General features: G+C 53.1%; 3 protein-coding genes and 1 pseudogene across 4 annotated transcripts; 1 reads left to right on the top strand and 3 right to left on the bottom strand.

Annotated features, from left to right (window-relative positions):
* Positions 1-4,269: 4,269 nt before the first annotated feature.
* On the bottom strand, positions 4,270-17,392 carry SNAP29 (synaptosome associated protein 29). Its single transcript, XM_060119464.1, has 5 exons — positions 17,010-17,392; positions 12,307-12,503; positions 11,440-11,525; positions 9,904-10,002; positions 4,270-7,135 (listed from the first exon to the last, which is right to left on the bottom strand). The coding sequence occupies exons 1-5, from the start codon at positions 17,244-17,246 to the stop codon at positions 6,978-6,980; spliced, it is 777 nt and encodes a 258-aa protein (XP_059975447.1). The 5' UTR covers positions 17,247-17,392; the 3' UTR covers positions 4,270-6,977.
* A 197-nt stretch (positions 17,393-17,589) lies between these two features.
* On the top strand, positions 17,590-113,970 carry PI4KA (phosphatidylinositol 4-kinase alpha). 2 transcript variants are annotated; one of them, XM_060119707.1, is made up of 55 exons: positions 17,591-17,790; positions 41,442-41,558; positions 44,400-44,493; positions 47,033-47,121; positions 49,377-49,449; positions 49,985-50,244; positions 50,722-50,788; positions 53,424-53,572; positions 55,101-55,166; positions 57,212-57,308; positions 58,639-58,830; positions 59,179-59,279; positions 60,065-60,194; positions 60,925-61,057; positions 62,037-62,132; positions 62,493-62,676; positions 63,312-63,415; positions 65,194-65,362; positions 66,772-66,822; positions 81,643-81,751; positions 82,080-82,216; positions 82,390-82,523; positions 84,776-84,858; positions 88,429-88,499; positions 88,575-88,699; positions 89,770-89,851; positions 90,004-90,087; positions 90,184-90,273; positions 90,758-90,877; positions 92,710-92,802; positions 93,236-93,392; positions 93,617-93,744; positions 98,572-98,730; positions 99,006-99,157; positions 100,340-100,447; positions 100,618-100,745; positions 101,652-101,771; positions 101,863-101,942; positions 102,032-102,225; positions 102,985-103,075; positions 103,384-103,551; positions 103,754-103,807; positions 105,341-105,461; positions 106,977-107,106; positions 107,920-107,990; positions 109,065-109,137; positions 109,216-109,286; positions 109,871-109,980; positions 110,351-110,455; positions 110,545-110,670; positions 110,999-111,119; positions 111,294-111,453; positions 112,062-112,151; positions 112,610-112,693; positions 113,603-113,970. In XM_060119707.1, exons 1-55 carry the CDS (start codon positions 17,644-17,646, stop codon positions 113,652-113,654), a joined length of 6,300 nt encoding a protein of 2,099 aa, XP_059975690.1. In that variant the 5' UTR covers positions 17,591-17,643; the 3' UTR covers positions 113,655-113,970. The 2 variants fall into 2 exon arrangements, with proteins under 2 accessions (XP_059975691.1, XP_059975690.1); XM_060119708.1 differs by lacking the exons at positions 105,341-105,461; positions 109,216-109,286; positions 109,871-109,980; ... (5 more) ...; positions 112,610-112,693; positions 113,603-113,970 and having other exon boundaries at positions 17,590-17,790.
* Positions 28,670-29,818, bottom strand: LOC132503178 (WW domain binding protein 1-like; annotated as a pseudogene).
* SERPIND1 (serpin family D member 1) lies at positions 71,231-77,272 on the bottom strand. The gene is made up of 4 exons (XM_060119405.1): positions 76,390-77,272; positions 73,404-73,677; positions 71,827-71,971; positions 71,231-71,422 (listed from the first exon to the last, which is right to left on the bottom strand). The coding sequence occupies exons 1-4, from the start codon at positions 77,267-77,269 to the stop codon at positions 71,231-71,233; spliced, it is 1,491 nt and encodes a 496-aa protein (XP_059975388.1). The 5' UTR covers positions 77,270-77,272.
* Positions 113,971-118,556: the final 4,586 nt, after the last annotated feature.

Below are 118,556 nucleotides of genomic sequence, written 5' to 3'. Positions count from 1 at the left end.
CATCCTCTGGCTGGTGGCTAGGTGGCTGCAATTACCCCAGGCCTCACCCAATCCAGTCATGACAAGGCCCAGTGGAGGAAGGACTGTTCCTTTGTATCCCTTTTTAAGGGCAAAGAGCACTTCCTCTGGAAACCTCCAGAGAGATTCCCCTTCCCATCCCTGACCCATGACCTATTGGGTCACATTCTTATTCTTAAAGCGACCGGGTAAGAGTGGGCCACCCTTGCCTGACTTGCACTGAACAAGACTGAGGCTTTGGCATCAGGAAGAAGAAAAATGACTTCTGGGTAGATATTCAAGAAAACCAGACTAAAACTGCCCCTTACCGGAATTCAGGAAAGAAGCCCTTTCTAAGATCCTGAGATAATGGACTTCTAGGGGGTGAATACACTTGGCCCATGTGTGCTGAGCATCTTCTGGGAGCCGGTGGGGTGCAAAGGTGAAAACCACATAGCCCTGCGTGGTGGTGCTCAGTCTACAGAGGACTAAGCACCAAGAGATCTTCTGATTTTAACCTGGCTTCTCCAATAGCTTTCCCACAGGGAGGGAATGGGCTTTGCAGTGTTAGTGAGAATTTCACTCCCCCTCCCCAGTTTAATTGAGGCATAATTGACACATAACCTTGTAATAGTTTCAGGTGTACAACACGTTTCAATATATGTATATATAGTGAAATGATCACCGTGGTAAATTTTTAAAATTTATTTTTACTTATTTATTTTTATTGGCATGTAATTGCTTTACAATGTTGTACAATGAAGTGAATCAGCTATATGTATACCTATATCCCCTCCCTCCTGGACTCCCTCCACCTGCCCCATCCCACCCATCTAGGTCATCACAGAGCACTGAGCTGACTCCCTTCATCATGATAAATTTGGTTAACAGACATCACCTCATATAAGTTTCAATTTTCTAATTTTTTTATCCCCTACTCCCAATTATCCCTCTCCCCCCATTTTTTTTCTTGTGATGAGAACTTTTAAGATTTATACTCTCAGCAAATTTCAAGTATGCAGCATACAAATACACAATCCAGTGTTGTTAAGTACAGTTGCCATGCTGCCCATTACATCCCTAGAACTTATTTATAACTGGAAGTTTGTGCCTTATGACCACCTTCACCCATTTCACCCACCTCCATTCCCCACCTCTGGCAGCCACCACTCTGCTCTCTGTTTTTATTTTATTTGTTTTGGCTCCACCACGTGACTTGCAGGGTCTTAGTTCCCTGACGAGGGATCGACTGTGCCCCGTGCAGTGGAAGCACCGAGTTCTAAACACTGGACCGCCAGGGAAGAACCTGTTTTTGTTTTTTTTAGATTCCACATATAAATGAGATCATACAGTATTTGTCTTTCTGTGTCTGACTTATTTTACTTAGCATAATGCCTTCAAGTTCCATCCATTTTATTGTAAATGGCAGGGTTTCCTTCTTTTTTATGGCTGAATAATATTTGGGTGCATGTGTATCTCATATCTTCTTTTTCCATTCATCTGTCGATGGATACTTAGGTTGCTTCCACATCTTGGCTATTGTAAATAGTGCTGCAGTGAACATTGGGGTTCAGATACATTTTCAAGATAGTGATTTCGTTTCCTTTGGATAAATACCCAGAAGTGGAATTGCTGGATCATATGATAGTTCTATTTTTAACTTTTTGAGGAAACTCCACACTGTTTTCCACAGTGGCTGCACAGTTCACATTCCCACCAACTGCGCACAGGGGTCTCCCCTTTTCTCCACATCCTCACCAACACTTTTTATTTGTTGTCTTTTTTTTTTTTTTTTTTGCGGTACGCGGGCCTCTCACTGTTGTGGCCTCTCCCGTTGCGGCGCACAGGCTCCGGACGCGCAGGCTCAACGGCCATGGCTCACGGGCCCAGCCGCTCCGCGGCATATGGGATCCTCCCAGACCGGGGCACGAACCCGTATCCCCTGCATCGGCAGGCGGACTCTCAACCACTGCGCCACCAGGGAGGCCCTATTTGTTGTCTTTTTGATGACAGCCTTTCTGACGGCTATGAGGTGATATCTCACTGTGGTTTTTATTAATTTATTTAATTTATTTATTTTTGGCTGCACTGGGTCTTCCTTGCTGTGCGCAGGCTTTCTCTAGCTGCGTTGAGCAGGGGCTACTCTTCGTTGCGGTGCGTGGGCTTCCCACTGCGCTGGTTTCTCTTGCTGTGGAGCATGGGCCTTAGGCACATGGTCTTCAGTAGTTGTGGCATGTGGGCTTAGTTGCTCTGTGGCATGTGGCATCTTCCCGGACCAGGGATCGAACCTGTGTCCCCTGCATTGGCAGGTGGATTCTTAACCACTGTGCCACCAGGGAAGCCGCTCACCAGCACTTTTTATTTGTTATCTTTTTGATGACAGCCTTTCTGACAGGTGTGAGGTGATAGCTCATTGTGGTTTTGACTTGCATTTCCCTGATGACTAGTGATGTTGAGCACATTTTCATGTGCCCACTGGACAAGAATTTCACTGCCCTCTGGCCTTCGTTTTTTTTAAGCCATTCATTTACAGAAACCTGCTGAGTGTTTGCCCTTCACTGGGCACAAGCTCCGGAGTCCCATCGACTTTGCAGCTTACACTCCAGCTTAAACTGTTTGACAATTATATTTCTTGTTGTAAATGAGTAATTATGGCCTTCTAGCTCATTTTAAAAGTCGTTGTTGGGAATTCCCTGGTGGCCCAGTGGTTAGGACTCGGTGTTTTCACTCCTGGGGCCCAGGTTCAATCCCTGGTCGGGGAACTAAGATCCCGCAAGCCGCGGGGTGCAGACAAAAATAAATGGATAATAATAAATAAAATAAAATAGTCATTGTTACTTTGGTGAGGCTCTGTAAGAAACTGGCCCGCTCTGGCCTGTGGGCCTGGAACCCCTACTTGGGGCTGTGGAAGTGGTATCATGTGCTAGCTCCCCTAAAAGCACTGTTGTTGTAACCACGGTGGGAGCCAGAGCAGGTTTGTTTTTGTTTTTGTTTTTGTTTTTGAGGTATGCGGGCCTCTCACTGCTGTGGCCTCTCCCGTTGCGGAGCACAGGCTCCAGAGGCGCAGGCTCAGCGGCCATGGCTCATGGGCCCAGCTGTTCCGCGGCATGTGGGATCCTCCCGGACCGGGGCATGAACCCGTGTCTCCTGCATTGGCAGGCGGACTCTCAACCACTGCGCCACCAGGGAAGCCCCAGAGCAGGTTTTTAAGTGGTGGGGTGGCATGATTAGCACCAGCCTGTCTCCAAGAACTGAAACTTCAAAGTAAAATGTTTAAAAAAAAGTCAATCAAACCCTAGCAGAACTTGATTTTGACTTAACTTCTAAATGGCCTGGAGGTGCCCCTGGTTTGAGGTTTGTCTCTGGCCTCTGTGGGTCCAAAGCCCTAAGAGCCGCCTCTGTGGGGGAAGCAGTGTTGTGCACGTTCATGGGACTTGCTTCACTCCTGGCTCTTGGCCTACTTTCAAGTCGGGTCCTGCCTAGACTTCGGGAGAATTCTTCTGGGAGAAACTGAGACACTAAAGTGCAAAGATCCGTGTCAGTCATCCTCTGCTCCAAGTGCCAGGGCCAGCGCCCACACTTCAGCCTGGTGATCCGATCAAGGAGCCAGACCCTCTCCTGAGGCCTCAGGCCAGAGCTCTGGCTTCTCACTCGCCTTCTTCGGCTCTGCTGGCTGCCCCAGGCAGGAGGCCTACTCTTGAACTCCAGCCACAAAAGCACCTGGTGACTCCAGGGCTGGAAACCCCACTATTTAAAAAAGTCTATAAAAGGTGTTAATTACTAGGGTCCTTCTGAGTCCGCATCTCAGTTGGGCCTTTGACAACCCTTCCCTGATGATCCACCTCTACTGTCCTCTCTCTTTGTTCCCACCAAGAAGATAAAGGCTGTCAGATGTCAGGTCCCTGCCACCCCCCTCCACATTAATATGTTGAAGCCCTAAACCCCCAGAACCTCAGAACGTGACATTTGGAGACAGGGTCTTTACAGAGGTAATTAACTTAAAGTGAGGTCATTAGGGATGGACACAGGGAAGACGATGTGAAGATACTGTTTGGCCTGTGAGCCTAAAACATCCAATCTCTGGCCCTTGAGGGTGTGCCAAGCCCTGAGCTAGACAGCGTTGCAGAGGCACCGGGAGGCAGGACAGATAGGTTGACAGGCTTTCAAGAAGCACGAGACGTGGCAGCCAGGACCAAACACCTGAGGGCTCAACAAGGAGGGTTCCCCCGCACCGCCACCAGCTCTTTGAAAAGGACCTCACAGGAGGCAAAGTTTGATTAAAAAACAACTTCACATTTTATTTTAAGGAATATGGTCATTTGCTGAGTTGAAGGCATGAAGTACAAGAGCTGCTCTGACACACACTCTGAGCAGAAGCCCCTCCTCCCGTGTGCACTTTTAACGACTAGCTCATCGTTTTGTTCAGAGCTGAAGACGCTTAACGACATTGGTGACTTTAAAAATTCTGCAGAAAAGGCCTATGTAGGCAAAGTGTAAGATTTTTACTAAATCGGTGTGGTGTACTCTTAAAATCACATATTCACAAAAAGAAGTTAAAGAAAGAGAAATTAAAATGCACTTATGTACTTCCATTCTTGCCACCTGAGGTAAATTCAGGTCTCCTTTCCTATACAACGCAAAAAAGACATCCACGAGGCAACCTGCCACTGTTAACTACAGATCACTATGTTAGAAAGTTCCTCCGAAGGAGAACGCGCTTATTGTTAAGTTAGGAGCACACTTAACATGTAACCAACCTTGAGTTAGAAAAGCCACTCTTTGGAAGGCACAGTTTGTTTCCAGGTCGACCGTGGAATTCCAGATCTGTCTTCTGGACCCCATGCGGCAAGAAGGACAACCCCGGCCGGGCACCCCCGTGTCTCCCTGACACGTGTGTCCAGAGGGCAGAGTTTTCCTCTGCTCACAGTCACCACACGCAGGTCCTGGAGGCTCCTCTGGTCCTGCTTTGTTCTCTGAGAGTGTGAGTGGCTCTGCTGTGTGAAGCAGCAGCCACTGGCCCTCAGTGGGTGCGGGAACAGGTGGGGACCCGGCAGAGATGCTGCCCAGCACGAGGATGAGACAGGCCCTTGGCCCAGGCCTTAGAATGAGGAATGTGAACAAGAACAGAACCAAATATACGGGGAGACATGTGCGAGGAAAACGTTTCTAGAAGAGTGAGGGCAACCCTCCCTCCACAGCTTGGGGTAAAAAAGGGGGTGGTGGTGATCGGCTTCATCAATCCAACAAAAGACACAAAATAAGGTGCTACTTTGCTTCAAATTGGTTAAATCACTAACCCCATTATGTGAGAGGAGGGCTGCAGTGTTTGGCAGTGGCCTTTGTCTGTATTTATTTGAATGGAGAGGCTCAGGTCTAGGTGTGCTGACTAATCTCCACATGTCTATGCCCGAGGGCAAGGAGCAGGAACAGTTATGACACCCGTTGAGGAAGGCATCAGGGAGGAAAACCCGGGAACGATGCTGGGTAGACAGGCACCCCCAGGCTTCCCTGCATCCTGGTGTCACGCTTCAGAGCAGCCTTTTTGCTGGAGGCCCTGTGAACTCGTTCAGTGTGGGCCAGGTGGACATGTAAAATTCTTCCTTTTTCCAGTTACCAGGAGAACAACCATGATGGGTTCGTGATAAGCAGATGTGGGTCTGATTACCTTCCACAGCATCCGCATGCCCTGTGACATTCCCAGTGATGTGGGTCAGACTCGCAGGGCGGCTGGAACATGACAGAAAGATGTGTCTGCCCACGGAGGCTGTCAGTGATTTTAGGAAAGTCAGGCATTATGGGATGGAACTTTTATATTTGAATTGCTACATAAATGCTGCTGCATTGCTGCTGCCCCTTAAAGACATTCCTTTGCTTTAAGGGACTTTGTTTATATTCTACTGAACCAAAGTGGTGAAGGTCACTGTGCTGGGGCCAGGTTTCAGGGTGAAAGGCACTGTGATTTTAAGGTTTCCAACCTAATCTGTCTTATTAAAATCAGTCCCTTTCACCATCTTCAAAATATTTTAATTTATTTGCTTTTAAAAAGACCAGGACCTCGTGGCTTCAATTATTTTGTTGGAAGTACCAACATAAAGAAATTCCTTTAAGTACAGAAATCAATTTTAATTAGTACTTTTAAATGATTCTCTTTTTTTGTAAAATAAAGAGAGAACAAGCTAGGCCAGGTAGAATGATAACGTCTGGGCTTTTTTTAAAGCCATATCCTTCTGTGCACAGACAGCGTCATTAGTGGAGCTCCAGTCCTAAAACTGGGGCCAGAGAATCAAGTGATGGGTCAAGGCATGTTGCCAGCAGCGCATAAGAGTGGGTGGGAATGCTGGATGGGCCAGGGGACCCCAGGCACCAAGTAAACATGTTTGGATGGGGGGCCTGGTCCAGGTAACCTGAGGGCAGAGAGCTTGGTGGAGCACATCTGTGTGATGCTCCTCTCTCACGCTCTGCAGGCCTCAGCCAGCTGGCCAGGGAGCCTCCAGCCAGGGCAGAACGTGTTCCTGACCCCACGCAGGGGCAGCGGGGCTCACCCAGCTCCCTATGTGCTTCCAGGCGTCACAGTGAGCAGGGCTGGTCTGAACCCCCTCCTACTAAAATCAAATGCCTGCCAAGGGGCTCAGAGCATCACAATGTGCTCGTGGGGGTGGAGGGGAGAAGGATGCCCACAAACACGGGTCACATGGCCCTCAGCGCTCTACCTCGCGGAGGCCTGGGGACGAGAAGCACAGCAGATGGAAGCAGAGGCCGGCATGACCACCACTCTGCCCGCACACCTCCAGTCAGGGCCCTCAGAGAAGTGGGGCACATGCTTTCTCTACAATAAAACCTCTTTTGAGACCCACTCTGTTACAACATTTGCAAACACATGTGAAATCACATTCTAAAGTAATAACTGAAATTTCTTGGGCGTTTAAAAGAAGACCTTTCAAATCTTTTCATCGCGATGGAGTGGAAATCCACCTCCATCTTCAAAGCTGCCGAACTTTCCTCTCTGTGCTCTTGATGTTGACATCTAACTTGTCCACTTTGGTTGTGAGGCGGTCAAGAATGTCGTCCTGCTCCTCAATCTCCGTCTGCATCCCCAGGGCGATGTCCTTCAGCCGGCCCAGGCCCACGGACAGCTCATCTGCGGGACAGGAGAGCACACATGGGCCTGAGCCAAGTCATAGCATCGGGACCTGCATCTCCAGATGCTCCCCCCATGGGCTCAGCAGCACTGTAGTCACTGACCCCTCCTCCCTGGAAGACAGGCCAGATGCCAGGGCGTTGGTTACATGCTCCAAAACATGTGCAAGTGAAGAGAAAGCAGTAGCGCTTAAGGGGAAAGCCACTCCTCCCTGCCGCCCACCAGGACACCCACTGTTAGCACACGGTGTTTATTTTAGAAATTCATATAGAGCCACATATCTTTCAGCTGTCTTTGAACCTTACATCCCCAGCTCCCTAAAGCTGGGTCAAGCACAGGTCCAGAGTGGCAAAGAAGAAGATCCCCATTTGGAAACACATCTGAGATACACCTCAGGCTTTTCCAGTCTTTGTAATAAGTATTTCCCTTCTTTTACAAAAAGTTGTAAAAATCAATCCCAATTCATTTTTAAGAGGAATAAAGTCTATAAGGACATGGTCAGCCTCGAGTATGTGAAGGGCTTCCTTAGCACAGTGACAAAGAAAGAACTGACCATGAGTGGGGAGGAGACCAGCCGAGGGGCCCGGGGTCCCCTGATGGGGCTGTGCAGACTGCAGAGGGGAGTCGTGATGTGACTGACTCTGTCCAGATGAATATAAAGCCCCTTCCCTGTGTGTGTGTGTGCACGTGTGTGCCCTGAATGTGTGTGTGCATGTGCACAGGGTGTGGGGATGGGGTCACACCCAGAGCTGCTTTCTGCCCTTTTACTAGTTAAGAGCTGGGGGAAAACAGAAGAGGTGGTGCTTTGCAAGCCTTTTCACTAAGTTAAAGATAAACGTTAAGTGAAAAAGGTCAAAATACACAAATAGTTGGCAATGGCACCATAAATCTAAGCAGAATCTGATTTTTTAGAAGTGGTCTTCCTGGGACTTCCCTAGTGGCGCAGTGGTTAAGAATCCACCTGCCAATGCAGGGGACATGGGTTCAATTCCTGGTCCAGGAAGATCTCACATGCCACACAGCAACTAAGCCCATGTGCCACAATTACTAAGCCCGCGTGCCACAACTACTGAAGCCTGCATGCCTAGAGCCCGTGCTCCACAACAAGAGGAACCACCGCAATGAGAAGCCTGTGCACCGCAACAAAGAGTAGCCCCCGCTTGCCGCAACTAGAGAAAGCCGGCGTGCAGCAACAAAGACCCAACGCAACAAAAACAACAAAAAGAAAAGAAAAGAAAAGAAAGCCTGTGCCCCTGTGTCCCACGGACACCGACAGTTGTAAGGCTGCCCAGGTCTCAGGGAGCTGCCGGCAGCTGGGACGGCTTGGGACCCGCAAGGAGCTGCATTGGGGTGAGAAGCTGGATCAGGGAGGGCCACCTGGCAAGGGACCGCCAGCAGGGCCGGGCATCCAGGAGGCAGAGGGACCTGCCCGGGGCAGTGGTGTGGCCCCATCAGCAGGGCCCGTGGACGGGCCTGCTCTGTGTCCCGCTCACCCTGCTGTCCGAATGCATACTCTCAGCCTCTGGGGTGGGCTGTCCTTGGTCTTCTTCCTGCTGCACTCCCTGCATTCCTGAATCTCGCCCCCTGCATAGGTCTTCCCCCCAGCAGGCACCAGTGCCAGCCTTTCTTGGTGGGGAAACCTTTGGTGGGAAGGATGGGGGGCCCGCCAGTCCCTGTGTTTCTCTGGAGCCAGGCCTGGCAGATGCACCCTCTGCCTGACGCCTTCGGCTCCAGGACCGAGTCCAGAGGACAAGCAAGCAGTGACCTCCGGGGTACCCCTGGGCTCCGAGGGCAGAGAGCAGTTGGGGTTCAGGGTGGAGAAACAGAAGGAATGACACCAAAGCAGCTGTCACTGCTGGACGGTGGAATTTGGGTGTTGGTTTCCTTAGGGCACTTGCCTAACTTCACAGTTTTCTACAATGTGTCTATGTGCTGAGAAACAAAGGTTAAATGAAGGTTAAACAAAGGATGTGGGTCTGCCTCACGTGCTGTCTGTACCAGTGGCCCAGGCTGCTGGAGTGGGCACTGCCCTGGGAGAGTTGGGGGCCCGTGTCCCCTGGGAGGAGAGAGCAGGGGAAGCATTCCTTTCTGTCTCACCCTCTTTGCCATCCCCTAAGGGGGAGGAGGGTTGACAAGTGACCTGGGTGGCCATGGGGGAGGTTCACACGCAGGGAGCAAAGGTCAGAGGGGGCTGCTGAGGGGCCAGCTTCTCCACCCGACTGCAAATAACCCCCTCCTCTCTCCATTCTCGCCTTCTGGGCCCTGGGTGTAAAGTAGGGACAAAACTGAACTTCTCCTGTGTTTCTGGAGACTGGTTAGGGAGACACCAGAGAAGCCAGCAGGTATGTGGTTACAACAGGGCACCCTGGAGCCCGAGGCCCAGGAAGCAGGGCGCCTGGTCACGCGGCCAAGGTGCTGCTGGCCCTATATATGCCTGACCTGCTGGGCCGCCTCCCGCGAGCCTTCCAGTTTTGCTCACCTGACCCTCCCCGAGCCCAGGGCACACGGAGGAAGCAGGGTGGCATGGCCGCATGGTGAGGCGGGTGGGCAGAGCCCAGGCTGCACGGGGTAGTCCCCAGACCCTGACCCTGTCGCTGTCACCTCCCAGACAAGAGGTGGGGATGGAGACAAGCGGGCAGACCCCAGAGAGGGTGAGGGGCTGGGATGTTGCACACGCGCGTGCGTGTGTGTGTGTGTGTGCAGGGGTGGACAATGGGGGGCCCCGGTGCACACAAGCCGTGGTGCTGGTGGCAGTGCTCTGGTCTTACCGAGGTTGCTGTCGATCCTCTGGTGACAGGTGCGCAGGTGCGGGTTCCTTGGGTAAGCCTCGGAGCTCATGGCAGAATCGGCCCCTCCAGGGATGGAGTCTGAGTTGACAAAGAAACACCGGGAGGACGGTTAACTGACACACTTGAAATGCCGCTTCACAAAACTCATCTTAATCTGGAAAACGGGTGGAAGGACTAAGGCTGTTGGTTCTGAGGCCACCGAGAGAGGCAGGCGGGGGATGGGGAAGGGGCGGGAAGGAGACGCTTCCTGAGGGCAGCCCCTTGGAGATCAAAGAACCCCAGCCTATGGGTCACCTGGTCAGACACGGACCCTCGAGCTCAGGAAAGAGATTCATGCACGCAATGGTATGACAGTTGGAGCAGCCACCACGCAAACCCACACAGGCTCCAGAAAAAGAAACGTTAAATGATGCACATTTGCCCCCAGAAATCTTCTCTGAACCTCAGTTTCCAAATGCACACAGAAAAGCCCTGTCGCCCAGGTTATGTCTTCTGGGGACCATCTCTTTCTAGACTTGGGGTCTCTCCTTCAGCATGGCCTACGGAAGCCCCTCAGCACACAGTCTTCTCCCACTTCCTCCGCGGCTTTTGCCTTCCCAGATGAACCTCCGGGCCCTCCTCCACCAGGCCTCTCCTTGGCTGTGCCCGCAGGTGGCACAGGAAGCATCTGGTTACTTCCAATGTGCCTGGCTCTCTAGGGGTCGACAGAGCCCCCAGGAGGCCTTGATTCCTTTCCAGATGAGGGATGTTTCTGGGCCCATCATTTGATATTAACGGGACCATCTGACACAAAACACCTCCTATCTCACGCTCCTTGTCCACACAGCCACTTCTGCGCCCGCTGGGGCTTGGGGGCTACATTAGCCTCCTTCTGTCGCTGCAACAAAACACCACAAACCATCCTTCGGTTCTGGAGGTCAGACGTCTAACCTGGGTCTCCTTGGCCTCAGACCCAGGTGTCAGTGGGGTTGGCTCCCCTAGAGGCACTTAGGGAGAATCCGATTCCCGGCCCCTTCCAGCCCCTGGAGGTCAATCCTTAGCAGCGGCCCCTCCTCCACCTGAGAGCCAGCTGCCAGGCACCTTCAAACCTCTCACTCCATCACTCTCTCCTCTGCCTCCTCCCCACTTGCAAAGGACCTTTGTGATTTCACTGGGTCCAACCGGAAAACCCAGGATAATCTCCCCACCTTAAGTCAGCCGATCAGCAACTGTACTTCCCTCTGCGACCACGATTCCCCTTTTGCCACGTGACCTGACATATTCCTGGGGCCTGGGGATTAGGCCATGGATGTCCGGGGGGTCATATCCTACTCAGCATAGGTGTTTCCCCGCCTGAAGATCTCAGAGCTATACAGGCTGGGCTCCCACTTCCTTATCCCTCCCTCCACAGGGGAGCAGGGCTGAACCCGCCATAACGCACACCCCCAGCTCCTTGAGAGAGGCACTGGGGCCCCCAACGCCCCTACCCAGTGCAAGGTGTCCCCGCAGAACCCGGGTGTGGGCGGGAGCACTGACCTGAGTCATTGAGCTTCCTGAGGTTTGGGTGGCTGGCCTGGTACTGTGCCTCCTGGTCTTTGCTTGTACTTATGGCTTCTTTCAACCTTTGGATAAATGTTATGAGAAAAAGAAAACTTTTAGAAAGGAAACCCACCTGTGACAGTGCAGTCTTTTCTAACAGTGCCCATGTGAGAAAATCAAATGCCTCTTCTGACCAAGATACAAAGCCAAATGAATATTCTAACTGCAATTATGAAAACACTGAATAAGGGGAGCAACCTACATTCTTTGTGTTACGGTAGATAAGGTGTAGATTTTCTGTAATAATGTGATATTGTCTTTATAATAAAAGACAGATACAATGATCTGACATACGAGCAACCATCATGTTTTAGCAAAAACTGAATTATTTTACATTTGAACACACGACATTTATATGCCAGCCAAAATTGCAGTATGATTTTATTATACCTCTAGCCAAAAATTTTGAGGAAAATAATCTCTGATTTTAAAATGATAATCAATGGGCAACTTGAATTAGACATGGGGAAGTTGGACATGAACTTTTTAAAGCAAAAATTCTGTGAAGTGAGTCACATCTATACTGATTAGAGTGAACATTCTCTCTTTCAAATTACTAGGAGCAGTAATTTACGGAGACCCAATTCACGCAGAGTTTGCAGACTGAACAGCGGTCACATCCACACAATCAAGAGCAGTGGAGAACGCTTCTTGTTTCAAAATGTCTGAAGACAAATCCCTCCCAGTGAGTAACTTTCAGGGTCCTTTGGTCCCTTTAAGGCATGAAAAGTGTCCTGAAAGGCTCGGCCACCCGCACTAAACCCCCCTCTGCTGCTTTGCTCTGGCCAGACGGGCACCACTCACCTGCTGCTGGGCTGGGGGGCGAGGGTGCCATTCTGCGCAGGTGGGGTCTCTGAGGGTTTGGATCTGAAGTAATTGACGAGCCCTCCGAACACACTCTTGATGCTGTTGATGTGCTTCTGGCTGGTCTTCAGATCCTGCTCCATCTTGTCTACCATCTTCTCCGTGCGCTCCAAGGCCCCTCGCTGGCGCACGAGCTCCTAGGGAGGATGAGACGTGATGGCATTGCACCTTCTGTAGCTCCCCGTCACCCGCAGAGGCAGGCTCTCTGTAAATCCTCAGCCAGCACTTGGGGATGGCACAGCCCCCACCCCAACCTGAGTCTCGCCTGAGCTCTGGAGGGGAAGGTGCCAGCACTAAGTGTCTCGATCTGATTGCGATTAAACTCTGGTTTTGAACAACCAGCAGGCAGAGGTTGATCTGGAGTCGATACGCTGAATCTAGAAACTTGAGATTTACCCCCATCAATGTCGCTCCCCTTCCCAGGGAGCATGACACACATACGCACCAGCAGGGACGCAGGAGCTGGCGGTGAACATGCTCGAATACGGGGCTCCGTCCCGGCAGGAGTGGCAGTGTAGAGTGGTCTTAGGCGGCAAGAGAACCACCAAGGGCAAAGGCTGGTGCCCCTCGCTGCATGTGCAGGCTGCCCAGGGCGGCTCACGCCGTGTGTTCCCGAGAAAGGCCTTGTCTGGCTCCTTGCCCTCGTATTAGCCTGAAGAGTGACTTTGCTTCCCTGAGTCCTCAGGTCAGCCTGACAGTCTGCATCAGCAATGTGGTTTACAGGGTGGGGGGCCTTGAGCCACACAGCGTGACCTTTGGGAGGGGCTGGAGATTCCAGTCAGCCAGGCGAGCAGCCGTACCTCCTGGATGTCACACGTCCCAGTGGGGGGAGTGCAGGCTGCGCACACAACTCCACAGAGAGGGGACAACGGGAAGCTGTGCTTGCTCTCCTGGACTCTGCCCACCAGCCTGTCTCCCTTGAGGATTTTAAGCTGCATCCTTTTGCTGTAACAAACCACAACCGTGAGTATAACAGCTCTACTAATTCTGAGTCTTTCTAGGGAATCGTTAAACCTGAGGGTGCCCCTGGGGACCCCCACAACACCTCTAAACAGCACTTCTCACTCTCAGAGGCAGAAGGCTGCAGAGCAGACAGCCCCTGGGCTTCCCCAGCACAACTCCTGGTCAGCAAAGCAAGGTCTCCCAGACACCATGGCGGCCACGGGTGGACATTTTAGGAAGCAGCAGCAGACACGGCCAGATGCCACGGCGCTGGTGTGGGATGTATGACCTGCCTGGATGGTAAAGACCCGGCCTCACAAGGTGCCTCATCACAGCTAAGGAGCCAGCAAGTTTGATCCTAGAACTTCTCAACAGTCAAATTCAATCACTGATACTTTATAAAATCTACTGGGAATTACTTAACCGAGCAGCTGTTCATCTCCCTCCATCAGCTTCTGCTTCAGGATAGGGTTGTGCTAAGAACTCTGGCTGCATCAGAACCAGCCCGGGCTGTCTTGGAGGGGAGGCTCTGGTCAGTACAGCCCCCCATCTGGAGAGGGGAAGGGTCTGCCCAGAGGATGAGGGCACCACCCCAACTCACAGGGACACCCAGAACAGAGGGCTGCGATGGCCTCCGTTCCCAGGCTGGAGAGGTGTCCGTCCCCTTGTGGCCCACTTCTCTGAACCAAAGGCCCAGCAAGGTTTGGCGACTGTCAAGTGCTGGAAAGACTCAATGAGGTGAGGGGGCCCCGCACGAGACTGTGTGTAGGATGTGCTGGCCGGGCTGCTGAGAGCATCCTGGCCCGACTCCCTTTCTGCTGATGCTAACCAAGCTGGCCACTCAGGCCCTCATCCAAGGTTTGTTGCTGGACTCCCTGAACTGAGACCCTGGGCCCCACAAAACATCACTGGCGTGTGCTCAGCAGCCAGAGGGGGCAGGACGTCTCCTTGGCCAGGGTGGTGAAAGGGCACATGAAGACTGCGTCCACGTGGGACACAAACAGGCAAACGCCCAGTGGTTAGGACTCTGCGCTTCCACTGCTGGGCTGGGCTCAATCCCTGGTTGGGGAACTAGGATCCCACAAGCCACTCGGTGCGGCCAAAAAAAAAAAGAGCAGCACATCACGTGTTGCTATGGAATGCCCTCCACCTTGTCAAGCAACGTGCAGTGTGGCATATACAGAACACTTCTGCTTAAGTTAAAATTATAAAAAAAAGGAAAAAGATAAGTATAAGAATGTTTTTATACACAGAATATCTCCACAGGGACACTGCAGGAACAGAAAGTGAGTGGCTGGGGGTAGGGGGGCAGCAGGTGGGAGGAGCCTTCACAGCCTTCTGTATCATCTCAATTTTGAACCCTGTGACTGGATTATCACTTCACAAAAATTATCCCTTAGGGAAAGAAAAGAAGAAACAAATCATGCCTGAGAAGTGGAAAAGCCATGTGGCCTACAAGTCTCTATGGTTCTGCACTGTGCTCCCCAGGCCGGCCCACCTCTCCTCTATCCTGTGGGGTCAGGACCTGAGGCGAGAGCCTTCCAGAGAGGTGAACCCTACAGGTTTCTCAGGAGAAGGGCAGCTCTCCTTCACTAGAGGTGACCTGACTAAGTAACTTTCCCACTGCTGCCACGCTGGGCCTAAAAAAGTCAAGTCCTCACAGTCTAAAACATGTGTCCTGTTTCGGCACCTCTCAGCTGGGTATGTGACGGGCACCCGTCTAAGTTAGGAGGTTAGTTTAGTGGTGATTTGGGTCTGCTGGGACAGGGCTCACCACCAACCCCCCCATCCCCCAGGGGAATGAAAGAGCGATGAAAGGGATTCAAAGACAGTAAGACAATTTGGTGATTATGGGGTGGGGTGGAGATGGGGTTGCTGACCATTCCTGCCTCCCAGGGCCTCCAATAATTGAGAACTGATTCAATCCTGGAAATATTCCATGTGTAATCGCACTGATGACAGAGCCTGTCACCTGCTCAGTCATGATCATACTGTACCTCTCACAGCAACACCTGGCTTGGCCATGCCAAGCCTCACGGCCTGAGGTGCCACTCTGCCTTTGCTCTCATAGTCCCCATTATAGGAAAGAAGGAACTTTGGGGGCAGCATGGGGTTTGTCACCACAATCCTTATGAAACAACGTCATCCTCTGTGTTTTTGGCACTCCTGACCTGCCCTCTGACTGTACCGGGTCCTAAGCTCCTCCTCCAGGCCCTTTCCTGGAAGGCTTCCTGGGCGACACTTTCCTGCTCAGGAGCTGCGGCGCTGGGCCAGTGCCTTTGCGTGACTCTTCTCTTCCTTGGGAACGTCCCTCCTCCTCCTCCTATCTACACCTTAGCCTTAGAAGCCAGATTCCAGGGTATCCTCTGCCACAGTATTCTACTTTCTGTCACTCTGATTTCCTACTTCACCCGTTCTCAGTTGCCAAAGATGTCTTTTTTTTTTTGGCTGTGCTGCTTGGCATGTGGGATCTTAGTTCCCTGACCAGCGATCGAACCCGCGTCCCCTGCATTGGAAGTACAGTCTTAACTACTGGACCACCAGGAAAGTCCCCAAAGATGGCTTTTTAAACAGTTCTTAGTTGGCTTCCTTGGGCCTGGGACCCTTAATCAAGTGACCCCTCCACCTGGGCCCTAAGACCTCAGGCAATCCTCCCAAATTTAAGTCAACATTTTCCATTTAGACTGTAATGTAGGAATCCAGTAGACACAAACAAAGCTTCCTCAATGAGGCTAAAGACAGGTAGGTGGGCCACTGAGGGATCTGGTGATAAGGAGAAGTGGGGAAGGGAGATAACCCAAGGAAGTGGTAACGGGAGAATGATGGGACAGACCTCAAAACTGTCCAAGACTGTAAGTGACCAGGTCAGAGGGAACTTTCCCAGAGAAAAGAATTACGAAGAGACCCAGGGAAGAACATGATGCTTTAGCTTCCACAACTACAAATGCTTAAGATGAATTACTTTTAGCTGATATAGCAATCACAGGTTATTACATTTTTTAAAACTTTCTAAAGAAATGCCCAACACAACTGTTTCATTAGTACACTGTGGTGCCTAAGAAAGAACAGCTCTTACCCAAGGTCCTACTCTCTGAAACCACCTATGGACGTTAAGAATTACTGCAGAAGCTGAGCTGGGACGGCGGACTGTCACAGACCCCCCCTGTCTCTCTAGGACATCTTCGTCGGGATCGGGAAGGAAACGTAAGGCCCTAGACTCGGGCTCCGGCGCACTCAGCAGTGTCTAGGCAGACAAGACCTTCATCCCCCTCCTAGCGAGGCGGAGGAGCGCTCAGTGCCGGGAAGAACCCAAGGTCCATCTCCTCGGACGCTTGACACCAGCAGGCACAGTCCTCGCTGGGTCACTCCAGGGGGAAGGGCTGAAGCCACGTGCCAGGCTTCTGTCCAGGAAATGTGTAAAAGGAACAGACCCTCCACGTCCCTAACCCGGGGTCTGCTGTCTAGAATCCCTACTTACCTGGACCGGACAGCGTGGAAATGACCCCTGACGAGGCGTAGAAAAACAACAACCCTGTGGACTAAGTTCAGGAGATCGCCAGGGGCAAAATGCCCCTTTCGGGTGTGAAAACGCGCGTCTCTACGTAGCTAACAGATTGTTACCGACCGTCCGGTCACCAAAGTACAAGACCCGTCCTGGCTGACCGGTCGAGCCCCCAGGAGCCTGGCGACCGCGGACTCACCTCGGAGGAGGCGACCCCGATCCTCTCGGACTCGTACATTAGGGACAGGGACCTGCCGGTGCTGGCGGCCGTGGCCTCGGCCCGGAGCAGCACCTCCTGCCGCAGGGCCTGCTGTCGGTCGGCGGGAGCGCCGGGCCAGTCCGCGAGGTCGCGGTTGTCCGTCCACGGCGCCGGCCGGACGCCCTCGTCCTCCGCGTCGTCGTCGAACGGGTTGTAGCTTCGGGGATAGGCCGACATGGCGCCAGCGCTCGGCCTGGGGCAGGCGGGAGGAGCCGGGCGCGGCCGAGGCGAGGGGCGCTCTCTGACCAAAGAGCAGCGGCCGTAGCGCAGAGAACCTACGGAAACTCCCGTACGCCCGTAGCCGGCGCCGCGCAAACTCCTTCCGCCAGCCGCTCGCGGAGGCCCCGCCTCGGAGCCGACCATCGTGCCTCGCACCGGGGGTGGGGCCACGCCCGGAGCTCGGCCGCACGGCTCCCGGCCCCCCCCAGCGGTGGATCTGCCCGAGGCCACGCCCCGCTGGCGTCGGCAACAGAGAGGTCACGTGGCGGGGAGGCCGGATGGAGCCGCGCCTGCGCCGTGAGCTTCGGCAGTCGAGATCCCGGTGAGGGAAGCCGGCGGGCGGTGCCGCGGGGCGATGATGGCGGCGGCCGCGGCCCGGGGAGGCGGTGGCGGCGGCTCCGGCTCGGGCTCCGGCGCCGGCGCGTCACGGGGTTTCTATTTCAACACAGTCCTGTCGCTGGCCCGCTCCCTGGCCGTGCAGAGACCGGCATCCCTGGAGAAGGTAGCTCGGCGGCTGGGCGCGGGCTGACAGGAGGAGGGGCCCGGGGCGCGGGAGGCGGGGCTGGGGTTTGAGGGAGGCCGAGGGGGTCCCGGCTGCCGGGGGCGCGGGGTGCTCTTGAGGGAGGAGCTGGCGCGGCTAGGTGCCGAGGGCTGGGGAGCTGGCAGGTGGGGGTCTGGGGCCCGTGTGGCGGGCGGGCGGGCGGGGCCGTGAGCTCGGGCGGGCTGAGCCACGGGGCCGCCTGGTGACACCGCCGGGCGGGGGCGGCGGCGAGGGGCGCGGGCAGAGCCGAGGGCCGGGGTCGAGCCTGGGGTCGGCTCCCCACTCGTCCTGCCTTGTGTTTCGTGACTCTGGGGCGATGCCGTCCTCGGGGAAGGGGCGCTTTTCCGCGCTTTGCCCTCAGTGGTGAAGGGCGGGTGAAACAGCGTGTCTGGAAACGATTTCTGAGACGTACATTTGCTGCGCATTGTTTGTCTCTGAGACTAGAGGGGGCGTTAGACCGGCTGAGAGAGGGTGTTTGAAGAAAAGAACTCAGGCCGCGGGGATTCCTTATCTTGGGAGAAAGGTGAAAGGCAGCCCCAAGAGTGCCTGGGACGGTGGGGAAAAACGCAGCTTTTAGAGTCGGAACGTCTCTGCACCGTCACTGTATGTCGTCTTGGACGTTCCTTCAACCCTCAGAGCTTCTGTGTCCTTATCTGTGAAATGAAGTGGTTCTTGAGCATTAAATGAGTTCAGGCAGAAAGTGCCTGGTCCAGAGTTAGGCTCAGAGTAGGTGGACAGTAAAGGGCAGCTTTCCTCCCCGACCAGGGCGTGATGATGAGTGAGCACCGAAGGGATGGGATTATTCTTCTCCACAGCTTACTGGCGGATGGAAAGAACGTTGTCTGACAGCAGAAGAGCGCTTGGGAGTGGTTTTATGGCTCTGGTGAGGGAGGTGAAGCTAAAAGGCTGTTGCAGGCACCTTGGCAGAGTGACCTGGTTCTTCCTTGGCTTTGTAGGTTCTCAGACTTGCACAGTGAGCAGGTCTTGGGAGACTGATACCAGCCTGACTTCTAGTCAAAGGAGGAGTACAATAGAATGGAAAGACTATGGGTTGTAGCCATAAGATCACCTGAATTTAAATCCTGTGTCATTCACTTACATTCGTGTGAGTCTGGGCAGGTCAGTTCACCAGTCTGATCCTCTGCTTTCCCCTGCAAAATACAAGGGCCATACTTGATAAAAGTGTTGCGAAGATCGACAGAATGACATGAATAAAGGGAGGCAGGTGGGTGCCTAATGAATGATCACTGTTATTGCATGAGCCTGAGTGATGGACCACAGTGCTGCTTTATGGAATCAAATCCATGCCAGCTAGTCAGCACATTCTCTTCTTAGGAGGAGGACCAAAAGTTGTATCAGAAGTTTGCTTGCTGGACTTGGAGAAGAGGGTGCAGGGAATTGGATGATCTTGAAGAAGAGGGTCCTGCGGCTCTAGCAGTGGCGGCACCCTTCCTCACGCAGTAACTGAAAAACGCACCTTCAGCTCAGCTCGCCTTCTTCAGTCTTCTTCACTAGTCACAAGAACATTCTGTAACTGCAGCATAGTTTTGTATCTTATGGTAATCCTTGGGTAGTCAAAATTACACAATGTTTTACAATTAATTAATGCAGCTTTTAGGTTGGGCTCCCTAATACCATTCAGTTTCATCAGCTCATTTACAAACCACAGCAGGAAAGAGTTAACAGAGCCCGGGCTGCTGTTTTTTTAAAAATTAAAACTAGGCGGGCTTCCCTGGTGGTGCAGTGGTTGAGAGTCCGCCTGCTGATGCAGGGGACACGGGTTCGTGCCCCGGTCTGGGAAGATCCCACATGCCGCGGAGCAGCTGGGCCCTGTGAGCCATGGCCGCTGGACCTGCGCGTCCGGAGCCTGTGCTCCGCAACGGGAGAGGCCACAACAGTGAGAGGCCCGCGTACCACACAAAAAAAAAAAACCCAAAAACCTAGGCTATTATTACCAGTTTCTTTCTTTCTTTTTTCTTTTTTTAAAATTAATTAATTAATTAATTTCTTTTTGGCTGCGTTGGGTCTTGGTTGGTGCCCGCAGGCTTTCTCTGGTTGTGGCGAGTGGGGGCTACTCTTTGTTGCAGTGCACGGGCTTCTCATTGTGGTGGCTTCTCTTGTTGTGGAGCATGGGCTCTAGGCGCATGGGCTTCAGTAGTTCTGGCGCGTGGGCTCAGTAGTTGTGGCACACGGGCTCAGTAGTTGTGCCGCACGGGCTCAGTAGTTGTGGTGCATGGGCTCTAGAGCACAGGTTGAGAAGTTGTGGCGCATGGGCTTAGTTGCTCCACGACATGTGGGATCTTCCTGGACCAGGGATCAAACCCGTGTCCCCTGTATTGGCAGGTGGATTTTTTTTTTTTTTTTTTTCTTTTTGCGGTATGTGGGCCTCTCACTGTTGTGGCCTCTCCCGTTGCGGAGCACAGGCTCCGGATGCGCAGGCCCAGCGGCCATGGCTCACGGGCCCAGCCGCTCCGCGGCATATGGGATCCTCCCAGACCGGGGCACGAACCCGTATCCCCTGCATCGGCAGGCGGACTCTTAACCACTTGCGCCACCAGGGAGGCCCGGCAGGTGGATTTTTAACCACTGCGCCACCAGGGAATTCCCCGGGGCTGCTGTCTTCAAAAGGGCTTGCTCACAAGGTTGGCCCTTGGCTGGCATCGGGAACTTTGTGCTTGAACTGTTCCTTCCATTCTCTAACTGATCAGGGTGGTTCACTGTGTCTGACTCTGTGTAAGCAGCGTGGTTTACGTGAGCACCTGCTTTCCTTCTGGGAATCTGGAATTTTGATGGTTGCTAGGCAGGCAGTGCCTAAATGACCAGCCCCCAGTAAAAATCTTGGCACAGACATCACTCTCATGTTACTGCGTTGCTTGCTGCTGTAAGGGGTGTGTGCTTGGAGTACACCCTCACAGGGGGGAGAGACAAGAGGAAGCCCTTGCACAGCTTTCTCCAGACTCTACCTGTGTCTGTTTCTCTGGCTCAGATCCTTTCACTGTAATGAAATTTATCTGCGAGGACGACTATGTCTGTGTGTGTGGTCCTGAGGACCCCAAACTACTTCTTTCTCAAGAGGAGGTTTCTGTAGGTGGCTGATTGCATCGGAAATATGTGAATTCCTCTTGTCCTCATCTACGATTCTGAGACTTGATTATACTTGGGATCACTGTTACTATTTAGTCCTATACTGTATGTCTGCTTGCTGCAGTCCCCTACTTTAAAACAGTTGATGAGAAGCCATTAGCATTCCTAAGGGAAAGATTCTTGAGGTTCTTAAGAGTAAGAGTTTCTGGGTACCCACCTTGGATAAGAAAGCTGGAGACTTAAGTGGGGAGATGAGTGTTGAAACCCCCCCACCCATTTCTTTGTTTTCATTTCTCTTTCTCCTCCTTTTTTCCAGAGAAGACAGAGTACTGAGTGGGGCCTGATGCAGATAGGGTTGACCCGAGGAAGGCTGTTTTCTGAACTAGACCTGACACCTCAGCTCAGACATGGGAGCTCAGGCAGCCTGACATGCTTTCAGTGGCACTGGGGCACATTAATGACACAACTTACCCTATCTTTGTCCCTCTGGCATGCCACAGTGGGGTTGACTTACTCCATTCACCCACCCTAACCCCAGGCCGTGAAGCCAAGCCTGTCACTACTGAGTGCATTTTACTTGTCCTTAATTCCTTAATTTTTCTCTTTCATCCAGAAAACATTTATTGAGCACCTATTGTTAATTGGTATGCATTAGGCCAGGTAAATAAGAAACTCCTAATTTGGTTGCTCAGGTGGCCAGCAACAAGTCAGTTTTGTTGCAAGTCCCCCATGTGCTCTTGTGCTCCAGGTCTGGTGACCACACTCCTGCCGTGTTCAGGTAGCCAGACCCAAGGGCCCTGGGCATCAAATCTAGGATCCTTATCTGAGCTTTGACCTTTTCCTGTTAGGCTGCCTCTAAGACTGGAGTCCCAGCCCACCCCTGGGATTGCAGCCCACCTCTGAGGACACCCTCCGTGAGGCCCACTCAGGCCTCAGCCCTCTCCCTCTGGGGGAAAGAGGAGAGGAGAAAAATTGAGAAGAGAGAGAGTCCTGCCTACACTGAATCCATCTCTGATTTCCATCTGCCTGCCCATCTTTTGCTCTGCTTTCCTGGATCTTGCCTGTCTTGAGAATGTTGCTGAGCCGCCCCTGCTGAGCCTCGTCCTGGCTCTGCCTGGTCATACTCCTCTGTACCCTGGAAGTCAGGGTACCTGTTCCTGCCTCTTCTCGCCTGGCCTGTGCCGTACTAATGGACCCTGAGCCCAGGACGTGGAGAGTTCTAGGCAGAGCTGCAAAGCAGGCAGCATTCCATGCCCTCCTGCTCCCCTTCCCACCCTCAAGAGGCTTTGATCAGACTCCTTCCCCATTTCTGAAAATACTCTCTCTCTTCTTCAGTTAGGGTGCCAGAATCTTGAGGTGTTTAGCTAACTATTAACCTGATGTTTAAAGGGCACTGTGGCGTTAGGGATGGGCTGGACCCGCCCTGGTGGACAGGTGTGCTTCAGGAGATGTGCTGGGTAACTCATAAGTAACTGGAGGAATGTGTGGCCAGGTGCTTAGGGCAGTGGGCTTTCTGGAGTTCATGTTTATCCAGTCCTTTAGAGTGGTCTGCTGTGGAGTGAAAATCCTGGTATTGGCATTTTTTCAGCATCACGAAGCTGAAAATTTCCCATCCTGCTCCCATTCCTTTGTGAGGCCATGTTAAAAAACAAAACAAAAACATGGAGAGGAGAGAGAATAAGCTTCAGCAGAGGATATTCATGTTGTTAGAACCAGTGTTATTAAATCAACTCTAAAATATTTTAGGAAGAAATTGGAAGAAGAAAAAAATATGTTACTTGTAATCAAGCCACATTAACTGTATTAGTTTTCTGGGGCTGCCATAACAAAGGGCCACCGTGGCTTAAACAACAGAAATGAAGTTTCTCACAATTCTGAGGCTGGAAGGCCATGATGAAGGTGTCAGCAGGGCAGGTTTCTGTACAAGCCTCTCTCTTTGGCATGTAGATGGCCGTCTTCTCCCCGTGTCTTCACATGGTCTCCCTCTGTGTCTGTCTGTGTTCTAATCTCCTCTTCTTAGAAGGACACCAGTCAGATTGGTAGGACTGGCCCTCCCTCATCACCTGATTTTAACTTAATTACCTCTTTCATGACCTTATGTCCAAATACAGTCACATTCTGAGGTACCTAGGCATTAGGACTTCAATATATGAATTTGATGGAGGACACGATTCAGCCCATGACATTAACCCATCAGCACTGTCATTTCTTAAAGCTCTGTTTTAGTTTTTAACCATATATAGCTATGTTCACTTTATTGCTTTTTGCAAAAGTAGCCCATATTTATTATTTTGATGGTGGCATGTCATTTTTTGCGTTGATAGACCATACTTAAGCATTTCTCTGTTTAGACTTTCTAGTTTTTCCATGTAAAACAGCATGTTTGTACACCTAGCATGTTGTCTTCTTCTGAATTACATCCTTGTGTTAAATCACTGATGGGTCTTGATGTTTACTGCCCACCTGTTTCCAAAGGATTGTACTTAGTTGTGATAGCATTAGCAAGACACCTTGTGCATGTTTATCTATAGCTTCACAAGGTTGGATTTTCCTGTATTTTTTTTTTTTTTTCTTTTTGCGGTATGCGGGCCTCTCACTGTTGTGGCCTCTCCCGTTGCGGAGCACAGGCTCCGGATGCGCAGGCCCAGCGGCCATGGCTCACGGGCCCAGCCGCTCCGCGGCATATGGGATCCTCCCAGATCGGGGCACGAACCCGTATCCCCTGCATCGGCAGGCGGACTCTCAACCACTGCGCCACCAGGGAGGCCCGATTTTCCTGTATTTTTTCCTGCCAACTCAGTCAGCCTAAAAGGGTACCTTATTCTTTTGAGCCCAAGATAATGATATTGACCGTGGTTGGCTATTTATATTGTGAATTAAGCAAACAAACAGCTCCCAAGGCAGAATTGCTAGGTTCGTGTGATGTTGCCATGTTTTTGTTTTCCGTTATGTGGAAACTTGAATGTTCTGTGTTCTCTTCATGCTTGCAGTCCTGCTGCTTGAGCACTGACTCCTGGCTGTGCCCACTCTGGGTCTGCTAGGTGTGCACACAATCCTGACCCTCAACTAACTTACAAATTAGTAGTAGCAGTATTAGGTGCAGGGCTGGCCAGTGTCTGTCCAGAAAGGAGCTGGTGGTGAACTGTGTAGCTTTTCAATAAAAATACCCTGGGAGGATATTTAGCTGTTTTGTACTTTGCTGGGGTGGGAGTGGGAGGTGCAGATAATTTCTAATTTGGGCCCCAAACCTTTTCTCCATGGCTCTTAATAGGTTTGTGAAGAATGTAATAGAAGGTAAAAAAGTGAAAAGTGCTCCGAGAAAGCAAAAGTATTGGGAGGTTACCCTCAGTTGAGATTTTACTTAGGGATGGCTTGGAAGCCATGAGGATGGGCATTTGCAAGTACTAAGCGCATTGGCGAGGGAGGGTCATTTTAGATGGAGAGAACAGAGGGCACAGCACAGAGGAGAATGAGAAACAGCAGATGATAGTGTTTAGCGGAACAGTGTGTGTTTAAAGAGAAGAGTGGAGATGAGGCTGGAGAAGAAAGCAGATGACCTTGTTTATGTTCCTAGACTCAGAGTCTGCATCTAATTGGTGAGACAAGGAAGAACCCGTGGATGTTTCAGGGCCTGAGGCTGGTGTGCGTTAGGAAGCTGATTATGGCTGCGTTGTTTGTGTCAGTGCCCTAGGGAGAATCAGGAGTGATGTGTCACTAGCCGTCTGCTCCCCCAGAGGGCAAAGATGTTCTATTTCTGACTCCTCACTGTGGATTCTCTTTTTTGCTGTCAGTTTGCATCCAGTGAAAATGTGGTTGCCTCGAGTCCCTTCCACCAGCAGCTGTTCCCATCATGGATTTTAGTTGCTGAAATGTTTCTGTGTACTTACTTTCCTGGTTTCTTATTTATATATTTTTGTATTGCTTCTCTCATGAAAAAAGCTTGGCCTTTTGTGAACATTGCCAAGCCAGCCAGAGCCCTACTTTCATTTGTGTGAAAACCTGATGCGTAAATACAGGTTTGAGGCAAAACCCCTCAGGTCCCCCTTGCGTTTATTCGTTGAGTCTGAGAGGCTCTATCTTTGCTGTGGAAGCCATTCTCTTCTGAATGTTTCCATTTAGAGCTGGTCTGGAAGCCGGGATTCAGGACAGCCAAGGGTACACCATTATGAAAGCAAAAGATGGTGACCTCATCCACCCATTCATTCATGCACTAAGTCTTTGAGTGCCTGCTGATTGCCAGGCACTGTGATGGGCCCTGGACGGGCGCCTTGGAGGGACAAATAAATAGACATGATCTTGTTGTCATGGCGTTTACCATGGAGAGAGACAAACAGCCTTAAACAAAGAACTACAAGTAAATATGATTTAAAATGGTAACAAGTGCCATGAAGCAAAAGTAAATGGTATAAATGGTATCATTTTTTTTTTTCGGGGATCGACTTTCTTTGGGCTTCTCACAGTGGTTAGAGCCACTCTGTCTTCAGAACAGTCACAGGACAGGAAATACGTCACCAAGGCTGCCCAGAAAAGTCTGACCAGCTGAATCTTATTGCTTAAAATACACATATTCACAATAACTGATAAAGGGTGATGTGCCTCACACGGGAATGTGTATTTGCAAATCTTCCGAATGTAGCACCAAACCCTCGACCAACCCCTTTCTTCTCGTTCACCTGGAACATCAGACTCCCTCAAATCTCCCTGGCTCCCTCACAAGTCCTTCAGCTCCCTACTTCCATCTTTCATCATGCAGGGCAGCCTCATGTAGCAGGGGCCAGACTGTGACGCTGGACTCGAGCCCAGCTCCACCCACTGTGTTTTCTTCTTCTCGTGCCTTTCGGGTTGGATGCTGCAGTGAACCCAGCCTTAAACACATGGACCAGTTCCCCACTCTGACTGGAGAAGGAATACTGAGAGGGCCAGAATCCATCCCTTCGACCAGTTAACTCAAGCAGGATTCATTTTGGTAAAACTTGATCTTGAGACACTTCAGTGAATTGTTTGGGATAAAAACAAAAAGCAAAACAAAAAAAGGTGGCAGGAAAAGCATCTGAGGGCCGCTGGCACACTCCTGCCCACTCTCGCCACGCACTAGCTATGTGCTGGACCTCAGTAGAGGGAGGTAAGCCCTACAGCACTGTGGTGGCCACCAAACCCTCCTGGCAGTTCTGCGCAAGGCTGACGTCTGGGCCACAGCCAGTCCGAGCTTGACACTGAAGATCTAGTCCAGCTTCTGTCTGAGGTTCCACCTTGACCTTCTGTCCCGAGCGGTTGTGGACACCCCCAGGGGCTGACGCTGAGGGCCAGGAGCAGCTGAGGGAGGCAGACAGGCTCAGAGCACGTTTCCGTTTACAGGGAGCAGAACACAGGCCTCTGAGTGTCCGTGGAGCAATGTGCAAATTGCAGTGATGGGTAGAGTAAAACCTCTACTTGGAGCACAGCATCTCTGGCAAATGCGGGGACTGCCGCCGACAGCACTGCTGAGTACACCCAAGTGCACAGACATTTGCTCAGTAAACAGTAAATGCGTAAAATAAGTTACCTTGAGAGGGCTGCGCCTGCTTCAAACGTGTGGGTAATGTGAGCAGAGTCGCTGCTGTTCAAAGTGTATTCACAGGAAAGCAGGGCTGGGGGCTCACACACAATGGACAGACACACACAGGTTATCCAGAAAGTCACTGTATATGGACTGCACTTTGTTCAACATGGATTTTGGTTTTGTGGACTCCAAACTCAGACACTCGTTCACCTCACAGCCTTGGATTTGTCTGTTTTGTGTGCATGTGTGTGTGCGTGTATATATATACATATATATATATATACACACATACACATATATACATGTGTGTTCATATATATACTTTCATTTCTTACCATAACATCAATGTCTACTCTGAATGTTATCGTTCAAGAGTGGGGGAAGAACCAAACTCTTCATATGAACAGAGCTGGATAGGGAATGTTAGTTTCAGCAGTTTGCTTTTTCCATTCAGATTATTCCTGTGAGAGCTCAACTGGTTTCTGAAGCCAAACTACAGTGATAAGGATCCTGTGGTCCTTCGGGATGGCTGCCTTCACCCTCCTACCTGGGCCACTTAGACACTTGACATAGGCTACAAAAATTAGTTACCCCATTCAAGGCGGGGCGGAGCAGGGAAAGGGCAAGAAAACCACAGATAACCAAGGCATTTTTTCCAAATGGTCAGTTTGAAAAAACAAACAAATAAACAAAACAACTTATTCAGAATCAAGAGAAAATACTGTGTGAGTCAGGCTGCGGGACTGCCCTTTCTCAGGACCCACAGCCCCCTCATTTGTTCGTAGAGAACAGTGAGACGTGAAGGCCAGCAGATGTGTGCTTGGGGTGGGGGAGGGTACTGATCACCTGTGGGCACAGATTAAAGGGCAGAGATGCGGAAAGCTGCACCTCTATCTGCTGCCACAGCGCAGGGCCTCCTGCTCACCCACAGAAGTTCCAGAGATAGCCCCCACCCAAGCCTGCACACAAAACATCTCCTTCTGGCTCAACTGTAGCCAGGACTTTTTGAAGGCCAAGTTGGGAAAAAGCCACAAATTTTCCTTTTCCAAAACAGAATTCTTGCCTGCCCATTGGTCAAGTTCTTATTTTCAGCTCGCTCTTGTTTTTTTTTTTTTTTTTTTTTTTTTTGCGGTATGCGGGCCTCTCACTGTTGTGGCCTCCCCCGTTGCGGAGCACAGGCTCCGGACGTGCAGGCTCCGGACGCGCAGGCTCAGCGGCCATGGCTCACGGGCCCAGCCGCTCCGCGGCATATAGGATCCTCCCAGACCGGGGCACGAACCAGTATCCCCTGCATCGGCAGGCGGACTCCCAACCACTTGCGCCACCAGGGAGGCCCTTTTTTTTTTTTTTTAAAGAGAAAAACCAGGGCTTCCCTGGTGGCGCAGTGGTTGAGAGTCCGTCTGCCGATGCAGGTGACGCGGGTTCGTGCCCCGGTCTGGGAAGATCCCACATGCCGCGGAGCGGTTGGGCCCGTGAGCCAAGGCCGTTGAGCCTGCGCGTCCGGAGCCTGTGCTCCGCAACGGGAGAGGCCACAACAGTGAGAGGCCCGCGTACCGCAAAAAACAACAACAACAACAACAAAAAAAAAAACCCTTTAAAGAGAAAAACCAAAGAGAAGGCAGGTGTAATATTCCACACTTGAATCAGTCCGCAGCCAGCCAGAACCTGCTGGGAAGGGACCCCTCCAGGATGCATCATGCCACCTTGATCTCGTCACCTGGAATTTGAGAGCACAAGCCCTTTACCAACCCACCATGCAACCGCCGATCAGCTCTTATCCTCCCACAGGAGGAGCCCAGTTCCTGCTCTGGAGACACTGGCAGCAAGGGGCGACAATCCCCGGACCTCTGGGGGCTTCACCCAGGGCTGAGACCTGCCCCCTCTCTTGGACTGAGATGCGGCAAGGTTCTCGTAAACTCACACCAGAACATGAATCCATTCCATCACCAAGAGTCACCTCAGGACACAGTCTCATCCCCTCCTTGGGGGCTTCTGAAACACACATCTCTCTGACCCAAGCAGGTAGTGAGACATGATGTAAAGGGGGACAGGGTGGGGTATGAGGAATGAGTCACAGGACAACTTCTTGGCCCTCCACGATACTGTGTTTCTATGGGGGGCAAGGCACCCACACCCCAAACTGTACCTGGAGATGCAGGAAAATGCAGGAGCAGAGGGGAAAAAAAAAATAAGGAACACAGTCACTCAATGCTTCTCTCATGGTTCTCCCCTACCCTGGTTGCGTCACCAAGTTCTCGGGTGTAGGCAGGGCCTGCTCTAGCTGGGGGAGCTGCTGCTCTGGGAGTTTGGGGAGTCCTGCTCGTTGATGGTGTTCAGCAGCAGGCAGGCAGGCAGCCGCGGCAGGTGGGGGTGCCCGGCTGGGCCTGCTCCTCAGAGGGCTGGCAGAGCCCTTCCTCCTCGTTGCCAGGGGGCGGCACGTGGCAGCTGTCGCAGAAGTCCAGGGGCCTGTCCAGAGCATCGTCGATGAGCACGTTGAACTCTTTGAGGTTGTCATCATGGTGGCCCCAGTTGCACACACACACTTCGATGCCCAAGTCACCTGTGAAGCCGTGATGTCTGCCGGGTGTCTTGTCTTTGCTGTCAGGGAGGGCGCTGCCCTGCTCGGAGCTATATTCTTTCAGCAGCTCCTCCTTACATTCGGAATCCTTGTCCAGGGAGGTCCCAGGGTCCACCTCCCCCAGGCCGGCCACAGAGCCGCTGGACTCCATCCCGGGGGCTTTTGTGGCTGCTGGGTCTGCTGGCATGTTGGAGGGCTCAGGGTCAGCAATGCTTGGGGGTCGCATGCTGCTTCTGCTGGGCCTGACAAGGGGCTGCTCTGAGCCTCCTGGGAGCCCCTGGTGGGATTGGCGCCTGGGGGGCTGCCGCCTGTAGGGCCACACTGTGCAGGCAGCTGCTGCTGCTGGAGCTGGAAGGCACTATGGTGGGGGAGGAGTTGGAGGTCGGTTCACCACTTCCTCATAAGGAGGTAGTAAATAGTTTGGCAAAAACCTGAAATAAAATGGCAGCGCTGAGTAATTGTGGGCTTCCGGTAGGCTTTCAGGTTGATTTCAGGTTGCTGCTGTTGGGCCTGAAGGCAGTGCTTGGCTCGGCAGTGGTGACACACGCAGCAGCAGCTCAGGATGAATGATGGTCCACACGAGCCAGAACCACCAGAGTTCATAGTAGTAGTTGCAGCACTGAGACTGTTCACAGCAGTGTCCTGTGTCACAGGTGTAGCTAGCTTTGATTGTTAGTACCCACGCAGGTTTCCTTATCCTGCAGGGGTTCAGCCCTGGCTGACAGGGGGCTGGGCAGCACCTGGAGGAGCAGGTGAGCCATGCCACCCAGGAGCCTTCTCCTCTCCATCCCCCTCCCGCTCCTCCTACAGCACCACGCTGCCACCTCCCTCCTCCTCCCTCTCCTTCTCTTCCCTCTAAATGGTATAATTGATTTACAGTGTACACCTGAAACATTGTAAATCAATTATACTTCAATTAAAAAAGTAAATGATGGGGGCTTCCCTGGTGGTGCAGTGGTTGGGAGTCCGCCTGCCCATGCAGGGGACGCGGGTTTGTGCCCCGGTCCGGGAGGATCCCACATGCCACAGAGCGGCTGGGCCCGTGAGCCATGGCCGCTGAGCCTGCGCGTCCGGAGCCTGTGCTCCGCAGCTGGAGAGGCCACAGCAGTGAGAGGCCCGCATACACACACACACACACAAAAAAAGTAAATGATGTTGGTGAATTTTATCTCAATTTAAAGAAAAGGTAAGTGGTATGAGGAGAGATAAAATGGGCTCCCAATTTATAGGGGGACCAGGGAAGACTTTATTTTTTTATTTTTAAAAAATATTTACTTATTTTATTTGTTTATTTTTGGCTGCATCCGGTCCTAGTTGTGGCACATGGGCTCTTCATTGCGGCACACTGACTTCTCTATCTCTAGTTGTGGTGTGCAGGTTTTCTCTAGTTGAGGCGCTCAGGCTTAGTTACCCCTCGGCATGTGGGATCTTAGTTCGCCAACCAGGGATTGAACGTGCGTCCCCTGCACTGGAAGGCGGATTCTTTACCACTGGACCACCAGGGAAGTCCCTCAAGGAAGATTTTAAACAGAGCTGAAGGAGGTAGCTGATGAAGTGTGTACAAAGGAATTCTCCTAGCAGAGGATACAGCTTGTGCAAAGGCCGAGAGGTAGGAACATTTTTGACTCATTTGATGACGTTAGAGTAGGCTATAGTGGTTATAGCTTGGGGGTGGGGGTGGGCAGGACATGAGGACCCAGGACAGGTAGTGGAAATGATGGTGGACTTTATTTTAAGAGCAGTTTAACAGTTTAATAGCCTTTAGGGGATTGGTGAAGAATTTAAAATACTAGTAATAAGTAAAATAAAATGTCACGATTAGCTTGTAGATGGGAATATTTGAGACCAGTTTAAATAGATTTGTGAAAATTACATTTAGTATGCATATTAAATATTGGGTTTTTTTGTTTGTTTGTTTTTTGCGGTACGCGGGCCTCTCACTGTTGTGTCCTCTCCCGTTGTGGAGCACGGGCTCCAGATGCGCAGGCTCAGTGGCCATGGCTCATGGGCCTAGTTGCTCCGCGGCACGTGGGATCTTCCCAGACTGGGGCACGAACCTGTGTCCCCTGCATCGGTAGGCGGACTCTCAACCACTGCGCCACCAGGGAAGCCCTAAATATTGTTTTTTTAGATGTCTTTTCTCACTTAGGAAAATTGTCTGTTAGATCTTTTGGGGGGACTTATATAACTATGGGATCATAGAATATTGGACCTTTTTTCTTTTCTGTTGATAATATAAGCCTTTAAAGATGTAAATTTCCCTCTAAGTGCTGCTTTAACAACATTCCACAAATTTTAATATGTTGTGTTTTCTTTTTCATTATGTTCAAAATATTTTCTGATTTCCCATAGGATTTCTTCTTTGACTCAGAGGTCTTTAGAAGTATGTTGTTTAATTTCCAAAACATTGGGGAGTTTTATAGATGTTTTTCTGATATTGATTTCTAAGTTTATTCTGTTTTAGTCAGAAAACATACTTTGTTTGATTTCAGTTCTTTTTTTTTCTTTTTGCGGTATGTGGGCCTCTCACTGTTGTGGCCTCTCCCGTTGCGGAGCACAGGCTCCGGATGCGCAGGCCCAGCGGCCATGGCTCACGGGCCCAGCCGCTCCGCGGCATATGGGATCCTCCCAGACCGGGGCACGAACCCGCATCCCCTGCATCGGCAGGCGGACCCTCAACCACTTGCGCCACCAGGGAGGCCCTGATTTCAGTTCTTTTAAATTCATTGACTTGCTTTAAGAATCAGCATAGGTAAGATATATCTTCGTGAATTTTCCAATTGTACAAGAAAAGAATGTGTATTCTTCTTTTGTTGGGTGGAGTCTCCTGCAAATATCCATAAGGTCAAGTAGGTTTTTTAAGTCTTCAGTATCTTTACTGATTTTCTGTTTGTTCTATCAATTACTGAGAGAGGATTGTTGAGGTCTCCAACCATAATTGTGGATCTGTCGATTTCTCCTTTGAGTTTTGTTAGTTTTTGCTTCATGTATTTTGAAACTTGATTCTTGGGCTCATACACATTTATGATTGTTATATCCTTGTCATCAATTGATCTCTTTATAATCATGAATAGTAATATTCCTTGTTCTGAAATCTACTTTGTTATTAATATAGCCACTCCAGCTTTCTTGTTAGTGTTGTTTGCATAGTATATCTTTTTCCATCCTTTTACTTTTAGCTTCTGCCTTTACATTTAAAGTGATTTTCCTGTTGACAGCATGTAGCGTGCTTTTCCAGTCTGAAAATCTCTTCCTTGTAGTTGGAGTTCTTAGACCATTTACATTTAATGTAATTATTAATATGGTTGGATTTAAATCTACCATCTTGATATTTGTTTTCTATCTGTCTCATCTGGTTTTTGTTCTCTTTTTCTTTTCTTGCCTTCCTTTGGATTAATTCAGCATTTTTTGGTATTCCATTTTATCTCCACTTTTTTTTTTTTTTTTGCTGTACGTGGGCCTCTCACTGTTGTGGCCTCTCGCGTTGCAGAGCACAGGCTCCAGGTGCGCAGGCTCAGTGGCCATGGCTCACGGGCCTAGCCACTCCGTGGCACGTGGGATCTTCCTGGACCAGGGCACGAACCCGTGTCCCCTGCATCGGCAGGCGGACTCTCATCCACTGCACCACCAGGGAAGCCCTATCTCCACTTTTGGCTTATTAACTACAGGTCACTCTTTTTAAGTGGTTGTTCTAGGATTGAAATATGCATCTCTTTAATTTATCATAGTCTACCTTCAAATAACATTATACCACTTCACTTATAGTGTAATAACCTTATAATCGTAATTTGATCTGACCCCATTTTTTTGTGATTGCTGTCATAGATTTTTACTTCTATGTTATAAACTCCACAATACATTATTATAATTTCTTTAAATCATCATAAAATATGAAAAATATGCATTTTCATATATACAGTATTTTCAGTTCTCTTCATTTCTTTATGTAGATTGATGTTTACACTTTATGGATTTTTTTTGGGGGGGGACACACCATGAGGCATGTGGGATCTTACTTACCCGGCCAGGGATTGAAGCCGCACCCCCTGCAGTGGAAGCCTGTAGTCTTAACTACTGGACCACCAGGAAGTTCCCCTTACTTTATTGGTTTTAACATTTCTTATAGTACAGGTCTGCTAGTGTGATTAATTCTCTCAGCTTTGTCCTATTTGAAAAAGTTTTTTTTTCAGCTTCATTTCTGCTGACTATAGAATTCTAGGGTGGCAGCTGTTTTTATTTTAGCATTGGTCTATATATCTGTTCTTACCCTAGCACACTGTCTTGATTACTGTCACTTTGTAGTAAGTTTTGAAATTGGGACGAGTGAGTCCCCAAACTTTGCTCTTCCTTTTCAAGATAGCCTTGTTTGTTGTGGGTCTCTTGAATTTCCCTGTGAATTTTAGGATCAGCTTATCAATTTCTGAAAAGAAGTCACCTCGGGTTATAATAGGGATTGTGTTGAATCTGTAGGTCAATTTAGAGTATAATTGCCATCTTAATATTAATTCTTATCATCCATGATCATGGGATATCTTTCCATTTATTTAGGTCTTTACTTTCAGTGAGGTTTTGTAGTTTCTAGAATGTAAGTTTTGTACTTCAAGCCTTTGTTAAATTTATGCCTAAGTATTTTGTTCTTTTGATGTATTGTAAATGGAATTAATTCACGACGTAAAAGTCACCATGGAATAATTTCTTAATATCATCTTCAGTCTGTTCATTGGTACTGTATAGAAATGCAGTTGATTTTTCCCTTTTTCCTTTATTGTGGTAAAATATACATAATTTAAAATTTGCCATCTTAATCACTTTTAAGTGTACAGATCAGTGATATTAAATACATTCATAGGGACTTCCCTGGTGGCTCAGTGGTTAAGAATCCACTTGCCAGTGCAGTGGACACAGGTTCAATCCCTGCTCCGGGAAGATCCCACATGCCATGGAGCAACTAAGCCCCTGTGCCACAACTACTGAAGCCCGCATGCCTAGAGCCCATGCTCGCAATAAGAGAAGCCACTGCAATGAGAAGCCCGCGCATCACAACGAAGAGTAGCCCCTGCTCGCCGCAACTAGAGAAAGCCCCCGCACAGCAACAAAGACCCAATGCAGCCATAAATAAATAAATACATTTATTTTAAAATAAATACATTCGTAATGTTTTACTACAATCACCACCATCCATCTCTAGAACTCTTTTCATCTTGTAAAACTGAAAGTCTGATTACAGTTGATTCTTCTATATTGATCTTGTATCCTGCAACTTTGCTGAACTTATTTATTAGGTCTAATTTTTTTTTAGTGGATTCTTTAGATCAGCGGTCCCCAGCTTTTTGGCATCAGGAACCAGTTTCTTGGAAGACAATTTTTCCACAGACTGGTGTGGGGGAAAGGTATGGTTTCCAGATGATTCAAGTGCATTATGTTTATTGTGCATTTTATTTCTGTTATTATTACATTGTAATATATAGTGAAATAATAATACAACTCACCATAATGCAGAATCAGTGGGAGCCCTGAGCTTGTTTTCACTTGCCACTCACTGATAGGGTCTTGATATGAATCTGTGAGCAATTAATTTATTATGGTCTCTGTGCAGTGAAACCTCTCTGCTAATGATAATCTGTATTTGCAGCCGCTCCCCAGCACTAGCATCACCGCCTCAGCTCCACCTCAGATCATCAGGCATTAGATTCTCATAAGGAGCATGCAAGCTAGATCCCTCACATGCACAGTTCACAGTGAGGTTTGTGCTCCTGTGAGAATCTAATGCTGCCACTGATCTGATAGGAGGCGGTGCTCAGGTGGTAATGCAAGTGATGGGGAGCGGCTGTAAATACAGAGGAAGCTTCGCTCGCTCCCCTGCCACTCACCTGCTGTTGTGTCACCCGGTTCTGAAATGGCCACGAACTGGTACCGGTCCATGGCCTGGGGGTGGGGTACCTCTCCTTTAGCTCATGTCCTCTGCAAATAGAGATAGTTTTTCTTTTTTCTTTCCAGTCTGGATGGCTTTTATTTCATTCTCTTGTCTAATTGCCCTGACCAGACCCTCCAGCACAACACTGGGTAGAAGTGTTGAGAGTGAACATCCTTATCTTGTTCCTGATCTTGGGGGGGTAAGCTTTCCATCTTTTACTATGTACAATGTTGGCTGTGGGTTTTTCATAGATAATCTTTATCAGGTTGAGGAAGTTCCTAGTTTGTTGAGTGTTTTTTTTTTTTTTTTTTTTTGGCCACACGGGGAGCATACAGGATCTTAGTTCCCCAACCAAGGATCGAACCTGTGCCCCCTGCCATGGAAGTGCGGAGTCTTAACCACTGGACCACCAGGGAAGTCCCTGTTGAGTGTTTTTATCATGAAGGGTGTTGAATTTTTTCACATGCTTTTTCTGCATCTATTTCAGAGCTGGTTTTTAAACTTTGTTAGGGCAGGTCTGAAATAGCTTTTGCGACAGGTAGTTTAGCCCCACTACTGAGGTGTGGCCCTTCAAGTTCTCCACTGAATGCTTTGTGGGTTTTTCGCTCTGGCTGGGAGTAACTCAGACTCCTCTCAGCTCTGTGAGAACCCAGGAACCATTTATCTCACAGTTCCTTGGTTGTTTTTTGCCCAACATTGTGGAGTATTACCCTACCCTGGTCTGTCTTAGTATATTCATCAAAGACTCAGGGGAACTCTTGCAGATTTGTGGAGCTTTTTTTCTGTTGAGCTCTCTCTTCTCCAAAATTCCCAGCTGCTTTTAGACTTCCAGTACTCCCATTTCTGTCTCCCCAGCTTAGTGAGACCAGCATGATCTGCTTGGGATGCGCTTCCCTTTTTGTGGTCCAGGATGCATCTTCTGGCAGAAAATCAGGGCAGCTGTAGGACTCACCTTGTTTCCTCTCCTCTAAGCATTTCAGTCCTGTGCTGCTTTTCCAGGGTATGAAACCAGTGGTTTCATGTATTTGTCCATCTTTCTGTTGTTTTTTGGCAGGAAGGTAAATCCAGATCCTGCTGTTCTCTCATGGCTGCAGGTGGAAGTTCTTGGCTCACCGGATTTTATTGCTAGAGCAGACATTGCAAAAATCTATCTGTTCATCCTTTTATACCTGGGAAAGCTGAGGCTTGAGGGAGATGATCTGTCAGTTTGCCAAAATTGGCATAGTTTTAAGACACAAGCATCATGTCACAATCACCTTTGTCTATCATGCTCGCTCTGAGTCACTTAGAAAATGTTGACTTATGTTCAGTGTTCTCTAAGGGGGCAGGACGTAGGAGAATGACAATTAAAAAACAGATTTAACAACAACAAAATACCACTAATACTTAAAGCATAATCTTCAGTTCTCAGGGACTTTTGTTTCTCCAGGAAGACTATTCCCAGAGGTTTCAGATAACAAAAGTTGCATACTTAAAAGTTTAATTGGCCAGCTTGTAACGCTATTATTGTAGCTTTATTTTGACCTACATACCTGACCTACACCCACTCTCATGTTGAGTTCTCATCTGTGGTGTTCTGCCCACTAATCCAGACTTGTGAGGGCATCTTATTTTCTCTAATTTGGTTCAGCATTTCCTTACTTTGGCAGTAAATTCACCTCAAGGCATCTCTCTTAACAGCCTTGGGTTATAGTACTGTCAGGGCTTCTCAAAGTCTGAGGAAGTTATCTCTGTTGCCTCCTGTGGTCTGTTCCTTACTGGCCTCCTCAGAGTGGCGTGCAGAGCCAACCCCTCTGGATCCTTCTCATAAATGGGAGCGACCCTGGCCGTCTCTTTCAGATTTTGAGCTTAGTGACTTTATAATGACAGGCTCTTCCCCCCCTCACCCCAAAGAAACCAAACTACTTGTTAATTTGTTGTAAACTTCTGAAGAAAATCATTCAATGTTATTTTTTCATTTTTTCTTCATTATAGCGTTCAAGCTTTATTCTGCATTAGAACTTTGACCTCTCTGTGCCTCACTTTTGTAAGCTGTAGAATGGGGATAGTTAATGGGGATGTGGTGGGCACGTGACCAGGGGGACACAGTCCCGTCTGCAGGGGACGGAAGGTAAGTACACAGGGGCTCCAAGGTAAGACATGAGAAGGGCAGGCATCTCAGCCCAGGGTTCTTGGTGGGCTCCTGAGAGGTGTGAGGGGATAGACCTGATGTCCAGAGCAGCTTGACAAGCAGGAGAGGGGGAGCTGCGTCTTAGAACGATGGGAGGGTTTTGTGGGGAGACGAGACAGGTTGAGAAATGTTGCAGACAGTGGAGACCCTGGAAGTGGCCTGGCAGAGGTCCAGGCTGGGTGTCGGTATGAGGGAGGACCTCCCTTGCCAGGCTGCACATGTGCATGGAGTTTGTGTCAGAGTTGGGGGCCAGTGCGGGTGCATGAGTCGGGGGACAGAAGTCAGGGGGTCTAGGGAAGTGCTTGCTGCCTGAGATCATACTTAACCCATCAGGGCCAAGTTGCACAACCTGTGAAGCAGGATGGCACATCATCTCCTGAAAGTGGACGCTTGGCAGCCGAGGCTGCGCCCTCCCCCGGCCTCTGCCTGGGACCCTGCCTGTGATTGGGGGTCGTCAGTGGCCCTCAGGCCTGGGGCCGAGCGTCCTCTCAGTGTGGGGGTTGGGCCTGTGTGTGCTGCGTGTTTCCTTAGAGAAATTTTACCAAGGAAAGCTCAATGTCACAATCCAGTATTTCCGTGATTTTTTTGCTAATGAAGTAATTTAATCAATTTGGTTTTCGTTTACACAGAGCTGTGGAGCATTTTCAAGGCTGCTTTGTGAGGTTGAGCTTGATGTGCCTGGGCTTCCTGTCCCAGGTGGCACCGGCCTAGGTCCCCACCCAGCCACCCCTCTCTCTGCAGCCATGCACCTGCATCAGGGCCAGATAGCTGCATCACCTGCTTTTTAAAAACCTTCCTACTTAGATTGAAACTCTTGGGGAAGTTATAGTTAAGTAGCAGTTGTTTTGCTGACATTAAGATGTTAGAATTAAAGAAGTTGTAGTAGGACTGTTGTATGTAAAAAACATCTACTTTGTTCAGTTGACCTAGATTTTCTTTCGGTTTTATGTTACTTCTTTGTTCTTGGATTACCCAGATTCTATCCATTGAAATATTATACACTCTTCTCTTATTTTCTGAGCTCTAAGAGTATAAGTATTATTGTCATTTTAGAAATAAGATTTGCATTAGTGGCAAAATTGTTTCTACTATTTAAAATTTTTTTCTGATTCTGCAGTTAACAGTATTCCTTACAGAAAATACAGAAAAGAGTAAAGAAGGAAATAAATATTGCCTGTAACCTGATTAATTTTTATATCTTTCTTGATAGGCAGTCCAAGTTTTGAGTTTTGTTTACAACTCTGTGACCAACTGTATTAGTTTCCTATTGCTGTTGTAACAAATGCCCACAACCTTAGTGGCTTAGAACAGCGCAAATTTATTGTTTTATAGTTGTTTAGAAGTCTCACTGGGCTAAAATCAAATAAGAGGACTTGTCAGCACCATTTGTCACACTTAGTTCATGCTAACTACCTGGTAACTGGAGTGATGGACTGTGTTAGCTGATTGGCTTCATCCTCCCACCTTTATGACAGGAGGTGGTTTTGCAACTTGGAGCCTGAAGCCCATGGAAGTTAGGCTCCTGTCCTCCCCAGAGATGGGGAGATGGGCGCTGTCTCCCTCGATGTGTACATTCCAAAGAGATGCTCTCCAGGTCCTCGAGAAAGACATTCCTAAGTCATAAAGCTCGCAAAGTGCCAATCTAGTCTTCAAAAGAATTTATGCACCGTTCCAAGAAAGGAGGAAATCCTTCCTTTGGCAAGTTTTCTAGTGTGAGTTCTCAAAGAAAGAGAAGGAGAGGGACAGCTCTTCCCTTAACTTTCAACCGGGAGAATTAACGCCTCTTACACGACCTCATCTCTGGTCCTCACCCAGGTTGTCTGTCCCCCTCTGGAACGAGGGTAGGGCCTGGTCCGAGGTTCACTCCGCATCCACAGCGCCCAGGGCAGCGCCTCCCGCAAGTAGTGCCCAGTGAATAGTGAGTGAATGAGTTACAGGCGTCCTGCTTCCGTCGACCCTCATAGGAGCCATTGAAAGGCCGTTACTGATGCACAGTGCCATGGACTATGCCCACCACTTGCCGTGGAGCGAGTCCTGAGCCCAGGTGAGGGCTGTGCCTCCGTACCTGGCCCCACAGGGACGCTGTATAGACGGGAAGCTGAGGCTCGACGTGTCGCCTGGTGACTCTGGGTCTAACTCCAAAGTCCAAGTGCATTTCACTTCTACAGAAAAATACAGCATGATCCTTACCCTGCCCCCCCAAAGCCTCCAGGGACAGAGGACAGGACTGAGAGCACGAGCATATAAAATCTTAGGCTTGTCTGTGTTGACGTGTGGGACTGTTGAAGGGTCATCTTTTCTGTACAGTTACAGCTTTTCCATATTTAGTAATGAGGTTGGGCCAGTCCTGCCTCGTTTCTGAGTCTCACTTTGTCCTCCAGCCTTGGGGTCCCCCCCAGGTCTGTGTTGCCGGGGGTGGGGCCTGTGGGAGGGCTTCCGCAGGCCTCGGGTCAGTGCCGGCTCAAGGGTCAGCTCTGGATCTCAATGGCTCCTTCTGATATAATCCACCTTGTGGTGGATTTCTTATTTGCAGGCGTGTTTCTTGAGAGCCTTGACTGTCTGTTATGTGAGTGTGAGTCTCTGCAATGATCACTTTACCATGCTTGGTCTGCAGCTCCTTCGTGTTTTATTTCCCCCGATCATGAAGCATGTTCTCCCAGTGACGAGGGGGAAGTTCGACTTCCGTTCCTCGCTTGCCTGTTGCTGTGTGCTCTTTTGCCTAAGCATTTAATCACACAAGCATGGATTCCCCCTCATGTGTATGTATTTTTATTTTAACCTACTGGATGTTTTTTCTGATTACACAAGAAATATTTTCCTTTAGAACATATTTTGGCAAATATAAAAAAGCATGAAGAAGAAATGTCTCACCTCTGGTCATCCTATCTGTCAAAACTATTAACACTTTGACTATATATATATATACATATACACACACACACACACATATATATATATATATACACACACACATACATATACACATGTACATATATGTATATTTTGGGCTGCGCCTCATGGCTTGCGGGATCTTAGTTCCGCGACCAGGGATTGAACCCGGGCCACGACAGTGAAAGCGCTGAGTCCTAACCACTGGACCGCCAGGGAACTCCCTGATGTATTTTCTTCCAGCATTTTTTCTGTATGTAATTCAGATCATTCCTTTCGTGAACTTATAGAACATTTAGAACATTGTTCTGTGTCACTGCTTAGTCATAGAAAAATGCCATTTTTAATGTCTGTAACATTAGGTTAAACTTTACAAAAGCATTGTTTTTATAGGTCAGAAATGGTTGAATATCAGCAGTTAGGGTTTAACCTAATATTTGATCAAGTGGTTCATCATGATTATTTTCCTAATGTTAAATATTTAGCTTGTTTCAGAGTTTCAATTAGTATACACAACACTGGGGTGAAAGTATTTTACATAATCTTTGCCAGTTTCAGTTTGTCCTCTTGTATTTGCCCTTTTAAAATCTGAAGGGAACAACAGCAAATTACTTTCTATAAAAAAATTACAGTGGTAATTGACTGATTCGTTTTCAGGGCAAATGGCAATCACTGGCTTCCATTTCCTTTGCTATTAGAACATCCCACCAGACCACGTGAATGTCAGTGAGAGACTTCTCATTGGGTCCATGGGACAGCAAGGTTAGGGCCTCCTGGTGTATCTTAAAGCTCTGTTCAGAGCTTGCTCTGGCAGAGATTTTCAAGATTGGCATCACTTGATTTCCTTTTCATAATAAATCCTGATTTTTAGTTCTTTTATGACAGACATTTACTGTTGGTTTGTTCTGACGATAATCCTAGTGTTTTTATTTATTCAGGAAATTGCTGACTGCCTGCCTGCTGCCCTCTGCCTGCCACCATGCCATGTCCAATAACAATATATATTGTTTATTGAGCACGTACTGTGTCCCCCTCACAGTTCTGAGTGCTTTACACACATTTAATGTTTAAAGAGCCCTAAGGGGAGGCCTTTTGACTATAGGTAGCTTACCTGTAGGTTTTCATAACCTGCTCACGGGCACCACTGGGAGGTGGGGACCCTGGACTGCCCTGACACCGAAGGGCAGACGTTAGCCATCGTGCTTTACCACCTCCGTGGACACAGCCTTTCAGCTCTTGGTCCAGGTTCCTTGGAGGGGTGTGTATACCATCATTTCAGAGGCTGGAGGTGTCCTTTTTATGACCTTTTGGTTGGAAAAAAAATGACTTATTCTATATATTCACTGGGCTTTTTGGTACTGGTTTATCTGAGTGTGGGTTTATATTTTTTTAAGCTATGGGCTTTTTTTGTTTGTTCGTGTGGTCTCTCATTTTCTAGGTCCAGAAGCTGCTGTGTATGTGCCCAGTCGATTTCCACGGCATCTTCCAGTTGGATGAAAGGCGGAGAGACGCGGTGATTGCATTGGGCATTTTTCTCATTGAATCTGATCTACAGGTAGGACTTGTCTAAATTAAAAGTGTTTCTGCATGCAAAAGAGGTTGCAGTTAGGGTTTAAGTTTGTGCCTACTTTATACTCCTAAATCAGGCCTAGAGGAGCGCTCGCGAACCTACCCGGTGAAAGTGGTCAGCTGAGGGCGAGTGATGGGGAGGGGGCAGAACTGGTGGGAATGAGACCTCTATGGACACGTCCTCAGGAAGGTGTGGTTTTTGTTTTCTTCAGAAAGTTAGAGTGCTTTGTGAAGTAACCATGTACCCTCCAGAGTAGACTTGATTTTAAACCTCAGGCAAAGGAGCCAGACTCAGAGTATCCACTTCTTTTCCTTCCAAAAGGACAGTGTTCTTTGAGATAATTGTGATATAACAGTCTTTTTCAAAACTATGATAGATATAAATTGTTTTAGAGTACATGTTAATGTGCCTGTTAAAGGTGATTTACAAACCAGTGTTGTCACTACAACAGAAAATGGCCATTTTTAGTATTTACCAAGGCTAATTGAAGCAAATGCTCAGTCACTGGATACAGAATCTTTTATCTGTTTATTTTTATCATTGCCGAAAATTATTTTTTAAAATTCCAAGTTTAATCTTCCTATGTTAAAAAAATAAAGATGTCAGCTATTTGAACTTTTATTCATCTAAAAAAGTTAGTTTGCATGTCCTGGAAATTTTACTTCAATAAGAATTAATATTTTTGACAGAATATTTATACATTTGAAAAAAAATAAGCATTTTAATTTGAGAGAAATATTTTAAAAATTAAATAGGTTATCTGATCAAGGCCACACAAAAAACCAAGATTAGATGCATAAGCTGCATTTTAATTCTTCTTCTTCTTATTTATTTATAAATGTGAAAATAAAGACAATCATTTTCTATTTGCCAGGTCCTATTTAAATGTAAATATAAAAATAAAGGGAGGAAAACCTGTATAAGAAACTACTGCTATTCGAATGAGTATTACTTGAACTATCTTTGGCAAACACATCACTTGCTGGATTTACCTGTGAGCCCCTAATACCTGTATCGGGTTTTTTCAGGTGGCAGGGAAGAGACGAGTACAAGTTACTTCTGGTGTGGTTTGGGTTCCGGGTCAGTGGTTGGCAGGGGTGGCAGCGGCTGTCCCATGGGGCTCACAGTTGGCCTGAGCTTCCCAGGAAGCCGGAGGCCTCACCCACACCAAGAGAGGAGCCCGGTGTCTGCTGGCCCCTGCGCCTAGGGACCAGCTTTCTCATGATCCACCTGGAGTTTGTGTTCCTTTCCTCCATCCCGGGTGGGCGCTGGCACTGGCCTCCTTCGTGCCCAGTTAGTGGGCTGCCCTGGCAGCAGCCGTGGCCAGAGTAGCAGTGGTGGTGACACCATTGCAGGGTGTGTGGGGAAGAGCCCGGGCCGCTCCCTCTCTGCAGGGCCGTGGTGTGCAGCCCCTTTGGGGTCTTGTACACCAGTTCCCTGGGCAATTGTTGTACAGGAAAAATGGTTTTGTTTTCACTAAAGAAAGTTCTCTATTTATTTTGGTTACCTGCTGTGGCATAAAAATTACCCCAAAGTTGGTGGTTTAATTACCCCAAAGTTAATTGGTTTTGTTTGGCGGAGGTTTTTGCTCATGAATCTGCAATTTAGCCAGTGCTCAGAAGAGCCCAGTCTCTGCTCCATTTGGTGTCATCTGGGGTGGCTCAAAGGCTGGCCCTGGAGTCACCTGAAGGCCCCTCCCCAACATGTGTGGGGTTGATCGTGGCCGCTGGCTGGACCTTCTCTGGGGCTTGACCAGGGCCCCTCCATGTGCATGGCCTCCCCGTGTGGCCTGGGCTGTATCACTTTGTCACAGCATAGTGTCTGGGTTGCAAGAGTGCGTGTCCTGCGAAAGAGCCGGGGGAAGTGGCTCTGCCATCTCTGAGCTAGCCTGGGAAGTCAGGCTCGTTCATTCTACTTTCTACACGGAGCTATCCCTCGGCATCTTCGGGAGATTGGCTCCGGGACCCCTTGCAGGTACCACAGTCCAAGGATGCTCCAGTCTTCCATATAAAATGGTGTAGTACTGTCGGCTCCTTGTATCCATGGAAGTGGAACCCTCAGATATGGAGGTCTTGACTATACACTAGAAGCAAGTCACCAAGGCAGCCTTGTTTTCAGGGGATGCGAATTTGACTCTGCCTTTTGGTGAAAGGAGTGTGGCAGAATTTGCAACTATGTTTTCAAAGCCACATGTTTTTTCAGTGTTTCAGAACATCAGATAGTGTCCCCTTTTGTGGAGGACACTTGTCCTTCATGGGGGCAGCCGCATGTAGGGAGACAGCCAGGAGAGCTAGTGGTGGAAGGTTATGAACTCTATGCTGATTGGCTAGTTTGGAAACTAGACGAAAGTAATTTTTCCATTGGCTAACGTTGGCTATAAAGTCTAATGCTGAGTTTGAGAGGAGCAAAAGGAAACATGAAGCCGAAAATTTATGAAAGGAAGGGAAGAGCACAAAGGCCATGAACAACAGAAAGAAGCATCACCAAGTTTGTAAGCTGCTCTCCAGTCTGGAGGATGTGGTCCTGAGGTTTGGGTTTAGGGACTTTAAACACCTGGCAGGAGGCAGTTCTGAGTGTGTGCACACGTGTCTTCTTCTGGAGGCCAGAGCCAGGTTGGACACTGAGCAGCAGAGAGCAGGTGTTGGCCTTCCTGTTGGCCGGAGGGACGCTGCCCACCATGTGCAGCAGGAAGGGTGCGACACTGTGCAAACGCCCTTCTCTGAGATGATCAGGATGTGGATGTGCTTTGTTTTGGGCTCAGTCTGTGCTAAAAAGCTACCAGTCGTGTACTTAATTAAATGTAATTTTTTTTTTTTTTTTTTTTAGCACAAAGATTCTGTGGTTCCTTACCTTCTTCGACTTCTTAAAGGTCTTCCGAAAGTGTATTGGGTAGAAGAAAGCACAGCTCGGAAAGGCAGAGGTAGTTTTGCTTAAAGTTTCCCTGAATGCAAGGAAGCATCTGTGTGTTCCCCGTCTGTGAGGATTGAATGTTTAATCACACTAACGTGGCAGTTAGGATGCTTCTAGCTGGTTCCACTCCTGTGCCTGCAGCACTAGCGCTTTCTCACGTTACCCAGAGCCCTGGGCGGGATGAGCAAGAGCTGAGCAGGACCACGGGGACCCTCAGGAACCTTTGCTCATGTCCCATTGGCTGCCCTGGGTCCCCTGCTGTCCCTGAGCTGGTCTGTTGCCTCAGATGGAGAGGCTTACCCTGCAATAAGGTCAGTTCTCCAGATGGCCTGGTGGCTGCCCATTAAGGAGGGCTAAGATGGGAGTTTGGGACTCAACCACCATGTCCACTGTCAGTAGTTTTATCACTTTGTCGGTGTTGCTAAATTTCCACTGAACTTTGCATCTTTGCAAATGGAATAAATTCATGTGTATTTCTTTTTAACTTGTATTTGATACTGATCTCTCTTTAAGGTCAAAGAGAAAGTTAGATAATCTTTTCTCTCTTCCCCTCCACTGCCCTCCCCTCCCTTCCTCCCTCCTTGCCTTCTTCCTCCCAGTCCCTCCCAAAGTATTTACATAGGTCCCCTACATGCCAGGCATTGTGCTAAACGCTTATAACACTCATGATCTTGTAAACGGATTTCCCGACTCCAAAATCAGCTTGGAAGATCTCCAACATTTCAGAGTTCATGACCCATGAGACTGAAGTTTCCTTGTAATCTCTCTCTCTGAGGTCCAAGGCCCCCACCTTCAGATCTAGCGGGGGGTTGGTGCCTGCAAAGAAGGCCCTTGTCCTTTCTGTTGGTGGCATGCCCTGAATTTGTCAGGTGGGCTCAGTCTGCTGGAGACTGTGCTGTCCTCATGAACACCTGCTTGTGCCTGCTCGTGTTCCTCTTGCCCTTTGGGTTTTCAGCATTTCTGGTGACTTACTGTACCTAAAGCTGACAGACCCCAAATTATGCAGGTGTCCTGGAATTGGAAAGACTACAAATTAAATAGAGCATTGCTGAAAAGTGAAACATCTGTTTCTACCATTGTTATCTAATTTGGGGAGAAGTAGAATACTAGAAAGTGTTGATCCTATTTTATTTTATTTCAAAACAAATATCACTTCTGTATACTTGGACTCATTCGAATGAATTTTTTAGCATTATTTAAACATTGTTAGGGATTTACCTGGTGGCGCAGTGGTTAAATATCTGCCTGCTAATGCAGGGGACACAGGTTCAAGCCCTGGTCTGGGAAGATCCCACATGTTGCGGAGCAACTGGGCCCGTGCACCACAGCTACTGAGCCTGCGCTCTAGAGCCCGTGAGCCACAATTACTGAAGCCTGCATGCCTGGAGCCCATGCTCCGCAACAAGAGAAGCCACCACAGTGAGAAGCCCACGCACCACAACAAAGAGTAGACCCCGCTCACCGCAAGTAGAGAAAGCCCGCACACAGCAATGAAGACCCAACGCAGCCAAAAAAAAAAAAAAAACATTGTTAGAGATATATAAATTTCCAATTATTGGGTAATATTTCAGTCTCCTAGTTTCTATTAAGGCAATATCACTTATGCTTTGATAAACCCCATAGCAGTAGTTCTTAAAGGGCCATCCCTGGACCAGCAGCATCAACAACCTGGGAACTTGTCAGAAGGGAGATTCTCAGACCCCACATTGGAGCTACTGAGTTAGGAACTCTGGGCCCAGGTGTCAGGCAGACTGCGTTTCAACAAGCCCTCCCGGTGGTTCCGGCCACACTCAAGCTTGAGAAGGACCTAGAGCTGTGTCTCAGAATCACATGTGCGGAAGTAGACACGCAGCGGTCGTCTCCTGTGTGTGTGTTTGTCTTTGAGTCAGTGCTCAACGTTCAAAATTGGTTAAATGTTTAATAGTGATCGGACCTCCTCGGCAGCAGGTCTAACCTTCCCAAAGTGCACTTGACAGAAGTGGTGCTTCACTTGTGGTCTTTTGGGTGCAGTGCTCCCTTCTTGACCTTGAGGCCCTGCTCCTGAGAATCTCTGGACTGGCAGGCTCGGTCAGGGAAGGGCTTAGAAACCTCCGAGGAACAGAGCACATCTCTGGGTGCTCTTCTGAGGACCTTCTCCACCTGTCAGAAGAAAAAAGGAAAAAAAACATTAATTCAGTTTAAAGTGATAGTAATTGGTATTGGACAGTTAGCCTCCATGAAACATCTCCCATAGTCTTACCAAGATTGATTTCCCAATTTTATTTAGGTCGGGAATAAAACATGGAATCTGTCATGTTGAGAGGCTCTGTAATCTCAGACTATAAATTGGCTCAGCAAACATTTCAATTTCTTGAACCAAAACATTTTATTACAAGGAAGGCAGGGGTGTTTCTCAGCGAACACGTTGGGCCCATATCTGTTCTCTGGAGGCTCATCCTGACGAGGGCGGCCTCCACTGTAAGCAGGTCCTTGGCAGCTGTGTGAGAGGGAACAGCCAGATGGGGTGGCCGGTCGGTGTGATGATCCGATTCCTGTCTTTCTTTCTCCAGGCACCCTCCCGGTGGCCGAGAGCTTCAGCTTCTGCTTGGTCACTTTGCTGTCTGACGTGGCTTATAAGGACCCTTCCCTCAGGGATGAGGTAAGTGTGTGGTGACTCAGTGTCTGTTTCTGTAAGATCCGAGAGTCCCAAAGTGATGATAGGACAGAAAAAAAAAAAAGTTGATTGGATTGTTTATGTTGATTTATTTCATACTGTTAGTAACACACATGAGAAATGTTAAATCCTGCTTGCAGTGCTTAGTCTCCCACTGACCTCCTGAGTCTTATCTCATTCAGCTTTCCCAATTGCCCTGTGAGGTGGGCAGCAAAAGGTCATGCATCCTCCTGCCTCCATGCTGGGGACTGACATTCATAGAAGATTTGCTGGAAAGCTGGAGCCGTTCCTTCAAGTGCTCCAGTTTTTTTAGTTTTAGTTTATTTTGTTGGAAATGTTACTTAAATGTATTTCATATTTCTCTCCTTTTATTTATTTATTTATTTATTTTTGGCTGCATTGGGTCTTCGTCACTGCGAGAGGGCTTTCTCTAGTTGCAGCGAGCGGGGGCTACTCTTCATTGTGGTGCATAGGCTTTTCATTGTGGTGGCTTCTCCTGTTTTGGAGCACGGGCTCTAGGCGCACGGGCTTCAGTAGTTGCAGCACGCGGGCTCAGTAGTTGTGGCTCGTGGACTCTAGAGCGTGGACTTAGTAGTTGTGGCACACAGGCCTAGTTGCTCCACAGCATGTGGGATCTTCCCGGACCAGGGCTCAAACCCATGTCCCCTGCTTTGGCAGGCGGATTCTTAACCACTGTGCCACCAGGGAAGCCCCCTGTATCTTTTACTCTTTTTTTTTTTTTTTTTTTTTTTTTGCGGTACGCGGGCCTCTCACTGTTATGGCCTCTCCCGTTGCGGAGCACAGGCTCCGGACGCGCAGGCCCAGCGACCATGGCTCACGGGCCCAGCCGCTCCACAGCATGTCAGATCTTCCCGGAATGGGGCACGAACCCGTGTCCCCTGCATTGGCAGGCGAACTCTCAACCACTGCGCCACCAGGGAAGCCCCCCCTGTATCTTTTTTAATTTTTAAAATCTCTTTCCTTACTATCACACTGTAAATTGTGTCCCTATTTCTGCCATTATGTTGGTCTCCACCCTTCGTTCTTAGTTTAGGTTCTTTATTTACTTGTGGGTTGGCTAAAGAGGTAACTAGATACGTTAGAATCACATATTATTTAAAAAGCTAACAGGGCTTTTCTATCAGTAACACCTATTGAAATAGGTCACCACAGAAGATGGTGGCATAACTTGAATACGTGAAATGGATGAAACATTGCTTTCCAGGTCCTCACTGTTCTGCATCATTTGACACTAGCAAAACGTGAGCAGTTTGGTGATGAACAAGTCACCTCAGACCAACTTCATTTTTCTGCCTGGGTTCCCCAAGACTGGAAGTGGGGGAAGTGAGAGGGACTCGGTCTGGATGCTCTTCATCAGGGCCTGAACCACGCCTCTCCTGACATCCTGGGTCAGCAGTGTAGCCGAGGGCAGGGTTTGCAGAGCCACCTGAGGACCACCCCAGGGGCACCCGGCAGGAGTCTCTGGTCGCCTGCCCCCTGTGGTGGAAGCTGAACAGCTAGGACCAGCCAGGACCGGGGATGAAAATCCTGAAAGCAAGTCAGTCTCGTCTAGACGATTCGGATGCCAAGCTGGGAATCGAGGACCCTCGCGGTGAACTGAAGCTTATGCCCTGAGCTTTTGTGGGGCTCAGTGACGGGCAAAAAAATACCAGCCCTGCGGGTGGAGGGGCACAGCTGGAGTCAGCATGTGTGAGAGACACTTAAGGATTTCATTTCTCTGTGAGTTCATGGAACCAGCAGTGTGAAGGGCTGCTGGAAAGCCAGTGTCACATCCACAGACGTCTGGGGTCCGTGCTGAGTCTGGTGATTACTCAGGGAGATCCCCAGCATCGCTGGAATAGTAGTGTGTTTTGTCTGAACACTTCAGTTGGAGATGGTTTCTTACACACTGAGCTATAGTGAAGTCAGGCAGGCCATCAGCAAGGACTTGAATCATAAGGAACGGATGGAAAAAAACAGGGGTGTTGAGCTGTGAAGAGAGATTGGGGGCCTGTCACCTGTTTCCAGAGTTAGGAGGCCTGTGGACCAGCCAGAGAGGGAGGGTTCTGTCTGCAGAAGGTCTGTTGCCTGACCCCTCGGCAGAGCTTCCATGCAGGGGGTTATGGATCAGGTATGAGGTTGGACAAGAGAATGTGTAAAGCTCCCTCTAGTTCTGAGTTAATTTTGTTATATTTATCTGATTTTGTTTATAAGTTTGTATGTTTCCTTGGCTATTCCAGATTTTAGAGGCACTTTTGCAGGTTTTGCATGTCCTTTTGGGAATGTGCCAGGCCTTGGAGGTTCAAGAGAAAGGTATGTTTTTCTTTTTATTGTTTGTGATTATCCTTCCCCTTGCTTTTCCCAGTCCTCAGATTTTCTGTTCTTTGCAACCAGTGTATCTGGTGGACGTGACCTTTGCTGCATGTTAGCTGAGAGCCCGCGTGGCATCGTGAGCACAGCTCTGCTGCCTGAATGCTGGGCCACTTCCACCTCTGGGGCTCAGCTTCTTCACCTGTAACATGTCTGAAGGTCATTTTTCCTCTGGTGTGAGGCTACCAATCTGCTCTCAGAGGGACTAAATGCACTGATTAAGTCCCGTGAGGGAGACTGCTCAGGTGATGTGGCTGAGGGACTGATTTGGAGGTGCTGCGTGTGGTTAAGACTTCCCACCCATGGGCCGTGTCTGCAGCCGTGGTTGAGGATGGATGTAAAATACCGCCGGTCAGCGCCTGGGCCTGGCCCTGTTGCCATGGCTAGTTCTGGCCCTTGGACTTGCTGGTGGGGGGCCCTGAGATGGGTGGTCCCAGGTACCCGGGTGGTGCAGCCACGGCTTCCCTCTGCCTTCCAGAATACCTCTGCAAGTACGCGGTCCCGTGCCTCATAGGAATCTCCCGCGCATTTGGGCGTTACAGCAACACGGAAGAGTCTCTCCTGTCCAGGCTCTTCCCCAGAGTCCCTCCTCATTCCCTCCACGTCCCTGAGGAGCTGGAAGGTGTGCGGAGGCGGTCCTTCAACGACTTTCGCTCCATCCTCCCCAGCAACCTGCTGGCAGTGTGTCAGGAGGGCACCCTGAAGAGGAAGGCCAGCAGTGTGTCCAGCATCTCACAGGTGGGGCCGTGCGCCCAGACGGATAGGGGACGGGGGCTTGTTAGGTGCCCACTCGCGTGTAGTTTGAGGGAACTTGGGGAACGTGAAAGATTCTCATTAGAATTCTCTTTAGTACAAAGGTTGCCTTGTCCTTTTTAAGATTTATAAGTGAGTCATCTCCTGGGAGGTGAAGTGTTTGGGCACCAGCTCTTTTCTGAGTGCAAGACAGTTGGTGCCTATAGAGAATATGTAATTGACTCATGGAGAAAGACAGGGACACAAAACACTGAGAATAATCTGGCTCAGTCATCAGGTGTAGAATATATGGCTAGACACAAGAATTTAGAATCACAGTAGAGAACCTGTAGCCAGGGTGGGCTTCAGCAAGGAGGTGGGGCTGAACCAGGGCTCTGGCCAGCAGAGGGAGCCTTGTCTGAGACGGATCTGACTGAGGTCTGACTGGCCTTTCTTATCTGTGCATGTGGTTGTGTGTTTCAGGTCAGCCCTGAACGAGGGGTGCCCCCTCCCAGCTCCCCTGGAGGATCCACCTTTCACTACTTCGAAGGTGGGCTTCGTCTTTCTGCTGACCGAGCCCCCAGGGGCGAGGTCCACAGGGCCTTCCTGTGCTGTGAGGATGCTAACACAGACACTGCTGTTGTGCATCTTGAGTGTCAAGCTTTTAGAAAGTATTTATTTTCTGTTTTTGATTAAACTTCTTAAACTTGAATCTAAAAATATTTCAAACATAGAAAAAAGTGCAGACAATAATATACAGGACCCCAAATGCCTGCCATCTGAATCTTAGTACATTAACCTGTGAAAGCACTGCTTTTCAGGTGGAAATACTAGCGGTGGGTCCTTCTCTTGTTTCTTGTTGTTTAAGGTCATTAAGCGCGTGGATAATATTAAAGAACATAGTAATGAGACTGCGTGTAATACCTTATGTTTAATGAGTAATACTTTCTGTAGAGCTTTGCTGTTCACAAAGGACTTTCAGGTAATTTACTGAATTTGATTCGTGTGACAGCTCTGTGCAGTGTCAGACACTTGTTACAGTAGCCTTCACCTCCTCGAGGGAAGTAAGATGCAGATTGTGGGGAGGAAGTGGGGAAACAAGATCTCCACGCCTCATGGCGCCGTCCGTTCCATTGTCAGTGACACCCCTGCATAAATCCCAAATCTTACACCTGTGGTCCCTGCAGCTCTGCCTTTTGCCTCCTTTTGTGTCCACACGCGCTGGGTCAGCCACGCAGGACGTCATCTGCATGTCGTGGTGTGTGTCCAGGACACAGACTTCTTGCCTTCTTTTATGACTATCATTATTTTTTACAATAAACTGGTATGTCCTTAAGGTGAACGACATGATGGTTTGATATACATAAATGTGGTAAGGTGGTTACTGCAGTCAAGCCATTAACTATACATCTCCTCACATAGTCACCATTGTGTGTGTGCGTGTGTGGTTAGAGCACTTCCTCTCTCAGCGCATTCCTAGCATCCAGCACGGTGTAATTAGCTCTCTGGACTCAGCCCGCATAACCGTCATCTCCCCATTTCCCCACCTCCCGCCCCTGGCCACCGCACTCTCTGCTCCCATGTCTTTGAGTTTTTTAGATTCCACATATAAGTGAGATTGTGCAGTTTTTTTCTTTCTGTAACTGGCTTACTTCACTCAGCATAATGCCCTCCAGGAATATTATTCAGCCTTAGGAAAGGAGATCCTGCCATTTGTGACAACGTGGATGAACCTGGATGTGATGCTGAGTGAGATAAGCTGGTCACACAGGTGCATATATAAGGAAAATACATGGAGCATGTGTGTTCGTGCACACTGTATATATACATGTTTTATGTAGTTTTCACACACATTTCATGCGCACACACACACTCCCTTCCCACCTTCTTCCCACCTGCTCCCTTTAATCTGGCCTCACCGCCCCCGCCCTGTCCAGCCCCCTCTGTGGCTTCACCGTGTTGGCTTCCAGCGTCTCAGCTCCTCTCAGTATTGTTGCCCCACCTCTGTTGTAAGCTGCCTCCTGCTGTCATGGCTCTTAACCTGTAGAAAGGTGTAATTCTTTTTTTGTTGTTGTTCTCACATGTCTGGGTGGAAAATATTAGGACATGATTCTACCTAAGCTTTGACCTGAAACACCCCAGTGAGAGGCAACCCTCCCCAAGGATTTGCAATCCAGCTTTTACTTCTTTTTTTAATTGAAATATAGTTGATTTATAATGTTGTATTAGTTTCTGATATATAGCACAGTGATTCAGTTATACATATATATTATATTCTTCTTCAGATTCTTTTCCATTATGGTTTATTACAGGATATTGACTGTAGTTCCCTGTGTTATTCAGTAGGACCTTGTTGTTTACCCTTTTTATATAGAGTAATTTATATCTGCTACTCCCAAATTCCTAATTTATCCCTCCCCCACCCCCTTTCCCCTTTAGTAACTGTAAGCTTGTTTTCTGTCTGTGAGTCTGTTTCTGTTTTGTGAATAAGTTCATTTGTGTCATTTTTTTTTTAGATTCCACATATAAGTAGTATCGTAACGATATTTGTCTTTCTCTGACTTACTTAGTAACTTAGTATGATGATCTCTAGGTCCATCCATGTTGCTACAAATGGCATTTTATTTTCATTCTTTTTTATGGCTGAGTAGTATTCCATTGTATGTATACATACCACATCTTTTTTTTTTTTTTTTTTTTTTGTGGTATGCGGGCCTCTCACTGTTGTGGCCTCTACTGTTGCGGAGCACAGGCTCCGGACGTGCAGGCTCAGCAGCCACGGCTCATGGGCCTAGCCGCTCCGCGGCATGTGGGAGCTTTCTGGACCGGGGCACGAACCCGTGTCCCCTGCATCGGCAGGCGGACTCTCAACCACTGCGCCACCCGGGAAGCCCCCACATCTTCTTTATCCATTCATCTGTCAATGGACATTTAGGTTGTTTCCATGTCCTGACTGTTGTGAATAGTGCTGCTATGAACGTTGGGGTGCATGTATCTTTTTGTATTAGAATTTTCTCTGGATATATGCCCAGGAGTGGGATTGCTGAATCATATCAGCCTTTACTTCTTAATTAAAACATGGAATTTTAGTATAAACAAAAGCAAAATCGATACCGTAGTTGGTTCTTGAGGGAGTATCTGGGTCTCATGCTCCCGCGACTGACTTTCTGGTTTTGCCCCGTCAGCCTCTTACTTGCCTGATGGGAGTGCCCTGGAGCCCGACTACTACTTCTCCACCATCAGCTCCAGCTTCTCCGTTTCTCCTCTTTTCAATGGCATCACTTACAAGGAGTTCAGTATTCCCCTGGAGATGCTCCGGGAACTCGTAAACCTGGTAAGCATAGCCTTGATGGATAGATGGACCACGGGTATATCAACCAGTGGAATTACTAGTTGTGTCAGCCTATATTTCACAGCACAGCTTGGTAGTCACAGTTTTCAGATTAAAGAGGGAAGGAGGGTCACATCCTCGGAGTTGCTGTGCGGCACGTTCTCATTTGTCCCTGCAGCCACCACGTGGGGCGCAGCCACACGTCCCCTTGTTAGAGGTGAGGAAGTTGGTGTCAAGTACCTTAAGGGCTAAGGGCAGGGCCCAGGCTCAGGCAGTGGTCCGACCCCAAGCCCACTTGCTCTTGCACTTGACCCAACTCAGGGGCTGCTCTGTTTGGATTAATACAAAGCTAATGTTTCCTGTCTGGGGGCCTTTGTGTGACCTTTGCAGTCGCATCAGAGTTGCCATTGTCTGAGTCCTGCAGTGGCTGGGCCTGTGACCCACCCCTGAAGTTGCCATGCTTGTACCGGGGTTCTGCATGGTGGGTTTGGGTGGGCCAGGACAGACTCCAAAGACAGGGCTTTCTGCTTTGGAACGAATGAGAGAGAAGAAGAAGGTCGGGGTGAGGCGGGGGCCGGGGGCCTGGCGCTTGCCTGTGAGGAGTGTGAACAGAAATGGCCCAGAGGTGGTGGCTATGGGTGGAGAAACAAGAAGATAGCCCAGTGTCGGTGGGCAGGGTGGAGCCAGGGTGAGCTGCTCAGTAGCCGGCTGTCCTGAGACCCCCCAAGCTGGCTACGCTGTCGGTGTCCCGACGGGACAGCAGCTCTTTAGGGTCATGTCAAGAGATTCCAGTTGAAGGCTGGATGTCTTGGGTCATTCAGGGGAATTTGTTTTTCAGTATATTTTAACTTTCAAGGTTAGGTTTTCTTCTAAACCATTTTTAAATTTCTTCTCCTGGCATGTTGTTTATCATTATCCATATGTTTTAAAAATAACCTTAAAGCACTGTAATGTGGTGGCAGTTTTCTCAGGCGGTTCTCGGTCGGCAGAACAGTTCTTCCTGTCCTGAGCACTGGTACAGAGTGGGACCGGGGTGGGGGTGGCCAGTGCTCCTGTGAGGAATTCGCAGTGTGTGCTGCAGCGCCCGGAAGAGCCAGCGCCCTGGCCCGGGGAGGGGGCGGTGTTGGCGCCTGGGGACCGGCTGTGACGGGGGTCTACCATGTCTGGGAGGGGCCTCGGGGAGGGAAGTCAGTCTTGCCTGGAGTCTCAGCGCTCTCGCTTCCTGGAAATGGAAACCTCATGTCCCCAGACTTGAGGGAGTTGTTTCCTTTTCTGTTTTTATTTCATTCCCATCTATGGTAAGAAAGAAGTTCTAGGTGATGGCAGGATTAGGGACATTTTGTGTGTGTATTGGAGCCTTGGTGCTCCAGTGATGTGCTCATTGTTGGCCTCTTACTTCCATCCATTTTTCACCATGAGCTTGTGATGTGGTTTCATACATCAGCACGATTTGTTCTTCAGTGGAATGAGCTGGCACTCCTGTCTCCCCCTGTGTGTGCCAGGTGCTCACGAGGTCTCGTTTCCCTTGCAGGTGAAGAAGATTGTTGAGGAGCCTGTTCTCAAGTCCCTGGACACAGTCGTAGCCAGCGTGATGGAGGTACATCCCTCTGAGGGCGTCACGTCGAGATCACCTGCCGGGCACATCTGTGTGGGGGGAGTGGTGAGGGTTTGCAGTGGGTGGGGTGGGGCCACTGGAGTGAGTGAGAGGCTCTCCGAGACTTCAGCATACGTTCCAGTGACGACAGCACACCTGCCGCCCAAGGGCTTGCCCTGTGCCTGGCTCCTTTAGATGTGTCCCCTACCGGTGCCCCGTCCTGGCCCCTGAGCAGTGGTCAGGGTCTCTACTTCACAGGTGAAAGCAGAGGTTCGGGGAGGACTAACTGGTGCCCGTGTCCCATGGTCAGCATGGGAGCTGGATTGCGGCCTGGGCCCCGACTCTGCTCCATTGTGGTCCTTGCCCCCACGGTGCCTGCAGAGCCACTGCCAAGGCTCGGTACACACCCCTCATCAGTCCAGGCACTGCAGGCCCTGGCTTGTGAGTGTGAGGGGTGTGTACTCAGGCATCTTCTGTCCTTAGCATGTTTGGAACCAAGGCCCACAGCTTTATTTATAAAATCATTAAATGTCGCTGCTGGGAGGCCTCAAAGTCCCTGGGAACATTTGAGTCAGCCCCCTTTTGTCAGGGTCCAGAGAGATCACCGATTTCCAGGCTGATGACTGCTGTGGCCGCGTGCTGGGCTCAGATTCCTTGTTAAGCCTGGCGTTCTTTCTATCATCCGATTATAAGACATGCAGCACCTGGCACCACCGGGCTCAGTTATGAAGCGGGAAGGGAACCAGCAGGGACCTCCCTGTGCTGCAGGTCGCAGCTCCTGCCCTGCATGCGCTCCACCCTGCTGTCTGCGGGCATTAGGTGTGTGGCCAGTCACTTGCCAGCTGGTCCGCAGCCCTCCTGCTCATGGGCCTGAGCTCTCACTGTGCTTGCTCTCAGAGGTGTCCTGGTGTCCTTTGTCGGTGTGGGGTCGTGTGACCCTGGGCAGACCAGGAGGCCAGGGCCGGAGCTGGGCTGGCAGGCACAGCAGCGACGTGTTGGGCCCGAGTGCCGTCCGTGGTGAAGAGCTGGCTTGGGTCCTGAGGGGAGAGGAATGCCAGGAACATGGGGCTCTGGGGCCCTTCTCCTCGTGGAACAGAGCAGTTTCTCATATTTTGTTTCATATTTTGGACTTTAGTGTAAATGTCCATTTGAAGAAATGGTTTTGTGGCTGAAAAAAAGCTCAAACCCGAGTCACTGCAGGATAATCCTCCTCCTCATCCACCTTCACGGGCAGTGACCGTGCTTATTATGTGCTAGATGTGACTCCCTCTCCTTGAACCCATGGCACACCCGCTCTGAGCCGGGGAGACAGAGGCTGTCAGAGCCTTCATCACACAGCGCTGGGGCCCTGGGGCCGGGCTGCACCGCCCGGGTTCCTCCCTCCTGGCTCTGGGGTGGGACCCCTGGTCACCTTAACCTCAGCCAGTGTCACATCTGCCCTGCAGGGAGTCATGAAAACTGCCTGTAGGGCCATTCGCGCAGCGCCCTCTGATGGCACCGATGCCCATGGGACACGGCCTCCACCAGCCTCGCCCCGCAGGCCCCTTCCCGCTGTGGATTTGCCTCCACTTCCGCCTTCCCCGCGCTTACCTGTGTCAGAACTTTTGTAAATCGTGCCTTTCCATTGCACTAGACTGAGTGTGCAGAAAAATTAACAGCATCTTATTCAACTCACTAGACCTCGGATGAATTTTTTTCCCCAGAAGAAAACTAGCATCACATTTTAGATGAGATTTCTAAAGAAAATTTAAAGTGAATTTTAGTTACAAAATGTAGGCTGAATCTGAAGATGCCCCAGCTGTCGTGTCTATCACTGAGGGGGACAAGGTGCAATGTGGTCTTGTGGCCCCGTGGCTCCTGCACCTCCACTCTCCTTGTTCAAAGATGCCCGGAGAGGGTGAGCCCTCAGTGAGAGGAGGTGGTCCATCCTCCAGGAGGCCGGGGCTGCTCCCCACAGGCGTCTCTGGGCAGTGTGAGTGTAGGAGGGAGGAGGGAGTCACCGCAGTGACCGGCGGTGTCAGTCACGCGTCCCATGCCTCTACCTGCAGGCCAACCCCAGCGCCGACCTCTACTACAGCGCGTTCAGCGACCCCCTCTATGTGGCCACATTCAAGATGCTACGGGACACTCTGTACTACATGAAAGGTGAGGGTGGGGTCCTGCCCTTATGCCAGGGCCGCTTCACAGCATCTGCAAGGAACGTGGACATGTTCCCGGGAGAAGCAGGTGATGAGGGACATGCACCTGTCGTTCTGCCCCCGGTGCTGCCAGCAGCGCAGCCTCTTTGGTGGGTGTGTCTTCTCGGCTGATGTCTGACACGGACATGTGGTGTCATCCTGATCCCCTGGTCAGGCATACAGTCTAATGTGTCTGCCTTACATGTTTCAAAACATTAAAAAATGAGAAAACGAGGCAGTCGTGATCTTACAACTCAGAATAATTTGTCAGTAGCGGAACTCACATATGGAGTTAGCAGTTCCTTCCAGGCTCTCTTGTGTGTTTTTTGTTTTGTTTTGTTTTTTGTTTTTTTTTTTGCAGTACGCGGGCTTCTCACTGCTGTGGCCTCTGCCGTTGCGGAGCACAGGCTCCGGACGCGCAAGCCCAGCGGCCATGGCTCACGGGCCCAGCCGCTCCGCGTCATGTGGGATCTTCCTGTACTGGGGCACAAACCCATGTCCCCTACATCAGCAGGCGGACTCCCAACCACTGCGCCACCAGGGAAGCCCTCTTGTGTGTTTTAAACACAGTTTTCCTAGGCTCTTCCCTTAAGTTGCTGAATGTGCTTCATGAACAAAAGCTTTGATGACCACATGGTGTCCTGTGGGTGTCCCATAATCTCCTTAGCTGTTTTCCTGATCTGATTCCAAGCGCTGCTGGGGCCTGAGCCTTGTTGGGGCCACCATGAGGGCTAGGTTCCCGAAAAGCGGCAGGTGCTGGCTGCTCGGCCTGACCCCGGAGCCTGCGGCCTCCCCTAGCCAGTCTGCTGCTGGCTTTCTTGGCCAGTCTGCCCTGTGCCTGTGCCGTCTCTCGGGTCTCCTGCACTGTCCAGGCCCGAGGACGAGAGCTGGGAGACGCTGCAGACTGGGTGCCTTCCTGTGCAGGGGGCGGTCCTTGTGCTGCATCCAGCTTTCCCACATCTGATAACTGACGCCCTTTTTAGAAAGTATCACAGGAGTACTTTTTGTTAATCGGACCAGTTCTGGTGATGGCACTCCCCAGGTTGTGTCTCGTGTTCAGGTTTGAGTGTATTGACAGCTTAAAACAAAGCATGGCTCGCATTTCGCTGGAAGGTGACCATTCCGAGTGTCTGGTAGCATGTGTGCAGGGCTGGCATGCGAGCCCGTTCCGGCTCACCCCAGCCGGCCTTCCTGGAAGCATGGTAACCAGCAGCAGCGCCCTCTCCCTGGGAGTCTGTCGCAAGGGAAAGACCACGGCTGCTCACAGCCTGAATCTGTGCCCGCTCTCCCTCCTGCAGACCTGCCTACCTCCTTTGTTAAGGAGGTCCATGACTTCGTGCTGGAGCAGTTCAACACCAGCCAGGGGGAGCTCCAGAAGATCCTGCACGACGTGGACCGGACCCACAGCGAGCTGAGCCCCCTGAAGCTGCGCTGCCAGGCCAGTGCCGCCTGCGTGGACCTCATGGTGTGGGCTGTGAAGGACGAGCAGGGTGGGTTCCCCGTGCCACCGCCTGGCGAGTCCTCCGCTTACGAGGAGAGGAGGGATCTCAGGGCGGAAGATTGTGCTGGTCCAGGAAGGTGGGGGCTCGGGGGGAGCCACGCTCAGGACACGGGACAGGGTGGGGGCTGGCAGCAGAGGGATAGCCCACCCTGCAGGATGGTGTCGTCATAGCAGCAGGAAAGGAGCAGGGACGCGCACCTCTGACACTTTGTGGTGGAGCCACTTCTCAGAGTTAGTGAGCCCGGGGTTTAGTCACGTTCTGTTTTGACTGGTGAAGGAGTCTTTGTGACCATTGGCCTTTGCTAAAGGTCCGTACCCTCCTCTGTTCTGAACTTAGGTGCAGAGAATCTGTGCATCAAGCTGTCTGAGAAGCTGCAGTCCAAGACATCCAGCAAGGTCATCATTGCTCACCTGCCCTTGCTTATCTGCTGTCTGCAGGTCAGTCTCACGGGCCCTGGTGGGGGTGGTTGGGAGCGCGGTGCTGACACTCGTCAGCAGGGCCTTCTTTTTTTTTTTTTTTTTTTTTGCGGTACGCGGGCCTCCCACTGTTGCGGCCTCTCCCGTTGCGGAACACAGGCTCTGGATGCACAGTCTCAGCGGCCATGGCTCACGGGCCCAGCCGCTCCGCAGCACGTGGGATCCTCCCGGACCGAGGCACGAACCCGTGTCCCCTGCATCGGCAGGCGGACTCCCAACCACCGCGCCACCAGGGAAGCCCCAGCAGGGCCTTCTTGCTGTGGCCAGGCTGTGGCAGGCACCAGCAGCGAGGTCTGAGCTGCTGCCTCTAGGAACTTGAACTAGAGTCTGCTGTGGACAAGTTCAGTGCTGGGAGGCCGCTGCTGACGGCCAGCAGGCTTTCTGCGAGCGGGGTCCAGGCACAGCCAAGTCCTGCATTGTGGAGGCTGCCCTGCATCTGCCGGGTGTTCCCAAGGCCTCGGACGCCAGCCTGCTGTGCAGAGACTCTGACCTTGTCCCAACCCCACTGACTTCATGTCTGCCGTTGTGTAAAAGTAATGCTTGGTGCCCTTTCTCCCCTAAGTTTCTTCCAAAAGAGATGGACACACTTTAACAGTGAATCTCGCCTTTGGGTGGAGAGAGTCCCGACCACCCCCTTTCTGTCTTTGTGCCCCATGGCTGGGTGGCCCTTGGAAGTCTGATTGACTTGGTGTCTGAAGGGGTGGGCACCTCCCCCGCAGCCCCTGATGGCCCGCTGTGCGTTGCAGGGCCTGGGCCGCCTGTGCGAGAGGTTCCCGGTGGTGGTGCACTCGGTGACGCCATCCCTGCGGGACTTCCTGGTGGTCCCATCCCCCGTGCTGGTGAAGCTGTACAAGTGCCACAGTCAGTACCACACAGGTAACTGGCCGAGAGGCCGCCATCCCTGGGCTGCTCCTCCACCTTTTCCTCCCAAGTCTTCCCCTGCACAACCCCCTGGGGTGCCAGGCCTCCCTCCCGCTGCCACTGCCCCAGGCCCCGCTCCAGGCCTGCTCTTTTTGGCACCTGCCCTCTCTGGGGCATCCTGCAGTGTGCGTCCCATGTCTCAACGCCGGGCCTGGAGCTCTGTCCCCTCCACTGCCACAGGCCCAGAGCACGTCTGGTGACCGATGTTAATTAAGTACCCTGCTGCGCACTCGGGTGCTGAAGTGGTATCACCATGCTGCCCCCAGTCCCACCAAGGTGGACGTTTTGTCCTCTCCCTTCAGGTGGAGAGACTCTGAGGGCCCTGCTCTCACGCTTGCCCACCCTTCCCACCTTCCTGTGCATTAGCTGGATGCCCTCAGGCCATGCCCTTGCCTTTCTGCTGGGGCTGAGCTCCTAGGGGCCAGGACTTCTGAATCATTTCTTAAGACGTTGCTGTTTTATGTATTCATTGCTTTGTAACTTAAGTATGCTTCCTTGATTTAAACTTTTGTTTCATCCTTTCTGTTCTCCGACACTTTGGATTCTGAAATGCTTGGTGAAGTCTTTGTAAAGTGATTGCTTTTGTAGCTAAAGATGATTACATTTGATTTTGGTTTTGAATTTCAAACACAGATATGGAAAGTGACAGGCATAACCAGATAGATATTTGAATTTTTACTTCCAGTTGCCGGCAATGATATAAAAATCAGCGTAACCAACGAGCATTCCGAGTCGACCCTGAACGTGGCGTCGGGGAAGAAGAGCCAGCCGTCCATGTACGAGCAGCTGCGGGACATTGCCATCGACAACGTCTGCAGGTGGGTGGCCTCGTGGGGTGAGGGGGATGGGGCGGTGTGTCAGGCAGAGCCAGAGACGTTATTGTTCAGGGAAGCTTCTAAACCTGCGCTGGATCCGAAAAGGGAGATTGCTACATGTTAAAGAAAAAACAAAAATTTCCTGCCTTTCTTTTCCTGATCATAAACGTAATAAAAAACAGAGAAAACCTGTGATTTATAGAAAAGTAGACAGAAAAGAATTATCCCTTAGCCCATCATCCAGAGTGATGACATGTGGTCCTGTTTCATCTTGTTTTCCATGCGATTTTTGGTATAAATGAGAGGTTTTATGTGCCCGAGTGTCCCTTCAGCACCAGCTCCATCTGTGTGAACTCTTGCTGTCCACACTTGGGGACCAGATACATTCTGATTTGAAGGAGTCATACCTCTCCTTGTCTGAGTCCTGGCGCCTCGCTCTCGGGGCCATCGGGCTGGAGCCCAGCTACTCTGTCAGACTGTCTTCTCTGACTTTGTGGCCTGGGAGCCAAATGTGTGGGGAGCGAGAGATGCTTGTAAGATTTCATGCTCCTCAGGGCTGTTAGATTTCCCCTTCTCTAGAGCATAAGCATTTCTCCATACTATTAAAACCTCGATATGTAATTTTAACATTCCCTCAGCCACCGTGGGACCATCTGTCTTTCGAATCAGCTATTGTGACTTCTGTTGAGAAACGGAATCTTAAATTGGAATTGGCATGAGTATGACACCCTGGAGGAGACTGTTCTGGGCAAGATAATGAAGTTACTATTTTCAACTGAGATACTTGTCAAAGGGTGAAATCTACAGCTGTTCTTTGAATTCATTCTGTGTAATGATCATTCAGATTTCTGGGGAAAGAGTATTCAGAGTGGGTCTTTAAACCTTGTAGACCCCAGACAGGAAAAACTCAACCAAAATCAAACACAAAATGCTCATCTGGTTATTCTGATGCCTCATTCTGCTTGGCCTCCTCCTTGCTCAGGTGCCTGAAGGCTGGCTTGACTGTGGACGCAGTGATCGTGGAGGCCTTCCTGGCCAGCCTCTCCAACCGGCTCTATATCTCCCAGGAGAGTGACAAGTACGTCCTGTCCTGTCCCAGGAGGTGGGGGCGGGGGCAGATGGTCCTGTGCAGGCTCATGGGGCTGCTGGCATTCACGCGTCTGTGCCGCTTTCTGGCACGGAATGGCGTCAGGCATTGAGTCTGTCCCACGATGTCTGCTGAAGCCCACCTTGGAATGTCCACCCTGGACACTGGGGGAAAAGACCTCTGTCTTCCCGCCTGGTGCTGGTGATTGCAGATCCCAGGCTGTCACTTTCAGATGGACGCTTCCTCTGAGAGACTGATGACCCTGGGGTCCAGGTCCTGGCTTCCGGCTTCTTTTCCCTGCTGCGTGCTGGAGCACCATTCCCAGGGCATGTCTGTCCTTCCCTCCTGTAGGGATGCTCACCTGATTCCGGACCACACCATCCGAGCCTTGGGCCACATCGCAGTGGCCCTGAGGGACACCCCAAAAGTCATGGAGCCGATCCTGCAGATCCTACAGCAGAAGTTCTGCCAGCCCCCCTCCCCTCTTGACGTGCTCATCATCGACCAGCTTGGCTGCCTGGTCATCACCGGAAACGTAAGCATGGCCAGGAACCCACTCTCCCTGGGCAAGCTTTGGGAATCTCCTTGATTCCCAGGAATGTAAAAATACAGATTAAACTTACCCTGCGGAAGAGTTAAATGCTCCCAACTTTGTTTTGTTTTTTTTTTTTGCGGTACGCGGGCCTCTCACTGTTGTGGCCTCTCCCGTCGCGGAGCACAGGCTCCAGACGCGCAGGCTCAGCGGCCATGGCTCACGGGCCCAGCCGCTTGGCGGCATGTGGGATCTTCCCAGACCAGGGCACGAACCCGTGTCCCTTGCATCAACAGGTGGACTCTCAACCACTGCGCCACCAGGGAAGCCCGCTCACAATTTTCTTAACACCGAATGGTGAGATTTTTTTCCAAGGAAAGGAGAATAGTGTAATGGTTCCAAGAGTGCCGGAGAAAGAGGTTTAAACTATTTTCTTGCCGATGTTAATAGAATAGAATGGAAATGGAACCTATTCCACTCTAGGTGTTTAAGTTGAGGTTTGCATAAACCTTTAGGAAGGGCTGGCCTTGATGCTATTTCAGGCCCCACTGTCCCTGGTCCCCAGTGTGTCCCCTCTGGGTGTCCATGGAGGGTGCTCCCAGAGGAGATGTGGTCACGTGTCCCTCACTCTTTTCCAGCAATACATTTACCAGGAGGTGTGGAATCTCTTCCAGCAGATCAGCGTGAAGGCCAGCTCTGTTGTGTACTCTGCCACCAAAGATTACAAGGACCATGGCTACAGGTAAGTCTTCCCAACCTCGTTGTTGCTCTCGATCCTTTGAAAATGTGAGATGTGGGGACTTGTCTCTTAAATAAACATCTCTTCTTACAAAAGCACTACTTGTTAGAAATACGTGTACCCAGGCGGGAATGACCCGCACAGGGCCGCCCCCGAGCTAGCATCTCTGAGCTCCTCACCCAGTGGGCACAGCGCCCCCGGGTGACCGTGTTCTCACAGAGCAGCACCGGCCTTCCTGCCCGTCGTCACCTTAGATGTCAGCATGGTGTCCATCAGGTGGCAGCACCGCAATCTGTCTGGCCAGCCCTAGGCCGCACATTAGGTAATTTTCCAGTGTTTCTGCTGGTCGATGCTGCATACCTGTGTCTCAGATGCTCGCCTCAGGGTGGATTCAGAGGGCAAGGGAGGAGACGTTGACAGCCTTGGGTGTATGATGTTTGCATGAGTCCTCGCCCTCCCCAGGGATGCCCCAAGGACGAGACGTATCCTCCTGTGTTTGGAGGATCTCATGGACTTGGTCAGATGAAGTCAGGAGGGCGGTGGGCACGGTGGAGGTTCTCCTCTCCCCTCCTGTGTGACCTCAGGACATGCTCACCTTCTCTGTGCCTTAACTTCCTCACCAGCTGTGTGGGTGTATGAGGCCGTGTGTATGCATGTGACAGCTCTCAGCACAATGGCTGCTTCTCTGCCTTCTCACTGCCGCTCCCACGGGAGCCCCGGCCACTGGAACACAGGAGTGGCCTTGGGGGGCCGCCAGCTCACCTCCCTCTCCTGTCTGTCCGTTCTGGTCTCCGCAGTGACACCGACACACAGACCAAAACCTCTTCCCCTTGCATCTTGCTCCCAGAGCGGCTCCTGCACCTCCTCGCCCCTCCCCTCCCTGTCTTTCCTTCTGACCTCTGACCCCGCCTCTGCCTCGCTGCTCGGCCCGTGCCATGTACGGGACTTACCAGTTCCTCATCTTCTGCCACATTTCCTTCCTAAAGCACTTTCTGACAGTGCCACCCACAGTGACTGGTCTCCCACCGGAGGAGGCATCCACTGCCATCCGTTCCCCCCGCCAGAGATTTGTCTGGGAAGGGGTGCCTTTTGTCCCGGCTGCCATTGCTCTGTGATTTCGGGGGCAGACAATGTGCTACGTGCTTCACAGGGACTGTTTGATTCCCCCACGCCCTGCGAGGAGGGAATTATTATCCTTGTTTACTCAGGAAGAAACTGGGCCTTAAAGACCTGAGCTACTTGGCACAGCCCGGCTGCGGCAGCATCCAGCTGACCCGGCACTCAGAGCCCAGCCGCCCCGCTGGTGTGCAGTGTCAGCTTCCTATTCAGGGTTTACATGGGGTGACGGGGTCGGGGCAGGTCGTCAGGACCACTGAGCACTTCCTGAGTGTCTGATGTGAGCTGACCCTAACCTCAGCCCCAGGTGGAGGAGGAAGTGTCGTCAGAGTTTCCGGGGTGGTGGTGATGAAGGGAGACTGTAACTGGAGGGGAAGTGGGTCCCCTGGAAGTGCTGGGGAGTGACATGCCTGTTCTCAGCTGCGTGGCTGCCCGGGCACTTGGAGGAAGTGTCCCGAGACCGTCAACACGCCCCAACACGCAGGCTCCTGGAAGCTGAACAGCCCCTGGGCCCCCACCTTGTCTCGGGGGAGGTTGGGGTCTTTTCCGCAGCAGCTGACTTTCCTTCAGGGCTGGTATCCTCTGGTGGCATGTCCCTCGCCTTGGGGGTCTTCGTTCACTGTACTGGGGGCCCACACTGTGGCCGCGCCACTTCTCTCCCACAGGCACTGCTCGCTGGCTGTGATCAATGCCCTGGCCAACATCGCGGCCAACATCCAGGACGAGCACCTGGTGGACGAGCTGCTCATGAACCTGCTGGAGCTGTTTGTGCAGCTGGGGCTGGAGGGCAAGCGGGCCAGTGAGAGGGCCAGCGAGAAGGGGCCCGCCCTGAAGGTAGGGCTCAGCCCCGGGCACCGCCTTGAAACCCGTGCTTTCTCCCTTTACCTGGTGACGTCAGGAACGGGGGACTGGTTCCTTCCCGGGGTGCTGGCGGGAGTGAACAGACAGACAAGGGGCTGCCCCTGCAGGCTTAGCGGGACAGGCATGGGAACAAAACGGGCATCGGGTGGTCTCAAGGCCTCTCTGAGGTGGAAGCGAGTGAGCAGCAGCCTTGAGTGAAAGTCTTACCTAGGAGGAAGGGGCTGGTGCAAACAGGGCCTGAGACCCTTTGCCCCGCTCAGCCCTGCCTTGCTCCCCGCCACAGCAGGCTGGGCCACTGTTCCTCTTGTCTCCTGAGTGGGGCCCAGCTCCCCGTGCACAAGAGACGGGGGCTCGAGGGTGTTGGGGAGGCACCTGGAGCCCAAGGAGGCCGAGGCTGTACCCTGTTGAGGGCTCCAGGGCCCAGCTCCCCCCACCCCCGTCCCCACCACTCTCACTGCATCTCCCGGGCTCAACACTCAGGTGTCCTGCTTCATTCCTCGGCTGGGGTAGGGGCTCCTTGGGTGCCGAGCTGAGCTTGCCCATGCACCCACCCCCCACTGCAGTGACAGGCCAGGTGTCTGTGGGGCAGCAATGGGGGGTGGGGTGGGGACTGGCCAACACACTGACCACCAGGAGCTGAGGACAGAAATCAAGAGCTGGGGGGACACCAGCTTAGGACTCTGTCCCCACCCCTGCGCGGCCACAGGGCCTCGGCAAGCTGTCCCAACCCTGTTCATCCCTGAAGATGGAGCAGCCCTGCTGCGGTGGGCAGTCGATGCCCTCATGGTCAACTGAGCAGCTGGGCTTCCCAAGCCGGGCTGCTCCTCATGTGTCTGGCCAGGTGGCTGACTTTTTACTTAGTTATTTTTAAGTAACCCCCAAGTTTTCCCAGATTTGGAAAGAATGTGTATTCATTATAGAAAAGATACAGAAACCTATAAAGAGTAGAGTAAAAATTTCTCTCCTCAGATACAATGGTCGTTAACTTTTTGGCAGACTTTCTCCTAGGTGTTTTATGCAAATCTATTTATTTTACATAGTTGGCACTGTGTGAGAACATACTTTCTTACATTTAACGTTTGATCTGGGCACTTTTTAAGGTGACAGTGCTTTTCAGAGTGCTGTCTCTGTAACAGCTTGTGATATTTGTGCAGAGTTGTCACGGTTTATGTAATCCTTCTCCTGTTTGACATTCAAATTGTTTCCCTCTTTTGCTGTTAAGATTATGCATCTTTATACATGTTTCTTTGTATATCTTTTTCATTGTTTCGTGTAGATTAAGGAATTTCAGTTTTCATGACACTGTGTTAGGTCTTTTTTTTTTTTCCTTTTCAATGAAAGAAGCGTGGGCTCATCAGTGACTCAGTTCTGTTCTCCTCCAGGCCTCCAGCAGCGCGGGGAACCTGGGCGTCCTCATCCCTGTGATCGCTGTGGTGAGTACCCGCCCATTGGTGTCTGGGACTCAGGTGCGGTGCTCGTACTGAGTGCTGCCCAGAGACCTGCAGCGAGTTCCCTGAAAGGTGCTGTTTTGAGGCTGCAGGGATCCTGCAGCTGTGGCTGTGTTTCGGAGCTTCCGCGACTGCCCCGTGGGCGTGTGCCTGCTGTTGCCTCGCTGCCTCGCTCCCTTTCTCCATGCTCGGCTGAACCCCTGGCCAGCTGACCAGGACCCTACTGCCTGTTCCTCGGGTGTGGGGGTCTGACTTAGGTTTTCCCTGAGCTCCCGCCCTGCTCAGGTGCCTCTGACTGGCCTGCAGGGGCTGCTTCCAACCCCTCCCCCCACCCCCCATCCCCCATGGTGAGCCTGGGGCGCCTCTGGTTGGTGCCTGGGCCTTGGGGCTGCAGCCCTTGGTGCCCTGTCGGGGATGGCTCAGGCCTGTCTCTGCCACAGCACTGCCGTAGTCAAGGGCCGGTGTCCGTCTTGTCCTGTCTCAGCCTGTGGCCACTTCTTCCCAAGTGACCCTTACAGATGTCACTTTTCCCGGCCCAGGCATTCCCAGCTGCCAGACCTGAGCCAGGCCCGCATCCAGCTTTGTTTCATTGGTGATTCTTGAGCTCCCACTTAGCCTGCCTTCTGCTTAAGCCCCTGCTTCCGCCTCCAGTTCTCCCTCTTCGTTCGAGCCTCGAGCATTTATGTGGGTGTCCCGCAGGTGGAGAGGTTGACCTCCGGCTGCGTGGTGACCCAGGGGCTTCGAGGCCCAGTGGGCGGTTGGCGAGCCCTCTCCTATCTCTGCAAAGTGGTTTCAGTCCCTGCTTCTGTGGGCATTCGTCATTTGAGTCTGGGGACTATTGGGGGTCCGGTGTCAGCCAGCCAAGGCGGATGGGAACCGGCAGCTAACTGGCTTATCGTTCTTGGCTCTGATAGTGAGGCTGATAGTCGCGGGCTATGTCCGGGGTGGGGGTGGGGGGTTCCGCCTCAGGCCACCCCCACCCTCTGCCTGTCCCCTCCTCCCTCCCCCAAAGGTGGCTGACTCAGCCGGGCTCCAGGACACCATCTCCCCAAGCGTGCTGCAGGGTTGGAGCTTGGGCTTGCCTCATGCCTCCCACTTTGCCTGGGAGCCCTCCTGCCTCTCCCTGCAGTCAGGGCCCCCACAGCCCCTCGAGGGCCTGTGGGTTGCTGGGACCCTGACGGTTTACACCAGCACCCATGGGTCGGTTTCTAAAGATGTCATGGTTGACGTCGACTCGCGCACAGTGCGTTGAGAAGCGCCATGAGGACACTTTGTTGGCCTGGAGGGAAGGGCGAGGGGCATGAAGTCCTTGGCCCGTGGAGGGCTCCATGGAGAGCAGGTTTGGTAGACAGGGAGCACACCCGGGGGGCCTCTCAAGTTAACGAGTTCTGGGATATTTGAGCCCCACAGTTCTCTGACCCGTCTGTATGCCTGTGAGCTTGTAAGTGTGCTTGGCGGTTGTTGTTTATAGTTTAATAAATGCACGGAAGAAATCTATAGGGGACACTCGGCGCACTTTTGGGGAGCGATGACTTGTAGGTTTGGGGGCACACCAGTTTTAGGGTCACTGGGACCAGGGTTGGACTCCTGGCCCTGCATGTAGGGTCCTGGGAGAGTGTCCCAGTCTCTCCGCACCTGCTCTGCCAGCAGAGAGTCTCAAAAAGATGGGGTGACCTTCTGCGGGGCTGGCGCATCACGGCGGGAAGATATGTTAGCAGTGATAGGCTAGCACACGCTCACCTGAAACACCCATGTCTCCTCCAATACGGTGACCTTTACATGAACGGAATAAGTATCATTGTGTCAACAAGTTAATGGTTATATTGTGGAGGAGGAAACAAATATTTGATTCTGTTGCTCAACACAGAGTCCAGATGCCGTGGTTCTTGCCTCTGCTCTCTGGTTCTAGCCCTCACCCTAACCCTGGACCTTCTGGGAGAAGCTAACTTCCATAGTTTTTTTGTTTGTTTGCTTGAATGTTTTATACTTCTTTTTAAAAATTTTTTATTTTAAAGAAAAAGATACTCTGTTTTGGATTTTTCGATGACACTGTGTCTTCAGTGACTTAGTTGAGTGGATGTGCCAGTGGCTCTGGGCAGGAAGCATGGGTTTCTGCCCTAATGCAGCTGTTCCCTTATCAGTGATGTTGGGAGCCTGGGGTGGGGGCGCCAGCTCACATGGCCTCCGAGGCTCCTTCCTGCCTGCGTTTGGTAGTCTTTGTCCTGTGAATCTGTGATGCTCTTCAGAAATGTCACTGATTCCATTGCTTGAACCTACAGCTGGAGACATAGTTGCCCCGCTGTCACAAAGCGCGGAAAATGTCCATGCATTCCACTCGGCTGGGCACCCGGGCCACGTGCAGCTTGTGTGGCCTTGGACAGGTTATTCTTTTGGTGCCTGTAAAAGAATGTTTGGGGACTAACACTTTCAATTCATAGACCTGTGTGAAAGCTGCTCCCTCTTCCTCATGGAGGTGGCGTCTGTCCTCAAGGGTTTGCACTTCACCTCAGGAAGGGAAGGGGGAGGGGCCCAGGTAGGCCCCCAGTTAGGGACCCCTGGGCTGGAAGCGGTAACCCAGGCACTGACCTGAACCCCTTCGAGACAGTAACCCACTTCATCCTCACAATAGCCTGCAAGATAGGGACTGTGTTATCCCCGTTTCACAGACGGGAGACTGAGGCACAGAACTTGCCTCAAAGTGCCAGAGCCGGGAGTGGAACCCAGGCAGCCTGGCGCAGGCCTGTGCTCTGGGTTCATATCTGCTGCATGGAGGCATCTCGTTTCTGAAGGGGGCCCAAGGGCATTCTGAGCAGATTGAGGGGCTGGAGCTCTCTGACCCCTGGGGGTTGAAGAGGAGCCTGGGCCACGTGTCTTCATGCCTTCTGGGTGGGGGATGTGGGAAGGGCTGAAGGTGGAATCTTGAGATGCGCATGGGGGTGTGGGGGAGGAGCCAGAGGAAACAGCAGCAAGACCAGAAGTGTCAGACAAGCCCAGGAGAGGACAGTGTTGACTCAGAATAGAGGAGGACTTGGAGAGGGTGGTCAGCAAGCCCAGGTTCCCTGAGAGGGCAAGAGGGATGACAAGGAAAGGCCCCCCTGCCCTGGGTGTCAGACACTGGACGGGCCCTGGCTCAGGCAGTGGGGAGGGGGCAGGGGGAGAGGGTGAGGGGTGAAAGCAGGGCCAGGGTGGGACTCAGGCCTGCGGCTGAGCACTCCCCCTCTGTAACAGTGGAAGCCCCAGGTTGATGTGAGGACGGGGATAACCCAGCCTCCACATCAGGGAGCACTCGTGCGCCCCTTTGCTGCCTGTGACTGTGTCAGTCTCGCTGGGTCAGAAGCTCTCTGTGGAGTCAGGCCAACCAGGCTTCGACCCCAGCCCACTGCCTACTGCAGGCCCGTGGGGTCCCAGTCTGAAGGCCACACACGTGGCAGTTTTGAAGCCCCCGGCGCTGTACCCCGCCCCACACTGCGGAGGCCTTGCGCTCTTCTTTCTGAGCAGCCTGTGTGGATTCCACTGGTCTTGCCCGGAATCAAGGGTCCAGAAATATAGTCCTTGGACGTTGCCCGTTTTCTCGAACCAGACCCACCGCAGGCACGTCTGAGGGTCTCCCTGTGTCTGGGGATGGAAGCTGAAGCGTGTGCCACACATACAGACTGGTGTTTCCGGAGCCCCCACACAGCTCCATCCATGCCCCCCCGCCCCCAGGATGCAGCAGCACTGCCACATCCGAGCCCGAGGATGTGCCTGCTCTGGGTCACTGTTGGGCACTCAGGTCACTCTGTCAATGTCTAGCACTGCTGGGGTGTCAGCTGTTTTGAATGTGGCCTTTTTTAGTTATCTGACGTTATAAAAGTAGAATTATACCCAGTAAAAGTGGCGATATTTATTTATCTTTAGGGTGGAAAGCATGGCTACGGGTACATGCCGTCCTCTGGGCGGCCATGAGATGAAAGCAGGTGCAGAGACATTTAACCTCAATTCAGGAGGTTGGGCCTTGAGAGGACTGAGCCCGAGGCCAGGGCACCCCAGGCCTTGGGGAGGGGGCAGCTCCTGCCCATGTTCCCTGTCAGGTGGGAAGCCCTGGGGGGGAAAGGCTTTGGGTGACAGAGTGGAGGAGGGGGGCTGCTGGGCCCGGGGAGGGGTTTGCTGTGAGGTGGAGGGAGCCAGTCTGTCTGGCGCCGACACCCTCTAGGAGACAGCCGCCGTGCTGCAGCTGCGGTGACCTCTGGGCTGTGCAGCCCTGATGGTGGCAAGCATCGCGGTCCTTCGTCCATGTCTCCCAGAAAGGTGGCCTGAGCCACGGGGTCACCACCCCAGCGCCTCGTGGTCGTTGTTGGAAGGGAAATGGAATTGCGGATGCCCCAGAGCACTCGAGACGCCCCGGCCTCCACCGCTAAGACCTGGTGGGGTTGGCGACCCGGCCTAGGAAGAGCAGGCAGCCCGTGCGGTGCTCATAGACAAGGAACAGGAAGGGCCGGTCGACGCTGAAGCGGACCTGGGTGGACAATGGCATGAACCCCACGGTGGTCACGGCTGCGGCCTGCGTACCCTCCTCGTCCACCATGATGGTGCCTTGGTGCTTGAACTGCGTCAGGACAAAAGGGAAGCTGTCAGATAGCGGTGGTCACTCACAGATGGGCAAGGGGGGGTAGTCTCGTGTTCTTCAGGGAAGGGACCAAGCAACCGCAGGGGAGGCATGGACGTGGCTGGGCAGGATGGCCCTTGGGACTCGGTCCTCACGCATCAGCTGGGTGTGGTGTGAACAGTGTCACCTTTGCACTGTGCACCATGGCCTCTCAGGGCTGCCCACAGCACTCTGCGGGCGGGACCGTGTCCCCAGAACCCCCTGCTCACGCTCTGGGCCCTCTGCCATAGTAGGCCTGCTGGGCCGGGGTGCTCCCAGGCACCTGCCTTCTCTCTGGTATCAGCAGGGGCTCCAAAGGGGGCAGACCTGGGGTGGGATGGGGACAGGCAGAGGACGGGCATTACCAGGTCGATGACGATCCTCTGGTCCGAGATCCCCGTCATATTGCTGTTCCTGTCGAACAGCGCTGTGACCCCCAGGGACCGCAGGGCCTCCACCAGGTTGTAGTCCTTTTCTAGCTTGAACTTGGGCAGGAGTACTTCCCGTGTCCTGGTCAGGGAAGAGAAGGGCCGGTTCTACTAACTGCAAGTTGCAGAGGAATCACGTTTCCCCTTAAACGTCCATAAACACACACACCCGCTTCCAGTCCGTGTACCACAGAATTGACACAACACTTCTTAAAATGCATATCCTCGTCCTGCCAGTGGAGGATTTTGGAAAGACCATCCCATTGTAATCCCAGCACTCAGTATTGAGGCATGGTTACTGCTATGCGGTCATGTCCTCGGTACTGTATGGTTTGTGTCCTACCAGCCAGGCGGCAGAGCTGTTACTGGCTCATGGCTCAGGCATCTGACATCATTCTCTCACTTGGGTCCCTGCTTTCAGGCATTTGGTATTTTACTGTTTAAGGAGCTGAAGTGCAGCTCAGTGCACTTAAAAAAAGAGTGCTTTCTGTACTAGCCAGCGCTAGCGTTCTCCATCCTTGACGGCGCTGTGGGGCTAAGACGCCAGACGCACCCCCTTCTCAGGAGCTTCCTTCCCTCTTGGTGCGCCAGGACCCCATACGTGAAGCAGCAAAGTGTAAAGACCACCTGTTAGCGTCCGAGTGACGAGAACAGGCCTAACCACTGGGCCATCCTGGAGGATGGGGGACAAGATCTGGGGGCCCTGAGCAGGGCCTGCTGGAGGGAGCACAGGACTCAGGGCAGGAGGACAGGGGAGAGCAGAGCAGCGTGTGGGCCAGGCTGGGCAGCAAGCGGGCTGCATCCTGTGGGTGGGAGTCCACAGAGAGTTCGCAGGAAGAGGCAGGTGGGGACGCTGCCTGGTGGCTCGTGGCAGGTAGACGGAGCATGGGACGGCAGACTGGTCAGGCCCCCACTGGCTCAGGGCGAAGGTCGTGGGCAGTGCGGTTAGGAAGGAGGCGGGTACAGAACAGGTTTTAAGGAGAAAGTGACAGGGCTTGCTGCCTGCCCAGCTACCTGGGTAGACCTGCCCCTAAGAGCCTGCCTGTCCCTCAGTTGCATTTCCTTGTATCCTGGTCCTGAAAGGAGGCCCAGACCAGGTTCAGTTGTTAACTCGGTCCCGGCGGGATCCAGGAAGACAGGGAGGTGACCTGTGCATCCTTCCTGCGCTGATCCAGCAGCGCAACCTATGGTCCTGACTGTGAGATGGTGAGTGACGCCCTGAGGGGATTTGGAGGACCTCGGGGCTTCTCATACTGGGTTGGGGGCTCGTCTTGGTTCTAGGCCCACAGCGAGCGACCCCAGGGGGTCAGGGCAAGTGTGTGGCAGAGCCAGGTCGCTCCTGCCCCCACATCACAGAGTACCAGTGCATTTCTCATCAACGCTTTCTGATCTCCTTTCACCGAGCGTAAAGTTTGGGCTGAAGTCACAGCGGCCCAGGGGGCACATGCCCCTTTCCCTAAAGTGACTGCAGCCCCAGCATCCTTGGGTCCCCAGTCCCCTGGCCCCAGAGGCACCTGTTTGTCATGCTCTTCTGCCATCTCTCCACCACCTGGGGTTTCAGCTGGGCCTCGAGGGTCTTCATCCCGGACAGCTTGTGCGGGACCACCACCAGCATGCTGATGCCCCCCATGTACTCCAGCCGCAGGACATCGCAGTCCAGCTCCTGGTCGCTTGCCGCCAGGAAGGCCCCCTTGGTCTGCATCATGGGGACCTTGACCACCTCTTGCTCGTTCAGCCGGAAGTTGTGGTTGTGTGTCATTTCCGCTGGGAATTTGTTCACCCAGGACCCTGTGAGGTCAGCAGGAACAGGCTTTTGTTTAAATGCTCTCTTAGAGGGTTTGTTCAAACAGGCTGCATGGCCCACCCCCACCATATGAACCCACAGGTCTGGTTTGGGCCAGGAGTTTAAGTTTCTCACCGGTTCCCAGGCGATACTGATGCTGCTGGTCTGGGGACCACACTGAGACCAGTGTGCCAGACCAGTGTGCTGGTCTGGCCCGCCCGCCACACTGAGAACCACTGTTTCAGAGGCTTCTCGTAGGAAGCGGATGAGGGCAGATGGGGTGAATAGACCAGGTGAATGCTGGGTTAGATCCTGACATTAAATAGCACATCACCTGCCTTGCCTGGGCCTCTGCATGTCTCTCTGTAAGATGAGGGCCCTGAGCTGCCATCAGCTCTATGGGGACTGGCTGGATGCCTGGGGAGGCAGCACTGCCATTGCCACCTTCACTTTGGATTTCGGGGCAGCTTCGTGTGCCTGAGTGGGAACGTGTTTGTGTGGCTCTAAGATGCTAGTAACTGGAAGTGCGGGCCGCCCGCCCACTGCTGAGACTGGCCATGTGCCAGGCCTCCTCCAGCCCCTTCCTGTGCTACATCGACTCCTAGCAACCGTGAGGGGCGGGGCTTTCACCACCCCCATCTCACAGATGAGCAAGCAGAGGGGAGAAGCCAAGTGACCTGTTAAAGGTTTCCAGCTGGTGGGTGGGGCAGGGTGTCCGAAAAGCAGGAGGCTCCTGGGGGAGGCATAACAGCAGTGCCCGCCCGCCTCTGATCTGGGTCCTTCTCCGGAGCCGGCCTCCGCCCAGGGCTGCTCAGCCCTGTGAGTCAGGCATCTAGGCAGCTCTCTGCGGGGGGCCACCCTGTGCATGGTAGGTGTGAGCAGTGTCCCTGGTCTCTCCCCGCCCCAGACTGTGCCATTTGCCCTGGGGGAGACCCCCTTTCCCCTGGGCTCCAGCCACGGCTTTCCCAGCTTTGCTGCAGCTGCCCCGCCTCTCCCAGGTTCTCTCCTTCCTTTGCTCCTGAGGCCCAGCCTCTGTTTTCACTGTGTTTTACAGAGTGCTCGTAACATTTGAAATTAAAATCAAAGTAGGGACAGAGATTTGGGAGCTAGAGCTAAGAGTTACACATCCAGACTCTGTTGCGATATGCACCCATGAGAGCTGGTGCTACTGGCGTTTCATCTCTCTGACTCCCAGCCCTGATCCAGCAAGCCTTCCGGTGTGTGGGCAAGGATTCATGTGCCCTGCCGCCACGTTTGCCGTCTGCGTGACCCTGGTTCCCGTGTTGGGACGTGTCCCTGCCTGCTCTGAATACTGACTGCGCTGAGGCAGAGGCTCTGGAAGTCGGGGTGCCCACAGGCTGGCAGGGCTGAGGGCCTCGGTGCCACCCAGGGGTCTCCCACTCACTGTCAAAGTCACCCCTGAACACAGGAAATTACTCTCGAGTGTCACTGGCAACATCAGACCCACTGAGCATGTAACAGTGGGATTTGTGAGGCCACATGGTTAGGGGAGTGAGACCAGGGCTGACCTCCAGTTTTCATTCCCAAACCTGTGCCGCCAGCCAGGGATGAAAGGACATGTGTGTGTTCACTGAATATGTCCCGTGTGCCTGTCACGGGCCTGTTGGAGCCTCAGCCTGGACCCGCCCACCGCAAGGCTGGCGTTGTGCCTGGCGTCGGGGAGCTAGGGGTCTGGCTCAGCCTCTGAACCCTTCCTCCTGTCTTGGCTCCCTCCCCCTGCTTTGCCCTTTGGCAGCATTCCGCACAGCCGCGGGGGGCCTCGGCTTGGGCACGGAGCGGGTGTCCCGGCCGGTGGGTACTCTGGCCCCACTGCCCCTCAGCCACTTTCAGGAGAGGGGCTCCCTGGACCTCCGTAAACTGTGCTGGAGCTGACCAACCAGGGAACGTGGCCTCCCAGGACTGACCTGGCTGGTGCCCACTAGTCCTTGGTGGCAGAGGGGAGAGTGGTTGCGTGTCACCGCACTAGTGTTCAGTGACCCCGCTCTTCATGTGTGCCCTCGGCTCGCTGGGCAGGTGGAGGGCAGTAGAGGTTTCTCCTGGCTCAGGTCTCATCAGGGCATTTTAAAAGCGAGGCCTGGTATTTACAGACCCGTGCCTGTTTATCTCTAGAGTCCTGGGGCTCTGTGTGTTTGTGTGTGCGCAGGTGTGGGTGGTTGGCGGGGGGTGGGGGGGCCTCCTTAGGAAGTGCCTCGGTGCTTGGTGTTGGCCCGGAACAGTTGCTCTAGACATAAGGGTTGATTTCCCCGCCCCCACCTGCCTGGAAAGGAGTGGGGATGTGAATGTCAGTTACGTAGGGTGAACCTTTTGTCAGCATTTTATCTGTTGGGAAAGGAAACGAAAAAGCTCAGATCCAGGTTGACCTGATGCTGGAAAGGTTTTTGCGTTATTCTGATCTAACAGAGGCTGGAGCTTGGCTCTGCCCCTTACCGCCATCTCTCCGGAGCAGCGTTTTAATTCCCTGTCTGTAAGATGGAGACACTCATAACAGTGGCCGTCTCTCAAGGCTGTGGCGAGGTGTAAAGCGCAGGATTTCTAAGTGTCAGCTGCCCTGTCACCTCATCAGGACCTTCCCTGTCCCTGCGAGCTGACCCCGTGTCTGGGTTTCCCAGGGGAATGGAAGTAGAGTCTGCAGTTCGGCCCACCTGTGAGCTGAGAGCGCCCGCGCGTCTGCCCTGAGAAATGTCGCCACCTCTTACCTTTAAAGTAGATGCAGTTCAGGAGCATCATCTGAGTCGCGGGGTCCATATCCTCCAGTACGTCTCTTATGAGGCCCTTGGTGAGCCGCGAGATGTGCTGGTTGGTTTGGGAGATGAAGGCGGGATCAGAGAAGTCAGCCGCCCGGACCTCGGCGAAGTAGTACTGTCGGACCTTGGCTCTGAAGTCGTCCAGGACTGGAACTTGCTTCTGAATGTACAGGTCACTGACGGACCGCAGCGTGTACCCGAAATTCCTCCGGAAGAGGCGGTGGGTCAGCTTCCGGAACAGGTTGTGGACGGTGCCCAGCTCGTATGTGGTGCTGGCGTTGACAAAGTCGGTGAAACGCAGGGCAGCGTGTACCTGCTCGTGGGTGTCCCCCCGCAGGCCCAGGGAGAGCATGGCCATGGCTGTGGACACACCTACGGGCGCCAGGAAGACATTGTCCGAGGCACCGACACGCTCCTTCAGCGCCCGGTAGAGGTCTAAGGCGAACTTGGCGTTGAGGAGGTTGAGCCGCTGGATGCGGCTCTTGCCCGGGAAGAGCTGGAGCACGCTGCTGGCGCCAGTCCCAGGGTCCACGGGCGAGACCGCGTCCACGACGTCAATGTAGTCGTCATCCTCCCCGAAGATCTTCTCCAGGTCCAGGTAGTCGTCGTCCTCTTCCCCGTCCACGATCCACTCGTTGGTGACTGTGTTCTCCTTGTGGAAGTCGGCAGGCAGGAGGGGTCTGCTCAGGTTTCCACTCTTCAGCTGCCCCCACCGGGGGTCCTCAGGCTCGAGGTCTCCCCCTCCGCTATCAAGCTGACCCAGAGGGCTGAGGTTCCCACATATGGATGCCAGGAGGAGGGACACCACGAGAGGGTGCAGCAGGCGCTGCATTCTGGCAGAGAGGAGCTGGAGGGAGAGCAGGACGTGGTGAGGGCAGCCTGGCAGACTGCCCCCTCCCCGCCCCACACACTCACACACACACCTCTGCAGGCCCCCAGCCACGACCCAGGAAGGGCCCCAGGGGTGCCAGTCTCTAACCATTTTAGGATCTGCTGAAGATAAAACAGACGCCTGACATTTTGTGTGGCTTCATGAACCTGCCTGGAGGACCACTGGGCCCAGATCAGACCCCTTGTTGAAAGTGTGCAAAACCATAGGGCTCAGGGGCCCCAGGGAGTTTCCTTTTCATTCATTCACTGAACTTTGTGTCCCTTCCTCAAGTGACATATTGGGTGGGCCCTGGAGGCACACAGGTCCCCCAGCTGGATGGGGGCCCATGTGCAGTAAAGCACAGCTCACAAGGACACTGCCAGGTGGTGGGGGGGGGCGCCAGGCAGGCTGAGGCTCCACCTCCTGTGCTAGCAGTTATTTGGGGTGGTTTAATCTGTGTGATTTGGACTGTGTCTGCAGTGCAGGGATCACCTGGGGGCCCAGTGGACATGGTGGGTGCCGGTCTTCCTGCAGCCATGGGGGATGAGGGTACACCTCGCTGCAGGTGTACGTTTTCTCCTTGTATCTGTCAGTCAGCTCCCACTGCTTTCAGGAGGGACCAGAGCTCTCCCACAGAAGTGTTTCTGGCTGGGGTTACAAATAGTCTCACCAGGTGTATAGGGTCTGGGTGAGGGTGCTGTCAGAAAGCTCTTACTGAAGGCCTGAGGGGCGCTCCCTCTATTTAAGTAAACAAAGCACGTTTTTAACAGATACTGTGGGATGAGCCGTCTGTCTCCCATCCCTCCACCTGTCACGTCAGTTTGGCTGCCAGACGGCTTTGTCCTTCTCTTGCTTCCTTCCTGGTTGTGAATTGCATCCTGGGAAATGAGCTATTATTCGATGCTTCTGTGTCTCCAGGACAGTGACAGCAGGTGTTTATACTGCTGCTCAGTCATGCAGGATCCCAGCATCCCTTCTAATCACCTCAGAAAGAGGAGAGTGTCTTGTCAGGTTTGTCAGGTGGGTGACCATCTGGTACGTTTTTGAGGAACAGAATGTCTGCTTCCCCTCCAGGCCAGGTAAGAATCACTGGCTCCTGTTAGGTAAATATCGGGACTTGTTAGGCCTGAAGATGGTGTGCTGGCGATGGCAGTGACTCTCGGCGGAGCCTCTTCTGGGCGCCGGTGCTGGACCAGGGGCTTTGGTGACTCAGCTCCCCGCGCAGAGCATTGTGCATATCGGGGGTGCTGAGCCTGCCTGAATGTGCCAGTGGCTAGATTAGACCCAGGTTAGTGGAGCCCCTTCCCTGTGTCTAGGGCTCTGCCCGTTTGGCCTGGAGTGCCAGCACCGTTGTCCCTGCCCCAGTCCCCACCTCGGCTCTTCTCTGCAGCACTGTTAACACAGTCAGCTTGCACACTCCTCTAATCACGACATTTTGGAGAAGAAAGTCACATGGTTTCTGACTTGGAACTGTCTGTTATCTTTTCCTGTCCCCTTCCCTCCCCCCAGCCCGTAGCCGAGGCTGCCACACACGTTGCCTGCACTCAGGACACAGTGTCTAATGTGTGTGGCTGCCGGCGGAACCGGGCCCAGGTTCTGGGTAGAATTGGGCGTGGGTATTAATGGCAAGACACTGAAAAAGTGAGAAAAGAAGAGGTCTTCTTGCTAGGCTACACTTGAAAGTATCCTTCTCAGGTTAAAATAAGCTTTAAAAAACCCAACTTCAATAAACAAGAGTTCAGGAAAAGGAATCTGAGACCAGACAGGGAGGCAGAGGTTGAAAACATTCGTGTCTTTTTGCTCCTGTATTCAGATAGTACGTGTGGAAGCTTCTTGTACTTGCTTCTTCCTATTCCTGTATTATACGATGAAAAGCCCAAAACACTTTGCATTATGCTCTCATCAGAAGAAGCAGAAGGTGGGCTTCCCTGGTGGCGCAGTGGTTGAGAGTCCGCCTGCCGATGCAGGGGACACGGGTTCGTGCCCCTATCCCGGAAGATCCCACATGCCGTAGAGCGGCTGGGCCCGCGAGCCATGGCCGCGGAGCCTGTGTGTCCGGAGCCTGTGCTCCGCAACGGGAGAGGCCACAGCAGTGAGAGGCCCGCGTACAGCAAAAAAAAAAAAAAAAAAAAGAAGAAGCAGAAGGTATCTCATAATATATCTCAGGTGGTAAAAAATTAGGTACCTGAAAGGTAAATCTTCCTGTTGTTTTGCCATTTAGTATCACAAGAGTTAAAGAAGATACTTTAAAATTATCACTAGGTTGTGTTTAAATCCAGATTACTATCTTTGAAGAGAAGCAGTATTTTTTAAAGGGAAATCATTCAAAAGTTTGTTTTTTGCGCATTTCCTGTGGCGCCTTCTCAGGCTGGCTGCGTGGAGCGGGGCTGGGCTTTGTGGTCCCTCGTCCCTCCTGGCTGCTGTCTCCCGGCCCAGATGGAGTGGGGGTAATGGAGCTGTAGACACCCTTCAGGTTGAAATAACTTCAGACTCACAAACGAGTTGAAAGCACGGCACAGAGAACACCCACCCTGTACCTGCGTCTCCAGACTCGCCAGGTCTCTCTATGTACGTACGTGTGTGTGCGCGTGTGTGACACACGTCATTTTTCTGAACCATTTGCGATGCCCCAGAACTAGGGTGCCCGCCCACAGCCCCCAGCACCATTCCCAGTTCAGGTCCTTAACCTAGCGCAGTCCCTCCTCCCCGGTTGGCTGATAGTCCACTAGCGTAACTGACAGAATGTTATCATAGGCAGCTTAACAAAACCTCTTACCCTTTCTAAGATGGTGTAGAGAGCGTTTGAATGTAGTTGGATAGGGAAGCAAACCAGTTACCCATCTCTAACTACCTCAAATAAGAATTCATAATCGGCAGAAACGTTAGAAACCTACTTACCTCTGTGCTGCTGAGAACTGGCTTTGCAGGGACAGAATCGGCCAAAGTCACCAGCAGGCTTCAGTGTGACCTTTGGTGCTGGACTGCTGTCGCGTTTTCCAAAGTAAATACATCCCAGATCAAACACTGCTCAACTAGCTTCGTCAGCACAAAGCCCTCGTTGTGTCTTTGGTCACCGCTGAGTGGCTTGTGACTCCCAGTGATTGGAGGCCTGACCGTCTCTGTGTGGATGAGCTTACAGGAGCAGCCAGGACGCTCTGCGGCCCAGGGCTTTGCATCGGGGGTGGCGGCTCTGATGCTCCCCTGGACATGGGAGGGCCCCTCTCGCATCTTCCAGCTCCGCGTTCTTCCTCTAAGTGATCGCAGCTCCTGACATCATCCTGGGCTCTGGGGTGACGTGCCTGCTAGGCAAGGTGTCCCCACCCTCCTGTCAGCTGTTCCTCCATGGACAGTAGAGGGGAGGGTGCAGGTAGAGACTTAGAGCACAAGGAGACCCTGGCCCGGACCTGTCTGCCATCTGCAGGACATGCAGCCCCGCTCTGCTGTCCGTTGTGGGATAGCCAGGGCCGTACTTTGGTGCTTCCCATGCTCACATCCACTCAGGTGTTCGCAGGGGGCCGTGGCTCCGTGATCATTTCTATTTTTAGTTTGTGGTGGGTTGTTTTTTTTTTTTTTTTGTCACGCCGCACTATTTGCAGGGTCTTAGTTCCCTAACCAGGGATCGAACACGGGCCCCAGCAGGAGGCGAATCCTGGCCAGCACCTAGCCCATACTTGGTACTCATAGATCATAAGCATTTGGACCACTGAGCCCCCCTTGCTGCAGGTTGGGGGTTGTGTGGGGGCTTGACCTCTGCTGGGGACTCTGGAGGGTCCACCTGCCCACCAGGCGTTGTGCACACATGTAACTATTTTCCATACCCGAGGCGCCTTCCCCTGCCACACACTGGGTGGGACACCATGGGGACAGGGACGCAGGGACTCCAGCCTCACCCCTGCCCCCGAGCACTCTGCTTTTACCTGCTTCACACCCTGGGGTTCTGCCCAAGGTCACTGCCCCGCCCGCCATGGTTCTGGCCCTTGGGCCTGGTGCTCCTGTGGCCAGGCGGCTACTCCCTGTTCCCTGCCCGCCTGTGAACACCAAGCGCCCCATCCCTGGGTCCCCAGGAGCTCTGGGATGCTGCTTGCCTGCCTCCCAACGAGGCCGAAGGGCTTTTCCCTCCCAGTGCAGAGCCCGCCCCGCATACAAGAGGCTCAGGAGCGTTTCTGGGCGAGCTTTCTGAGGGCTGCTGGTTACTGTGCCCAGTGCCTTCTCCTGCCCAGTCTGACTGACCTATTCTCTGAGAAGAAGCCTGGAGAATGGGTCTCGAGCTTACGCCTGTAGGTGTCAAGTTCATATGCAGGTAACCACCTCTCCCTCTCTCCTCGGCCCATCAGCTCACCCGGCGGTTGCCGCCCATCAAAGAAGCGAAGCCCCGGTTGCAGAAGCTCTTCCGGGATTTCTGGCTCTATTCCGTGCTGATGGGATTCGCCGTGGAGGGGTCAGGTAGGGGACGTTTGCTGCCCCAGGGAGGACAGTGCAGCGTAAGGACCAAGGTGAGAAAGGGCCCGACCTAATGGTGCCTGTGCCCACGCACAAGACAGGCCCAGTGCGGCTGCCACCTCCTCAAGGAACACTTCCCGAAGTCGTTTAGGGTTCTTGGAACACCACATACCTTAGGGAAACCTGCCCCCATTAGGAAATAGACTCGTTTTTGTGCCACATTTTTGGGACAGTGGCTCAACCAGAGGACCCACGACTCCAGAAGCTCAGCATGGGCCCTGCCGGAGCTCTTCTCAAGCCAGGAGGCACCTCAGCCCGCGCTCTCTTGCAGGACTCTGGCCGGAAGAGTGGTACGAGGGCGTCTGTGAAATAGCCACCAAGTCCCCCCTGCTCACCTTTCCCAGCAAAGAGCCCCTGCGGTCTGTCCTCCAATACAACTCAGCCATGAAGAATGACACAGTCACCCCCGTAAGGATGCCCGCCTGCCAAAGATGGGTGGTACCGGGCAGGGTTTCGGGAAGCCCTCTGGGACAGTGAGAGCCAGTCCTGCGTGTCTGGTTCACGGGCACGGCCCCGGGGTTTGCATCTGGGGGAGCAGCCACACCCAGCCGTGCCCAAGCAGTCCTGGCATTCGTCCCCAGGCCGAGCTGAGCGAGCTCCGTAGCACCATCATCAACCTGCTGGACCCGGCCCCCGAGGTGTCCGCCCTCATCAACAAGCTGGACTTCGCCATGTCCACCTACCTTCTGTCCGTTTACCGGCTGGAGTACATGAGGTACGTGAGCTTTGCCACCCGTACCCCCGATTGAGCTGGTTTTATGTTTGTGTTCCTTCCAGGCTTGGGCTTTTCTCAGTTCCTCCTAACAAGTAAGCTGTCTTAGAAAAACCACCCCAAACCCCTTCTGCTCTTCTCCTGTGCTTGTCCTTCCTGATCACTGGATGCCACATGTAGTAACACACCAGGGGTCTGACGCCGGTGCCACCTCCCCGAGGGAACAGGTTCTCAGCTGTCACCAGAGCTGCCACCAACTCAGTGCAGTTGACGGGTCAGAGCCTCTGCCAGGAACCAGCCCTCTCTGAGACGCTCTAGGGCACCCCCGGGGCTGGTTCCAGGACCACATTGGAGCACAGACAGCAAACGGGAAGTGGGGGGCTGCTCCAAACAGTCCTCCGGGGCACCTGACACTTGGGATGCCTCTGCAACCACAGGGAGCTGACAGCTAGAAGCACTAACATGGATGGAGCGCCGGCCCCACAGGAGCTGCACGAGCTCCGTGCACTGACAGGCCCCCCAGCAAGCCCACAAGGTGGGCACTGTACACCCCACTTCACAGGAGGGAACCACGGCCCAGGCGCTCAAAGAAGCTGCCCAAGGTCACGGTCCCTGATTTGGCCTGAGACCCACATGGTCTCCAGGGCAGTGCCTGCTGCCTCCCTGTAAAGGGAGACTGGAAGCAGCAGCAGGACGTCCAGAGCCCAGCCGCCCACCCTGTGGACCCGCTGTGGGGGGCTGCAGGAGGACATTTGCTTAGGTCACAAGACAGGTGCAGTTAGATATAGAATAAGGTCTTTCTCAAACCGCTTAAAATGGAAAGTATTGATTCTTAAAGCGAGAGATATTTGGACAACGCCACTATTTTAACCTTTATTTGGTGCCACGAGACCCTCCAGTAGATTGGATCTTGCTTGGAAGCTTGACATATAAACCAGATGGAAGCTGTTTTGGGTGAGTGGGAGTGAGTCCTCCCCCCCTTAGTCCCCTCCTCCTGGCAGTCCCAGAGTCCCCACAGCCAAGGGAACTTTGACTTTTCTTTTTTCATTACACATTTTTTTTCAGTTGTATAAGTAATAGGAGAACATTATACAAAACCGTGGAAATAGTTGAGGGAAGAAACCCACTCTGCTCACCAGCACCATCTGTAGTGGTTAGTATCGTTCCTTCTGGTCTTTTTTTACAAAATATATTTTCAAAGAAAAACCAAGCCAAACCAAAACAGCAAAAGCCTGGGTCTAATCCTGGCACGTGTAGCTCCTGGAGAGGTCTCTGGGCCCGCTTGGCCTCCAGCACCTGCAGGCAGGGCTGTGGGCTGTGTCCACTCCCCGGTGTGCCCCACAGTGACCCAGGGCTCTCGGGCGGGCTCTCTAGTTGGCGGGCGGCTCTGAGAGCCCAGCTCTCACCGGGGGCTGCCTGCCAGATCCCCTGGACTCCTGTCAGCACCGAGAAGCAGCCCTGAAGCCTTTACTCCAGAGCCTGGCTTAGATCCCAGCCGCCAGTTATCAGGAGAGCTTTCAGACAACAGCACACCGCGCCATGTGCACGAGGGCGCTGGAGAGTGTCTGCGCTTGAGCCCCTGGCTCCCGTGGAGCCTTAATCTGAGAGGGTGGGTGCGGACGTCATCCACGCGCACTGCTGAGCACGCGCCTGGCTGTCTCAGTGGAGCCCCAGATGCCAGGCGCCCTGCACCGGGGCCCTGGTTCAAGCACATGCCTTCCTTTCCTTTCTCTTCCTTTTTCCCTTAAGGGTAGGGATATTGTTTTACTTGTAAAAATGTCCATGGTGCGTAAAGCAGAATAGAGAAGAAAAGAATTGGATGGTAGAAAAGACGCTAAGGAGGAGAAATGCACGTCTCCGTTTGCTGGTCCTGAGTCCAGAGAGGCCCCCTGTTGCCATCTCTTAGCTTTCCCTTCTAGAAATCAGCCATGTGCTCATGCGTGTATCCCACCCGCACACAGCGGGATGTGGGATCATACCTGTTCACACCTGTCCCGCTGCACCTCGCCCTTTCCTCCCAGCCGAAAGTCTCGAATATTCTGTAACAGCACAGAGAGCTGCCTCTCATTTTGGTGGCTGTCTGATGCGCCGTTGGCTGATGGACATGCAGCTGGTGCCGTTAGGACCTTGTGCATGTGACCCTTAAAACCCCTGGCTCGCAGGGGGCGGCTGCCCTCGCAGCCTCATCCGCCCGGGCAACATTCCATCTGCCAGGGGGCCAGAGCTTCAGACTCACTCTGAGCTGTTCCCTCTAGGGTCCTGCGCTCGACAGATCCTGACCGCTTCCAGGTAATGTTCTGCTACTTTGAGGATAAAGCTATTCAGAAAGACAAGTCTGGTAAGTTGACTTCTGCGGGCTTCTCATAATGAACTGAGATTTAATAGTGTAAAAAAGAATACTGCATCCTGTTTTCTGTCTGTGTTGAGGAAATAGTTTCATGAGGCTATGTACTACATTGGAAAGATCAGTATAAAACATTTGACCCTAAAGCATATACATCTTTCTGGCTCTGCCTCTGCTGCCAGGGGCCCGAGAGCAGAAGCACTGATGCTCAGATGTGCTCCAGCCCCCAGGTTTCAGTCCCAGACACCGTCCTCTGCTGAGGGACCCTGGGCTCCTCGGATGGTCTGGATGGACCTGGGGCATCTTGTGGCCAAGGAGCAGTAGTGCTTCTCAGGCGTCTGAGGCAGGCTGAGAGGACTGAGAATCAGGCTGCAGGGGCTCCCAGCTAACAGATATCAGAATTCGAGCATGGCTACAGTATTTCTATTATCTTGCTTAAAAGAAGGGCAAATATACTAGGACGTATATATCCAAATACATTAGGAGATTACATATATATTATATATGATTATATATACGATATTATAATTTTGTTTTTTCCACTAAAGTGTGAAGTAGGGACGTGTAGTTGTTTTTCTCATGCAATCAGGAAAGAGGGAGCAGCAAGAAAGAGCCGCATGGTCCAGGGAGAGGCGGGGCAGCTGTGTAAGGTCACACCTGGTCTCAGAGTGACCAGCTAGGAAGGGCGCCCAGCAGGTGATGGGCAGAGACGTCCCGCAAGCAGCCTGTTAGAGGCGCTCATTAGCGGAGAGCAAAGAGCTCGCTGGGGGGTATCCCGCTCCTTGCCGTGGGGGCTCCATGCCTCAGCAGGCCTGCTGCCCACAAGGAGACCCCACTCGCTACCACATGTTTACAGCAGGCCAGGACCTGTGGGCCACATCTGATTTAAGACTGCATCCTTCTTTTCCGGGAAAGTTTCAGGATACAAAAGTCTGTGTGAAACATGAGGACTCACAAGTCCCAGGATGCAGTGTCCCCAGACCCTGGGCTCACAGGGCCTCCGTGCGACCAGTCCCAACAGGACGACACTCCCAGGGAGACAGAAGTAGAATTAACCTCTCTAGGGTATCAAAATGTCCCATCACCAGAACCTTACTGAGGTGAACCTAAGATAAGAATAGGAATTAAAACATGAAGACATATTAAAATTGAGGTAGCAAAGAAAAAAAATTAAATGCATGGTACTGGCACTGTTTACCAGTTTTAGTATAAGGACACTGATAAATTGTAGCATCATTGTGTTGGTCTATGTACTGATTTATAAGGTATTTAAAAATTGAAGGGACTGAAATATTAGACCTATGCTTTAATTAAATGCTTAGAAGAATATGATGAAGTTTATAAATGTGTTTAAATAGTTGATGAAATTTAGTATGCCCAATCCACAAATTTTTTAATGTTTCTTATGTAATAACGCATTTATTCAGTAAATGGTATTAGCAATCATTTCAAGTATTCTCAGAAAAGTTTTTAAGAAACTAAACTAGTTCCTAAAATGTTAGGAAGAAATTATTCATGAAGTTATGTTACAGAATCTTTTTAAACAAATATTGTTTTTATTGATTGATTGCAAAAAGAATTAGCTTTTCAGATTCAATGAACAGTGTTTTACTATTCTTAAAGGCATTTTTTTGAATCATGCTTTCTGAAATTTGCTGGAGTCAGTGGACACATACCTGCAGATATTCCCCAGTCTGAACAGATTATTCAATGGATTTACTCTCTTTTACACATTCTCCTAATTTACTCTCCAAGTGCTCTTGGATGGATGATTTTTTTTTTTTTTTACAAGCATCCTTGATTTGCTAGATCCACAAAGGTCTGGTTGATTAACAGTGTGGGAAAATGTTTTGAGGAATGCTGAGTGATGATTCTAAGGTTAATAAGTTTGGCATTGATACAGTTAGTAGTGAGAAGTCTTGGGACTTCCCTGGTGGCACAGTGGATAGGACTCCGAGCTCCCAGGGGGGAGGGGTTCGATGCAGGGGGCCCGGGTTCGACCCCTGGTCAGGGAACTAGATCCTGCATGCATGCCACAACTAAGAGTTTGCATGCGCAAACTAAGGAGCAACTAAGGAGCCTGCCTGCCACAACTAAGGAGCCTGTGAGCCACAACTAAGGAGCCAGTGAGCCGCAACTAAGGAGCTCAACTGCTGCAACTAAGACCTGGTGCAACCAAATAAATAAATAAAAATGAATAAATTAAAAAAAAAAAAACAAGTAGTGAGGAGACCTTCCCACGCCAGCGCCATCAGCACACTGACGACTCGAGCAACTTGTTCTTGCCAGTGGAGAACTAACTCCCAGGTGTCTTGGGTACCATTTTTTTCTTCTGTTGAAAAATCAGTCCTTGGAGAAATCTTTTGAGAAATCACCCCAGGGACTGTGAGGTGCTGCTCCATGTGACCCTGCACAACATTCCAGAGGTTGGTTTGATTCCTGTGGGGCTGGCAAGGAAGGACAGTGGGGGGCCCGGAAGCCCCCTCCGCTGGCAGCACAGGGATGGCCACCAACCGTCCTAGCTACACAGGGTGTGTCGTGGAGGACGCGTTGGTGTTTTCTCACAGTTCTCTCGCCAACAATGCGGTTCTCCCACTGTTGTTTTTAAAACTGTGCTCTACCCCATCAGCACTGAGCACACCCAGTGCCCAGATCTTGGTCTCAGAACACTGTTCTCCAGTAAAAGGAACCCGGGCTCTGTGGAGGAATGGTGACTCCAGGGAGAGCTGGGGCAGGGAGAGTATAGGCTGAGCCCAGGGTGCCTTGCAGGGCCAGAAAGCAAGGTCACGCTGAAACAAGAGGAAAAAGAGAGAAGGAGAAGGTGGGGAGGTGTGTCGCAGGGCCCAGGAGCCGACCAGAGGGAGCAGCCACACAAATGATGAGCGTCAGTGAGTCCCTACTGACTAGATGGTTGAATAAATAAAACACGGGGAGGGACATGCCTTCAGGTGGAATTCCAGTTGCTAAAAGGAGAAAGAATGCGGAAGATAGAAAATGTCGACAAGAACCAGAGGGACAGCTGCCGCAGAACACACTGATAGATGGTTTCCAGGAGAAGTGGGGGGCTCTGCACAGCTTGACGTGTACAGGTTCTCGGGAGCCGCTGCCCCCCCCCGCCGGCCCCAGAGTGAGGGCTGGACCTGGGGACTCGCATCTGAGGGTAGAGGGAGCATTCAGGGCCAGCCCACCAGTGATGGGGGCACCAACTTCACCCTCCCCCCATAAGATGCGACCAGGAGGGCATTTCACCTAAAATCCCACGAGCTTGGTCCAAGCATGAGCGAGCATCACACACACCTTGATTGAGGGACACCTTACCAGATGCCTGTGCCCTTCAGAAGTGGGGAGGACAGAAAGACTGGAACAGCCCAAGGAATCAGCACAGACTACTGGGCTCAGAGCCGTTCTGAGCGGATGCCAAGGGGTGCCCTGGACTGGGTCCCGGGACAGAAAGTGGGCCATGGGGGGAAATGCAAGTAAAGCTGAGAGTTTGGGGGACAGTGTTGTATCAGCAACAGATGAGACGGTGGTCCCCTCCGCTGATGCCCTGCCCTCCTGTTGCAGGGATGATGCAGTGCGTGATCGCCGTTGCCGACAAGGTGTTTGACGCCTTCCTGAACATGATGGCGGATAAAGTAAGCCTTGTTGGAGTGCCAGCGCACGCCTGCCGGGGCCATGCGGGGCCTGCAACCTGTCTCTTCTGAATCCAGGCCAAGACCAAGGAGAACGAGGAGGAGCTGGAGCGCCATGCGCAGTTCTTGCTGGTGAACTTCAACCACATCCACAAGCGCATCCGGAGGGTGGCCGACAAGTACCTGTCTGGGCTGGTGGACAAGTGAGCTCGGTTTCCTTCTGGTGCTGTGTGTGTGTTCACGTGTGTGCACATGTTTGCATTGTGTGTGCACGTTTGTGTGCATATGTTTGTGTGCACACATCTAGATTTGGGATGCAGGGAAGGGTCGACCCTGCATCATCAGTACAGAGAAAAGTGGACTCAGAGTCACAGCTCTCAAAGGGCGGGGCAGCCCCCACAGGACGTTGGCAAGTGAGGAGTCAGTGGCCTAACCCTCCCCTGTTCAGAGTGGTCGGTGCTACTTAGAGCACATCTCCTGACCTGGTGTCACGTCCCTGTTCTCCGGATCCCACCCTCCCTGCTGCAGGGCTCTGGGCTTGCTCTGGGACGCTCACGGCCATCATAAGTGCTGTCTCCCAGCCCAGGGCCCGGCCAGAGGACCTGGTGAAATTAGTTTCTCCCAGGCCCTTAGGAGGAGGAGCGCTCACCCTGAGCTGGTTCCACCCTGGGCTTTCCTTGCTGTGTTGGGAGGCACGGCAGGCTCGTGGAACGGGCCCTCCCAGGTGAGGGCCCTCACGGTGGGCTGGGCCGGCCTCAGTGCACTGCCATGCCGGGCCTGCCTGCAGCTCCCGCAGGCATCCCCAGAGCCTGCAGCAGATACCATGTGCCCATCCAGGTAGGGCCAGAGGGCGCGTCTGAGCCAGGCCACCGAGCCTGCAGCCTGCTCCCCTTGGCCCAGGGCCACCCGCTTTGAGCAGCGGGGGGTTTTCAGTGGTAAACACTGCAGTGCTACACAAGCCACGGTTGTGGAACTGCGGAAACGGCGGGCCAGCTATGTTACACACAGATTTTCTATTGTGTGGAGGGTCGGCATCCCCAGCCCCCCATTGTTCGAGGATCACCTGTCCTGCCATGTTCCACGTGAGGGTACGGGCCCTGGTTGAAAACAGGGAGGATCCCTGTGGGGAGCAGGGAGTGGTCTGGCCTGCGCATAACCAAGATGATGGGGCCGGGGTGGCCGGGGCTGGGCAGCAGGAGTGGGGAGGGGCCTTAAGGAGCACAGCTCCTTGGACAGGTGGCTTCTGGGCCCTGAGAGGTGGCTCTGGGTTCAGGTTCCCCCACTTGCTCTGGAGCGGGACGGTGCTGAAGACCATGCTGGACATCCTGCAGACCCTGTCGCTGTCGCTGAGCGCCGTGAGTACCCCGCCCACCCTTCTGAGCCTAGCTCATGCCACAAGCGGTGAATGGGGGGTTGGGGGGCTCCCATCACAGATGGGAGGGGTGGGGGAAGGGAGGGAGGTGCTGCGCAGGGACCTGCTTTGGAAGAGGGACCTGTGTGCTTTCAGGATATTCACAAGGACCAGCCTTACTACGACATTCCGGACACCCCCTATCGCATTACCGTTCCTGATACCTGCGAAGCGCGAGAGGTGGGCCGGGGGTTTGAACTTCAACACAAGGCTCTGGGGGACATGGTCCAGCCCTGTGCTCACTAAGCTCTGACAGCCCGGCGCACCCTCTTCCAGAGCATCGTCAAGGACTTCGCTGCACGCTGTGCGATGATCCTGCAGGAGGCCATGAAGTGGGCGCCCACGGTCACCAAGTCTCACCTACAGGTACTTTCTTGAAATCATCAAAAAGCATCCTGGGGAGCTCCTTCCCAGCCGTGCAGAGAGCTGTACCCAGACAGCATGCTGGAAATACCGACAGCACTGGTGTGAACTAGCAGACCAGGGACACTGGTCCAGGCCCAGGGTAATGGGACACCCTGTGGGGTGAGCATGCTGGTCAGGGGCCAGGAGGGCAGGTGCGGTGGGACTGGGGGGCGGGCCCAGGGGAGCCGACCGCTTATGGTAGGTAGGACTAGGGGTGCATGCCGGCTGGGCGAGGGTGGCATGGCCAGGGGCCCGGCAGGCCAGCAGGAACAGTGGCTGGCTCTGGCTCTGGTCCCAAGGGAGTGGCAGCCCGAGTGGAGCCATCTCTTCAGTGGATCAGGGCGGGCGACGCCAGCCTTAGAGCCAGGGTTCCCTCCCCCACCTCACACATGCTGCACAAGGCTTGCTTTTACCTTTAAAATAACACGGCGCTTCCCCCTCTCAGGAATACCTGAACAAACACCAGAACTGGGTGTCGGGGCTGTCACAGCACACGGGGCTGGCCATGGCCACCGAGAGCATCCTTCAGTTTGCCAGCTACAACAAGCAGAACACCACCCTTGGGGTACGTGTGCCTCTGGGGAGCGGGGTCTCCATCAGCCGTGGGAGCCCTGCCCCCACGTGGGGAGCTTGCGGTGTCTGCGGCAGACCCCAGGCTCGGGGGAGCTGCTCACCGTGTTTCTGACGGAGCTCTAAGGTTGATCCTTTATCAGGATCAGGTCCACAATGGACGAAATGTCCTGCTGGACACGGTCAGCACGTTTTATGGTCATGCTGCCCTGGCCGTCCATTGGACCGAGCCGCACCCAACGTCCTTGGCTTCATCTCGTTCTGCTTGAGGTTCTTTTAGGGGCAGCACGTGCGCTGAGGGGTTCCCTCTGAACCAGATCAGAGACTTGCCTCAAAGCTGGTGGTTGGGGCTTCCCTGGTGGTGCAGTGGTTGAGGGTCCGCCTGCCGATGCAGGGGACACGGGTTCGTGCCCCGGTCTGGGAAGATCCCACATGCCGCGGAGCGGCTGGACCCGTGAGCCATGGCCGCTGAGCCTGCGCGTCCGGAGCGGAGAGGCCACAACAGTGAGAGGCCCGCGTACCGCAAAAAAAAAAAAAAAAAAAAAAGCTGGTGGTTGGCAGCAGTGGCCTGTCCGGCAGTGGTGCGATTTGGCGTCTCCCAACCCTGGGGCCCAGTGCAGGGCCTCTGCGGTCCGTGGGAGCCCAGGTGGCCACATGCACCTCTGTGCTGACCGCTCTGGGGTCAGGGGAGGCCAGGCGCCCAGGTGGGAAGGGAGCCGCCCCTTAGGCAGGCTGAGAACGCAGGCAGAGGCCAGCGGGGCTCGGTCCTGGTCTGAGGTGATGTTGCCTAAAAGATTTCGGGATTTTTCCACAGAAAAGTAGATTTAGGTTAGGTTTTTCCCTTTCCTGTTGCTCAGGAGGGAAGGACCGTTTTTACCTTGTGTTTTGATCGCTGGTTGTTGGGAGACCCCGGCCCAAGAGCCCCTGCCCTGCAGAAGGTGCAGCCTGTGGCCTGGCTGACTTCTCCGCCCAGAGGGGAGTGGGCTGGGGACTGATTCGGGGCACAGGAGCGGGGTCAGAGAGATGCAAGGGGAGGGTCTGGCAGCTCTGGGTCCCTCAGGACTGTGCTCAGCCTGGTGAGAGGACCCCATGTCTCCACTTCCTGGGGAGCAGGCCGAGGTCAGGGACAGTGAGTGGCAGAGCCAGTTTCCCACACACGCCTGCTCCAGGCCACTGTCTCCAAAAAATGTAATGAACTCTCAGGTCACCTTTTTAAAAATGAACCAGCTTAAAATTTTTATGAGAAAACCGCGTATTTTTTGTTTGTGGTTCAGTTTTACTCAGTTTATATCTTTTCCCCTGACCTTTCCCCCAACTCCTACCACCCCAAAATAAAAAGTTGCCCAAAACCGCAGCACCTGAGGATTGGTTGTCTCCAGTAGTGTCCGTGTATGACGACTGGCTGTGCTGGTGTGGAGGCAACGGAGCTGAAGGGACAGTATGAGGTGGCCCTGGGGACACTGGGCAGGTCCAGCTGGAGGAGGGGCCTGGAGGGATGGGCAGACTAGAGAGGCGAGGCCAAGGCAGGGGAAGTGGGGGCCGTGTGAGCCGAGGTCCCTTCCCAGTGTGGGCAGCCACACCATTGGGGGTGAAGTAGCTGGTCATGGAGCAAAGCTGTAGTCCCAGCTGCCTTGCAGAGATGTTTCAGAGTAAAATGTTTAAAACTGTTTTCCATGTGACCTGGCAGACCCCAGAGCGTGTTTAGAGGTGTTTCATTTTATTCACTTGCCATCGCTGGAGATTTTAATAACCCGGGTCTGAGCATGACAGCCTCACTGCACTGGGCTTTGGCCACGAGGGTGTGCAGTCACTGTTCTGTCTCTGCAGGCGACTCAGCTCACGGAGCGGCCAGCCTGCGTGAAGAAGGACTACTCCAACTTCATGGCATCCCTCAACCTGCGCAACCGCTACGCAGGCGAGGTAGCCACCCGCCGGGTCGGGGCCCTCAAGCGTCCTCTCCTTCCTGGTGGGGGCGGGAGGTCTGTCTTGGGGGGAAGGTTTGGTTCTTGGAAGGAGTGGGAGCTCCTCTCTAGTCAAGTCTTATGAATAAGAGAGCAACACCTTTCTTGGGAAAAAAAGTAGTGTCCGACTCAAGAAGCGCACGGCTGATCTTGTTCAGCCCACGTGCAGACAGCTCTGCTGTAGCTCAGTGTTGGATTCAGACGTCAGGGCCGGGTCCCTGCCCTCGGGGACTGTCCAGAATGGTGGGAGCAGCACTTGTTTCTAGAGGAGGAGTTCCGGGGCACCGTGCGCTGTGGCGGCAGCACCCAGACAAGCGTGTCACTCCACGTGGGCAACGAAGCCCCATGGTCAGGGTGGCCAGGCCACATGAGCCTCCACTGACCTTCCACAGGTGTACGGGATGATCCGCTTCTCAGATGCCACAGGCCAGACGTCTGACCTGAACAAGATGATGGTCCAGGAGCTGAAGGCAGCGTTGGGCGTGGGTGACCCTCAGCACTACACAGAGGCCATGTTCAAGCTGACGGCCATGCTCATCAGCAGCAAAGGTACCGCCCAGGCCTGGGCCACCTTGCTGTCCCAGGGAGCGAGTCTTGGCCACGCAGAGAGCGTGCGCTCCCCCGGGAGATCCCTGCGGCATCATGCACAGGACTGGGTTGGGGCTGTAAATAAAAGGCCAGCACTGTTCCGGCCGGTGCCAACTGTCCTGCTGACCCAGGGAGGCTGTGGGTCGACCCGTTGGGGCCTCTGAACAGCATGCATTTGGTTCCAGACTGTGACCCGCAGCTCCTCCATCACCTGTGCTGGGGTCCCCTCCAGATGTTCAACGAGCACGGCATGGAGACGGCCCTGGCCTGCTGGGAGTGGCTGCTGGCCGGCAAGAACGGAGTGGAAGTGCCGGTAAGACGCCGGCTGCAGGCAGCTGCGGGGTGAGAGGTGGAGAGCCAGTCCTGGCCCCTTGGATGACAAGCATGGAGACCCCGGGAAAGCCCCTCACCCTCCAGGGCCTCATATGTAAGCAAGACTGTGATATTAAAGCCTGCCCACAGGACTGTTACTGGGACCAGAGGGAGTGTGTTAAAGGACCCAGTGGTGCTTGAAGCTGTTATTTTTCCAAAGCTCGGCAGGGGGAGCCATTTCTCCGGGAGTGGACGCTTGTGTTTATCCACAGTGACCCGCGTCCTACCTGCCGACTCTGGGACAGCAGCCCTCCTGCTGGAGGGGGCCCACGGGGAGGGTCTACACACCCTTTCAGCTGATGAGATGAACACCTAAGAACAGATTTATTTTTCAAAGATCCCATTAATTTTCATTAATGGGATTTGACATGTTTTTTCTGAGTTTCTTAAGATAATGAGATAAGTGGTCAGAAGGAGTGTTCTGTGTTTTTTGCCCCTGAGGGTCAGCTGGATAACTTCCAAGGATGGAACTGGAGTGTTCCAGGCGTGGAGGTGGCTGTAGTCGTACCTCCTCACGGAGTTTGTGTCCAGCTCACGGTGGTGGGCGTCTGTGGAGGGGCCAAATCGGGTGTGTGGGGGAGCAGAGGCACTGGCCCCTGCCCCCCAGCAGGGAAGTTGGTTGGGTCTGGACTCTCACCCAGCTGGCTGTGCTGTCCTCAGGGTTCCAGGGCAGGTCCCAGCCTGTGTGTCGAGGGTGACGGCAAGGGGTCTGCGCAGAGTCTTTGTGAAGATGAGCCGACCTGGCCCACCTCATGGCGGCTGTTGTCACTGCAGGGCAGGGGCTCCTCAGTCACAGCTACGTCCCGCCCTGTCAGGACCCGTGCGTGTATTGTCTTCATCTGTGTTCACTGCTGTGTGTGATACACGCCTTGTAACAGTGCTGTTTGTGTTGTCAAATGCTTTTCCTAAGCCTTATGGGTGTTCCCAGACCGTTTCGCATCCTCACGTACCTCTGTAAGCCTGGGTCTGTAGTTCTCCTCAGCGCTTCCTGGGCTGCAGGTGGCGGGAGTGAACTTGCAACCTCGTTCACCTTCATCTCGTGCTTTGGCTGTTCTTCCTGGGTCTGTGGTCCTAAGTTGCCTTTGGCATGTTACACACATCTATCATCTGTTGGCTTGCATTGTTCCTGGGAAGAAATCCACAAATTATCATCCTTTCTCAGTATGTGCTATTGTTTGTTTGTTTTTCCTTTTAGCTATTCTTAGGTTTTTTTAATCTTCGATTTTTAATAGTTTGACTCTGTTGTGCTTGGGTGTGGTTTTCTGTGTATTTTATGTTGGAATTCCTTGAACTTCCTAAATTTAGAGATGTCAGGTTTTTCATCAGACTTGGAAAGTTTCAGGCCAGTATTTCATTAAATATGTTTTTTACCTGGTTCGCCCCTTCTCACTTGGGCTCCAGGGACGCCTGTGGTGCAGACGTTATGACGATGGCAGTGTCCGAGGGTTGTCAGCATTCCGTTGGGTGGTTTTCATTCTTTCTCTTGCTTTGGCCCATTTTCATTGGCCTCCCTCCAGTTCCCTGGTACTTCCTCCTGCCTTATTCATTCTGTTCTTAAACCTTTTTTTATTTTTTTTGCGGTACGCGGGCCTCTCACTGTTGTGGCCTCTCCCATTGCGGAGCACAGGCTCCGGACGCGCAGGCTCAGCAGCCATGGCTCACGGGCCTAACCGCTCCGCAGCATGTGGGATCTTCCCCGACTGGGGCACGAACCCGTGTGCCCTGCATCGGCAGGCGGACTCTCAACCACTGCGCCACCAGGGAAGGCCGTTAAACCATTTTTAATGTATTTTATTTCAGATATCGTAATCCTCAGATCTAGGATTTCAGTTTCTTTTTTGTACTTTGTATTTCTTTCCTGAGAATCTCTGTATCTTCACCTTTTCTTTCTATTTTTTCTGGTAAATCTCTAAACATATTTATGATAATTACTTGAAAATCCTTATCTGGTCGGTTAGTTCTAGCACCAGGGTCATCTGTGTTCAAGTTTGTGACCGTGGACCTGACACTGTGTTTAGAAAAACAGTGGAGACTGAGGGGCCCTGCTGCTTTATCTTCTCCTTGTGCCTGGTGGCTGAAGTGAAGGCCGCACCCCTGAGGGGCTCATCTTGGCGAGAAGGATAGGTTCTTCCTGCTTTACATCACACCTTCACATCTTTCTTTTTTTTTTTTTCTTTTTTTTTTTTTTTTGGCTGCGTTTGGGCTTTGTTGCTGTGCGCGGGCTTTTCTCTAGTCGCGGTGAGCAGGGGCTACTCTTTGTTGAAGTGCATGGGCTTCCCATTGCGGTGGCTTGTCTTGTGGAGCACGGGCTCTAGGTGCGCAGGCTTCAGTAGTTGTGGCGTGCAGGTTCAGTAGTTGTGGCTCACAGGCTCTAAAGCTCAGGCTCAGTAGTTGTGGTGCACAGGCTTAGTTGCTCCGCAGCATGTGGGATGTTCCCAGACCAGGGATCGAACCTGTGTCCCCTGCATTGGCAGGTAGATTCTTAACCACTGAGCCACCAGGGAAGTCCCCAAGGAGGGGTTTTTATGCCAAGCAAATTGCTACGTCATTTGGGGTCTGTCAGACTCCAGTCTGTCCGCTGCCTCTGCCATCATCAGTAGCTCGGCTGGCTTGAGGTTTCGGCCTTGGCAGGTCCGTCCACCACTCATGCCAGACCTAGTGCTGGCCCTGGGCTGTTGGGCTTATCCTTCCCAGGGAAATGTGATCTCTCTCTGGAAAGCAGCTCTTGGCAGCTCTTCACCTGCCCTCCTCAACAGCCCGACAGCTGTGTGTGGGTTTGGCGTCACCAAGCTCTTGCTGTTGGCTCAGGGCTGAAGGCTGTCTGTCTCCCTGCTCCTGGCCTTTGCAAGGACCTGCTGTCCAGGCCCAGCTATGCCCCACACCCCAAAGTAGGGGCCATTCCCCTATATTTCTATGTCTTTAGTATCGTTGCATCCTGGTCTTTTGTTTTTTCTATTATCTGCTAATGTTTGCTGGTTATGGAGCAGTTGGAAGGTATGAGCACAAAGAAGAAAACAAAAATCATCTGTAGCCCCAACTCAGAGGCAGGTGCTGCTGGAGTCTTTTGCATTCGTGGGGAGATAAAGCGTGAGCAATCTTATTGGTCTCGTATAGCACGGGGGTCTGGGCCTTCGTTTCACTGAGACAGGAAGGAGTTCTGGTCCTCTGGTTCTCTAACTCGTAACAAGTGCACAGGCCCAGACTGTCCCCCACCGTCCCGCAGTCTGTAAACGCCCAGACAAAATCCTCATGGCCCTCTCTGCCCACCGACACTCCACAGCGAGCCTTAGCAAATCCTGTCAGGTCTACCTTTTATCTTTAAAGCATCTTCAGAATCTGACCATCTCCCAGCAGCCTGGCTCAGCCTCCCGTCTCTCCCCTGCACTTGGAGACAACCCAGCCCCTGCTTTCCCCCCGGGCCCCTCCACCTTCTCTACACAGAGAAGCCAGGAAAATGGGTCAGATCAGGACCCTCCCGCACCCGGACCTGTCTATGCTGCTTGTGCTCACGCAGAGCAGAGGCGGACGGTGTCTGACCAGCAAGGCCCCTCTGCCCCCTGTTGCTGCCACAGGCACCCTGCAATCCTTGCTGTCCCGGCCCCAGTGGGCTCCTGCTTTAGACTGTGGGTGCCGGTCCCTCCCCGGCAGCGCTGTCCCCAGACAGGTTTTCTCCAGGGCTGGTCTGAACTGCGCCCTCCGCCTGGGGTCTCCCCAGCCGCCCTGCCTGAAACGCCGCCACGCTGTCCCCGCTTCCCTTCACGGCTGTTTGCCCCCAGCAGAGAGCGCCGTGTAGTCTGTAGGCTGCTTCTACTCGGCCTGGACCTGAGTTGTGTTTGTTCACACTCGTGCCCCGAGTCTGGAAGGCAGGCCCTGGCCAAGGTGGCGACCAAGACGGGGGGACAAATGGTGGGTAGGCAACCTGGCAGGCTGCTCCCTTACTCTCCACCCTGCAACACGTTTGGCTGCAGGGGCGACCGCCGGGCGACCATCCTTGTGTCGTGGACGGGCTCCTGTCTGCGCTGGACTCTGTCCTCACCTCATGGCCTCCAGATGGCTTCTGTGCCTGCAGGCAGGGAGGAGGGCAGAGGCGAGCGTCACCTCCCTGCCTTCTTCCTCAGGGCTGCCCTGACTCCCACTGCTCACTGCTGCTAACGAGTGGGCGAGGGGACCTGAGACTGGCCGCCTGGCACCCTGAGCAGCCGTGGAATGGGAGGAGGGGTGGGGTCCCCGCGTCCCCGCAGGGGCTCTGGATGCCCTGGAAGGAGCCGCTGGCTGTTGTCAGGCCACAGAGGCTGCGCCCCTCCGAACCCCTCGCCCAGGCTGGTGGGGTCACAGGCTCCACTTGGCCCCCACAGTTCTTCCCTGAGCCTGGTTAGCGGCATAAAGGTGTCGTGCAGGGTCCCTGGGGGTGGAGAGGAGGAACTGGGTTCTGGAGCCTGCCACCCCCCTGCCACTGCCAGCCCAGAGGCCCTGAGCAGGCAGCCTCCCCTGGGTGGTTTCCAGGCAGTGCTGTCACGGGTGGGCTGCACCACAAAGCAGGACACACTCCTGGCTGTGGTCCAGGAGGGGCTTCTGGTGAAAAAAGGCTGGAAAGTGGGATCATGGGGAGATCTTAGTGATTTTTTTTTTCTTCTTACCTTCCTCGGTTTTCTAAATTTTGTTCAATGAGCATATATTCCTTTTATGATTAAAAAAACAAAACAAAACAAAAAAAACAGCAAGCCTCTTTCTGCGCCCCACAGAGGGGCTAACGCCTGCATTCTTGCAGTTCATGCGGGAGATGGCGGGGGCCTGGCAGATGACAGTGGAGCAGAAGTTCGGCCTGTTTTCTGCGGAGATAAAGGAAGCAGACCCCCTGGCTGCGTCGGAAGCCAGTCAGCCCAAACCCTGTGCCCCTGAGGTTACCCCTCACTGCATCTGGATCGATGTACGTGCCCCCCTGGCTCCCCTATGCTCCACCCGCTCTTCCCCAGGGTCGGGGGCTGCCCCGGGACTCGAGGTTGAAGACTGCCCCACCTGGCGGGTAGCTGGCCCATCTCTCTCCCCAGGCCCCGCCGGTCTCTTCCCGCTGCCCCACAGACCCCACCTGCCCTCCTGTGGGCCTGAGCCCCTCCTTGGCAGGCAGTGGTGGCTCCAGGGTGGGCAGCCACCTGGCCCCGCCAGCAGCATGGCCCTGCCAGCAGCATATCCCTTTCTGTCCAGTTCCTGGTGCAGCGGTTCGAGATTGCCAAATACTGCAGCTCTGACCAGGTGGAGATCTTCTCCAGCCTTCTGCAGCGGTCCATGTCTTTGAGCATCGGGGGCACTGCGGGGAGCATGAACCGGCATGTGGCGGCCATTGGGCCCCGCTTCAAGTGAGAGCTCACCCCAGGGCCTGCTCCCCCGGGTTTCCTGTGGTTGGTCACTTGTTCACCAGAAACTGACCGAGCCCCCAGTACCTGCAGGGCCCCTGGGAAAGGCATCCGCACATGATGGCCGGGGCCACCACGCCCTCTCGGGGCTGGGGACATGGGCCAGCGTGCTGTCCACAGCAGGGAAGTGTGCAGGAGACGCTTCACATGGGGACCCGGCCAGCCAAACGCTGGGGGTGGGCAGCAGCAAAAGGATTCTGGTGACACATTGGAGAGGGAAAAACGGCCAGCTGTGTGGCAGAGCCTGGTGTAACAGCTCAGGCCCATTACCCTCTGAGGCCAGTTGTGCCAATTGCACACCAAGCCCTGTGCAAAACCAGCCACACCAGGGGAGGGCACACACCCCCATAGGCAGCATGTGGCCCACTGGGCCTCAAACCAGGTGTGGTGGTCAGGGGCGCTGTGGACACAGCAGGAGGGCCTGGCCTGGCATGGGGAGGGCTCTTGACTGGGCCTGCAGATACCTGGGGGGTCAGATGGAAGGAGGGTGAGGGGCCCCTGCAGGTGGGCACCACTCCCCCTACCTGTTCCCCTCCCTGAGCTCTTGACTCATGTTCCTGCAGCCCACTGGGCACCCCCTCGGCCCGTGCTTCTCAAACCAGTACCCAAGGGCTAGTTCTCTTTTTCCCTAATTTCCAGTCTGTCATGGACCTATACTTTTACAAATTGCAATGAGAATGGGTTAGTAGGAGAGGATCCATGCTGGACCGTCCCAGCCATGGGAAGTGGCCATGGAGACGAGCAGGAGGGCTGCCCGTTCCTGACCAGCGCGTCTGCGGATGCCTGCAGGGCAGCCCTGATCTTGCAGAATCCAAGCAGATTGTTCTTAGAACCTGAGTTCTACCTTCGTAGTCCCCGTAGGTGATGGTACCTCAGGGAGTGGTTTGCAGTTTGTGGGACCAAAGCTTCTGGCCGAGGGGCAGAGTCACACACGTTGTTTTCCCCCCAACAAAAGTGAAGGTTTAAAAAACCTTTCGTAAGGCATCAGGGTACAGTAATCCAAGATGGGTGACCACCTGCCTGATCCACAGCCCTGGCGGGAGGGCTCTGCCGCCCGCAGGTGGGCCCTGAGCTCAGGGAGAGGTTTGCAGGGGGCGCCACTCGCTGACTGGGGCCCTCTTGCAGGCTGCTCACCCTCGGCCTGACCCTCCTGCACGCGGACGTGCTTCCCAACGCGACCATCCGCAACGTGCTCCGCGAGAAGATCTACTCCACTGCCTTCGACTACTTCAGGTGCTGCCCCCACCCCCCCCCCCAGCCCCAGAGCCTGAGTCACTCAGCCTGCTGGGTGCCGACCCCCTGCTTAGCGGCCCGACTTGTCATTAGGAGGCTGCGTGCCCCACCTCGCCGCGCTTCCTGACTCCTAGACCCTGGCACTCACCCTCATCCCTGGCTGTTTGCAGTTGTCCCCCAAAGTTCCCTACGCAGGGAGAGAAGAGGCTGCGTGAGGACATAAGCATAATGATTAAGTTCTGGACCGCCATGTTCTCAGATAAGAAGTACCTGACTGCCAGCCAGCTCGTTCCCCCAGGTGAGCCCCAGCCTCAGCTGTGCTGCATGGTCACCGGAGGCCCACGCTTGCCCGGTCACGTCTTCTCTGGCCGCTGCTGGGGAGCAGGAAGGAGGGCAGGGTCTCTAAGCAGACAGGCAGACACCCCTCGGTGTAACTTCCCAGTGCCGGGCCGTTCACAGGGGCCCCCTGTGTGCCCCACGGTCTGTATTGGACTACGGCCTGTGTGCTGGGAGGGATAGGGCACGGTCCATTGTCACCTGGTGGGGCCAGTCTTACCGGCAGGCGACTCCAACATGGGGGGTCGTGGGAACGTCCCCCGAGGACAGGCACTTGCCCTGCAGCAGTTGGGGACCAGGGGCAGTTTTCTGGAAGAGGTGACATGTGAGCTGCCTCTCGGAGCATGGAGGGTGGACGGGGTCAGGGAAAGGCACTGAAGTGGGAGCCGGCAGCCGCCCCGCAGGAGGAAGCCCCGCTCTTGTTTCTCTGAAGCATGTAGCTGGTCACGCACCCAGGCTCGGGGAGGCGCATGTCTCCGCAGGCAGACACAGGCGGACAGCCTGGCCGCCACAAAAGGGAAAAGCAGGCACAGTAATTGTAAGCAGCTCTTGGCTCCACTCAGAGCAGGGCAGGCAGCCCTGCCATCTGTCCCCACGGGTCCCTGAGTCATCGCCATGTAGGAGGACACCAGGAGGTCAGTGCCATAATTGATCAAGGCGGCTCCTCGATTTGCTTTGCTTTGGGCTCAGGGGAACATAACACAGTTTAGAAAGCTTCCATCTGCAGTGGTTCATGAGGAACTTTGCAGACGCCTGGTTCGTCCAGGGAAGCCGCCACTGGCCGTTTCCCCCACCTGCTCTCCCACAGCTGCCTTGTCTGTGGTGAAGGTCCAGACACCTCTTTCTAGAATGCTGTGTCTGCCCACAGATAACCAGGACACCCGGAGCAACCTGGACATAGCGGTTGGCTCACGCCAGCAGGCTACACAGGGCTGGATCAACACCTACCCGCTGTCTAGCGGCATGTCCACCATCTCCAAGAAGTCAGGTCGGTGGGGCTTTGCTGCCGGGTCCCTTGGGTCCTCGGGGTCATAGAGCAGCTCCAAGGGACACTCTGTGCCCTCCCCCTCCGTCCCCAGGCATGTCCAAGAAGACCAACCGGGGCTCCCAACTACACAAGTACTACATGAAGCGCCGGACGCTGCTGCTGTCCCTGTTGGTGAGGCCCGTGCGCCATGCCTGCAGCACTGGGGTGGGGGAGGGGCGTGGGCCATGCAGAGGCGCATCCATGTCTGTGTCCCTCACCAGGCCACTGAGATCGAGCGTCTCATCACGTGGTACAACCCACTGTCGGCCCCGGAGCTAGAGCTGGACCAGGCTGGAGAGAGCAGCGTGGCCAACTGGAGGTCCAAGTACATCAGCCTGAGCGAGAAGCAGTGGAAGGACAATGTGAACCTCGCCTGGAACATCTCTCCTCATCTGGCCGTGCAGCTGCCAGCCAGGTGGGCTGCCTGAGAGGCCCTGCGGCAGGTCCAGCACAAGGCACCTGGCGGGGGGAGGGCACGTGTCACAGCCAAGGACTGTAAGGGAAGAGCCATCATAGCCCCAGATGCTCCCCAGTCCTGTGCAGTGGTGGGGTCTGTCCTGCCGGGGGCCCAGCACCCTGGAGCCCGAGGAGATAACATCAGGGCACCCCAGGGCCTCACCTTGTTTGATGAGGAAAGGAAACACCTGTGGTTACTCTGGGAGGTAGGCCTGGCAGCCAAGTGTCCTGTGAGCTATCCTGAGGCAGCTCTTAACAGGGACAGGACTCAGGCTGGTAGGTGCTGAGAGGGGCTTCCCAGGCCCCCTGTGCTGAATCCCAGTAGACTCCATGTGCCTGTGTGCAGGGTGGGCCTTTCTTCCCCAGAGCCCATGCTGCATACTTACTGCTTCCTTCTTTGGGTCCTAAGTCCTTCTCAGGACAGGATCGGTCACACCTGAACACTTTGCACCCACCCTCCCACCTGCTAGTGTGCCTTCTGGCCCACAGGTGCCACACCGTGGATGGGTACTTTGGGGGCCAGGCCAAGGGAGGTGTCCTTGGAAGGATCATTCCTGCTCCAGGGAGTTCTGCCCTTGGGTCACAGCCGGTCACAGTAAACACCATGTCAGTAGCCACAGTGCTCAGATGTCACTGGGTGTTGGTCCACATCCCTTAGTCCAGGGCTCCCCCAGCCCCCATCTTCGGTGTCTGCCACCCACACCCTCTGTGCCTGCAGGTTCAAAAACACAGAAGCTATTGGCAATGAGGTGACCCGTCTGGTTCGCTTGGACCCAGGAGCCGTTAGTGACATCCCCGAAGCCATCAAGGTAGCGTGGCGGGTAGTGTGCCAGGGCCTGGTCTTAAGTGCACAGAAACACATCTGCCTCCAGGGATGCCTGAAGGCGAGGAACACAGCCAAAACCCACTGACCTCAGTGGTACCACGATTTTTCCGATCTCTTGTGTTATCTACTCTTCGGATGAAACATTTACTGTGTTTACAGTAGAAAAACGTTGAGTGTATTTCACCCTGGTTGAAGTTGTGCTGTTGTATGTAATGTGTCAGAAGCTGTTATAAATGCCTTGCGGTTTTCACTCCTTGGGGCCATCCCTGTGACTCCCTGCTTCCTCTCCAGTTCCTGGTCACCTGGCACACCATCGACGCCGATGCCCCCGAGCTCAGCCATGTGCTGTGCTGGGCGCCCGCAGACCCACCCACAGGCCTGTCCTACTTCTCCAGCATGTACCCGCCGCACCCACTCACAGCGCAGTACGGGGTCAAAGTCCTACGGTCCTTCCCGCCGGTGAGCCCATCTGCTGGGTCGGCCTCGGGGGGCTGCCCAGCCCCACGGGGGGACGAAGGGCAGGCCTGATCGAGGGTGAGGATGTGTCCTGGGGGTGGAGTGACAGCAGGGCCAGTCCAGGCGGGGTGGGGCCCTGGGACCCCTGTCCTGCGTGTGCTCTCACCCCTCCCTGAGTCATGGCTGCTCCTCCCCCACCACACAGGATGCCATCCTGTTCTACATCCCCCAGATCGTGCAGGCCCTCAGGTATGACAAGGTAAGGCATGCAGCATGGGCCGACCAGCCTGGAGGGCCGGGCGGGCAGCGGGACGGAGCCCAGGAGCAGGGCCACTGAGCTGGGACCTGGGCCCGAGGTCTCTCACCCCCATGTGGTCGTCCAGCGCCCGAGGCCCAGTCCTGCTGTGCTGGGTGAGCAGGTTCTGGAAACATTGCTGGCTGCTTCCTCAGGGTGGGCAACCTGGCCTGGGACCTGTACCTGCTTGGATGGGGGTCTCAGCAGGTCCCCTAGCTCCCAAATCCAGCTCCCCGTCTCCTGGGGGGGAGTGGCCAAGGGGTTGGAGGAGACAGTGTGTGTATTAGTGAGCTCAGGCCACCCTGGCAAAGTACACAGACTCGGGGCTTAAACTACAGGGAGCTCCTTCCACACAGTCTGGAGGCTGGACATCTGAGATCCAGGTGTCAGCAGGGCTGGTTTGCCCAAGGCCCTCTCCTCGCTGTGTAGACGGGCGGCTTCTCCCTGTATCCCCACATGGCTCTCCCTTTGTCTGTGTCCTAATCTCTTCTTATAAGGATACAAGTCAGATCGGATCAGGGCCCCCTACTGATCTCATGTAACTTCATCAGTTCTTTAAAGGCCTATATCCAAGTACAGTCACATTCTGTGGTGGGGGGGAGGACTTCAACATATGAATGGGGGGTGGGGGCGGATAATTCAGCCGTAACAGTGTACATGCACATAGGGGCCTGGCACAGGGCCTGGACAGAAAACACCCACGGGGTGACCACAGCCCAGAGCCCTCACCACCCGCGCTTCATCCCGGTGCCACCCTCAAGCCTGCATCTGAGGGCAGCAGCGTCTACCCCTCCTGCTCCTGCCCATATACCCCCCTGCCCTGGGCCCACAGGGCCCCAGAACACCCCATGCCCCAGCCAAGCCTGGAGACCCTGCACTGGAGGTTGCACATTCATGGTTCATCTTTAGATCTAGTTGCTGGGTTAGAATTGGGTTATTTGAAGTTTGACCTGTTTGGGAAGCCCACCCACCCAAGTTGAGGACATCTGTCCAAGGAATACTTTACCAGATGGGCCGCAAATGACTGTGGGGAGGGAGAGGCTGCCCCCCAGAAGTCTTCCAGAAAGGCCAGCTGCCTTTGTAACCTAGGACATGGGAATTCAGCCTGAGCTGGGAGTGACGTAGGGTTTTCTGGGATCCGTCCATCACTGGGCAGCATCTTCTAGACACCAGTCCACAGGGGCGCATTTGAAACCCGCCTGCCAACGCATCGTGCTTGACGACAGCAGAAGCTGGTTAGAGTCCAGGGCTTAGAGTCCAGAGGAGGGAACAGAGGAGACAAAAGCTGGCACGTGCCTGCATAGACAAAGACCCCGGCGGCTGGCCAGCCAGCTGGACTCGGGCTGGACTCCGCAGCCCAGGAGAGGTGCTCACAGCCGGCACCGCTCGACCACACTTCTTTCTGCGTCTGCCAAGCATGGAGTCATTGCTGCTTGGGTGAGAGTGGCCTCTCTTGGTGGAGTGTGGCCAGCCTGGGCTGACCTTGGTTTCCTACAGATGGGCTATGTGCGGGAGTATATTCTGTGGGCGGCATCCAAGTCCCAGCTCTTGGCACACCAATTCATCTGGAACATGAAGACGAACATCTATGTGGATGAAGAGGGGCACCAGAAAGACCGTGAGTGCCCGTCCCTCGGGCCCCACCCCGTCCTCACCACCTGCCCAGGGTCATCATTCCTCCACTCCCACCTCTGACCCCTTCCTGGCCCCCAAGACTCTGAGGCTCCGTCCTGCAGCTCCTCAGGCAGCGCTTCCCGAACCAGGTCGTCCCAGGACCCTCACACCCTTGAAAACTACAGAGACCCTCAAAGAGCTTGGGTTTATGTGGCCTTTGGCCATCCATGGTCACCAACATTAGAAATTAAAAATAGAGGGCTTAAAAAAATAAAAATAAAAATAAAAATAATAGAGGGCTTCCCTGGTGGTGCAGTGGTTAAGAATCTGCCTGCCAATGCAGGGGACAAGGGTTTGAGCCCTGGTCTGGGAAGATCCCACATGCCGCGGAGCAGCTAAGCCCATGTGCCACAACTACTGAGCCTGTGCTCTAGAGCCCGCGAGCCACAACTATTGAGCCCGTGTGCCACAACTACTGAAGCCCGCGTGCCTAGAGCCCATGCTCCGCAACAAGAGAAGCCACTGCAATGAGAAGCCTGTGCACCGCAACGAAGAGTAGCCCCTGCTCGTCGCAACCAGAGAAAGCCTGCTCGCAGCAACAAAGACCCAGCGCAGCCAAAAAAAAAAATAGAGACCCATCTCACATAAACATAACTTTTAAAGAAGTGAGCGAGAAGAGTAGCATTGTTTAACACGTTTACAGGCCCCTTTAGTGCCTGTGGGAGATGAGCTCATCAGTGCGGTGGGAGATCCCCTCACTCTGCCTCTGCATTTCATGTCAGAATATGCTGTTTGGGCTGAAGTGGCTGCAGGAGATTGGGCCTTGCTGACCCATAGTTGGAAACAGAGCAGTGTATGGTGTTCAGGCCCCCATGGGTGCTCCCCGCCAACGCTACCAAGCTTGGCAGGACGGTTTCTCGGTTTCAGTGCAGTGAGGGGTCTGAACCGTGTTGTGAGCCTCACTCTCTGTTCATCCAGCCCCTGCTTGCCCTGCACTCGCCCCTCGCAGGACCTATAGCACCCGCTGTGGTCACACCCAACGTGCAGGGTAGGGTCTCCAGCGCTCACGCGTTTCGTGACACAGTTACTTAAGGATCCCGTGCGTGGAGCCCCAGCTGCCTCACAGGACAGAAACGCTTCTGAGTGCTGGGAAGCTGTCAGGCTTTTTTGTCAAGTTTAACAAAGTTTTGTAGTTGTTTTCCTTAAATGGCAGATTCATTTTATTCATTTTCAAGAAAATATCTGCCATAAGTCTACGTCTGAGTGACTTTACCTTGTCTCTTAGTCACTCCTTCAAGTAAAAATGACGTTCCCTGGAAGAGGGGACAGTCAGATGCAGGTGCTCCCCTGAGACCACCACACGCTTCAGGTGCGGGCCCCGTGAGCATCTGTGATCCTGGGGCCCTCCACTCGCCACAGCCTCACGGGCGTCAGCACCCTGAGGAGGGCAGACCTCCTCTGGGTGGGGTCTGGAGAGAGGGTCCCCGGGACTGCAGGCTCACCCTCGGTTTCTCTGCAGCGGACATTGGCGACCTCCTGGAGCAGCTGGTGGAAGAGATCACAAGCTCCCTGTCCGGCCCGGCCAAGGACTTCTACCAGCGGGAATTCGACTTCTTCAACAAGATCACTAATGTGTCAGCCATCATCAAGTAAGTGGCATCTTCTCCAGGCCTCACTTGTGGGAGCTGCCCAAGGAGCTTTGTAGACATGGCCCCCTGACGTCCCCCGCTAAGGAACAGCCAGACAGGGAGTCTGCTCCCGCCGTCCAGGGCCCCTGCAGGCAGAGCAGATACACAGAAAACAACATCTCAGGTTCACTTTGGGTCTTGCCCAAGCCTGAGGACATCTGCTCTCCAGGTTCTGATGGTCCCCATGGAGTTAAGGAAACGAGACTCCTTTGCAGACCCGAGGTCCTTTCTTGATTCACCTCCTGGGCCCCCATTCACATGGAGCAGACGCCAACCTTGGACATCTTGGCCACCCATTTGTGCAGGATGGGGCCCCGGAGTTGTGGATACTGGCCGGGCGCCTGGGGAGGCAGCAGGGGAGCCCTAGTGCCGTTCCTCCAGGCGCCTAGTCCCCACACTGTCCCCAGTGCTCAGGCTCCCCCTCTACCCCATCACTGCGGGCCATGTGTCCCATGGTCCTCTCCTGACGAGTTCTAAGCAGAGCAGCAATGTGGCAGCAGAGATGGAGGGTCAGGGTGGACTCCTTGGGCCTCTGTCACGTGAGAGGCGTGATTCCATTTCACTCGCCTTGTCATGGGGCACAGAGGTCTGAGGGTCTGCCCGAGGCCACACTGCCAGTAAACCACGGAGCCCGCAGCCTGACCCCCACAGCAGCGCACACCCCATTCCCCCGCCCCAAGTGGCGGAGCACAGGGCTAGGGCCCTCGGACAGGAGGGCCTGTCTGTGCCCCGAAGCCACAGACAGCAGCATCTCATCTGTGTCTTGTTCTCCAGGCCCTACCCTAAAGGTGACGAGAGGAAGAGGGCTTGTCTTTCGGCTCTATCTGAAGTGAAGGTGCAGCCTGGTGAGCAGGGCTCGAGGCCAGTGAGACGGGGGTCTGGGGGGCCCTGGGTGCCCGGCACCCCTCTCCAGAACCTGCCTCTGCCAGTGGTCACTCTTGGTTCTCCTAGCTACAGCTGTTTTCTGAAGGCTGAGGCCCTGTCCTTGGCAGCTGTGGTTCTAGAAGGTTCCTGAGCTCCAGTGTAACAGAAGCAACGCAGGCCACACAGTGGGCTTAGGGAGGAGCGGGGTCATCCCAGGTGTGCTAGGGCCTGTAGGATGAGGGGGCCCATGACCCCCTCCCTGGTGCTCTTGCTACGTGGTCAGATCCGTGTCTTTTCAAGACAAGACGGGAACCCAGACGTCACCGCACAGCTCTCTGTTCTTAAGTGTCTCACACACTTGTTCTTCAAAACCCTGGCCTTGCACACTTGCCCACTGCCCGCCTCAGTGGTGGGCACCAGTGCAGGGCCCTGGGTGGGCCTCTCCTGACCGTGCTGAGCCCTGCCCAGCCCCGCCCCAGAGAACACTCAGCCTCCCAGAGGACACCATGCTGCCGGGTCGTGTCCCCGAGGCACTGGGGAGCCAGCTGGGCGCTAGAGCAGAGTGGAGCTCAGGCCGTGTAAGGGAGGCTGGGTTGGCGAGGGAAGGAAGATGGATGAGGTGGGGTCCCGCATGCTCCCCAGGGGCCCAGTCCCTCCCACCAGGACCCCGCCTCAAGCACCCCCACCTCCGGGGGCTCAGGGAACTGTGGTCCCTGACCAGGAAGGGCTTTCTCTCGACCTGCACTGACAAGGTCGATCTGGGGGTGTCACGTGGGTGGGCGCTGGGGCTCCTGTGTCCTGTGGCATTGGCAGCCAGTGGCCTGAGAAGCTGAGGGTTTAGGGTGTCCTCTTGGAGAAGCGTCTGCGGGAGGTGGTGGCCCCATGTGGAACGTCCCAGGGAAACGGCACAGAGTCAGGGAGGACGGCCTTACCAGCCTCGGAACAAGGAGTCGGTGGTGCCGCAGGCAAGGCCCTTGAGGCCTCAGCACAACTCCGTCTGCTGGGAAAGCCTCATCCTGCTCGGGCCCTGGAATGTCCCTTCTGTCCCCTCACAGGCTGCTACCTGCCCAGCAACCCCGAGGCCATCGTGCTGGACATCGACTACAAGTCCGGGACGCCCATGCAAAGGTGAGGCACCCCCCGCAAGCTCCCCCTCACGGGCTCCCATTCCCTGTCACTTGCGCCCCGTTCTCTGTTGTTTTCCAGCGCTGCAAAGGCCCCGTATCTGGCTAAGTTCAAGGTGAAACGATGCGGAGTTAGTGAACTTGAGAAGGAAGGTCAGTGGGGCACGTCCGATGTAGTTTGGGGTCCCCATGAACGGTGACGGCCTCCGGCCAGTCAGTCTGGGCCCTTGTCTGGGGGTGGCAGGCACGTGTGCAGTGACAAGAGGCCCCGGGGAGGACTGGTCGGCTTGGCTGCCATGCGAGTGACCGCAGGCTGGCAGCCTCCACAGCAGGAGTCGATTCTCTCCCAGTCTGGAGGCCGGGGTGTCAGCCGGGCCCTGCTCCCCGCTGAAGTGCTGGGAAGGATCCTTCCAGCCTCTTCCCGGGACAGGGCATGGTTGTTCCTCAGCTGTGGCTGCCACATACATCACACTCTGCAGTTCTGGGGGTGGGGCATGAATGGGGGGAGCACAGCAGCACAAGGGTGTTGGCCCTGGGTCCTCGCTCCTCAGCTGTTCTTAGGAAGAGACCCTGGCCCCGTGGCCCCACCCACTGACCCCCGGTGTCTGCTTCCTTAGGGTTTTGCAGAGATGATCCCTAAGGTTCTGTGTTGCTTCAGGCACATGATCAGGGCTCGCCCCCAGCATCCTTAGAGGGCCTCTCTGCCCGCTGCTGACAGGCAGCCTCTCCCTCTGCAGGTCTGCGGTGCTGCTCAGACTCCGAGGATGAGGGCAGCACGCAGGAGGCCGATGGCCAGAAAATCTCCTGGCAAGCAGCCATCTTCAAAGTGGGAGACGACTGCCGGCAGGTAGTGGGCTGGGCAGGCAGGGCAGGGGCAGGCCCGCCTCTCTCCAAGGCTCCAGGCACACTTCTCAGCATCACACAGAAATAGGAATCCTTGGTTCCCCATTTGGTTCTGTTGCCTTGGAGTACATCAGGGCTTTCTGCTAAACCCCTCCCGCTGTACACCCTGGCTGCTCAGGGGGAACTACCCCGGGGGGATGGGTGCCCCTTACACCCACCGCCAGGCAGTGCATCCTCGCAGTCTGCCCAGGGAGCAGTGGGCAGTGAGACTCACCGGGGCCTCCCTCCCTCCTCCCCCTCCCCCTCACTGGGCAGGGCCGCAGGCACCTGGAGCCAGCGGCCCACTACCACCCGGAGTCTCTCCTGGTTCCCAGGACATGCTGGCCCTGCAGATCATCGACCTCTTCAAAAACATCTTCCAGCTGGTTGGCCTGGATCTCTTCGTCTTTCCGTACCGGGTGGTGGCCACCGCCCCTGGGGTAAGTTCCCCAAGCAGTTGCTTGGGCACTGCCCCTGTCCCTCGCCCTGTGGTGTGCCCGCAGCCTCAGCCTCGGCCCTTCCTCCCTAGTGCGGGGTGATCGAGTGCATCCCTGACTGTACCTCTCGGGACCAGCTGGGCCGCCAGACCGACTTTGGCATGTACGACTATTTCACACGCCAGTACGGGGATGAGTCCACGCTGGCCTTCCAGCAGGTGGGCATCAGGGCAGCCCCACAGCCCCAGCTCCCGCGTGGGTCAGCACCCTGTTTTCCAAGTCCTCGTATGTCTGGGGGTAAAACCAGGGTATCTGTAACCTTCCTTGGGATGAAAGGCGTGCCTCGAGAGGGGCTCCCCAGGAGAAAGCTGACAGGAGTTGAAGGGGGGAAGGGGCCACCGCCCTGCACCTCAGATGCACCCACTTGTCACTCCAGCTACCAAGGTCTGGCTTGCTGATCTAGACGCAGGCTCAGGGGTTCTAGGGTGCCCGCAGGCCCAAGAGGGCACAGCTCCGGGGCATCCTGAGCATGCTGTCTCTGCACAGGCGCGCTATAACTTCATCCGCAGCATGGCTGCCTACAGCCTCCTGCTGTTCCTGCTGCAGATCAAGGACCGGCACAACGGCAACATCATGCTGGACAAGAAGGGCCACATCATCCACATCGGTGCGTGGGCATCCTGCCACGGGGGCACCAGGGCAGGGGCTCTGGGGGTTGGGGAGCTGGGCTTCCTTTCCAGCCGCTGCTCCCCAGCGTCCCCAGGAAACAGCGGCTACAGGGCATACACCCAGCTTTGCCCTGCAGCTGATCCCAGCACGATGGCTCTTTGGGGTATTGCAGACTTTGGCTTCATGTTTGAAAGCTCCCCGGGTGGCAACCTTGGCTGGGAACCAGACATCAAGCTGACGGACGAGATGGTGATGATCATGGGGGGCAAGATGGAGGCCACCCCCTTCAAGTGGTTCATGGAGATGTGTGTCCGCGGCTACCTGGCCGTGCGGTAAGCCCCGCGGATGGGGCGGGGGGCAGGGAGGGGCTACCATACTGGACCTGTTCATCCAGCAAGCCCCGCCCACCCCTCAAAGCTCCCCTCGGGTCATCTCAGGCCTTTGGTGGACACAGGACTGGCGTTGGGGTGGGGGGACGCACGGGAGGCCCCCCGAGGCCTCGCCTTCCGTCACGTCTCTGCCACCTGTGCCAGCAGCATCTTGCTCCAGGCATCGGTGACCCGCCATGTTCTGCATCTCCCAGGCTTGGCCTCGCCTGCCGACGCCTTGGGGCCCCTCTGAGCACCCCACCTGCCCTTCCTCCCTAGCCTGAGCCCCTGCACCCCCAGGCTGCGTGCCAGGGACTCAAGTCCTGGCTTCCGAGTGTCATGTGGCCGAAGCCACAGAGCAGTGTGGGGACACCTGGACTCCAACCCGAGTCTGCTGAAGCCTGCATGGCGTGTACGCGGTTCCCTTCAAGAAGGGAGGATCCCTTCCTCAGCCGGGCACAGAACCACGGCAGGGGCCGAGGGCAGGCCCTGGGCAGGGGCTGCATGTTGACCACAGGCAGGGCCCCCACCCAGGTTGGCCTCTGTCCACCTCCCTCCCTGCCTCTCCCCAGGCCCTACATGGACGCCGTCGTCTCTCTGGTCACTCTCATGCTGGACACGGGCCTTCCCTGCTTCCGCGGCCAGACAATCAAGCTCTTGAAGTAGGTCCGGCAGGCAGGCCACTTGGGGGCGGCTGTCCCCTGAGATGGGAGCCCCTCGAGTGCTGGTAACGGGGACTGTTATTGAGGCCAAGTGCTCCCCCTTGGACGCCCAGACAGACGGGGTCCTGGGTGAGGTGCTGTCCCCAGACCTCCCGTGTGTGAGGTGCCTTGGCTTAGGTGGAGGATGTACCCTGCGGCCCTTCGTCCCTCAAGGGTGTGTCTGGGCCAAGCCCTGGGGCTGCAGTGGCTCAGCCCCCTGCCAGTCCTACCCTGGCCACAGGCCCCTGGGCCCGGGAGGTGCTGGGAAGGGGCCCAAGCCCTCAAGGCCAGCTGGGAACCGTGTCCCCACAGGAGGCCAGGCCACTAAGTGCAGCCCACCGGCCAGCCCACGTCCCTGCGGGGAGGGCAGCCTGGAGCCCTGGGGGCGGCAGCCCTGACACGGCCCTTCCCCCCGCCAGGCACAGGTTCAGCCCCAACATGACAGAGCGAGAGGCTGCGAATTTCATTCTGAAGGTGATTCAGAGCTGCTTCCTCAGCAACAGGCAAGTCACCCTGTCCTGCCCCACCCATGCACCCGTGTCACCTATCCAGTGTTCAGTGGGCACCTGTGCAGGCCCACACCTGGGCCAGGTGACAGGATGCACTGCCCTGAGACGCCCGGCCCAGCGGGGCAGAAAGTGAGTTCTGAGAGGCCTCATCCCCCTTCAGCTGCTGTGTGGGCCGTGACAGGAGGGGCCTGGTGGGGGAACTGGGGCCACTAGAAGCGGTGGGGCCAGGCCTCAGTGACAGGCCTGGGAATAGGCTCCCAGGGGCTGTGACAGTCGAAGGTGGCCTTGAGGTTTCTAGGCTCAACAACAGGGTGAGCGAGGGGAGTCCAGGCCCTGGGAGGTGCAGAGGCCCCAGGCCCACACCCTGGGGACAGAGAACGGCTCCAGTGGACCCGCCGAGGTCCAGTGGCACAGGAGCGCCACTTTGTTTCGCTGACTGGGGAGCAGAGAAGTGGGGTGGCTCGGTAGCAGGAGGGGTTTGGAGGGCGGCATGAGGCAGGCTCTCCTGATGGTGATATGAGGCGGGGGGGGTGGGGGGCGGGGCAGAGGGGGAGCGCACAGACCCCTTCCAGCCACATGCCAGGCCCCAGGGCTGGGAGTCAACTCCCTACAGACGCACCCCCAGGGAACATCCCAGGCCCCAGGACCGAGGGCAGGCGTCTGGCTGAGGAAGGGCATCCTCTTGAGCCCACTTTGGGGCCCATGAGCAAGGAGACGGGGCAAAACAGGGAGGCTGTGGCCATGGGTGAGGGAGCAAGTGTCCCAGGGAGAGAGGGGCTGGTGGGCGGACAAAAAGTCCACGATCGGGCACTCGGCCTCCAGGGGTGTAGCAGGGCGGCTCAGGGGGTCGGGTCCCCAGACCAGCACAGGCCCCTCACAATCCCCTCTGCTGTCTGCTCCCAGGAGCCGGACCTATGACATGATCCAGTACTATCAGAACGACATCCCCTACTGAGGGGCAGAGTGCCGCAATCACTGCCTGCTGCTACGCATGGCCTGCCACTTCATCCGATGGACAGATGGGCCGAGATGCCCCTGCAGAGCCCGGCAACCCGCTGCCTCCCAAGGTGTCCCCTACATGGCCTGTGTGGCTGGAATGACAATCAGAGCCAGTCTTTGCACAGGTGTGAGCTATGCTTGCACTGGACACATTCCCTACCTGTCTTGTCTCAGAGGTACATGAAGTATTTTCTTGTGTATAAAAAATGGAAAAATTATATTCAACCTAAGATTCAACCAACGTGAACAAAATAAAAGCAAAAAAACTGTGTTGGAACCAATCCAATCCTAAGTGCACGTTCAGCTGGGGGTGGGGGCCGCCTGCCCAGGAGCCTTGCAGCCACGAGGGGCCATCCCTGGTGCCCTGGCTGTGAGCTTCACAAAGACGACTCACCACAGCACAGATGTACAGAAAATAGCACTGTATTTTCCCTGATGGCTCTCAGGGCTCCCGCAGAGGCCACCCGGCCGCCCCATTCTCATCTTTCCTCCGCAGGCGTTGCTCTGCATCCTGCCTCTGCCCCGGTCCTTCCCGGTGTCCCTCTCGACCACCTTCAGGTCCTCTACTCCAGGACACCACCATCCTCATGCATCAGCCTCCCCGCAGTGTCCATCCCCACCCACATGACCCTCCAAAGACCCAAAACTTAAAAAACGATGACAGAATATCTAGAAATAAGTCACACAAAAGATGGGCTAAAAAGCAGGTAAGGACTTCCCTGGTGGCGCAGCGGTTAAGAATCTGCCTCCCAATGCAGGGGACATGGGTTCAAGCCCTGGTCTGGGAAGATCCCACATGCTGTGGAGCAACTAAGCCCGTGTGCCACAACTGCTGAGCCTGTGCTCTAGAGCCCGCAAGCCACAGCAGCTAAGCCCACATGCCACAAGTACAGAAGCCCGTGCGCTGCAACAAAGAGTAGCCCCTGCTCGCCACAACTAGAGAAAGCTTGCACACAGCATCGAAGACCCAACACAGCCAAAAATAATTAATTTTAAAAAGTAATTAAAAAAAAGCAGGTAAGATACAGGTGAAGAGACAACCAATCAATGAAAGGCAGAACAATGAAATTACCAAAAATGAGGCATAAAGAAAAGGAGAGTTGAATGAGACACTCCAGTCACCCACGACAGGATTCCAGAGTTGGTGAAAAACACCTACTCAGCTGCAGGAAGCACAGTATAAATAAATACAAAGAAGCAGCCAATATGTAAGTTAAAAGAACTTTTTAAAATATTAAATTAATCCAAAAGAAGGCAGGAAAGGAAAAAAAATAAATAACATGGGACAAAAAGTTTCACAGTAGCAGATGACAGTCCCACTGCATCATTAATTCTGTTAAGTATGGACAACTGAGCAGTCAGGAGGCAGGAATTATAAACATGGATAAACGTGAGACCCAATTACATGCTGATGACAAGCACTGCACTTTATAGTCACGGACCTGACGCAGAAGTAGAGGAAATAGATTCACCATCATTGTGTGTACATGTGTTTCTGAAGAAAAATTTGACAGAATTAAGGGGAGAAATAAACTAGTAGAGTTGGAGATTTTAACATCCTTCTCTGCACAAGCGATAGAACACAGGATGCCGTCACACATGTAGCCCTGATGGTGATGAAATGCAGTCCGTCAGCAGCAGCACCCCATCCGTACCTGTTCACCACGTCAGGCTGATCCCACGGAATTGTTAGGAATCAATAAGATATCTGGAAGAACCCTAAATACTTAGAAAGAGTAGAACCGAAACACCAGACAAAATACATGTAAGAGCCAAGGGGATGATCCGAGTTAAATGCTTTAAGGTCGTGTTTGGGGAGGTGGGTAGAGGTGAGTCCATTCAAGTAGAAAGGAAACCAGAATATCGGGTGTGACTTCCAGAAAGATCAAACAGAAAACCAGGAAGAGGGGGGAGCATAGGAAGTGCAGGACGGACACACTATAAAATGTAGAAACACGCAAACACAGTAGAACTGATTTGAAACCACAGTACTTGGAAAGGAAGCCTGTCAAACTGGCTTTAAAATGAAAGTCAATTGAATGGCACATCCAAGACTCTGGCAATATGGCAAATTATACATCTTGAAAAGTTAGAAATGCTATTTACAGTACTGGGTAGAAAAATCTAAATCCACAAGCTGACAAGCAAATAGGTTTCTTTAGAGACAAAAAACAAAATGAAATTTAAAATCTTAAGAACAGTCAAGTTCCTCTTTCGATGATGCAGGAGACAAAAGACCAACCCAAGAGCCTGATACCTTCGAGGAGTTTCTGGGGAAGCTTGGTCCACACTCAGGACGGGGTGTACCCAAAACATCACTCCCTTGATGTGAGTGTCTGTGAAAAACTCTGAAATGCTTAAAGGTGATATACTGACAGCTGTCCCCTTAGACAATACAGTGTTTCACCAGCTCTGTTCAGCTCTTGGCACTGGGGGCCCTCGCCAGTCTAGTCAGGCCACAAAAGGAAACAGTGTAAGAATCTGGAAAGGAGAAATAAAACTCAGAAATGGCCCTTGTGTACATAAAAATCCAAAATAATCTGAATATATTCTATATTCAAGGTTCAGGATACAGGTTAATATACAAAAGTCAATTATGTGTGTGTGTGTATGTGTGTACATATATCTTACAACAACAAAAATGAAAACAGTACCATTTACAATTGCACCCCAAACATCAAATACCGAGAAAAATATCTAATGACCTATTCATAAGAAACACTGAAAACTACAAATGTTGAAAGAAAGAAGATCTAAACAAATATTCATGGGTTGGAAAACTCAACATTATACAGATGTTTGTTTCTCCCCAAATTGATCTGTAGTTTCACTGCAAATGCCAATCGAAATCCCAGAAAGTTCTGTAGTGGAAATTGGCAAGTCTAAAATCTATATGGGAATGCAAAGGTCAAAATATAGCTATTTGGATCTTGAAGACCCACAAGCTAGATATCAAGAATTATCCTTAAGCCATGGAAGTTAAGACACTGTGGCTTCCTGGTTCAAGGAAAGACAAGTGAACAGTGGAAGAGGTGAAGTCCAGGGACGTATACCCACATACATGCAGACACTGCAGAGCAGTCAGGGAAAGATGGTCTTTGCAATAATGGTGCATTAACTGGATAGCAGTATAGAAAATAACTCAACCTCGACTGCCTACCTCACATCAGACATAGAAATTAATTCCAGGCAGACTGGAAAGATGTATGTTAAAGGTAAACTTTAAAGGCTTTTAGAAGAAAATACAGAAGCGTGTCTTAATGACCTCAGAACACACACAGATTTCTTAAGCAAAACCAAAACACTATAAAGGAAAAAATTAAATTGGACTCTATGAAAATACATGCCACAGACGTGGGAAGATATTTGCAATTACCTATATCTGTTCAAAGGACTTACAGCCAGAATATATGAAGAACTACTAATGGGCTTCCCTGGTGGCGCGGTGGTTGGGAGTCTGCCTGCCGATGCAGGGGACAGGGGTTCGTGCCCCGGTCCGGGAGGACCCCACATGCTGCGGAGCGGCTGGGCCCGTGAGCCATGGCCGCTGAGCTTGCGCGTCCGGGGCCTGTGCTCCGCAACCGGAGAGGCCACGACAGTGAGAGGCCCGCGTACAGCAGAAAAAAAAAAAAAAAATTCAGTAAGACACAACTGAATAGAAAAATGGACAAAAAACCTGAACAGGCATTTCACAAAAGACGTTGTCCAAACAGCCAATAAACATAGTAATAGGTGTTCAACTTAATTAGTCATCATTGCAAATTAAAACCACAATGTGATACCCACTCACCCCCCTGCCTGTCTGAAACATAAAAATGATACATAACGTCAAGCATTGGGGCATGTGGAGCACCTGGAACTCAGTTGCTGCTGCTGGGTGTAAAGCATCCACCAAGGCTGAGCAGCTCAAGCCAGCAGTTCCCCGCCTACACACATACCCGACAGACGTACGAAATCTGTGCAGGAAATAGTGTCCTGAGGTCACTACTCCTAACAAACAAAACCTGTAAATGACCAAAATGTTCTTGGACAAGAGAGAAATCATTGTGGTTATTCATGCAGAAGAATACAGGGCAATAATGGAAATAAATGAACAACTGCAGCAGGCAGTGTGGATGCTGCTAAGCAAAAGGTACTTGCTGAATGACTCCATCTGAGGTTCCAGAACAGGCACCATTATTTGATGGTGTTAGAAATCAGGACACAAGTTAGTTTTGAAGGAGGGAGCCACTAGGAAGGCAGGGGGAGAATCAGGTGCTGGTAACATTGTTTCTTACTCTATGGAAATTCACTGAGCTACATACGCTGATGACTCATGTTTTTCTGTGTTAAAATTATTGAGGTGTAATTTTTTTCATCATAAAGCCAAGATGGGTCTCAATATGTAAGGAAGCAATAATGCCAGTGTTACATACTATCCTTCAGAAAAGAGAGGAACAAACACTTCCCTATTCATTTTTTTATGAGGGCAGCACAGCCCTGATATTAAAAAGGACCTTCTGGGACTTCCCTGGTGGTCCAGTGGTTGAGAATCCGCCTTCCAATGCAGGGGACGTGGGTTCGATCCCTGGTGGGGGAACTAAGATCCCACACGCCGCAGGGCAACTAAGCCCACGCTCTCTAGAGCCCAAATGCTGCAACTGGAGAGAAGCCCAAGTGCCGCAGTGAGGAGCCCACACGCCATAATGAAAGATCCCATGTGCCACAACTAAGACCCGATGCAGCCAAATAAATTAACTAATTAAAAAAAAAAAAAGACAAGGACCTTCCAAGAAAATCAGAAGATAGGGCAACATCCCTCTCATGAACACAGGCGCAAAAGTCTTTAACTAAATATTAGCAAATTGAACACAATGTG

The sequence above is a fragment of the Mesoplodon densirostris genome, chromosome 15 (assembly GCF_025265405.1).
Source record: "Mesoplodon densirostris isolate mMesDen1 chromosome 15, mMesDen1 primary haplotype, whole genome shotgun sequence".
Taxonomy (NCBI): Eukaryota; Metazoa; Chordata; class Mammalia; order Artiodactyla; family Ziphiidae; genus Mesoplodon; species Mesoplodon densirostris.
The sequence above is the reverse complement of the archived record's forward strand: the minus strand, read 5'-3'. Positions and strand labels throughout refer to the sequence as shown.

What these genes read in the sequence shown, in the direction of transcription:
- PI4KA (XM_060119707.1), top strand. Translation starts at nt 17,644, where the DNA reads ATGATGGCGGCGGCCGCGGCCCGGGGAGGCGGTGGCGGCGGCTCCGGC. An exon ending in TGCTTATCTGCTGTCTGCAG is followed by an intron (nt 59,280 to 60,064) that starts GTCAGTCTCACG and finishes TGTGCGTTGCAG; the next exon opens with GGCCTGGGCCGCCTGTGCGA. An exon ending in TGAACATGATGGCGGATAAA is followed by an intron (nt 88,500 to 88,574) that starts GTAAGCCTTGTT and finishes TTCTGAATCCAG; the next exon opens with GCCAAGACCAAGGAGAACGA.
- SERPIND1 (XM_060119405.1), bottom strand. Translation starts at nt 77,269, where the DNA reads ATGCAGCGCCTGCTGCACCCTCTCGTGGTGTCCCTCCTCCTGGCATCC. An exon ending in GAACTGCATCTACTTTAAAG is followed by an intron (nt 73,678 to 76,389) that starts GTAAGAGGTGGC and finishes CTGACCTCACAG; the next exon opens with GGTCCTGGGTGAACAAATTC. An exon ending in AGAGGATCGTCATCGACCTG is followed by an intron (nt 71,423 to 71,826) that starts GTAATGCCCGTC and finishes GTCCTGACGCAG; the next exon opens with TTCAAGCACCAAGGCACCAT.
- SNAP29 (XM_060119464.1), bottom strand. Translation starts at nt 17,246, where the DNA reads ATGTCGGCCTATCCCCGAAGCTACAACCCGTTCGACGACGACGCGGAG. An exon ending in TCGGGGTCGCCTCCTCCGAG is followed by an intron (nt 12,504 to 17,009) that starts GTGAGTCCGCGG and finishes CATCCTCCCTAG; the next exon opens with GAGCTCGTGCGCCAGCGAGG. An exon ending in GAGGATCGACAGCAACCTCG is followed by an intron (nt 7,136 to 9,903) that starts GTAAGACCAGAG and finishes CCTGTCCCGCAG; the next exon opens with ATGAGCTGTCCGTGGGCCTG.